Source organism: Miniopterus natalensis, chromosome 5 (genome assembly GCF_054644295.1).
Source record: "Miniopterus natalensis isolate mMinNat1 chromosome 5, mMinNat1.hap1, whole genome shotgun sequence".
Lineage (NCBI taxonomy): Eukaryota > Metazoa > Chordata > Mammalia > Chiroptera > Miniopteridae > Miniopterus > Miniopterus natalensis.
Window position 1 is genome coordinate 5,528,693 of NC_142085.1, and position 132,017 is coordinate 5,660,709.

Sequence of the window (132,017 nt, forward strand, 5' to 3'; positions counted from 1 at the left end):
ACAGTTCTGGAGGCTGGGAGTCCGAGGACAGGGCGCCAGCATGGGCAGTTTCTGGTGAAGGCTTTTCTTGGCTCACAGATGGCCATCCTCAGGTGGCCTTTCCTCTGGGACACATGAGGGCGGGCAGGCGGGAGGCAGGGAGAGAGGGGGAGAGAGAGAGATCAGATCAGGACCTCGTTTAACCTTAATTCCCTCTTTATAGGCTCAGTAATCTCCAAATATAGTCACATGGTGGGTTAAGGCTTCATGTATGAATTTTGAGGGGATGCAAAACAGTCTATAGCAGTGGCTTGGAGAGGCACCCAGAATTCAGTAGCTTGAGAATCCAGTCAGGTGAGGATTTATTGCGCCGGGTAGCAGACAAGCCCCAGATCTCGGCTACCATAGTAGTTTGTAGTATATGGCCACAAATGTCTCCTTTTCAGGTGTGCATGCCTCTTTGCAATGTGACTTCACCACACCTCCCATCAAGAGGTCAATTGTCCCCCACCTGTAAATCTGGGTTGGCCTCGTGATTTGCTGTGGACCAACAGAACATGGTAGGAGTGATGTTATGTGACTTCTGAGGATAGATATCACCAGCCCTTGCTGCTCATGCTAGGGTTGGAAGGCTGCTCTGAAAGCCACACTGGGAGGGGCTTGGGTGAGAGGCCACGGGGGGGGGGGGGGGGGGTGTGAGCTGAAGCTGTTTCACTGTCCCCATTGAAATGAGACCTCAGATGGCTGCAGCTCCATAAGCGAGCCCAGGTAAACAAGCACAACAAGAACCACCTGGCCAACCCAGAGTCAGGAGAAAGAACACATCATTTTCTATCTTTTTTTAAATTTTATTTTTGTTTAAAATATTACAGATGGCCCGACCGGGTATGGCTCAGCTGTTGAGCGTCGACCTAGGATCCAGGCGACCGGGGTTCGATTCCCGGCCAGGGCACATGCCCGGGTTGTGGGCTCGATCAATGACTCTTTCATCATTGATGTTTCTATCTCTCTCTCCCTCTCCTTTCCTCTCTCTGAAATCAAGAAAGATATATTTAAAAAAAAAAAAAATTACAGATGTCCCTTTTTCTCCCCAATGACCAGTTCCACCCCATCCCTTCCCCCTCCCCAGTCCCTCTCCCCACCATTGTCCGTGTCCTTGGGTTATGTATATATGCATATAAATTCTTTGGTTACTCTCTCCCCCTCCACCCACCCGCCCTCCTCCATCCCTCTGACATTCATCAGTCTCATCTATGCTTCCATGTCATTGAATCTATTCTGTCCATCAGTTTATTAAGTTCTTTAGATTCCACATATAGTCGAGATCATGTGATGTTTGTCTTCCTCTGCCTGGCTTATTTCACTTAGCATAATATTCTCCAGGTCCATCCCTACTGTCCCAAAGGGTACGAGATCCTTCTTCTTTACAGCTGTGTAGTATCCATGGTGTGAATGTCCCACAGCTTTTTATCCTTCAGCTACTGATGGGCACCTGGGCTGTTTCCAGATCTTAGCTATTGTAAACTGTGCTGCTATGAACATCGGGGTGCATATATCCTTTCTGATGAATGTTTCAGGGTTCTTAGGATACATTCCTAGGAGTGGGATCACTGGGTCAAAAGGCAGCTCCATTTCTAATTTTTTGAGGAACCTCCACACTGTTTTCCATAGTGGCTGCCCCAGTCTGCATTCCCACCAGTGGTGTAACAGGTCCCCCTTTCTCCACACCCTCACCAGCACATGTCATTTGTTCATATGTTGATGGAGCCATTCTGACAGGTGTGAGGTGATACCTCATTGGGGTTTTAATTTGCATCTCTCTGATGATCAGCAACGTTGAGCATTTTCTCATGTGTCTCTTGGCCATCCGTATGTCCTCTTTGGAGAAGTGCCTATTCAAGTCCTTTGCCCATTTCTTAATTGGGTTGTTTGTCTTCCTCTTGCTGAGTGCTATGAGTTCTTTGTACACTTTGGAAATTAGCCCCTTATCAGATGCATCCTTGGCAAATATGTTTTCCCAGACCGTGGGGTTCCTTTGTACTTTGAGGCTGTTTTCCTTTGCTGTGCAGAAGCTTTTTAGTTTGATGTAGTCCCATATGTTTATTTTTTCTTTTGTTTCTCTTGCCCTAGGAGATGTATCAGTGAAAATTCCACTACGTGGGATGTCTGTGACTTTACCGCCTATGTTTTCTTCCAGGATTTTCACATCATTTTCTTACACCCCTAAATGTTGGGTGTTTTTTTCCCTGTGCAGTGGCCGTGTGGTGACCACAGAACAATGGTTACATCTCTGTGGGGTCAGCAGGGACTGTGCTCCCGGTGCCTGGGGCCTAGGCGGATGGAGCCGAGGGAGAGAGCTCGGTGAACACCATAGCGCCTTGCAGAGCTCCACCTGGAAGTGATACCTGTCACTCAGAGTCAGGTTTTATTGGCCAAGGCAGTGAGTGGGGAGATTCAGTCCCACTGTGTGACGGAAAGGAGGCAAAGCCAGGATATTGGTGAACATCTCTAATGTCCAGCACCCTTCAGGTAGTCTATGTCTCTCTTGTAACCGCTGAAGCAGGTGGGCAGGGCTAGAACGACACCAGCACAGCGGCGGGCCCTGGGCTCCTCTGTTGCCTCGTTGTTCTCGAACCACCATCAGGTCTGTAGGCCAGTGCATCGGAAGGGGAGAGCATGCTCCTCTTTTATTTTAGGGACAGAACTCTGCCACAGCCGCAGCTTTGGGACCCCCAAAACCAGGGTGTCACAGTCTCCCCGCCTTCAGTCAGTGGGCCCAAGGGAACCCCATGTTGTGTATGTGTGTTTCTGAGGAGTTATTTGTAAATCAAAAGAGTTTTCAGAAACTTAATTGATAACTTGAAAGACGTTTTGTCTTCACTTCAAAAGAAAAAAATCTTTATTGATTTCAGAGAAAAGAAGGGGGAGGGGGAGAGAGAGAAGCATCAATGATGAGAGAGTCGTCAACGACCGGCTGCCTCCTGCAGGCCCTGGACTGGGGATCGAGCCCGCAGCCCGAGCACGTGCCCTGACTGGGAGCCGAACCCTGATCGCCTGGATCCCAGGTCAACGCTCAGCCGCTGAGCCACGCCCGGCCGGGCTCATCTTTACTTTTGACGGATGTTTTTCATCTCTCCCTCACAGTTTGAGGAAGCAGCAGAGAGAGTTCTGTGCAATGGGGAGGCTAACGCACCAGCTCAGGGTCCCTTTGCTTCCTGCATTTCATACAATGCAGGTTCTAATTTGAAAGCTCGCCCCAAACCCCTAAATACTTTTAATCCTTTGAGTAACCAACCCAACATTTATTTATTTTATAAGTTGGGAATTTTATCTACTGAACTTTTCTTAAAAATGTTCTAAACATTTTCCAGTCTCTAAAACTAAGTGTTGGTTTCATGTTTTGCTCCCGGATTCTCCTTGAGGAAGGGCGGAGGGGAAGGGGAAGATCCTAACTACTCCTATGTATCAAGAAGCTCTGAGAAAACGCGTCTCAATGTCTTGGAGGTTTATGTTCAAGAAGGCAACACTATCCCAGGCTATCAAGAAGCCAAGTCCACTCGGGGAAACCCATAAGAAAACTGAAACTTTAAGCGAGGGGTTTTGCAATATCTTGGGTGGTTGGTGGGTTTGTGGGCTTTAGACTATTCATGCAAGAGTGTGTGCAGGGCTGTGTGTCCGCGGGCAAGGCCGCAGCCCACGCCAAGGCCTGGGTGCATGCGCTGACACCATGACTACATTGGGGTTAGGGCACAGGTTTCGCCCTCAGCTCAGGCCCCAGCCCCTGAATACTTTCTCCCCGCTGGAGGCCACCCCCTGGCCACTCCCTAGTTTTCTTCTCTGGCAGCAAATGAAGCAGCTGCTAAGCCAGCTTTGATTTTCGGGAAGTCAGATGACCTTTTCCCTCTCCGGCTGGGCCTGCTGCCTCTCCCTGCCCGGACGCTGGACACCATGGGCTCACTCGGGGCTCTGCTTTGCCTGCTGCCCCTGTACGCAGGTAGGAGCAAGGGAGGGGGATGCTGGGGTCTTTGGTCGGGGCCCCCCCCCCGGGTGGCCCCCCCCCCACTGGAAACGGTCTCTTCTGCTTTCCTTTTTCCCTCGCCAGGCCCAAGGATTAGGGTGGTGCCTCCCTCCCTCCTCCGTTTCTGAGTCTTGTCCTCATGCCCACAGGCGTGGCTGCAGCTGCGCCCTCCTGCCCCCAGAACGTGAAGATCTCTGGTGGCAATTTCACCCTCAGCCATGGCTGGGGCCCGGGGAGCGTCCTCATCTACTCCTGCCCCCTGGGCTGGTACCCACTCCCTGCATCCAGACTGTGCCTGAGCAGCGGCCGGTGGCGCACCCCGAGATCCACCCAGCTGAGAAAGGCGGTCTGCAAACGTGAGGCTCCCGTGGCACCGCTCGGGGTCCCCGCGAGCTCCGAGCCTCTCTGGGGTTTGCTTGGAGTGGGCCTAACCTGACTGGACGGTGTGGGAGGGGGCAGCGCTGCTTTCCCTGGGGCTTTGCAAGATAGTGGGGAAAGGGCAGCCTCCCACGGCAGGGCCCTGGAGGCAGGCTTCCATGGAGATTGCGGGGTGCTGAACGCCAGGATGATTTTCCAAATACTTAACAGTTGACCGCATGGGCCCGCCCACTCCTGGGTCAGCTGGGTCCCAGGAGAGGGGCTGAGAGAAGTGGCTGTCGATCAGTGCATTGGGTCCACCTGCGTGAGCCCGCCAGCGTTCACCCAATCGCGCAGTATCGACCTAACATGCGGAGGGCAAGTGGGCTGTCCCCACGCACGCAGGGAAAGGTCACCCACGCGGTGCCCAGCCCAGGTGTTACCCGTCTATCCCTGTATCCCCATACCCTCTCTCTCCAGCTGTTCGCTGCCCAGCCCCTGTTTCCTTTGAGAATGGCATGTACACCCCACGGCTGGGGTCCCACCCTGTGGGCGGCAACCTGAGCTTCGAGTGCGAGGATGGCTTCGTGCTGCGGGGCTCACCCGTGCGGCACTGTCGCCCCAACGGCATGTGGGACGGGGAGACGGCTGTGTGTGACAATGGCGGTGAGTGGCCTGACTGATGGCTGGGGAATTCCAGGAACCCTGGGGCCAGCCCGGTGTCCAGGGAGCCTCTGTGGGGACAGGGACCTTGTGTTTCTAGTGTCAAAATAATATTCCTGGATTTCGGTAAATTGAGATCGACAGGTCACACATCACTGGCCCGCGGGGAGCCCGAGCCAAGGCAGCCGGCTCTAAGCTTGAGCTCCACCATACAGGCTCCACACACTGCCTAGCTTTTCCAAATGCCTCAAAGCAAGGTGGGCATTCAGGCCCCATGGGATTGCAGGACGGACTATATGCTGAGGATGTCATGCTTTAGGGACTTGGCCCTGGAGCCGGGGTGGGTTCCAAGCCTGCCTCTGACCTTGACAGACTTTGGGCAGGTTATTTATCCTCTCCATGCCTCAGTTTTCATGTCTGTAAAATGGGGATAGTAATGGTGCTGACTATCCCCGTTGTACAGCTGTGAGAACTGGGGCATAGAGAGGTTAAAGGGGGCTGTTCTGTGGGTGAAGGGAGTTGATATTAGTAAGCATCTAGAACAGGCCTTGGAACCTGGTAAGTGCCGCGTGCGCTTTTGTCATGGCTATTGCTGTCCCAGTGAATGGTGAGGGGCTCTGCTGGACAGAGTGGGGCTCTCAGAACTCCTGGAGCCACATCTGCCTGTGGGTTTTGGGAGCTTCCTGGATCATAGCTCCGAGCACATGATGCAGAGGACACAGGGTCCCTGAGACGCAGGACCATGCCCTGCCAGGCGGCCCAGCGTCAGCTCCCTGCTCGTGTCCTTGACTCTGCCAAGTAGCCATTTATTCAAACATAAATACAATCTGTTTGAAAATTGAGGTAAAAGCTACCTATAGTAAAGCCTACAAATCTTAAGTATTCAGCCTGATGAATTTTTACACATGTATCCACCCATGTAACCACCACCCAAGAGTGAGAACATGTCCAGCATCGCAGGAGGCCCCTATCCTCTCCCACAAGGCAACCACTCTTCTGGCTTCTGTCTCCCCAGGTTAGTTTAGCCTGTTTTTAGCCTCATACAAATGGAATCACACAGAGTGTGCTCTTCTGCACCTGGCTCCCTTTACTCAGCATTCTGCCTGGGAGGCCCATCCATGCTGCCCTGCTCATCGCAGTTTATTTTTTATTGCTGTGAAGTTCCATTATATAAATATGTTATAATTTATATATGCATTTTGTTGATGGGCATTTGAGTTACTTCCAGTTTGGGGCTATTATAAGAAGAGCTCTGTGAATGGTCTCGTACATGACTTTTGTGCACTTGCTTCTCTTGAGCATATTATCTGGGAGTGGAATTACCCATCCCGGTCCGCATGTTTAGTTTAGTGGAGGCAGCAGGCAGCTTCACTGACACTCCAGCAATGTAGCTGAGTTCAGTGGACTCACATCCTGTCCGACACTTGGAATTACCCGTCTTTTTTTGTTTTAATTTGTATTTATTGATTTTATTTTATTTTTTATTTTATTTTTAAAAATATATCTTTATTGATTTCAGAGAGAGGAAAGGAGAGGGAGAGAGAGAGATAGAAACATCAATGATGAGAGAGTCATTGATCAGCTCCAGCCCGAACCTGGGCATGTTCCCTGACCGGGAATAGAACCCTGACCGCCTGGATCCTAGGTCGATACTTAACCGCTGAGCCACACCCGGCCGGGCTGTATTTATTGATTTTAGAGAGAGAAAGGGAGAGACATCAGTTTGTTGTTCCACTTATTTATACATTCATTGGTTGATCTTGTATGTGCCCTGGCCAGGGATTGAACTCGCAAGCTTGGTGTATCGGGAGGACACTCTAATCAACTGAGCTACCAACCAGGGCCGGAATTACCATCTTTTTAGTTCTAGCTGTGTTGGTGGGTGTGCAGCGAGGACTCGCTGGCTTAGGAAGTGCCAATGCCCTCTCTGGAGGTGGGCTTCTCTGCTGCCTTCTCCCCTGGGTTCTGGATGGATGCAGACTGAGTCCCTGGGCTGGGACTGGGTGCTTTAGCTGTCAACCGTGCCCACTGAGCTCTAAATATTTGGCCCTCTTTAAGGTTTTCTATCCACACCCACTGGGGAGACCAAGGGGCCCAAAGAGGCTCTGGGGGGCTGGAGAGGAGGAAGAGCTGGAGGGAGAGGGTGGGTAAGTAGGCCAGAGGTTGAGGCGGTGGGTCCCTGCTCACCTCCAGCTTCCTTTGTTCCCTTGCAGCTGGCCACTGCCCCGACCCGGGCATTTCCGTGGGCTCTGTGCGGACTGGGTCCCGATTTGGCCTTGGGGACAAGGTCAGCTACCGCTGCTCCGTGAATCTGGTGCTGACAGGGTCTGCAGAGCGGGAGTGCCAGGGCAACGGGGTCTGGAGTGGGACCGAGCCCATCTGCCGCCGTGAGTAGCCACCCTGGCCCTCCTTAGACTGCTGGGCACCCAACCCCCGGCCCTGGCTAACCCCAGCGGCTCTCCCCACAGAACCCTACTCTTACGACTTTCCTGAGGACGTGGCCCCTGCCCTGGGCACCTCTTTGTCCCACCTGCTTGGATCCACCAACCCCACCCAGAAGAAGAAGGGTGAGTGCTTGTGGTGGGACAGCAGGCTGCTGGGCAGGCTTCATGGAGGTTCGGCCTCTGGTGGGCTCAGCAGGGCTGAGCTGACTGGAGGGGAGGCCTGAGCCCCTTGGTAAGAGAGAAGGCCGGAGGGGAAATCTGAATCCTCCCCTTCTACATTTCTCCCAGAAAGCGTGGGCCGAAAAATCCAAATCCAGCGATCTGGTCACCTGAACCTCTACCTGCTCCTGGATGCCTCTCAGAGTGTAAAAGAGGAAGACTTCAGTATCTTCAAGGACAGTGCCATCCTCATGGTGGACAGGGTCAGAAAACAGAAGCCTGGGCACAGAGCAGGACTTCTTGCACCCACTGCCTTTCTCTGTCTCCTTCCCTTGCTCAGAATCCCACTCATAGCCCACCTCCTTCAAGGAGTCCTCCTGGACTATATACCTGCGATGAAGGAGTCATGGGTTCAGTTTACAGGACCACATTTTAAATTCCACAAACACCTACTATATAGCAGGCACTGTGCTGGGTGCTGGGTGCTGGGTAACACCAAAGGTGAACAACACTGAGGTCTTAGTTTTTAGGAATTCATCATCTAGAACGGAGGTCTCCACAGGGGGTACACAAGATAATCCACTGGGTATGGCAGGAAAATACTGGTATCCCTGTTGAATAATCTAAGTTTAAATTAAATTAATAACTTAATATTTAATAATTTGAAAACATTTCAATATTTTGTGTGTTTACAGTGATACACTTTATAAATATGAGTATAGTTCACAAGTATATATGCCTTTATTGGGGTATGTGCTCAAAACGTCCTTGCTAATGAGATGCACAAACAGAAGAGTTTGGAAGCCATGATTTAGAGTCACTGCCCACATTTGCTTGGTGTTTATGCTTTTCACAATAGTTTATATAGACATATGTTTTTCCTCCCAGCTACATTTTAAAGAAGGCAGTTTCTGTGTTCCTTAGAGTCTCTCTTAGGACCTAAACTTAAGTAATTTACTGAACCATGAGGCTGCAAAATATGACCATTGGGTGCCTCAGAGTAGCACCGACAGGTTCAAATCCTACCTCCACCTCTTACCAGTGGTGTGACATGGGGAAAGGTAACAAAGCCCCATTTTCCTCATCTGTAAACTAGGGACTGTCATGCTCCCCTCACAGAGTTGTTGTGAAGATTGAATGAGGCCCTGGCCGGGTAGCTCAGTGGTTGGAGCATTGTCCCGATATGCCAAGGTTGTGGGTTTGATCCCCAGTCAGGGCACATACAGGAGTCAACCAATGATGCATAAATGGATGGAACAGCAAACCAGTCTCTCTCTCTGTCTCTCTCCCTTCTTCTCTCTCTAAAATCAGTAAGTACAAAAAAGAAAAAAGATTAAATGAGGAGTGAGCCTATCAGAGAGTAGATGGTCAACACGTGTCAGTTTCCGGAGTTCTTCCAAGCAGCAGTTTCTTAGGATGTGTCTATGCACGGGCCTTGACTTTGTCAGTCCAGGTTCTCAGCCTCCTCCAGGGCCCTTTGTTTGCTCTCTTACCAGCAACCCTTCAGTTTCAGGGCCCCTTACACCACTTCTCACTTCCCTTCACAGATCTTCAGCTTTGAGATCAACGTGAGTGTCGCCATCATCACCTTCGCATCAAAGCCGAAAGTCATCATGTCTGTCCTGCAGGACAGCTCCCGAGATGTGACCGAAGTGATCAACAGTCTGGAAAAAATCAACTACAAAGGTACGGATGCCATCAAATGAAGGGGTGGGGCAGGGAGAAGATAAGTGTCCTGCAGAAAGATCTGGACAGATTAGAGAGAGAGGGGCCTCTTGGTGGCATTCAAGTCTGAGGCTTTGACATCAGGTTCATGGCGGGGGCATCCCAGCTCCCACCAGCTCCTGCTTTCCTCTAACGTGCTGCACGTCCAGTGTATTGTACAGGTCTGGGCTCTTCCCTGATGCCAGCATCACAGGGTCTGGTTTTCGTGGCTTAGCACCGTGGTCTCCCATGTCCTGGTAAACTACCTCGGGGTAGGCAACAGATGCTAACACAACCCAAGTTCTTTGGAGAACCCATCTATGCATCTGGGAACTTTAGAGTGGCCTTGGATTGGGGTTGTGCAATGAGCACCTCTAAGGGGAATGGCTCTTAATGCCTGAACAGGCAATGATGCCAGGTCTCTGTCTGGATATCCAAGGTCTGAGTTTATCAAACCAGCTGATAACTTCATTTCCAGTGTTTGGGGGAAAGAGAGTGATTCCCTTCTCCCTTCCTCTTTGCATATTCCAGACCATGAAAATGGGACCGGGACCAACATCCGTGGGGCCCTAAATAGTGTCTATATCATGATGAATAACCAAATGCAGCGCCTGGGCATGAACACGGTGGCCTGGCAGGAAATCCGACATGCCATCATCCTTCTGACAGATGGTGGGTGCCAGGGTCTCTGTGAGCGAGCGGGGCTGGCGCAGTGGTGGAGCATCGTGGTGGGGTCCGAGAGCTGCATTCTCCTCCCTCGGCCACCTTGGCCTCTGTTTCTCACTTATGAAGTAGAAATAGTGTTGAAGGTGACAACAGTAATGATGATGACAATGATGAAAATGATAGCTGCCTTCCTTTCCTTACACAGTTTTTATGGAGAGAAATTGAAGTAGTTTGTGTAAAATGCTTTGTGATGATAAAATGTTGGTTGTCACTACCTGGGAGGTCACCTAGAGTGAGCCAGCTGGGACGCGAGGCTCCGCTCTGTAGCAGCGAAGTTAGAGCGATGCAAGGGCACCTGTGTGGATCTGGGCTGTCCTTGAGCCTTGGATTGTGTCCACATTATGTCTTCCACCGGAACTGTGCTCTTGTCTATAACATGAGGATACCCACACTTCCTGGGCTTTCATGAGAATTAAATGAAATAAAGTAAATGAAGCTCTTGGCCCAGTGCCTGAAGTGCAGAGAATTTCAGTAAAACTCGGGTAGGAAGTGTAGGTGTTGAGGTTCCCAGGATGAATGTCTCCCCACTCCTCCGGGGCCATGGGGAATCCTGACATATCCACCCAGACGAAGTCTTTTCCCTCCCTGTTCTAGGAAAGTCCAATATGGGGGGGTCTCCCAAGGAAGCTGTTGACAATATCAAAGAGATCTTAAGCATCAACCAGAAGAGGACCGACTACCTGGGTGAGCCTCCACCCCCACCCCCTTCTGTGCCGCCCCTGCAGGGAGCACGCGGCCCACAGCCAGGGGTCCAGCACCATGGCTTTCTCTCTATGGAGAACCCCCCCCCGCCCCCGGCTGCGTCGTTCCGTATGAAGGCAGCTGAGTACCACGTTGAAGAGTCGGGAGACAAACCTCCCATGGTTTCAACTGTGGTTCGGGCTTCGCTTGGCTGTGGCTGTGGGCAGTTTCTTCACTTGTAAGAGGGGGGCTTGTAGGCCGACGGGCGACCGCTCAGACGCTGCCTGGCGCAGAGCGACGCGGTGAGTGTTAGCGCTCTCCAACCTCCTCCTCATTACCCGCCCTTTTGTGTCCCATGAACCTCTCCAGGAGGAAAAGGCCTGGATTCCTGTGGGGACTGTCCCAGGCATTTCCCCTCGCAGTAGGACAGATAAGCAACTAAAGCGTTGGCAGCTGCAGACTCCAAAAGACAGCTCCTCAGGTTCAGACAAAATACAAATTGCACTGACCTTTGATCAGAGAGCAGGGCCCCAGACAAGGGAAGGGAGCTGGTGTTTGAGCCCCCAAGTTTCACTTTCCCTGACCTGTCTTTTCTGTTGCCCCGCCCCCAGTGGAAAGCAGATCCCTCTTTAAAACTCTGGCCCAGGGAAGGCAGGACCCAAACCCCACACCCTTGCTCCTTAGCACCGCGGCCCAGGGCAAAAGGCTCAAAAACACAATTAAAAAGAAGCAGGAACTGAAGGGGAATGGAGGACATGCGGGGCATAAGAGCAGGTTGCTGCCTGAGGCAGGCTCCTCTCACAGTCTGAGCATCGCACCCTGACACACAACACAGGGCCCTCGGGGAGAGAAAAAGGGCCAGGGGCGCGAGGGTGGGAGGAGGCGGGACTCGGGCCCCCACGGGCGCTTCTGCCTGGCACCCGCTCGCCCAGAGGCGGTGCCTGGATGCCTATGGCGGCTGGCTCTCCAGTCCTAGAGCCTGCGTTTACAGAGGAAGACCAGATCTGAACTTCTGCCTCCACGCTATGCTCATGAGTTCTTATTTATTTAGTCACTTAAAAGTACTTCTGAGAGCTTTTCCTGGGCTAGGCAACGTGCTAAGGATACAGTTGTGAACAAAACAGACAAAAACGCCGGCCTGCTTGGGGGTGTCCTTCTGTAGGGGCCAATGTATTAGTTTGCTAGGGCTGGTGCAACAAATTCTACAAACTTGGGTGGCTTAAAACAACAGAAATTCATTCTCTCACGTTCAAGAGGCTAGAAGTCCAAAATCAAGGTGACTGCAGGGCCATGCTCCCTCTGGAGGCTCTAGGAAGGCTCCTTCCTCACCTCTTCCAGCTCTTAGTGGCCCAGGCATTTTCGGGCTTGTGGCAGGATAACAGCTTCTGCCTCCATCTTTACATGCCCTCCTTCCCTCGGCGTATCTGTGTCGTCATGTAGCAGTCTCCCTGTGTGTGTTCAAGCCCCCCTCTTCTTACCAGGACACCAGGCGTCAGATCTAATCCCCGCTGACCTCTTCTTAGCTTGATCACACGTGTAAAGACCCCACTTTCAAATGTCACACTCACAGTTGCTGGGGCTAGGACTTGAGCATATCCTTTTGGGGGCCACAGTTCTACCCACTGTGGGTATTAAACAAGAGAAATGAGGACTACACAAGGCATGGTAGGTGGTGACAGGTGCTAAGGTACAAAATGAAGGAGGCAGGGAATGGAGGTGTTTGGGGCACTGCGTTTTCAGAGAGCAAGGTCAGGGAAGAGCGTGCAGAGACAGTGATGTCAAGACTTGAAATGGTAAGAAAGTGAGCCATGTGGGGAGGCTGGGGAGGAGTGAACCGGGCAGAGGCGTGGCCTGTGCGGAAGGCCTGCGTGGGAGTGTGCCTGCCAATCTGAGGAGCTTCGGAAGGCTGTGTGGCTGGGAGAGAGTGAAGGGGAGCGAGCAGTGGTAGGAAATGAAGTCAGATGGGTATGAGGGTGGAGGTGGGGCTCACGTAGGGCTCTGTGGGACACAGTGAACTCTATGTACAGCCTCCTGTCTCACGGGGTAGCCCCCTTGCCACGAGGTTCTGATGATTTCCTCCTCCCTACCAGACATCTATGCCATCGGGGTGGGCAGGCTGGATGTGGACTGGAGGGAGCTGAACGAGCTGGGGTCCAAGAAGGACGGCGAGAGGCATGCCTTCATCCTGCAGGACACAAAGGCTCTGTACCAGGTCTTTGAGCACATGCTCGGTGAGTGAGCTTCATTCACCCTTCCCAGAGTGGGCAGGGTGGTGAGAGGCCAGCCAGGGGCCAGGTTGGGAACCTGCTCACAGTGCCAGTCACCTGCCTTCTTCCCCATCTGCTCCTCACACCCACAGATGTCTCCCGGCTCATAGACACCATATGTGGGGTGGGGAATATGTCAGCTAATGCATCTGCCCAGGAGAGGACACCCTGGCATGTCACTATCAAGGTACCAAGAAGGAGGGATGGGGCTTGTATCCCAGAGGTGAATGTGGCCATGGGTGGAGAGCCACAGTCCCTGAAGGTCACCTGTCCCCCTGCAGCCCAAGAGCCGGGAGACCTGCCGGGGGGCCCTCATCTCCGACCAGTGGGTCCTGACAGCTGCTCACTGCTTCCATCACGACAATGACCATTCCCTGTGGAGGGTCATTGTGGGTAAGGCAAGGCCCCCACCGGGTTCCCGACCCTGCTGCCAGAGCTCCCACCCCATGTCCCTAGCCTTTGTCCCCATCGGGAGCTCTGGCCCAGCCTAGTCTACCATATTGTTCCCAGGGGATCCCAACTCCCATTTGGGCAAAGAGTTCCAGATTGAGAAGGTGGTGATCTCCTCTGGCTTTGATATCTCTGCCAAGAAGCATCAGGGGATCCTGGAGTTCTATGGTGACGACATTGCCCTGCTGAAGCTAGCTCAGAAAGTGAAGATGTCCACCCATGCCAGGTGCAGGCACCAGGGGTGGAGCACTCTGGGGAGCCCTGAGGAAGGGCACCAAGGACGGGCCTGTGTGACCCCCCCTTCTCCCCAGGCCCATCTGCCTTCCCTGCACGGTGGGGGCCAATCTGGCTCTGCGGAGACCCCCAGGCAGCACTTGCCGAGATCACGGTGAGTGCTGGGGCTTCGGATGTTGGGGGTGATGACATGGGCTGTCTTCCTGCCCCCAAGTCAGAAGTCTGGATGCTGGATAAAGGGACCAGCACCAACCTCCCCTTCTTCTTGGCTGCAGAGAGCGAACTGCTGAACAAACTGAGCATTCCTGCTCACTTCGTGGCCTTGAATGGGGGCAAACTGAACATTAACCTCAAGACAGGGACAGAGGTGAGGTTCTCAGGTCTGGGATGCTGCGGGGCGGTGGGCTTCCCCTGGGCATCACGCAGAATGTCTCTGCCTCCTCCAGCTCTGGATGCTTTCTCCATCTGACCCCGTCACCCCTCATCCCAGGTCTAGCTGGACTTCCAGATACCCCTGGGCCTGCTCATCCCACCTTCTCTCTTGTTCCACTCCCACTGCAGTGGACAAGGTGTATTGAGGTCGTCTCCCAATACAAAACTGCGTTCCCCAACTTGACAGATGTCGGAGAGGTGGTGACAGACCAGTTCCTATGCAGTGGGATGGAGAGTGATGATAATCCCTGCAAGGGTGAATGCCCCACACCCACTCTGGAGCCGGGTTCTTGGGAGGGGGCCCCTGGTGGCTAGCCTGCCTGCACTGCCCTGAGACAGGGGAGCAGGGTGAGAGTCAGGATGACAGTCTCTTGTCCCTTCTTTCTACAGGAGAATCTGGGGGAGCAGTTTTCCTTGAGCGCAGATTCAGGTTTTTCCAGGTGAGGAGAGCTCACAGGACTGGGGTTACAGGATCTTGGCCTTGTTGGGGGGACAAGGGAGGCCTCTGAAGGAACCAGGAGGTTGGGGTTTGGATCTGGGGCTGTGGCCACCTCCTGTCCCATTCTCTCTTTCTTCCAGGTGGGCCTGGTAAGCTGGGGTCTCTACAACCCCTGTGACAGTTCCAGAGAAAACTCCCGCAAGAGAGCCCCCAAGGGCAGGGTCCCCCCACCCCGCGATTTTCACATCAATCTCTTCCGCCTGCAACCCTGGCTGAGGCAGCACCTGGAGGGCGTCCTGAGCTTTTTGCCCCTGTAATCATGCCCTCTGACCCCTTTGTTGTCCTGAGGAACCTACTCTCTCTCCCATGTCCTACCTCTGAATTTCTGCCTTCAGACCCCATGACTGATCTTCACTCCTCGCCCTGAGTAAGCCCAGCCCATCCTCGGCTTTACGGGACTCACTCTTCTTTCACTTTCAGTGAAATTTCCCAGTTATGAACCTAATAAAAATCAGTGATTTCCACATCTGTCTGTGTTCTACCTGGGGTGGGGGTGGGGAAGGTAGGAGTGATTCCAGGAACTGCTGGAGGCAGGTCAGAGACCCTGCTGGACAAACAGGGACTCTGCTCCATACCACAGTCAACAGGGGAGCCACCGGGGCCTCATTTCTGGTCTCTAGGGGGGTGGTCTGTGCTCTTTGGGGAGGAACTGTGGCCAAGAGGAGCTGTTGAAGGGAAAGTCCTGGACCTTGGGCAACAAAGGGTGGTGTATATACAGTTTCTATTTCCTTGACTGGCAGCTCAGTGGGGCCCTCCCTCTTGGACATTCCGGAAAGTGATGTGGGTAGGGCAGGCAAGGTGAACCACAGGTGCCAGCACTCCAATTGCATAAAAGGCTGGAGGTTGTAGGGGGTAGAGGAAGGGAGTGTGACCTGGCCCAAGTCTGAAGTTTCAGCTTGGACACAGCCAAACGGACATGCAGCACAAGCTGGGGAAGGCTGCCTTGCCTCCAGCCCCAGCCTCTCCCCTTCCTTCCACGGCCATGCGGAGCAATCCCAGCCACTGGCTCTGCCTCCTACCCTTGGTCTTGGGCCTTTTGTCTGGAGGTAAGCCAGGGTGCCCCTGCTCCCGCTGCCCCTAGCATCTCTCCTTGGCCTTGTCAGGCCAGGCCTCATCAGCCTGTCTTCTTAGGTGTGGGTGCAACGCCATTGCCTGCAGCTGAGCCCCAAAGCCCCTGCTCTCTGGAGGGAGTAGCGATCCAAGGTGGCTCTTTCCAGCTTCTCAAGGAGGGCCAGGTGCTGGAGTACGTGTGTCCCTCTGGCTTCTACCCATACCCTGTGCAGGTGCGCACCTGCAGATCCACAGGGTCCTGGAGCACCCTGCGGACCAAAGACCAAAAGATTGTCAAGAAGGCAGAATGCAGAGGTTGGAGGGCAGTGAGGGTGGGCATGGGCCAGCAAAGGGTTGGAGCAGGTGGCGGCCGAGGTCCCAAATAGGATGAGATTAGTGTGCTGAGACCAGGCAGGCTGACAAGTCGGGCTGAGCAGTGTAGGAGCTGTCTGGGCTTGGAGGTAGGAAGGAGAAAGGAGGAGGGGGATCAGCCTTTACTCAGCATCTACCCAGTACCAGGCAGCCTGGCAGTAAACAGAACACTCAGGAACGGGAGGGAGGAGCAGTGGGACTCCCCATGGGTTGAGGGACCCTCCAGGGGTCAGGGGTAGATGCTGCTCCTGTGGGACCGAGATGCTTTTCCTCAGCCACAGGGACCTTGAAACCAGGAGGGATACTCTAAAGGGCAGCCCTTCCCTCTCAGTAACTTCTGATTATCCCTCTCCCCCAAAGCAATTCGTTGCCCAAGACCACAGGACTTTGAGAATGGGGAGTACTGGCCTCGAGCTCCCTACTACAATCTGAGTGATGAGATCTCCTTCCACTGTTATGATGGCTACACTCTCCGGGGCTCTGCCAATCGCAGCTGCCAAATGACTGGCCGGTGGGACGGGCAAACGGCCATCTGTGACAATGGAGGTGAGAAGCATTGCCTTCCCCCATGATGGGAGCCTGTCCCCGATCCATGCAGAGCCGGAGGAACTGGCATCACAGCTCCCGGACCCTACCTTGCCCTCGGGCCTCCGACTTTGGCCTTCACCTCCGTGTCTCATGCCTCTGCAGCGGGGTACTGCCCCAACCCAGGCATCCCCATTGGCACAAGGAAGGTGGGCAGCCAGTACCGCCTTGAAGACAGTGTCACCTACTATTGCAGCCGGGGACTCACCCTGCGTGGCTCCCAGCAGCGGACATGCCAGGAAGGTGGCTCTTGGAGTGGAACGGAGCCTTCTTGCCAAGGTGACCCTTGACCTATGCCCTCAGGTCAGATCTTGCTCTCTCATCTGCAAGTCCCCACACCAGGGCACTGTCTTCCTCCCCTCTCCCCACCCAGCTCCTTCTGCTTCTAACCTCCCTGTAAAGCTTCCTTACTCCTGAGCCCTTCCCACTCTGGAAACCCACCATCCCCCGTCTTTCTGGTCACTGGGTCCCTGACCCTCCAAGATATTTGACCTGACTTCTGACCTCTCCCAGATTCCTTCATGTACGATACCCCCGGGGAGGTGGCCGAAGCCTTCCTGTCTTCCCTGACAGAGACTATAGAAGGAGCGGATGCTGAGGATGGGCACAGCCCAGGTGTGAAGGCAGCGTGGGAGGTGGGGCAGGGAACTGGGGGGATGGAGAAGGGGCAGGAGAGCCATGCCTGCTGGAGCCTCAGTGTCTCTGGTGGCACCCAGGGGAACAACAGAAGAGGAAGATTGTCCTGGACCCCTCGGGCTCCATGAACATCTACCTGGTGCTGGATGGATCAGACAGCGTTGGGGCGCGTAACTTCACAGGAGCCAAGAATTGTCTCAAAGACTTCATTGAGAAGGTGGAGCCCTCTCCTTCAACGTGGGGACCCCGAGTGGATCTCGCTGCCCTGACGGGACTAGCTTCCTGGTGTTTCCAGCCCCTCTGAGCCACAGGGTTCCAGGAAGTCCTCAGCTCCTACTCTGCTCTCCGTCCCTTTTACTGAAGCAGTATCGTGACCTTTAACCCAGACTCCCCTGTGAACCGGTGACCAGTCAGCCCTCGAGTCTCTTAGTGTGACCTTCCTTGTCCCAGCAAAGTATTCTACTTGCAGTGCCATTACCTTTTGCTTCCCTCAGGTGGCAAGCTATGGGGTGAAGCCAAAATATGGTCTAGTGACGTATGCCACAGACACCAACATTTTGATCAAAGTGTCCGATGCAGAGAGCAGCAATGCAGACTGGGTCACAGAGCAGCTCAACAAGATCAGCTATGAAGGTCAGGAGTCAGGGGAGGGAGCGGTGGGAGGGGACGGTGGTAGGTTCACCTTGGGGTCAAAGAGGTCAAAAGGTTCGGGAGGCCCCAGCCGGTTTGGCTCAGTGGTTAGAGCATGAGCCCGCGGACTGAAGGGTCCTGGGTTCAATGCCAGCCAAAGGCATGTGCCTGGGTTACAGGCTCGATCCCCAGTCTGTCAGGGTGCGTTCGGGAGGCAACCAGTCAACGTGTGTCTCACATATTTTTTTTTTTCTCTTCTCTCCCTTCCACTCTCTCTGAAAAGCAATGGGAAAAATATCCTTGGGAAAGGATTAAGAAAAAGAAAAAAAAGGTTCAGGGGTATTGAGACCACCTGGAGCAGGGAGAACACTTTGTAGCACATAGTTGGACAGCAGGGCCAGTGGGGCACAGAGGTTAGGGACTGAGAAGGTCAGTTTACAGTCAAAGGGAAGCCAGTGTGGTGACAATGAACTAAAACAGTTGCAAAATGTGGGATCTGTTGCCAACAGGCCTCTGGGGTTCAAGGATGGCCTGGGAGACTACGTGAGGTGGCAATCTCTTTCTTTACCACAGATCACAAGTTGAAGACCGGGACTAACACCAAGAAGGCCCTGCTGGCGGTGTACAACATGATGAGCTGGGCGGGGAACACCCCCCCTGAAGGCTGGAACCACACCCGCCATGTCATCATTCTCATGACTGACGGTCAGAGGGCCCTTTCCCCTGCCCGACTCCCCACCTCTCACACCAGTGTGTGTGTGTGGCTCCTAGGTCTACATAGAACACCAGACTCATGGCTGGGCCCTGAGAAGCAATGGGCCTTAATCATGTTGATCTTTCCTGTGACACTTTACAAGGAGGGACTCCTCCCCTGATTTGTCACTTCCACCCCCTTCCCGACCTCCTTACCCAGCCATGTGTCACTATTTCTGGTTGATTTCTCATGACCCTCTTCCTCACCTCCCACCCTCATGGTCTGTCTCTTCTGTAGGCTTGCACAACATGGGTGGGGACCCAGTCCCTGTCATTCACGATATACGGTCCTTGCTGGACATTGGTAGGGATCGCAAAAACCCAAGGGAAGAGTATCTGGGTGAGTTCTTTTGCCCAGGACCCAGCACCCTGCTTTCTCAGTTCCTACCCACCTCCACCCCCAAGCCTGGACCTGAGCTCACCCTCCCCTTTTCTCCCTCAGACATCTATGTGTTTGGGGTTGGGCCTTTGGTCAACCAAGAGAACATCAATGCTTTGGCTTCCAAGAAAGATAACGAGCAACATGTGTTCAAAGTCAAGGACATGGAAAACCTGGAGGACGTTTTCGTCAAAATGCTCGGTAGGAAGATATCAGAAGCGTGAGATGACCAGGAAGCTCAGCTCTCCCCAGGTCCCCCAGGATCACTCATCTTTCCTCTCCTCCCAAGACCCTGGCAGTCTGGAAGGCCTCTTTCCTTCTCTCTGCCGTAGTGTCATTATTGTTTCCTGGCACTGTCTGCTTCCTGATCTTAGAATCAGAGCTCCCAATCATGTCATTGATCTTTCTCAAGTCCCCTGCTTTATAGATGTGGAAACTGAGGCCAAGAGATGTCAAGGGACAGCAAGCTAGCAAGAGTTCAGCCTAATTTCAGCCAAGTCTCTAATTCTTTTGCTTGTACCAGCGATTTCTTGTCTTAGACATAAGTAAACAAATGCCCTTGCCTTTCCTTTTCTCCTACAGGCCTTGCTCTCCATGGATGTGTAGGTGTCCCTCCCCAAAAGGTGCTGCCATTTGGGATGAGTGTCCTGGCTTTCAGCACTTTCTCTTTTCTTGCCAGATGAAACCCGGACACTGGGTCTCTGTGGCATGGTTTGGGAGCACAGGAAAGGTACTGATTACCACAAGCAGCCGTGGCAGGCCAAGATCTCAGTCACCGTAAGCATGGCATCCTGGTGGTGGTAACTCCTGGGGGTGAGGTCAGGGTGAAATGGGGGTAGGGCAAAGGCAATGTGTGCACGTTAGAATTTGGTGTTTGTGAAAGTCAAGCTTTCTCCCTCTGCCATTTCCACAGCGCCCTTCAAAGGGACATGAAAACTGCATGGGGGCTGTGGTGTCTGAGTACTTTGTGCTGACAGCGGCCCACTGTTTCACAGTGGATGACCAGTTACACTCAATCAAGGTCAATGTGGGTGAGGATGACACGGTGAATAAATTCTGAGCTCCCAGTCCACCCACAATGTAGCCCCTTCCTGTATATGCCGAATCCGTCAGGGATGGTGTGGGGCCAGAGGCAGGAGGCTGTCCACAGAGAAGTGGGTTGCCTAGAGGTTCCCTCTCCTCCCACCTTAGGAGGGAAGAAGCAGGACTTGGAAATAGAAGAAGTTCTGTTCCACCCCAAGTACAACATCAATGGGAAAAAAGCAGAAGGAATTCCTGAATTTTATGATTATGATGTGGCCCTAATCAAGCTCAAAACGAAACTTAAGTACAGTGAGACTCTCAGGTCAGACACCTGTCTCCCTAAGAAAAAGTGGCAAAGGTGGGGCTGGAGGACTGGAGCAGGGGCAGTTTTCCACCCGAGTCTCCCTCTCTCCCCTTAACAGGCCCATCTGTCTCCCTTGCACCGAGGGGACAAATCAAGCTTTGAGGCTTCCACTGTCAACCACTTGCCAGCAACAGAGTAAGACATGTTCAGGGAGAGGAGCACTAGGGCAAGTCAAGACAAGTGGGGCATGGGGGGAGCTGGAGATGCCAGCCGGAGTCCCCAGCTTATAGGCAGGGGCTGAGGGACATTTGCTGAGATGGTAGGGAGAGGGCTGAAATGACCCAGTCTGTCCATCGGTCCAGTGCAAGAGCTGCTCCCTGCAAAGGATATCAAAGCTCTGTTTGTGACCGAGTTGTTCAAGGATGGGAAGAAGACGCTGGCTCGGAAGGAGGTCTTCATCAAGAATGGGGATAAGGTGAGAAATGTGGGATCCTAAGGAGGTCTTCTCAGCCCTGATTCTCTGTAAGCAAGCTTTGTTTGTTCTCTCTTCTCCACACTCCCCTCCTCACCTACAGAAAGCTGCATGTGAGAGAGATGCTCAAAAGGCCCCAGGCTATGATAAAGTCAAGGACATCTCTGAGGTGGTCACCCCCAGGTTCCTCTGCACTGGAGGGGTGGATCCCTACGGTGACCCCAACACTTGCAGAGGTGAGAACAGGTTCTCTGGTGGAGTTGCAAGTTCCTGAGGCCCAAGAGCTTCCCTACAGCTTCTCTCCCCTGTAGGTGATTCTGGTGGCCCCCTGATTATTCACAAGAGGAGTCGCTTCATTCAAGTAAGTCCCCCCTTTCCTAACTGTGGGGAGACGCCAAGAGGTCAGCACGGGACCCAAAGCAAAAAAGGTCAACAGATGCAGCTAAAAAGGGGAGGGAAGAGCCTGCCTCATCTCACGACTGTTCCCTGACCTGGGCGGCTCAGGGCCATGTGTCTGGCCTGGGTGTGCAGAGGACAGGACCAAGCTGGGTCCCTAGTCTATTTCCCCTAGGTCAGTGCAGATGCAATTGGGAGTAGTTGTGCTTCCTGGGCTACGGAAGGAATTCTACCAAATGATCCATGGCAATCCCTCACCCTCTCCAGGTTGGTGTGATCAGTTGGGGTGTAGTGGATGTCTGCAAAGACAAGAGGCTGCAGCACCAGGTACCTGCTCACGCCCGAGACTTTCACATCAACCTCTTCCAAGTGCTGCCCTGGCTCAAGGAGAAACTCCGAGATGAGGGTCTGGATTTTCTATAAGGGGTTTCCTGCTGGAAAGGGGCATGAGATCAAATTAAAACAGCTGTGACAATACCCGTGTTGAAGTTCCTTTGGGGTAAGGGAGTGGGGAATGTGCACTGCCCATCTTGTTACAAATGAAATAAAATCTAACAGCCGTTTTTAAAGGCTCAACCCAATCCCAAGTGCTGAAAAACCAGAGGCTGAGGGAGATGTGTGAGCTTCCACCTCAGTGTTTTACTGAGACCAGTGTTGGGGCAGATGAGGCACAAGAAATCCAGCTCCACAACCTAGAAGCCATCCACAAGGTTTTCCTTGTAGACATCATCACTGTAGACAATCTGGGTCCTTTTGTCCCGGTGGCAACCCTTTGGACTGTTCTGGACAGCTAGGGAAGAGAGGAAAGGGTTAGTTAGGGCCTGAAGGAGAGCACTGGTGAGACCCCAGGCCCAGAGTCTGACCACCTCACTCCTGGCCTCTGGCACTTGGAAGCCCAGTTTCTATGCTGCCCTCTGGTGGCCAGGACAGCCTGTCTCCCTTTAGGCCCTTAGGCCCGTGGCCGCCAAACCATCACCCGGTTATCTTGGCACATAGGAATACTGTAACAAATTTTTTGTTCTTAGAAAAATCCCAAATGTTATCAACGACACATGTAAATGGTGCTTACCTACTGCTTTGAGTCAGTACATAAAAAATTAAAAATTAGAATACTTTTAACAATAAAGACAAATTTAAAAAACATTAGAAAATCTCTATAACCCTTGGTTGACATGCTGGCCTTTTCTGCACACTTCCTTTTATGGAAGGCCACTCTTGCTCTGAACCCCTTGTTTTGCCCACTCTCTCTTTTTTTAAAAAATATATCTTTACTGATTTCAGAGAGAAGAAAGGAGAGGGGGAGAGAGAGAGAGAGAAACATCAATGATGAGAGAGTCATCGATCCGCTGCCTCCTGCACGCCCCCGACTGGGGATCGAGCCCACAACCCGGGCATGTGCCCTGACCCCGAATAAAACCCCAATCGCCTGGATCCTAGGTTGACGCTCAACCGTTGAGCCATGCCCAGCCAGGCTTGCCTACTCTTTTGCCAAGAAAATATATTTTGGTTAAAATGGGTTCACACTGAGAAATGCTACTCTCCCTATCAGAACTCACTCTGGGGGTAGCGTTGGCCCTGGGCATTCTCCCATGAGCCCTGAGCTTTCCTTCCCCTTCCTCTTTCCCAGTGTCCCTCTCCTCACCCCATCTCCAAGGATTCCATCCCTGCCGCTGTGGGGCTACAGTGAATGCACCCCCCCCCCCCCCCCCCAGCTCCCACTCTCTGGGATCTCTGTACCCTGACAATGCCGATCATGCCCTACTTCTCAAAGCTGGTGTCCTTTGGCTTCAATGCCCCCCCCCCCCCCCCCCGCCTGGGTGCAGCTTCCGGCCCTGACCCCTCCTGCTGTCACCTTTGCTGCATAAATTTCAGCCTAACATGTCAGGAGGACTGGGACAGTTGGAGCACAAGGAACACAGCCCTGGTTCCTCCCATATTCCCTGAATATTCTGCAAACCCAGTCTCAAGTCATTTTTTTCTCCAAAAGTTAGCCTCCCCAAATGATACCACCATTTTGCAGCCACTCTGAAATATAGATGACTAATCTACATTTTCATTTCTCAACTCACGCCTGAGTTCCAGGTGCCTATTCCAAAAGCCTATTTTATAAAACCAACTATACTTCATCTCAAAATGAACAAGGCCACATGAGATGCTCATCTGCCTCTCGAACTGGACCCGCTTCCCCTCCTTCCCTGTTCTACTTACTAGAAGCTGTTTCAATCATACTTTTTTCTTTCTCCTACTTCCAACTGACAGAGGGCCTGACCACTCTTCCTTCCATCCCCACAGCCTCCCACAAATCCAGACAGCTAGGGAATCCAGTGACATGCAAGGGAACAAAAAGAAGGGGTGAGCAGTGGGGGACAGGATGAGGAAGAATCACACTCTTACCAAGGGAGCCCCAGACTGACTTGCCAGTGGCGGCGTCCAGCATGGGCTGTTTGCGGGCAATGCTGACTTTGAGCTGCACGGACTCCACCTGGGCCCCGTTGAGCTAGGGCAGAAGAGGGGAGGGGCGGGGATGGGGGAAAACATTACAGACAAACCGAAGGAGGATTTCCATGAATTGCCATTCTAGGAGTAGGCTGAGCAGGGATCTGAGAATATAAGGTTTTCTGTGTGAGTAGAGAGAGACTTTGTCAAGAGTAATGATTTCCTCCTGGCTCCCAGTACTTTAGAGACAACATGAGGATGGCGGGGGGGGGGGGGGGGATGGATAGATCTGGGAAGTCCCAACCTCAGCAACGGCCTGATCTGCTGACTCCATCTTTTCATAGGTGACGAAGGCACAGCTGGGATGAGAGAAAACAGGGTCAGTAGAGGGACTGTGGGCTCCTCTGAACCCAGCCGGACCCAGTGCTTACAGGCTGCTGGAGATGTGTTGGCTTCCTCCCCAGGCCGCACACCCAGGTCCTCCCGGGACTTATCTTGCCCTATGCCATCCTTACTTTCTGGGTGGGTCCATGGAGAGGTCAATGATGTTTCCAAAGGGAGAGAAGGCCCCACGGAGGAGGGTGGGTGTCATGTCTTCCCCGTACACATAGAGAGTATTCCCTTTCCGAGGGGCCCGGCGTTCAGGGAATGAGTCCGACCCTATGGGATCACAAAACATATGCTGTCACCCTCCACTTTAAAAGTCCACTTTAGTTGGAACCACCTAAGTCCTATCTGAGGTCACTTTCCCCACCAGCCAAGCCCACTCACTGCGGAAAGGGCCCTCTCGGTCTCTGTCTCGTTCCCGGTCTCTGTCCCGGTCTCGATCTCTGTCCCGTTCCCGGTCTCGATCTCTGTCCCGCTCCCGGTCTCGGTCCCGATCTCGCTCCCGGTCCCGTTCCCTGTCCCGGTTCCGCTCACGACTGCGGTCCCGGCTGCGGCTTCGCGGAGGGGAGACTGAGGAGCGGGTGCTACCACGTTCTTCGTAGCCCCAATCAAAGCTTCGAGGGGGACCATCACCAGCCCCTGGGCCTTCTGCCTCTTCCCCATCTGGCCCCAGTTCCCGAAGCCGGTCACTGGAAGACACAAAGCTAGGGGGAGGCAGACAATGAGGATCAAAGGGGGCCTTTACTTTGTTTTCCCAGACCCTGTAGAGACTCAACACTCCCTCTGCAGCCACAGCTCCTTCCACTCCAGCCCCATACCTCCCCCAAGGATCAGGCAACCCCCCCTCTACCTACCAGGACCCAGACCTATTTCTAACTTGCTAACCTCTCATACAGAGATTTCCTTTGGGGACGTCTGGATGACTGGAAAAGAGACCAAGTTTCAGTTAAGAGGATTCCTAATTGCTGGAATGTGGGTCCCTCAGGGACAGAGGACTGGGAACCGTTACCTCCTGTAGATCGTCGTCAGCAGATATGCTCCTCTGGAACGGCTGGAAAGTGGGGATCGGCCCCTTCTCAGGGTCCTGGAAGGTGGTAGAGGCCTAACTCAGTGTGGGAGTAGGAGGCTGCCTAACCACAGGACAGAGGGGATTCCTCTTCTCTCACCTCTTCTGGGCTTCCGGAGGCGTATCTTTTTTTTCTTTTAATTCCTTTGTACTTTTCTTATTTGATTATGTGGCATTTTAAAGTAAAAGACTCTAATGTACCCTTGAAGTATTTAGTGTATCTAAACATTTCTTGAACCTGCTGACGTTTCAGCCTTTCATCTCCTGAAAACATGACCCAAGAGCCCTAATACATGGATTGGAGTCACAGGCTGTGTAACGTGGAGGACTCGGGAATCATCCATTTTCTCTGCTTCTCAAATAAGCAACCCAAAGCTCAGAGTGGCAGGCAATTTGCACATGATCATCAGGCATTTACTTGCCCCTAACCCTGCCTCCATTCCAACTTGGAGAGTACCCTCTGAAGTCAAGGGTCCCCTGAACAACCTTTCTGCTTGTGCTTACTTTTAACTTCCCCTCTAAGGTTCTAGAGCGCTTGAAGCCCGAGTTCTTGGTCTCGGCCTTGATGGCACTGATGGCTCCTGACTTCACCAGCTGCTTTGCCTGCTCTGTTGCGGTGGCGGTGTCCACCACAGGCTGCTCTGACAGTGCTGGAATGGGAGGAAAAGAGGCGTTATTTCAGCCAGGTTTGAGAAAGGCCAGCCCACACTCCCCTTTTCTAGGCTAGCCCCGTTTCCAGTCACTCACAGCGTTTGACACCGCCTTGGCTGGCTGTGCTGCTGCTGCTTTGCTTCTTTAGAGCCAGCAATGCCTTTTTCTGGGAACAAGAATGAGAAGAGAGCCCGGCCGGGCATGGCTCAGCGGTTGAGCATCAACTTAGGATCCAGGAGATCATGGTTCGATTCCTGGTCAGGGCACATGCCCGGGTTGTAAGCTCAATCCCCAGTAGGGGACCTGCAGGAGGTAGCTATCTGTGACTCCCTCATCACTGATGTTTCTCTCTCTCCCTTCCTCTGTCTGAAATAAAGATATTTAAAAAAAAAAAGAATGATGAGAGAGGGGTTGGTGAGGCCATTCCCTGACCAGATCCTTTGCCAAGGCCACTGGGCGCATCACTCCAGGGGTCATCTTTCTCAGAGAAGACAATGCAAATGGTGCTCTTGGAGTGGTTCACTTCACTGAGGCAGCCCTGCCGCTTACACATGGTTTCCCAGGTCATCTACAGTGCCAGTGATAACTAAGCTATCCAAACCATGGTATCCAGAGTATGATGTTTTTGAAGGTGAAGACAAGGAATTCATTCATGAACCAGAGCTCCAGGTTACAAGCTGCAAGTAAGTAGTATAAGCCTATGTGCCTTTCTTGGGGCTTCATCCATCATCCCCTATATATTTAACAAGAACACACCACTCATTTCTTCATAATAGGGATATGCAAAAGTATGAGACACAGTTCCTCCCCACAAGAAGCTTACAATCTGAGAAATAAAATGACTAAATCGCCAAGAATGTTTATAAGAGATTAAAACTGTTTGAGAGCAAGTACAATTTTCTGATGTCAAATGGCTATTAAACTGGTCCCTGGGTAGAATCTACACAACAGAGACTGAAAAAAGAGCATTTTAGACAAAGAAAATAGGGTGGGAAAAATGCTGAGATAAGAAGGCTTTGGGAATGCATGTTTTGGGACTAGTGAATAGTTCTATTTTACTAAAATCCTTACTCTATAGACAACGTGAAACCACTTAAGGGTTCTGAGAAAAAGGACAGCATCCTGTGTTTCCAATCAATCATTTTAACAAGAGGGCAGACGTCTATTTCAAAAACACAACAAGAAACATGTCTGGAGACCACTGTAACAGTCTAAGTGAACATCAGCAAAGACCTCATCTATGGAATACTCTTGAAAAAAGATATGGGAGCCCGGCCAGTGTGGGTCAGCGGTTGAGCATCGACCTAGGATCCAGGAGATGGAGGTTCCATTCCCAGTCAGGGCACATGCCCGGGTTGTGGGCTTGATCCCCAGTAGGGGGTGTGCAGGAGGCAGCCGATCAACAACTCTCTCTCATCATTGATGTTTTTCTATCCCTCTCCCTTCCTCTCTGAAATCAATAAAGACATATTTAAAAAAAAAAAAATAAATGGGAGAAATTATTTTCAAGAAAGAATCAAGAAGAAGGCTTGGCAAATGTTTGGCTATGCAAATGGAGAAGTCAGAGATAAGATTTTTTAAAAAAATAACTGATTTTAGAGAGAGAAACACTGATTTGTTGTTCCATCTATTTATGTATTCACTGGTTAATTCTTGTATGTGCCCTGACTTGGGATCGAACCTGCAACCTTGCTCTAACCCGCCAGGGCAGAGCTTAAATTTTTTATTCCAAACACACGGAAGTACTGAATGTGGTCCATCCACGTTTGGAAGATCAAGAAAAGGAACTAGATTAGAACAGGTAGGAAGAGGAGAGCTTTATTTTGGGTAAGAAGTTATCAGTAAGACACCAGGCGGAACTGGAAAAACCACACTTGGGGATCACCAGTTTTAAGGTGGTAATAAAAGCCATGGGAAAGGGAGACAACTCCATGGCAAACTGAACAGAAGAGACAAGGTACACATGGAAACAAAAGACTACCTGTGAAGCTACCCTGAGGTGACAGGCTCTAGGGAAGAGCCAGAACCTCCACGCCTCACTCACCCCGGGTGGTCTCAGCGCGTCGGCGAAAGGCTGGGCCACGCCCACATGCACTCCCTCACCTTCTTCTTCAGTTTGTTGAATTTCTTCTGCAGAGCCTCTTCCTCCTCGCTCAGTCCGGGGGGTATCACCAACATGGTGGCTCCTGGTTCAGGGGCAGGGCCCAAGACATCTTTCTGCACTGTCGCCGTCCGGGGCTCACGCGCCGCCGCACCCAGCCCAGCCCCCGGGGCCGGCGGGCTGTGTCCCTCTCCCTACCCTTTGCTTAAGCTACGCTGCCCCGCAAGCCCGGCGCCGGGATCGACCAGCATTCCCTCCCCGCCGGCACCACGTGGGCCGGGAGGAACACCCTCCGTCGCCAAGACGACGGCACCGGAACCCCCATCCCTTACTGGGGTTAGTATGGCAACGGCGGGGTTCGAACTGCAGAGGAGGCAGTGGAGCCGGCGCAGCGCTCTCAGAGCAACCGAGTAGGGAAGGAGACAGGAGGAGCGCGGAGACAAGGGCGAAGGGTGAGGCGGAGGCCTTACCTGAGGGCGTCACCCCGGGCCGCGGTCTCGGCGGCGCCGCCCGGGCGGCCGACCGGGCTCGGAGCGATGACGCGGCGAGGGCGGGAAACGCGGGCCCACGGCGGCCGCGGGCGGCCACTTCCGCCCTCCCTCCCGGGCTCAGCACCGCCCCTCGCGAGCAGTCGTCCACGCCCCCCGAGGGGTGTGTGGCGGAAGTCATCTTTACTTCCGCCCTTTCGGGGGCGGGCTTTACCCCAAGGCCCCGGCTGCACTTCCGGCTGCGGCGCAGCTGCCTGGGCTCCTAGATGATGGAGACCGAGCGACTCGGTGAGGGGGAGGGGGTGGAACGCGGGAGTAGCTTGGAATCTACCCTTGACCCCTGACCTCTGATCTTTCTCCCGCAGTGCTACCTCCCCCAGGCCCCCTGGACCTGCCTCTCCGGGCTGTGGAGCTGGGATGCACTGGGCGCTGGGCGCTGCTGAATGAGCCTGGGGCTCCAGAGAGCACCGTGAGCGACTTTTGACCCTAACCTTTGACCCGCATCGAGCTTAAAACCCCTTCCTTTCAGTAGAATAGCATGACCTGCTTTTCTCTCTGGACGCGTGCCATCCCCGCCTGGCTTGATGCAGGACAGACTCCAACCTTAGTGGACCTGCCGTGGGCCTAAAGCTAGTGATTCTCAAATTTCAGTGTGCCTTGTTATTAGTGGGGGAGCTTTCTTAAGATACAGTCCCAGATTCTGAAATCTGAATTATTAACCAGCGCCCCTGGTAATTCAGTAGCAGGTCATTTGTGCTATAAAGCATTACAGCCTTTGGAAAACATTGCTTCACTTTGATTGCCCTACTCTGTTTGGGACATCTGCTATTCCAGATCTCAACACGAGTCCCATCACTTTTTCTCATCTTGCCCTTGTTCCAGCTTCCCCATGGCCTCCCTCCCTGTGCCCCAGATCTGCAGCAAGAAGCCGAGCAGTTGTTTCTGTCGTCTCCAGCCTGGCTGCCTCTGCATGGTCTGGAGCACTCAACCCGGTGAGGGGTGTGGAGGGGCCTGGACTAGGGAGATGGGTCCATGAAGGAAGCTGAGACAGAGGAGAAAGAAGACTTGAAAATTACTTCCTTCTCTCTAGAAAATGGCAGAGGAAGATGGATCCCTGGTCTCTATTTGCTGTACTGGGGGCCCCAGTCCCCTCCGACCTGCAAGCCCAAAGACATCCAACCACAGGCCAGATACTGGGCTACAAGGAGGTAAGAGCTCAGGTTCCATGAGAAGCACAGTTGGGAAAAGGAAGGTCAGAGGCAAGCTCAATCTCACTGGGGCTCTGATCTCTTGCCTCAGGTCCTGCTGGAGAATACAGACCTGTCGGCCACAACCTCCTTATCTCTTCACAGGCCACCAGGGCCCATCTCCCAGTCCCTGTGGGGGAATCCAACACAGTACCCTTTCTGGCCAGGTGACTCTTGTGGAAATGAGATTGTAGGGGAGGGAGCCCTCAGTCTCCAAGGAAGGGTTCCCGTCGTATCATCCCTTGTGAATCCTCAAGTGTCCAACCTCTCCCCAGGTGGAATGGATGAGCCTACCATAACAGAAATGAGCACTCAGGAGGAAGCTGAGGAAGAGATAGACTTTGAGAAAGGTGAGGTGGTGCCAGGATGGACCGTTGGGAGGCAGGGCCTGGGGACAAGGGGCCCAGGCCTATCACTGGGCTGCTGCTAGTCCTTCCATGCCTTGAGCAAATTAGGAAAAGGTCCCTTTTCCATAACAACCTTTACCGTTATTTGTTGGAAAATTATTACAACTGTCCTAGCTACAACACCTATGCTGCGAATGTTAATTCTTTCGGTTTATGTACTGTGTGACTTATACAGTAGTGTGCAGTGGTTCTGACTCTGTCCCTGTCCTCCAGATCTCCTTACTATTCCACCGGGCTTCAAGAAAGGTGTGGACTTTGCACCAAAAGGTGAGTTTTCAGTGGGGGTGTAGGAGAAGTGGTGCCCTTCTATAGAACAGAGATGGACATGACTGGGTCTCCCTTTTTGTCTTGCTCCTCAGATCACCCAGCTCCAGCTCCTGGGTTGCTCAGCCTCAGCCGTCTGCTAGAGCCCCTGGATCTGGGTGGGGGCGATGACGATGAGAGGGAGGCAGTGGGACAGCCTGGAGGTACCAGAAGGGACACTGTTTCAGCCTCTCCTTGCAGTGCTCCCTTGGCCCGAGCAAGCAGCTTGGAAGACCTGGTGCTGAAGGTGGGCACTTCCGTGCATTGAAATGGGAAAGAAGGGGCCTTGCCACTGGAGGGTGTACTGGGTTGGCTGGATCAAAGGGGAAGACTGGAGCGTCTTTTGGGAGGAGTGGTAATGGAGAGCTTTCTGGCTGTATCTTTATCACCCCTATCCCTTACTTTTCCAGGAAGTGTCCACAGTTGTATCCCCCTCAGAGCCCCCCAAACCTCTTGCTCAGGAGCAGTGGGCCATTCCAGTGGATGTCACTTCCCCTGTCGGTGATTTCTACCGCCTCATTCCCCAGCCAGCCTTCCAGGTAGTGTGGTCCAGTCCTCACGTGCTCCCCCACCTCCTCCCAGCCCACTGCCTTGGCTCCTCTCCTCACTAGAGGCCAGATGCCTTCTAGGCCAGTCTTGGACCTCAGTCCCAGCCTTGCCTCACTCTGGCCTTCTCCCTATTGCCCTGCATACCCCATGAGCCAGAGGTAAGAAGGCCCCTCTCCCTTCTTTAGCGCTCATCTAATTCTCTCTCCCACAGTGGCCATTTGAGCCTGATGTGTTCCAGAAACAAGCTATCCTGCACTTGGAACGGCATGACTCAGTCTTTGTGGCGGCTCACACATCTGCAGGGAAGACAGTTGTGGCTGAATATGCCATTGCCCTTGCCCAGAAGCACATGACGCGGTATAGCCTTTCCCTTCATCAGCCATGCCTGCTTTCTCCTGCGTCCTTTCTAAATCTCTCTTCCCACATCTTTTTTCATCTTTTAGATGGGGGAGGTTTGGGGGAGGAACTGAGATAGGGGCCTAGAGAGAAACGAGAAGGTGTGGGGAGAGAGTTTAGAAGGATGATCTGTATACATTTAGTTCAGGAAGGGGTTGTGGGACAGGATTTTTCTGGGGTCAGTTTGGGTGAAGAAAGAGGGGCACCTGTGCTCAGCAGCATGCTGCTGTGAGGGCTCAGGGTAGGAGAGGAGGTGCTGACCACAGTCTGTATGGAGAGACTGGCTGACTTCATGCCCTCTTCCCAGCACTGTCTATACTTCGCCTATCAAGGCTCTGAGTAACCAGAAGTTCCGAGACTTCCGAAATACATTTGGGGATGTGGGGCTGCTCACTGGGGATGTACAGCTGCACCCAGAGGCCTCCTGCCTCATCATGACGACAGAGATCCTTCGGTGAGAGATGGGCACTCAACACGGGTGGACTTTGGGCCAGAAAGGCGAGGCTGCTCTGGAGAGCATGTTTGCTGGATTGGTGGAGATGGGCCCCTGGGGAGTTAGCCTGCGGTCTCTTCTCCCCAGCTCCATGCTGTACAGTGGCTCAGATGTCATCCGGGACCTGGAGTGGGTCATCTTTGATGAGGTTCACTACATCAACGATGCTGAGGTAGGAAGCAGGAGGCCTGGGGGGCCCCAGACACCAGCAGTTCTTTCCTGTAGGACCAGTTCAGCAGCTCCCTCTTCCATACATCCTGAAACCTGGCTGCCTTCTTTGCCCTCCAATGGAAGCGTAGGAGCAGGAGGGCAGCCCCGTCTAAGCTGCCCATGACTTGTCTTCCTTCCGTGCCCAGCGTGGGGTCGTGTGGGAGGAGGTGCTCATCATGCTCCCTGACCATGTCTCCATCATCCTTCTGAGTGCCACTGTACCCAACGCCCTTGAGTTTGCTGACTGGATTGGGTGAGATGTGCTTCCTAGGGTGCTTGGGTGAAGGGGGCTGTGTTCTTCTTGGGTTGGGGTGGGGGGGCAAAGATTGCCACAGCGGGGAGAGAGGTTAGGCCATGAGGGTGGGGAGGAGGTTGAGGTGGGACTGGGGAACAAGGCCCACTTGGGCCCAGACCACTTTGAATGTTGAGAGATACGATGATGGGGACAGCCTTCTAATCCGGCTCCCAGAAAAGACTGGGTGAGACCAGAAGGGGAAAGGCGGGTGTGTGGACTGTTCCTTCCCAGACTCCCACCCCTGACCTGCTGTCTTCTTCCCACTCAGACGACTGAAGCGTCGCCAGATCTACGTGATCAGCACCGTCGCTCGCCCTGTGCCCCTGGAGCATTACCTCTTCACGGGGAACAGCCCCAAGACCCAGGGTGAACTCTTCCTGTTGCTGGACTCCCGAGGCACCTTCCACACAAAGGGGTAAGCTGGGGATGGGGAAGGGTCAGGGCTGGCCCGGCTGGGTGTGACTGATGGCCACCCGCCTTGCACCCCAGGTACTATGCGGCTGTGGAGGCTAAGAAGGACAGGATGAGCAAACACGCCCAGACCTTTGGGGCCAAGCAGCCCACGCATCAGGGGGGACCCGCACAGGTGAGAACCAACAGGCTTTGTACCTTTCACCTGTTTCTTCCCTTGGCCCCCAGCTGTGAGAGCTGCCAGACCTGACACTTCTTTACCTGCCTACTGGTGACTGCATCCCTGTGCCTTTGCACCCCCTTCCCCAGGACCGTGGTGTGTACCTGTCCCTCCTGGCCTCCCTCCGCACCCGTGCACAGCTGCCCGTGGTGGTGTTCACCTTCTCCCGGGGCCGCTGTGACGAGCAGGCTTCAGGCCTCACCTCCCTGGACCTCACCACGAGTTCAGAGAAGAGTGAGATTCACCTTTTTCTGCAGCGCTGCCTTGCTCGCCTCCGCGGCTCTGACCGCCAGCTGCCGCAGGTGTGGAGGGGGGACTTGGAGACTGATGGGGATGGGTGCTCCTCCGCCCCACCCTGACCACGGGCCTCAACCCTCGGCAGGTCCTGCACATGTCAGAGCTCCTGCACCGAGGCCTGGGCGTGCACCACAGTGGCATCCTGCCCATCCTCAAGGAGATCGTGGAGATGCTCTTCAGCCGCGGTCTGGTCAAGGTGCACACGCCACCCACCGCCTCCTCACTGCACGACCTTCTGCAGATTCTTATCTCCCTCAACTTTAGGTTTCTCATCTTAAAATGGGGATGTATTCAGAAGAGAAACCCAAAAAGCTAGCAAGCATATTAGTTGTCACCAGAAAAACGCAATTTGAAATACTCGTAAGACTTTAGTGATTAGACTGGTAAAACCTAGGAAAGTGGCTAATGCCAAATGTTGCCAAAGTCATAGGCAACTACAATGTAGACCGTGGACACATTGCAGGCTCCATCCCAGTCCACCACATAAACATTGCATTAAAGTGGGTCACGGAGTTTTGGTTTTTCAGTACATGTGAAAGTTATGTTCACACTATACTGTACTTTATTAAGTGTACAGTATTGTTATGTCTAAAAACAACATATGTACTTTAAAGAATACTGTGAAGAAATGCTCACCATCCTCTGAGCTTCAGTGAGGCACGATCTTTTTGCTGCTGGAGGGTCTTGCCTCCATGTGGTGAAAATGCAGTGTCTGCGAATCGCAGTAAAGCGAGGTCTGTCTGCGTAGGATTATAGGAACCTTTATACAGGGTGGCCAGCCTGGAGTGTACCCTGGCATTCTTTAGACAAGAATAAGTGTAACATACTCTGCCCCTCAATTCCATTCCTGAGTATAAACCACACAGTCCTCACCCTGGTCTGTGAGGGAATATGCCAGTTCTCCCTGTTGGCTGTAGTCTGGCAGGGTGGTGGTGGTGGTCCCTGGGAGAGCAGGTAGGTAACTGTAGGGCATGCACCCCACAGTGTCCTACGCAGCTGGAAGCAAGGGATTAAGCATAAGTAGAGGAGCATGGATGGTGCCAGAAACACGGGAGGAAAAGGCGTAGGGAGACGAGATGTAGCTGCTTTCACGTAGATTGCAGATTACATGCACACAAGACAACGTGCGGGAACACGTTACACAGAAAGGTGTTCATTGAGACACGGTGTGACTGAGGTGCGGGGTGGTCATGGTGGTGCACAGAAATAAGTAGGTAACTAAGTAAATAAAATGAGGAAAGTGATAGTCCCCTCTATAGGTTTGCCTGGAGAGTTAAATGGGCTCCTGGGAGTGGGCCACCTCGACTTGACGTGCCAGGTACCCACGGAACCTTGCTGCAAAGTGAGGTGCAGTGGGCAGCTGTGTGGAGCCCCTTTGCTGATCTTCTCTTCCCCACATCCCAGGTCTTGTTTGCCACAGAGACCTTTGCCATGGGTGTGAACATGCCTGCCCGAACAGTGGTGTTTGACTCCATGCGAAAGCATGATGGCTCCACCTTCCGGGACCTGCTCCCTGGGGAGTACGTGCAGATGGCGGGCCGGGCAGGCCGGAGGGGCCTGGACCCCACAGGCACCGTCATCCTGCTCTGCAAGGGCCGCGTGCCTGAGATGGTGGACCTGCACCGCATGGTGACGGTGAGCGAGCAGCATGAGGCGAGCCAGACGGCCCCCGCCATCCGCTGGATTCTCTTCCAACCCTCTTCCCCTTTTTTTCTTTTGCCTGGGAGAAGCCAAGGTAGGAGTGAGCAGGTCCAAGGGTGAGAACGGGTCTCATCTCTAGTCTTTCCCCCTGTGCATAGGGAGCCAGTAGGATCTATTACTTAGTTTCGCTCCCTTATTTTGCAGAGGTGAGTAGGCAGTGTGTCTGGGCCCCACGGTTGCAGACCTGGGACTGGCTCTGCTGTGGGTAGCCAGTCAGCAGAGGGCTGGCTGGGGAGCAGCAGGCCCACCTAGTCCCCCCGCTCCTCCCCAGGGTAAGCCATCGCAGCTGCAGTCTCAGTTCCGCCTCACATACACCATGATCCTCAACCTGCTGCGGGTGGACGCCCTCAGGGTGGAGGACATGATGAAGAGGAGCTTCTCTGAGTTTCCATCCCGCAAGGACAGCAAGGTGAGGGGTTAGGGTGACCAGTATATCAGGCTGGATCTTGGATAAGGGAAGCAGGCTGGGAAGAGGTGGGCATGTAGGGGCAGGTGGGGATGTGGCAGACTGAGCCTGGAGACTCATTTCATACCTTCCCCTTGCTTCTGGCCAGGCCCATGAACAGGCTCTGGACGAATTAACCAAGAAGCTGGTGACCTTGGAGGAGCCTGACCTGACTGGCCAACTGGTGGACCTGCCCGAGTATTACAGCTGGGGAGAGGAACTGACAGAGACCCGGAGCCTGATCCAGGTGAGAAGTGTATTGTGTTGGGGTGATGAGGAGAAAGACAGGTGAGTCTGGGTGCTCCTGAACTGCCCCAGCAACCCAGACACTTCCTTCCTTACCCCTTTGCGCATCTCCCCTCTTCAGCAACGTGTCATAGAGTCTGTGAATGGGCTGAAGTCTCTCTCAGCCGGAAGGGTGGTGGTCGTGCAGAGTCGGGAGCATCATAATGCACTGGGTGTGATCCTGCAGGTGACCCGAGGGGAGTCTGGGCCCCAGAGGGAGGGAGGGGCAGGTTACACTCAGCAGTGCCAGTTCCCCTCTTGCCTTCCTTTCCTTCCCATCACCACCACTTGTGCTCACCTCCCTGTCCTCTGCCCTTCTCCACACCCCACCCCCCTCTGCTCTGATTACTTGTCTATTCGAATGGGTTCTGCGTGGCTGCTCCATAATCCCTGCCTTTGTTGTCCATTCCTCACATTGCCCTGTGCTGGCCTCCCCACCTCCCCTAGGTCTCCTCAAACTCTACCAGCAGAGTATTCACAACTCTGGTCTTGTGTGATAAACCCATGTCTGAGGACCCACAGGAGAGGGGTTCGGCCTCCCCAGGTGTGCCCTACCCAGATGACCTTGTGGGATTCAAGCTGTTCCTGCCTGAAGGTGCGAGTGGGGCAGATGTCTAGGTTCCTAACAGCAGTGGAGGCAGGGCACCTGGGTTCAGGGTGAGGTCTGACTCTGCTCTTCCCTTTCCTCAGGGCCCTGTGACCACACTGTGGTCAAGCTCCAGCCCAGAGACGTGGCTGCCATCACCACCAAAGTGTTCCGGGTGAATGGGGAGAAGATCTTGGAGGATTTCAGCAAGAGGCAGCAACTGAAATTCAAGTCAGAGATGCTGGGGAGGCCCCTTTTCCTGGGGAGGGACCATGTAATGGAGAGTTGGGGGTGTGTGGTTGGGAGGCTCCCCCAGCCTGAGGGGTGCTTTTATGGAAGAGAAGTCTCAGGACTTGCTCCTTCCTCAGGAAGGATCCTCCCAGTGCTGCTGTGACCACTGTTGTCCAGGAATTGCTGCGCCTGGCTCAGGCCCACCCAGCAGGACCCCCTACCCTTGACCCTGTCAACGACTTGCAGCTCAAGGATGTGTCAGTGGTTGAGGGGGGACTCCGGGCCCGGAAGCTAGAGGAGCTGATTCGGGGGGCTCAATGTGTGCACAGCCCCCGTTTCCCTGCCCAGGTAGGGCCCTGGATACCAGCTTCTAAGCTCTTTCTCTCTGGTCCCCTGTAGGCTGCCCACCCCCATTTCAGCCTTGGTCCTCAGGCCCTGGTGGGAGGCAAGGGAAGGGCTAAGCTGCTCTTGCCCATGGCTCTCCACAGTACCTGAAGCTGCGGGAACGAATGCAGGTACAGAAGGAAATGGAGCGGCTGCGCTTCCTGCTATCAGACCAGTCATTACTGCTGCTCCCTGAGTACCACCAGCGAGTAGAGGTGAAAGCGGTGGGGGTGGAGGGGGAGGGCTAGTAAGGGAGGACAGCAGGCTCCCAACACCCACCATCTTCCGTCCAGGTGCTCCGAACTCTGGGTTATGTAGACGAGGCAGGCACAGTGAAGCTGGCGGGGCGGGTGGCTTGTGCTATGAGCAGCCACGAGCTGCTCCTCACTGAGCTCATGTTCGACAACGCTCTGAGTGCCCTTCGGCCAGAGGAGATTGCGGCTCTGCTCTCTGGCCTGGTCTGCCAGAGCCCCGGGGACACTGGGGAGCAGCTCCCAAGTACCCTCAAACAGGTACTGGGCCCCCACCCCTCTCTCCCTCTCCTGGCTGCAGCATTCCCAGGCCCCACCCCCAGGTTTCCCCAAGTAACCTTGCCAGCTCTGTGCGTGCCCCTAAGAGCTGGAACGGCTTCTTCCTTGATCTGAGCCTCCCTCGTCCTAGAGCAGGAAGGTGGGTCTTAACATGTCCTTCCCCATCTGCAGGGAGTGGACCGTGTCCGTGCTGTGGCCAAGCGGATTGGTGAGGTCCAGGTGGCTTGTGGCCTGAACCAGACAGTGGAGGAATTTGTAGGGGAGCTGAATTTCGGGCTGGTCGGAGTTGTGTACGAGTGGGCCCAGGGCATGGTGAGTTACTGGGGTTTGGGGTTTTGTGCACGGCTGGTTGGGGAGAGGCTGCCCACGTCTCTCAAGCTCATCCCCATCCTGCTTCCCCCACAGCCCTTCTCCGAGTTGGCAGGGCTCTCTGGGACCCCCGAGGGCCTGGTGGTCCGCTGCATCCAGCGCCTGGCCGAAATGTGTCGCTCATTGCGAGGGGCGGCCCGCCTGGTAGGCGAGCCTGTGCTAGGTGCTAAGATGGAGACAGCAGCTACCCTGCTGCGGAGGGACATAGTCTTTGCAGCTAGCCTGTACACTCAGTGAGTGACCTCCATGTGAAAAGTAATAATAAAACAGCAAACCACCTGTGTGTACTTGAGGTGCTGGGCAGGGTAACTCAGCTCAAAGACACAGCAGGAGAACCACCTAGAAAGATGCCTTTAACTGCACAAAGACAGGACCAGCCCTCCTGAAGTATTAGTCCTTAGGGGATGGTGTCTTGGGGGGCGATGGGAGCTCCTGAGTCATGGCTTCCACGTACCATGTGGGCAGGAAGGCATGGGGCGCATCTCGATGTACAGACACAGTGACTGGGCCACCAGGCTCCCAGGAGAAGAGGTGGACGAGTCTGAGGGGAAGATGGAGTCACTAGCTGGAAGCTCGGCCTCTGGGACCCAGAGGGGAGGGGCAGAGCTGAATGCCTCACCTGGGGTCATCCTGGACAACTGTGTTTTGGGTGAAGCTAAGGAAAGCGGCACAGAAGTTCATGCACACGGAAGGGTTCCAGCCATCACGGTCATTCTGGGGAGGGCCGAGGAGAAGGCAGAGACAAGTGAGGACAGGAGTGGGAGAGGGGACACACAGCCCTGGACACGGGACCTGGGGTCTTGGCATGGGGGTACAGGTGGGTGCTGGGACTGCCTTACCCTGACGTGTTCAAACATCTGCATGGTGGGAAAGGTCTTGAGGGAACAGACGAAGCCCTCCGGGTTACGGAAGCCAGCAACAACATTTGGGACCCCCAGGAGGAATGACTGAGCCCACCATTTCAGGAGCTTGTGTCTGTAAGGAAAGATGAGCCATCAGTGGAACGCCGCCTCCTCTCTTCCCCCAAGTTCCTTTCCCAGCTGTCAGTTCTAAGCTCTCATTCTGCCCACCCCCCTCCTGAACCTGTAGAAGCTCCTCCATTGGCCAGGGCTGTGCATCTCCTTGGAGGTCTTGAGCTCCACATAGCAGGTGGGGGGCTGTGGGGATGGGGCCTGGGGGTCTGTGCAGTCTACTTCTCCTGAGAAGAGCAGAGGGTGGTTTCCCAGGCGGCTGCGTAGCACAGAGCAGAAGGCCACGTTGGTGTTGACTTCCCCAGAGGGATCTGGGGAGCCTCCAGGTTTGTCTGTATAGGAGAGAAGCAGCAACAGGGGTGGCTGCTCTGTCTCTGGGGAAAGGGGAGGGAGCTACAGAGCAGGGGCAGCTCTCACCTGCACACATGTACTGCTCAAACTTGTACCCCATGTACTTAAGCTCCCGGAGGAGGGGTGGCTGGGCAAGTCTTTGAGCCCGAGCAGCCGGTGTCTCTACCTCACTCAGGTACAGTGTCCCCTGGAACCTGGTGGCCGCCAGCTGCCAGCCCTCCTGCCGCTCATACGGTGTTGTCAGCAGTTTTGTCAGGTGCCCCCGCCACGTCACTATGGCCCCTGCCAGCCAGCCTGGACCCCTGAGAAAGAGGAGTTAGAAGCTGAAGGTCTGACACAAGCATTAGCTCAGATGGCTCTCCTAAAGAATAGCCCAAGTTCCTCCTAAGGAATGAATGCCCTCTAGCTTTGGCGTCCTTAATTTTAGGAGCAGGTACAGGTCTCTCCATCTACTTGTGTGCTCTTCTCTGCTCACCCCTCCAGCTGTCCTCGGTGCTCCAGGAGCCACCGCAGCAGATGGTCCAGGCCCTCCCGGACCTCCTCGTCCCGGGGCTGGTATCGATCGGGGTATCCGTTTCTGAGGTCAAAGTTGGGGCCCTGACCGTTGGTGGGGGGTGGGCTGTAGTAGCGCAAGGCTTGGGCATCTCCATGGTACTGGCGTTGGGCGTCCAGGGAGAAGCAGCCCATTTGGGATGGGCGCCGGTAAAAAGGAAAGGGCCCAGAGTAGAGGGCCGGATCTGTGGGCAGCGAGGGTGCTGGGCAGGGGAGTTTGTTCCGAGGTTCAGCTACTTCTGTCTTCCCAGCGCCTCTCTTGATCCCTCTCGGCTCCATGAGATCCTGAGTGGGGGAAAGTTCGCCTTCTACAGAGGCGGCCTGGAGAACGGGGACTAGGGCGCAGGGCTGAGCGAGCCTCTGACGGCCAGGCTCCGGCCTTGAAAGACAAGGCCCCGGCGCGCCAAAGAGAACCACGCCCGGGCACCCACGACCCTTCCCCTCGACTCCCCAGCCCCCGGTCCGCCCAAGGCGGTGAGGTCAAGAAGGGTGACTGGCTGAGATCACGGATACGGTTACCTCTGCGCCCGCCAACCTCTACCTCGCCCTCCGCAGCGCTACGCGGGCCCGGCAGGTACACCCCAAGTCCGAGCGGGATGCGACGGGGGTTTCGGCTCTGATGACGCAGTCACTCCGCGACAGCGGCGGGCAAACCCCCGCAGCAGGACGTCGGTCCCTGCAGCCCCGCCCGGCCGCGGAGGAGCGGGAGTCTGCGTGGCACCGCCCCGCGCGGCGACCCGGACGGCTTTTTCGTCGCCGCAGCGTCCCATTGGCGCTCGCCGACTGGCCTCCGAGGGCGTCACTGCTGCGCGCCGGAAGCGTCCGTTTTCGTGGTCTCTCCGGGTCCCTGCCCGGCCCCGGCCCCCGCCCGGCTTCGACCCCGGCCCCGGCCCCGGCCCCGGCCATGAGCCGGAAGAGGTCGCGCCTGGGGCCGGAGCCCTTGGGCCTGAAGAGGCGGCGCGAGCGAGGGCGGGCGGAGGCGGAGGCGGATCCTCTGAGGGCAGAGGCAGGTGAGCAGGCGGCGGGCGGCTCGGGACCCAGCCCCGGCCTTGCCCGCCACCCAGGTGCGCGGCTGCGCCGCTGACCAGCCTCCCCGGCAGGGTCGGCGCGCGCGGCGCTCGCGCAGCTGCTGCGGCTGTTCCCGCGAGGCCTGTTTGAGGACGCGCTGCCGCCCATCGCGCTCCGGAGCCAGGTGTACAGCCTCGTGCCCGACCGGACGGCGGCGGACCGGCAGCTGGTGAGGACCGCGGGGCCGCGCCCGAAGCCCCCCGACTCCCGTTCCGCCAGCCCCCCTGCGGTTCAGTGGGCGGGTCCTCAGGGCGGCGCCGCCGCGTCCGCGACCCGACGGACCCGCGAATAGCCCTCGGGCGGGCGGGAGCCAGCCGGGCGGTGGAGCGGAAGAGCGACGCTGTTGGGGAAACTGAGTCTTTGGGCTCGCTTCGAGCCCACGGCGCCGGGAGTACTGCAGGCCTTGTGCATCAGTGTTTCCTCTGTACACCGAAGGCGAGGAGCCCGGAGCACGTCAGCCTGGGGGGCCGTGTGCTGGGTTGGAGGTAGTGAGGGGGCAGGGAGATCAGTTCGAAGATCCTGCAGCTGAGAACAGGTGAAGGCCTAAGTCAGGGCGGTGTAGTCGGAAGGGAGGGGTTGGGTGAGGGTGAGGGATGTGCGGAGTGGCAGGAGGGAGAAATCCCAGATAACGCTCAGACTTTCGGGACGACAGACTGTGGTTGGTTGGTGGACTGGACAGAGTAGGAGCACATTGGTTTGTTGGGCATAAACGATATGTTTAATTTTGTACAAGTTGAGTTGGAGGTGCTTGTGGAGTGTCCAGAGGTAAGTGTGTAGTAGACAGTTGCAGGTCAGGGACTGGAGAAAATTCTGGGCCAGGGATACAGAACTGGACGTTAACGGAGATGTGAGGAATGGTTCAGTCTGTGGGTGTGGGTGAGATCGTGTGGGAAAAATGCATACATGCCATATACACAAAGGTATATGTACAGTTTTGGGGGGAGGGTGTTTCACAGATCTTCTGAGGCCCAAGGTTAAGGACCCCAGGTTTACAGTGAAAGATAATAGAGCCAAATCCACAGTGCTGGGAGATACCAACATTTAAGGCAGTGTTTCTCAGAGTGTGTCCTGAGTTCTACCTGTATCAGAATTATTTGGGCTGCTTCAGAAATACTCAGATAATGAATTAAGATCTCTTGGGATAGGACCTGGGAATCTACATTTTTGAATTACTGCCCCAGTGAGTCTTAATGTGGCTTAAAATTTAAGATAAACTGATGTAAGGGAAAAGCAGAGGAAGATGAGTCTGTGAAAGAGGCTGAGAAGGAATAGCCAGAGTTGGAAGAGGCCTATTGTGAAAGTAGAGATTTTCAACAAGGTGGAGTATTTGGCGATTTTAGACCCATGATTCAGGACAGTGGTCTGTGAAGAGGTCAAGAAAAATAATATCCCGAATCTGTCCATTGGGTTTAGCAGGTAGAACGTTAATAGTGGCAACCTGTCAGGAAGAAGAGGGAGGATCAGCTCGTCTATGAGGAAGGGAGTCAGGTTCAACCACTCCTTATACCATATTTGTTGTTTTTGTTTTTTAATATATCTTTATTGATTTCATAGAGAGGAAAGAAGAGGGAGAGAGAGAAACATCAGTGAATGAAAGTCATTGATCGGCTGCCTCCTCCACGCCCCCGACTGGAGATCGAGCCTACAACCCGGGCATGTGCCCTGACCAGGAATCGAACCCCAATAGCCTGGATCCTAGGTTGACGCTCAACTGCTGAGCTACGCCCGGCTGGGCCTTGTTTGTTGTTTTTAATCTGCTGTTAGTCTAAATTTGGAAAAGAACTTTAAAAATTGGTACAAAAGAAAATGTAAACATGCACATGCACAATTTAAAGAATGTTTACAAAGCATATACCTAATGCATGGCAGGCTGTAGTTTTCCACCAAGTATTGATATTTATTATCTGTCTCCCAAGTTTTGATATATATTTTCATTGTCGTTCATTTCAAAATGTCTTCTAATTTGCCCTGTGGTTTTTTTTCTTTGATTCATTGGGTGGGTTAGTAACGTATGTCTTAATTTCTAAGCATTTTCTTATTGTTACTGATTTCTGGCATAAATGATATTGTGGCCAGAGAACATAAAATATAATTTCAGTCATTTGAAACTTGTTGAGACGTGTTGTGTGGTCAGTTTTGCTAAATATTGTATGTATATTTGAAAAGAATATACATTATTCAGTTATTAATTTCTTAGTAACTGGAGTTACTATTGAAGTCTCCTAGTTCCTCACCAGTTATTTTGTCTCTTTGTTCTATAAGTTAATGAGTTAGGTTAATATACTTTTGTGATTGTGGATATATTACTGTCTCAAATATTCCCCCTATCTCATCTCTTTTCATACCTCCTGGGACTTAAATTAAACATATATTGGACCTTCTGTTTGTATCCTTTAAGTCTTTTAGCCTCTTGACTGCATTTTTAATCTTTTTTACTGTCTTTATTATATTCTGCTTAGTTTTTTCATCTGTCTTACAGATTAGTAGCTTTTTATTCAGCTGTGCCTTAATCCATTAAATCCATCCATTGATTCCTTAATTGCACTTGCCAGTTTTAGAATTTCTATTTAGATATTTTTCAAACAAATTATGTCAGTTTTTATAATTTCCTGCTAAAAAATTCTGTCTTGGCTTTTATTTATTTCAGCATTATAAACAGTTTGTTTTTTCCCCCCTAAATAAATCTTCATTGATTTCAGAGAGAGGAAGGGAGAGGGAATTCTTTTGAATTTTGTTTCCTTGTGTGCCCAGTTATTTTTGACTGTGTTGGACAGATTTGCCTAAATCATCAAATGCCCTTCATCTCCCAATTACTGCTACTTTTTCTTTTGTTAATCCTCACCTGAGGATATTTTTTTCCTGTTGATTTAAAAAAAAAAAAATCCTGTATGTCTTTATTGATTTCAGAGAGAAGATGGGAAGGGGACGGGGGGGGGGGAGGGAGGGAGAGAGAGAAACATCAAGGTTGAGAGAGTCAATGATTGGTTGCCTCCTGCCTTCCCCCTACTGGGGATTGAGCCCTGACCGGAAATCAAACCGCATTCTCCTGGATCAAAGGTCAATACTCAACTACTGAGCTATGCCAGACGGTCTCCCATTTATTTTTAGAGAGAGTGGAAGGGAGGGAGGGAGAGAGAGAGAAAGAGAGAAACATGGATGTGAGAGAGACACATTGATTGGTTGCCTCCTTCCGGGATTGAACCTGCAACCCAGGTATATGCCCTTGACCTGGAATTGAACTGGTGACCCTTCAGTGTGCAGGCTGATGCTTTAACCACTTCTGTGAATTCTTTTGTTCACATATTATCTTGTGAGCTCTTTGATGCTTAACAGGTTTTCTGTGTGTGTGTGTGTGTGTGTGTGTGTTTTGATTTATCTTTATTGTTGAAAGTGTAACAGATACCCCCTTTTCCTCCCCATTGGTAACTTCCAGCCCACATCTGCGCCCCCCCCCCCCCAGGTCTTCACCACACTATTGTCTGTGTCCATGGGTTATGCATATATGCATATAAGTTCTTTGATTAATCTCTCCCCACCCACTCTCCCACCCCCGCCTTCCCACTGAGATTCATGCATCTGTTCCATGCTTCTATGTCTCTGGATCTGTTTTGTTCCTCAGTCTATTTTGTTTATTAGATTCCACGTACGAGTGAGATCATGTAAAACTGAATGAGGAAGAATCAGAAAACTTGAACAGGCCATTAACAACTGATGAAATTGAAGCAGTAATAAGAAAAACTCCCAGCAAACAAAAGCCCTGGTCCAGACTGCTTCAGAGGGGCACTTTCTAATATTTTTAAGTTGTTGGGTTAGATAGTATTGACTTTTGTCTGGAAGATCTATCCAGTGAAGTCAGTGGGGTGTTAAAGTCCACAACTATGGCTGTATTGCTGTTGATCTCTCCCTTAAAGTCCTTAAGGTTGTTATTGATAGGCCCTTATTTATTGCCATTTAAATTTTTTTTTTTTAAATATGTCTTTATTGATTTCAGAGAGAGGAAAGGAGAGGGGGAGAGAGAGAGATAGAAACATCAATGATGAGAGAGTCACTGATTGAGCCCACAACCTGGGCATGTGCCCTGACCAGGAATCGAACCCTGATGGCCTGGATCCTAGGTCAACGCTCAACCACTGAGCCACGCCCGGTCGGGCGCCATTTTAATTCTTTATGCCTATGTTTCTCTCTCTATTTCTTCTTATTATTACAGCAGTGCCTTTAACATTTCCTGTCATGCTGGTTTGGTGGTGATAAACTCCTTTAGCCTTTTTTTGTCTGGGAAGCTCTTAATTTCACCATCTATTTTGAATGATATCCTTGCTGGATAGGGTAGGCTTGGTTTCAGATCCTTGCTTTTCATTACATTGAATACTTAATGCCATTCCCTTCTGGCCTGTAGAGTTTCTGATCAGTCAGCTGACAGCCTTATGGGAGCTCCTTTGTAGGTAACATTGCTTTTCACTTGCCTTTAATATTCTCTCTTTGTCTTGAATTTTTGGCATTTTAATTATGATGTGTCTGGGTGTGGGCCTCTGGATTCTTCTTGCTTGGGACTCTCTGTGCCTCCTGAACTTGTGTGACTTTTTCCTTCACCAGGTTAGGGAAGTTTTCTACCATTATTTCTTCAAACAGGTTCTCTAACCCCTGCTCACTTTCAACCTCCTCTGGCACTCCAATGACGTGAATATTGTTATGTTTCATGTTGTACCACAGTTCCCTTAGACTGTCCTGTTTTTTGTGTGTGTGTGTGTGTATGTGTGTGTGTTTAAAATATATCTTCATTGATTTCAGAGACAGATAGAAACAGTGATGAGAGAGTCACTGATAGGCTGCCTCCTGCAGGTCTCCCCAGCTAGAGATTGAGCCCGAAACCAAAGTATGTGCCCTCACCGGGAATCAAACCACAATCTCCTGGATCATAGGTCAACACTCGACCGCTGAGCCACACTCAGCCAGGCCTCCTGTTTTTTAATAGTTTTTCTTTTTGGATGTCTCACTGATTTTTTTCCTACTCTGTGTTCTAATTCACTGATCCAGTGCTCACCTTCCTCTAATCTGCTGTTTATTCCTTCCAGTATGTTCTTTTTTTAAAAATATATTTCTATTGGTTTCAGAGAGAGAGAGGAAGGGAGAGGGAGAGAGAGATAGCAGCATCAGTGATGAGAGAGAGTCATTGATCGGCCACCTCCTGCAAGCAACACAGGCATGTGCCCTGACCGGGAATCAAACCACTATCTCCTGGATCACAGGTCGATGTTCAACAACTGAGCCATGCCAGCTGGGCCCTTCCAATGTATTCTTTATTTCTGCTGTGTCATTCTCAGTTTCCTTCATAGTTTCCATATCTTTTCTCATGCTGTTGAGCATCCTTACAATCAGTATTCTGAACTCTATATCTGATAGATTGCTTATCTCCATTTCATTTAGCTCTTTTTCTGGAGACTTCTCTTGTTCTTTCATTTGGGGCTTGTTTTTTTGTCTCTACATTTTGGCTGCCTATTTGGGTTTGTTTCTATGCATTAGGTAGGCAGGCTAGGACCCTCAGTCTTTTTGGAAGATCTCTCATGCAGGCCATTGTCAGACTCTGTTTGTGACCCTATTTGGAGCTCTCAGCAACCCAAGGCTTGAGGTCCCCTCTGTTGGGGCTGGGTCCATTTGGGCAGGACTAAGATGCACACCAAAGTCTGCTTTTCCAAGGCCGGGTTCCAGAAGCAGATCAGGCAAAGACTCAAAGCACTCTGGAGTCTGCCTCTGCCTGCAGGCTGATTAATCTGATTCCTTAATGAGCCTCAGGCTGTAGAAACTCCACGGGGTTGGGCAAGAGGTTTTCCAGCAGGTTGGGGCAATTGCTTCCCCCTCAGGCAAAAGCCGCTTGGAAGGTAAATGTCTGCCTCTGCAGTATGGGGGAATGACTCGGTATGGGAATCTAGAGGGGTGCCCTCTGAGCTTTATCTTCAGAGCCCACAACCCTAGATTCTCCCCACACAGCTCTAGTCTACTCTGCCCTCCCTCCGCCAGAGCCCGAGGTGAGTGGCTGCACAGAAACTTTGTGTTGGCCCTTTAAGAACGTGCCTGCAGTTCCAGCTGCCTCTCCCTGGCAGACAGAAACCCGACTGCTTTTCGCAGCCAGATGTTATGTGGGCACCTTTCTCGGTTCTGGTGCTCTGGGCTGGGGAGCCCCGCCAGGGGTTTAGGCCCCAGAGGCCTCAGTGGGAACCCCCCACAGCTGAGATATCCCTCCGGACCTTCAGCTTCTGCCTGTCGTCTCTCGCCTCTACACGTCTCTATGGGAACTCCCCTTTTCCTCCTTGGTTATGGGGGTGCTCTCCAGCTCGTCTTCAGGTGCAGTTGATTATTCAGGGTAGATTTTTCTATGTTTTAGTTGTCATTCCAGTTTGGCCCCGGGAGAGTGTCAGTGTTGCTTCCATTCAACCCGCCGCCATTTTTAATCTCTCCAACAGTTTTAAAAACAATATTTTATCTAGCATTTTATTATTATTATTATTATTTTTTAAACATATCTTTATTGATTTCAGAGAGAGGAAGGGAGAGGGAGAGACAGAGATAGAAACATCAATGATGAGAGAGTCATTGATCGAGCCCACAACCTGGGCATGTGCCCTGACCAGGAATCGAACCCACATCGCCTGGATCCTAGGTCGACGCTCAACCGCTGAGCCACACCTGGCCGGGCTAGCATTTTAATTTTCAGTAGGTGAATTGGTTCTTGCTGTGTTTTTGGAAACACTAGTCCTGGTTGATTTTTATTTGTTTTGAACATTTTATCCCATATTCTTCCCCACTTTTCTCTACCCAAAGTCTAGACTCTTAATTCCTTGAGGGCAGGGTCCATGTCTTAATCACTATTTTCTCTTAGTGTCTGACATACGATTGGTCTTTAAAAATGTATACTGATAGTTTGACACACAGAGAAGGTAGGTGGATGGGAGGGTGGGTAACCGATTGGAAAAGACTATTTGGTGATTCACCTGATTCTCTCCCCACAGTTTTCCCTTTACTTAGAGAAAAACTCTGCAATGTGGGCAGAGTGCCCATAGTGTGGCAGAGAGAGCATCTTACCCTGACACCCTTCTTTTCACTCCCATCTTTTGGAGACAGAAAGAACTTCAGGAACAGGGGGAGATCAGAGTCGTCCAGCTCGGCTTCGACCTGGATGCCCATGGGATTATTCTCACCGAGGACTACAGGGCCAGAGTGCGTTGGACTGTTGTTGGGGGGAGGTGGAAGGGGGGAGGCAGGGAAACTGGGGAAAGGAAATAAAAAGAAAAGAGGCAGTTTTCCCACTCCACACCTCACAGAGGGCAGAGGGCTTTGGTAAGTAGTCATAGGAGGGAGAGGGGAGGGAGGAAGGGGAAAGGCATGAGAGGTGGGAAGAACTGAGAAGGGCCCTGCCTCCCATGTGCAGAGAAGTGTCCTGGGGAGGAGGTCCCCGGGGGGTGAGGGAAGGGCCAGACCAGCCTTTCGTCTCTGGTTCCAGGTCCTCAAGGCCTGCACTGGCCGACCTTATGCTGGGGCTGTGCAGAAGTTTCTGACTTTGGTGCTTCCAGCCTGTGGGGACCTTAGCTTTCAGCAGCACCAAATGACACAGACCTTTGGCTTCAGGGACACAGAGATCACGTGAGATTTGGGGGACCAGTCAGAGCAACCGCCTGGCACCCCCGCCTCCCACCCAGCTTTGTCCTTTTCCTTTGGCTGAACCTGCCCAAAAGGTTGACTCTTTTTTTTTTTTTTTTTTTTTTTAAGTAAAATGATCTAAATTTGTATCCTTCCCCCAAGAGAGGAGGCCTGTCTTACCTGGGGCCTAGGAAAGGGCCCTGGACTAAGATTCAGGCTACCTGGGTGGCTAATCAGATGCATGTAGAGGCCTGGTAGGGACCACGAATGCCCGAGGTGAACCGTGCTGAGACTGAGCACGGGCGTGGCGGGAGCTGAAGCGCTCACAGGAGCACAGCCAGCGTGGGTGAGAGGAGGTGTCTGCAGGGGCTGTCCTGGCTCGGGCTCCCTGCTTTGTAACGCATGGTATATGTGAAGGCATTTTGTGGGCTTCTTTGTGGTAGATGTGGAGGAGCTGTGCTGAGGTGTGTGCGTAGGCAGTGGCAGGATCACAGAAAGAAGACCGTAATTTCTCCCTGGTGGGGGGTACTGAACATGTGCCAGGCCTTGTGGTCAGGGAGGGCTTCCAAGACTGGTTTTAGGGAATAAGTAGCAGGAAAAGAGAGTTGGGGGAGGGCAGTTGGGTAGGCAAATGGGACTAGAGAACTGCTGGGCAGGGGCAGGGGAGGGGGTGTCTGTTATCTGGTCCTTTTGCCTGGTTGCCCATGTTTTCAAACATTAGCAGGCAGGGAGGAGACAGGATTCTCAAAGCCAAGGCCTCATCTCTCTTGGCTTCCTACCCACTTAGGCAGCTGGTAAACTCCGGAGTCCTCACTGTCCGAGATGCTGGGAGTTGGTGGCTGGCCGTGCCTGGAGCTGGGAGATTCATTAAATGTTTTGTTAAAGGTATCCTATCTGCAGGGCAAGCCCTCAGCCCCTTAGGAACACCTTTCAGTGGCTCCTCTGGCCTGCAGGCCTTACTCCCTACTCCTGTGCCACTTCTCCTCCAGGGCGCCAGTCTGTCCTTGGCATGGTCCGGAAGGCCAAGTACCGGGAGCTACTCCTATCGGAGCTCCTGGGCCGGCAGGCGCCTGCCTCGGTGAGACTCGGCCTTGCCTACCATGTGCACGACCTCATTGGGGCCCAGTTGGTGGACTGGTGAGTCTTGCCCCCAGCCTCTGGCAGTTGACAGAGCAGTGTTCCAGAGCAAACTTGGGTTTCCTCCCCATTCTTGCTTCCTTCACTAGGGAAGCCCAGCTCCTCTCTCCTCTGGAACCTGGAACATCCCTGGCCAAGTTCTGAGTTCTCCCCAGACCTTGGGCCTGCGTGTCTGGATCCAACCGTGTCTTTCTCTCACACAGTGTCTCTACCACTTCTGGAACCCTTCTGCGCCTGCCAGAGACGTGAGGATTCTATTCACCATGGCAGACCGCCCCAGAGCGGAGCAAGGGGCCCAGGAGTGTTGCCTGGTGGTGGCTGAGGCAGGGTCACCTTGGGAAAGCTTGGGCCAGGATGATGACTGTTGGACTTGTGGGCGTACGATGTCAGACGTGACTGCTGCTGTTGACCTGGGCTCCTAGCCAGTGGTGGGGTTCAGGCCATGCTGCTTTGTCCTGTGGAAGTAGAGCCAGGAGTGGTGCCAAGGCCATGACTGCCGCCTCTCCTGCAGCAAGGTGCTGCTGTTCCGTCTTGGGTTAGGAGGGTGTGACTTCTGAGGAGGCTGGTGAGGGAGGGCAGGGGTTGAAACTGCCAAATAAAGTACTTCTGCTGGTGCTCTTTCCTGGTGTCCTGTTGAATGTGATGATGAAGCCACAGTTGGGCCTAAACTTGGCCTTGTTCAGAGAAGAAAAGCGTTGGGGTCCTTTCTCCCTGTGGGGTGGTGAGGGTGTGCCTCATCTAAACCACGAGTTCCTGTCAGGGCCTGGGGAAAGCAAAGGCCTAATGTAGTTCAGTGTTTGCGGGGTTACAGTGAGAGGCTAGTGTCTTATCACCTTGTTTGTTGGCTTGGACAAAGGATCCTATTTCTCCAAGCAGGGCCTCTACCCAGGTAGACTGAGCTTGAACCCCCCCCCCCAACATGCCCAGTAGGGGAGGTGCTCTGGCACTGGGATGAGAGGGGTTAACGGGGGACAGGATCTCTAGGGCATGATTTCTTCAGAGACCCAGGTGTCTGGGGTGTCCCCCCACCCCCAACATTGGGCCTGGGGCCAGTTGCATTTCTTGGCTGTCACGTGGTTTCCCGGCTTAGCTGGGCCAGGGGAGGAGCAAGGTCCAGAGTCAACTCTGCTCCAAGTCTGAATTTGACCAGAAAGGAGCAGACAGACAGAAGGGTCTGATCCCGTTTGGGTCTTCCAGCCATGAGGCTCCTCTGGGGGCTGATGTGGGCATCCAGCTTCTTTGCCTTGTCTCTGCAGAAACCCAGGTCCTGGAGGCAGGGTGCTGAGCAGGGTGGGGGTGGAGGGTCGAGTGGAGGCCCATTGCTGACCCTGCCTGTTCTCCCCAGGTTGCTCCTGTTTTCTCCTTCCGTGGTTCACCTGGGGGCCCCCCTGTCAGTGGGGCTGCAGCTCCAGGATGCTCCCCGGGGACAGGAAGTGAAAGGATCAGTGTTCCTGAGAAACCCGTACCATCTTCAGTTCTCCTGCTCCTCAAAGGTGGACTTCCTCCTCACCTCGGAAAAAGACTTCATTCTCCTCAGCCTCCAGGTAGCTGGACGCCACTGGGTCCTGCTGGTCTTAGCACCCTGCCCCCCACCCCACCCCCGTCCCCTCAGTCTTCTGTAAACGTCTGTCTTCTCCTGGCCTCCTTCCCTTTTCTGTCTCAGCCTCTCTGGCTTTCTCCTGCTCTGTCTCTGACCCACTCCCTTCCCCTCTGCCTCTCCTGACAGATACTCCCGAAAGATGCTGAGCGCTGTGGCCTCAAAAGCCTCCTTGGAGGCCCCCAGGTCCAGCTGGTGGCCAAGTCACCATGGCTGAAGAGCACTCTATCCAAGGAAGTAGACATTCAGGGCATCAACCTGCTCTTTTCCTCTCGCCGGGGACACCTTTTTCTGCAGACCGACCAGCCCATTTATAACCCTGGCCAGCGGGGTGAGTCTCAGCCTCAGGGCCTCTCCTTTGAACTCCCTCCCAACCTCTTCCCCCTCTGCGAGGTGACCTGAAAGTGTCGCTCAGGAAGGTTCTGATGAATGTTGGTTCTTCCCTCACTCCCTGCCCACATGGATGCTTCTCGCGGCTCACCCTCCACTCCAGTACGGTACCGGGTCTTTGCTCTGGATCAAAAGATGCGCCCATCCACGGACAGCCTTACGGTCACTGTGGAGGTGAGTCCCTGACCCCTGACCTCCCTGATCAGCTTGGGCCACTGATTGGACCTCTCACCCATGACCACCTTTCCTCCCATTGCAGAACTCTCACGGCCTCCGTGTGCGGAAGAGGCAGGTGTACGCTCCCTCATCCATCTTCCAGGATGACTTTGTGATCCCGGACATCTCAGAGTGAGCTCTCCCACTACACCACCCCAACCCCCAGTTCCCTGCTCCCCACTCCAACACAGTGTCAGACCTGAGCTCCCGAGCCTCTGGTTTACCCCAGTCCTTTCCTAGGGAGCTGGGTGGCTGGCTCTCACAAGCCCTTCTTGGTTGGACAAGCGGGCTGAATCCCTCCCCGTCTGTCCTCAGGCCAGGGACTTGGAAGATCTCAGCTAGATTCTCAGATGGCCTAGAATCCAACAGAAGCACCCAGTTCGAGGTGAAGAAATATGGTAAGAGCTGGGGACATGAGGACCAAGCAGCTCCTTTCTTGAAGGAGTGAGAGCGAAAGGAGAGGTGGTAGAAGCAGAACAGGGACTGGGAGACATGGGTGCCACCGCCCTGAGGAGGGAGTCCTTTAAAGGACCTTCCAGTAGAGTCTGACCTGCCTACCCCTTTGCCCTGGGCCAGTCCTTCCCAACTTTGAAGTAAAGATCATCCCTGGAGAGCCCTACATCCTGACAGCACCTGGCATTCTTGGTGACATCCAGTTAGACATCCAGGCCAGGTAACTTCTCCCAGGGCTCCCCCTTCAGTATAAACGTCACTCCCCTCCCGCCCCCAACCCCCTCCCTCACTGACCATCCCATCATTTCCTCTTCCCAATCTTTCTGTGGCCACAGGTACATCTATGGGAAGCCAGTGCAAGGGGTGGCGTATGTGCGCTTTGGGCTCCTGGATGAGAATGGTGACAAGACTTTCCTTCGGGGGCTGGAGACTCAGACCAAGGTAGGAGGGAGGGTGGGGTTGGGTGGGGGGTGAGGAATGTGAGAGAGAAGAGGTGGGTGGGAGACTCAGGTAGTCACCTAGGTCCTGTTTTGTTGCCGCAGCTGGCCGAGGGCCAGTGCCACATCTCCCTCTCAGAGGCTGAGGTTCAGGGCGCCCTGGAGAAGCTTAGCATCCACCTGCCTGACCTCCCAGGGCTGCGCCTCTATGTGGCAGCTGCCGTCATTGAATCTCCAGGTGAGGGCTTCGCGGGATTATGGCCCAGACCCTACCCTCTGACCTGAGCTGACCCCTATGCTCCAGTACCCACCCCGTCCTCCAACCTTTCTTACCCTCACCTGGGGCCCAAAGCCAGGAAAGACCCAGGAGACTGTCTCTGTCCAACTGTGCTTCTGGGTGGTTTCTGGGGAAGCAGCACCTTCCTCCAATCTGTTTTTCTTCCTTCTCATCTGTCCATTTGTCTGTACTTCCACCCATTCATCCAGCAGACCCATGTTAGGTGCCATCTGTGTGCTGGGTCCTCTGTTGCTCGGCAAACATAGAAATGAAGGGGAGACGGCCTGTGCCCCGAGGAGCTCACTGACTTGTGGGCAGGCAGCACTTGAGCCCCTTCCCCTCCCTCCAGCCCCTCTCCCTGGGTCTCCCTCCTCCACCTGTCTCTGCCCCATGTCTTGCAGGGGGAGAGATGGAGGAGGCAGAGCTCACATCCTGGCGTTTTGTGTCATCTCCCTTCTCCTTGGATCTGAGCCACACCAAGCGACACCTCGTGCCTGGGGCCCCCTTTCTGCTGCAGGTTTCTTCTGCGCAGGGAGGGGTGGGGGAAGGTGTTCATCAGGAGGGTCCAAGGCCCTCTGACCACTCTTTTTGACCTGCCCCTCCCCACCTAGGCCCTGGTCCGAGACATGTCAGGCTCCCCAGCCCCTGGCATTCCTGTCAAAGTTGCTGCCACGTTCTCTCCTGTGTCTGCTTCTGAAGTGCGTGACTTTCAGCAGAACACAGACGGGAGTGGCCAAGCTGTTGTTCCCATTGTCGTACCTCAGGCCGCCTCGGAAGTGCAGCTCTTGGTGGGGCTCCGACCCGTGGGGAGCGTGGGGTGGAGAGAAGGGCAGGCTGGCCTCCTGAGCACCCAGGGCCCAGGTTGAGGGATAGGCTGGGTGCCTGGGTCCCTGCCACTGACCCTGCTGTTCCCACCCCCTCCCCTTCCTCAGGTGTCTGCAGGCTCCCCCCATCCAGCCACAGCCAAGCTCACTGTGAGAGCCCCACGCTCAGGAAGCTCCGGGTTTCTGTCCATTGAACGGCTGGATCCTCAACCCCCTCGAGTTGGGGACACTTTTAGCCTGAACCTGCGGGCCGTGGGCGTCAGTGAGGCCAGCTTCTCTCACTACTACTACCTGGTGTGCATGAGCTGGGCTGTAGAGGAGGGCAGGGTGCAGGGAGGGCTCAGGCAGGAAGGACCCCGTGGGTGAGGAGTGGTTTCGGGGCTGGGGATGTACAGTGAAAAGGGAACCATTCTTGTCCCAGATCCTGTCCCGGGGCCAGATCATGTCTGTGGGCCGAGAGCCCAGGAGCGCCCTGACCTCGGTTTCCGTGTTTGTGAACCACCACCTGGCACCCTCCTTCTACTTTGTGGCCTTCTACTATCATGGGGGTGTCCCAGTGGCCAACTCCCTGCGAGTGTTCGTCCAGGCTGGGACCTGTGAAGGCAAGGTAACACATCAGGAGACATGGGGTGGCAGTTAAGAGAAAGAGGAAAAGAAGCTTTCCCCACTCACAGTGCCCCAACTCTGCCTCTGCTAGCTGGAGCTGAGTGTGGACAGCCACAAGGACTACCGCCCTGGGGAGACAGTGAAGCTCCAGCTGCGCACAGATTCTCTGGCCCAGGTGGCCCTGGGAGCTGTGGACACCGCTCTGTATGCCGTGGGTGGCAGGTCCCACAAGCCCCTGGACATGGGCAAGGTTTGTTAAGACCCTCCTCCCAGCCCTCCCTCGTCCTCTGTGATTCATTCTTCTGCTGCCCGGAGCCTGGAGCCCTGAGCCTGGGGCCCGGCTGCTGGACCTCACTTAGGCTGCCCGCCAGCCCCTCCCAGCCTCCCTCAAGCTGTGGACCCTGTGGTCTTATTTCCCTGCTGTCTGTGTCTCTCATATTTATCCATCCCCTGCCCTCTCACCCACAGCCAATCCTACTCCTTAGCCAGTCTTGTCTTTGCAACAGCCTTACTTTTTCTTACCAGGTCTTCGAAGTCATGAACAGCTATGACCTCAGCTGTGGTCCTGGGGGCGGAGACAGTGCCCTGCAGGTGTTTGAGGCAGCTGGTCTGGCCTTTTCTGATGGAAACCAGTGGACCTCAGTCAGAAAGAGTGAGACCAGAGGAGGAAGTGGGGTGGGAGGTGGGAGGGTAAGGGAGGAGGAGGTGCCTGGAGGGGTAAGATAGGAGGAGGGGGAGAAGGGAAGGGAGGTGGGAAGCTGCATACCCCAGAGCTTGGCTTCAGTCCTGCTCTCACCAGGTCTGAGTTGTCCCAAGGAGAAGAAAACCCGGAGAAAGCGAAGTGTGAACTTCCAGAAGGCAGTTAATGAGAAGTGTGAGTTGTGGGTGCTGATGAAGCTCTCCACTGGGGCCCAAGGGTCAGGAGGAGGGGTCTGTGTCCTGGCTGCTCTGCTCCCGAGGGACCAGTACATGGTATTCGGGGCCAGAGATCCAAGTCCTAGAGTTGGTGGTGGCTGAGCAGGAGGCTCCTCCCTGGCCTCTCTTGAGTTCCTGGTTTCCCAGGGTGGGCCCTGTGTATCTGGAGGTCAGAGTTGGGAGGTATGTCCCCTGTGCTCACCCTCTGGGGCCCTGCAGTGGGCCAGTACACTTCCCCAGTAGCCAAGCGTTGCTGCCAGGATGGGCTGACGCGGCTGCCCATGATCCTCTCCTGTGAGCAGCGAGCGGCCCGTGTGCCGCAGCTGGCCTGCCGGGAGCCCTTCCTGTCCTGCTGCCAGTTCGCTGAGGGCCTGCGCAAGAAGACCCGGGTCAGGGGCCAGGTTGGCCTTGCCCGAGGTGAGCCACTGGGTGGGACTGGAGGACAGGTGGAGGAACCTGGGAGGGCATAGCGGCTCCTCTTCACCCCCTCCACTGTGGCCCCCAGCTCTGGAGATCCTGCAGGAGGAGGACCTGATAGACGAAGACGACATTCCTGTGCGCAGCTTCTTCCCGGAGAACTGGCTCTGGAGAGTGGACCTCGTGGACCACTTCCTCCAGTGAGGGCGTGTGGTGGGCCGGCCTGTCTGGGGGAGTGCCTGGGGCCAGCCCAGCTGTGACAGGCTGCTCACCTTTCCCACCACAGATTGCCATTGATGCTTCCTGACTCTCTGACCACATGGGAGATCCATGGCATGAGCCTGTCCAAAACAACAGGTGAAGTGGCCATGCCCCAGCCTCTTCCATCCCCCCTCGACCCAGCTCCCTTTTCTCTTACTGCAAGGAAGGGGTTGCAGACAGCAGGGGAAGTCTGCGCTGCCCGCTCCGGGGCTGAGAGGCCAGAGAGCTGGGCAGAGATGGGTCACCCCTGCCCCTCCCTAGTGGGACCCTGGCCTGTGATGCCCCCAGGCCTCTGATATCTCTCCCTTTCCCCACATTCTCCTTCCACAGGCCTGTGTGTGGCCACACCAGTGCGGCTCCGGGTGTTCCGGGAATTTCACCTGCACCTCCGCCTGCCCATCTCTGTTCGCCGCTTTGAGCAGCTTGAGCTACGGCCTGTCCTCTACAACTACCTGGATAAGAACCTGACTGTGAGGCCCTGCAGGAGCCTGTGCGCACAGGGGGTGTGTGGGAAACGGGGCAGCTAAGGGATGAAGAGCCTAACTGGACCTGGGCTCCGGCCATTCTCATCTTCCTGCCCCCAGATGAGCGTCCACGTCTCCCCAGTAGATGGGCTGTGCCTGGCTGGGGGTGGAGGGCTGGCCCAGCAGGTGCTGGTGCCTGCACACTCCGCCAGGCCTGTTGCCTTCTCTGTGGTGCCCACGGCGGCCGCTGCTGTGTCCCTGAAGGTGGTGGCTCGAGGGTCCTTGGAGTTCCCTGTAGGGGACGCAGTGTCTAAGATTCTACAAATCGAGGTGAATGGGGCACCCCTGAAGCCAGATCCTTACGCTCCCAGATTTACCCCTCACCCCTGGCACCATCTCTGCTGGCCAGGCCAGAGGCCTAATACCCAAACCCAACTCCTTGATCACTTTATGTCCTCTACAATTCTGATCCAACTCTGTCTCTGGAGCTCAAACTCCAAGTCCTGGGGAGTCTGCACTGGGAGGGGCAGCTGCAGTCCCAGGTGATAGGTGACCTCTCAGAGCTCTATTTCCCTCGAGACAGAAGGAAGGGGCCATCCACATGGAGGAGATGGTCTATGAACTCAACCCCCTGGGTGAGTGACCCCCAGCCCCCGGCCCTCAGTGTCAGGCAGTTGTAAGTGGAGGGAGATGTGGACATTGGGACAGACTGACTACTTACCTCATCTCCCAGACCACCGAGGCCGGACCTTGGAAATTCCTGGCAGCTCTGATCCCAATATTATCCCTGATGGAGATCACAACAGCCTTGTCAGGGTCACAGGTGGGAGTGTCCTCCAGTCCCTTCCCAGTGGCCAAACCTGTTTGATACCATGACCCCCCCACCCTGGGTCCCCAGACCTGCTCTCTATCCTTAACCTTTCCTTCCCCTGTAGCCTCAGAGCCACTGGACACTTTGGGCTCTGGGGGGGCCTTGTCACCAGGAGGTGTGGCCTCCCTCCTGAGGCTTCCGGTGGGCTGCGGGGAACAAACCATGACCATCTTGTCCCCAACACTGGCCGCTTCCCAATACCTGGACAAGACAGAGCAATGGAGCAAACTGCCCCCAGAGACCAAGGACCACGCTGTGGATCTGATCCAGAAAGGTTCTGGGAGCAGGGCAAGCAGGAGTGGGGGCCGGGCAATTAATGGAAGATGGGCAGCCCAGGCGGCTAGTGGGGGGAAGAGAGGGGTACCCAATGGGAATGGGGAGCACGGCCTGGGCACAGATAGCAGCCGCCTTTCCTCTCCAAGGCTACATGCGGATACAGCAGTTCCGGAAATCAGATGGCTCCTACGGGGCATGGCTACATCGGGAAAGTAGCACCTGGTGAGGTGGGGAGGAGTGGTCCTGGGTCTCAGAGGTGGCAGGGCTGCTGGGGACGGGAGGGCTGCTGGGAATGGGAGGGCTGCTGGGAATGGGAGGGTGACTAACCCGGTGTCTGGGGGAGTGGGCCTGTGTTTCCTATAGGGACCAGTCCCTATCCCCAGCTGTCACTTCCTCTCTAGGCTCACAGCGTTTGTGCTGAAGGTACTGAGTTTGGCCCAGGAACAGGTGGGCGACTCACCTGAAAAGCTGCAGGAGACAGCCACCTGGCTGCTGTCTCAGCAGCAGGCCGATGGTTCATTCCAGGACTCCTGTCCAGTTATCCACAGGGGCATGCAGGTGCGGGCCGGAGGCTGGGCCTAAGAGTGTGGGTGGGAATTCTCCTGGCCCTTCCCCTTCCTGGCTGACATCTTTTCTCCTTGCACCAACCAGGGGGGCTTGGTAGGAAATGACGAGACCGTGGCCCTGACTGCCTTTGTGGTCATCGCCCTTCACCATGGGCTGGCCGTCTTCCAGGATGAGAGTGCAGCGCAGCTGAAGCAGAGAGTGGTAAGGATACCTGCGTGGCTGCCCTTCTGGCACCCAGCTCTCCCCGTTGCTCCTCAGGACCCCAGGTGTTCAGCCCACAGACCTTACTCCCCACTTTCTTCTAGGAAACTTCCATCTCAAAAGCAAACTCATTTTTGGGGCCAAAAGCAAGTGCTGGGCTCCTGGGTGCCCATGCAGCCGCCATCACGGCCTACGCTCTGACACTGACCAAGGCCCCTGAGGACCTGCGGGATGTGGCCCACAACAACCTCATGGCCATGGCCCAAGAGACAGGCGGTGGGAGTCCAGGGGGTCCTGGCATTGATCCTGGGGTTTGGGGGGCCTTGGGACCTCTGAGTGTGCCCAAGGGGAAAACTAAACCAAGACCCAAGAAGGAATTGAAGCACCTGTGGGGATGGCTGGGGCAGCCAGGAGGGCCTGATGGGGCAGCAGGAGCTGGACCACCAGGGCCCCTGTCCACTGTGTGCCTCTCTTCCTTTCCAGATAGCCTGTACTGGGGCTCGGTCATCACTTCTCAGAGCAATGTCGTGTCGCCCACCCCGGCTCCGCGCAGCCCTACAGACCCTGTGCCCCAGGCCCCGGCCGTGTGGATTGAAACTACAGCCTACGGCCTGCTGCACCTGCTACTCCGGGAGGGCAGGGCAGAGATGGCTGACCAGGCTGCAGCCTGGCTCACCCGCCAGGGCAGCTTCCGAGGGGGATTCCGCAGCACCCAGGTAGGGGCTGCCTTGGGGTTCTGGGAGTGGGTGGTCCTGAGACCAAGCGCCTGAGTCCTGATCCACCCTCCCAGGACACGGTGATTGGCCTGGATGCACTGTCTGCATACTGGATCGCTTCCCACACCACTGAGGGGAGGGAGCTCAACGTGACCCTCAGCTCCATGGGCCGCAGTGGGTTCAAGTCCCACGTGCTGCATCTGAACAGCCACCAGGTTCCAGGGGTAGAGGAGGAGCTGCAGGTGAGCCACACCCTCACCTGGGTTCCATGACACCTGGGCCTGCTCTGCTGGGCCAGAACTTCCCAGCCACCCACCCTGGGCATCCCCAGCACTATGCCTGAACCTCCTGTGGAAAGACTTCCTGGCTGAGTGATCTGGAGCCGCCTGACTTCAGAGCTTCACTTTCCTCATCTGGAAATAATATGGACAGGGTTTCCTCAGCAGGGCGGTGGGAGGCTGAGGTGAAATAGTGCCCGTGAAGGTGTAAACTCTGGAAATGAGGTGGGGAGCGGAGGGGGACTTGTTTCTAGGGGGGCAGGGAGAACAGCACGAGCATGTCCTCTGTGCCCTCCTGATGTCTTTCCCTTTTCTGTTCCTGAAAGTTTTACGTGAGCAGCAAGATTAACGTGAAGGTGGGAGGAAACAGCAAAGGAACTTTGAAGGTGAGAGCCCCCAGCACTGGCCCTGGCCAGCAGGGAGGTGCTGGGGTCTTGAGTGGGAGACCTTGGGCAGAGCTCAGGGTCAGAGGAGGAAGACACCCAGGGCTGGTGTTCCACCCTCTGTCCTGGGTGCTCTCCTTTCACTCTGGTGTCCACCCTCCCTGGGCACTACTGGCTCCTTTACCCTCAGTGCTGGGCTCACACACCTGAGCCACAGGCCTCTTTTTCCTCCTTCCCCCCCAGCTGCCACTCTGGAGGTGCTTCAGTACCCCCACTCCCCCCTCTTATGGCCCCAGTAACTACTACTCTGTCCCCTAATGCCTGGGGCCCTCGTCACTTGTTCACTGGACTCGGGGCTGAGACAGTCTTGGACTTCTCCCATGCACGCCTGTGTCTCCCCGCTCTGAGCCCTGTCACAGTGCAGTGAGACTGACCTTCTGAGGACACTGGTCAGAACAGCCTTCAGACTCTTCCACACTGCACACGGTCAGGTCCCTGCCCACCTCCCTGGCCTGACTGGGGTACCCACCTACAGGGCTCCTTGCCTTGAATGTCCTCCCCCTGCTTGTTTTCCCATGAGGCAAACTCATTCTCCTCCTTCAAGCCTCTGCCAGAGGCCTGTCCCAGACTTCCCATCGCAGTCTCCGCTGCACGGCGTAGGGTCCCCAGGGCAGGCCCTGCTGCCCCTGCCTCACCGTCCAGCCCACACCGGGCCATTCATATTTACGGATCGGTCAGGAAGGAGATGGGGAGGGGCCAAAGGCCTCAAAGCCCTTAGCCCAGGGAGATTCCCTTAGGTGTGGCTCTGGAGGGAGGTCTGTGGCCTCAAATGTGTCATGTTCTCTCCGTGTAACTTGCTGAGCCAGGTCCTTCGCACCTACAATGTCCTGGACATGAAGAACACGACCTGCCAGGATCTTCAGATTGAGGTGACGGTCATGGGCCATGTTGAGTACACAAGTGAGTGTTGGGGTCGGAGGCACGGGGTCCTCGGGCTGGTGCCAGGGGCCGAGTCTCAGTTCTACCCTGCTGCAGTGGCAGCCAGCGAGGACTACGAGGAGGACTATGGGGATGAGGAGTACTCCGAGAGCCTGGGTCCCGCTGGCGACGACCCGGGGGCCCTTTCCCAGCCCGTGACACCCCTGCAGGTGTTTGAGGGGCGGAGGAGCCGCCGCAGACGGGAGGCACCCAAGGTGGCCGATGAGCAGGAGTCCAGGGTGCAGTACACCGTGTGCATCTGGTGGGTCTGAGGGGCTGGGCCAGGCTGGGCTAGGCGGGCTCTGGTAGCCGGCGATGGGGCACCCGACCACGGGGCATGTCTCTGCAGGCGGAACGGCAAGGTGGGGCTGTCGGGCATGGCCATCGCGGACATCACCCTCCTGAGTGGTTTCCACGCCCTGCGAGCTGACCTGGAAAAGGTATGGCCTGAGCCCTAGGGAGCCCCGTTCCACCCCTACAGCCCCGCCAGCTGCAGGGCCCTGCAACCGTCTTCTTCTTTGCAGCTGACTTCCCTCTCTGACCGTTATGTGAGTCACTTTGAGACCGAGGGGCCCCACGTCCTGCTGTACTTCGACTCGGTGAGCAGGGTAGACGACGCAGGGCAGGGATGGTATTGCTTCCTGAGCATGTATTCTGAAGTTCCCCAGGAGGCACTGAAGCCAGCCAGTGCTCCCAGGGAGAACCTTACGTGAGCAGGGAGATGGGACAAGAGGGAGCCAGAGCCAAGTTACGGGGGGTGAGGTGGGGGGGACACCAGGGAAGCCATGCCTGCAGGCAGGCAGGGGCCGAGCCCCTAATGCGATTTGAGGGGCCAGTGCCAGTCAGCATGGGACGGCCTGAGAGCGAGCCTGTCACAAAGCTGAATGTATTTAACCTGAGGATTTGCTTTGGTTTTTCCTTTTTATTGACCTTCCTAGTTTTTTTTACTTCTATAAAGTGATGTTGATAGATGAGTTGTTTTTATCTTTGTAGCCTATGTGGCTAAAACAAAGAGTTAACCCTCTGATGGCCTCAAAAACTTAGGAACATTTACTGTAACCTCTTGGAGAACATGTGTAAAAGGCATGGTTGTACAGTAACACATTGGCCAGGTGTGTGGGTCAGGAAAGACCCCTCCCCAGTATGTGCAAAGGGGCCACACCCTGTTAGCTGGGAAGCCAGGCGGGGGAGTCTGTTTAAACACAGTGGGAAAGATGGAGCCAACCATGCAGCAGCCCAGCTGAGGGGAGGGTGGCAGGTGCCAGCTGCACTGCACAGCGTGGCCATGAGAAGAGGCACTGGGCCTGAATGTGAGCAGCAGCGTCCCAGAAAATAGCAGCTGCCCTTAGTTGTGGCAGATAAAGGAGGTCATAGTTGTATCAGAGATACAGTGAAGCTGTCAGGAGGGTGAGTGGGTTTGGGGAGCAGGCAGAGTGAATTTGGAGAATTTATACATCTTGCAGAAATCCTACTGGAGGAATATGGCTGAAAGTTTTATTTGGAAATCAGCCTGGAGGGGGCTGGTGAAACCAGGGAGTGGCTGAGATCCTCGTAGGGGCACAGAGGAAGGCAGAGGGAATATCAGAAACAACCAGCTCAGGCAGGAATGGCCCAGAGCTAACCCTGAGCGTAGGGAGAGTTCATGGAGAGTGTGTCCATGATGTGAGACTGCAGGGGTGCTTGGGGCCAGAGACTGGGTGAGGTCACCATCTGGGCAGTGAGGTCAGCAGAGACCTTGGGAGCAATTTTTAGAGTTCTGGTGGCCGGAAGGTAACAAAATGTGAAGGACAGTGAAGATGAGACCAGCGGGCATCAGAGACAGGCCAAGGAAATGTAACACAGTGGCCTGTAGGGCCCAGGGCGTGGGTCCCTGACCTCCCCCCACCCGCCATGGCAGGTCCCCACCTCTCGGGAGTGCGTGGGCTTTGGAGCTGTGCAGGAGGTGGCCGTGGGGCTGGTTCAGCCGGCCAGCGCGGCCCTGTACGACTACTACAACCCTGGTGAGCACTCTGGGGGAAGGGGGGGATACCCGGGAGGTTTGGGACATCAGGAGCTGGGGCGGTAGAGTATGGCAGGAGGTCCTGTGGCACATGCCCTAACTTCCCTCTCTACTTTTCTCCAGAGCACAAGTGTTCTGTGTTTTACGGAGCACCGACTAAGAGCAAACTCTTGTCCACATTGTGCTCCGCTGATGTCTGCCAGTGTGCCGAGGGTGAGGCCTGGGGCCTGGGGGCAGGTGGGAAAGGGCCCGCTGGGCAGACCTTGTCTCACTGCGCCTGGCTTCAGGGAAGTGCCCGAGGCAGCGGCGCGCCCTGGAGCGCGGGCAGATGGAGGAGGATGGCTACCGGATGCGGTTCGCCTGCTACTACCCCCGAGTGGACTACGGTCAGTCGCCTGCCTGCTGGTCTGCCCTCACGGTCTTGGGGTGAGCTTGCCCTTCTCAGTCCCTCAGGCAGCCCCGGGTAACTCACCTTCTTCTCCTTCCCCTAAACTCCCTCAGGCTTCCAGGTGAAGGTTCTCAGAGAAGATTCCAGAGCTGCTTTCCGCCTCTTCGAGACCAGTGTCACCCAAGTCCTGCACTTCTGTATGAAGGGTCGGGCGGGTGGACAGGCTTGGGGGTAGAGGAGCTGAGGTCTGGGTCTGGGGCCTGGCCGCCTGGAACAGTAAAAATTCAGAAGAGCCTGAGCATAGACCCCCCTGCCTCTCAGAAGCTCTGGGCTTGTTGTCCCGGGAAAGCAGCAGGGTTCAGTGGGAGGGTGTGCAGCGCCCCTGGCCCAGTGCTGGCCCTGCCCCTCCTCTGCCCCTCTGACAGCTCTTGCACCCATCTCCCCTCAGCCAAAGACACCAAAGCCACTGCTGGTCAGACCCGAAACTTTCTGGTTCGAGCCTCTTGCCGCCTTCGCTTGGAACCTGGAAAAGAATATTTGATCATGGGTCTGGATGGGGCCACCCATGACCTCAACGGACAGTGAGTTCTCTGAGTCCCTGGGTCTCTTGCTGTTCTCACACCTTGTGAGGGAATGGATCCCCAGTGCCTAGGCCCTGCCCCTCAAAGCCAGGTGCCCCGTGCTCTCCTCTCCTGTCTGCCCATCTTCCTGACCCTGACTGACTGCCCTTTGTCCCCACAGACCCCAGTACCTGCTGGACTCGAACAGCTGGATTGAGGAGATGCCCTCTGAACGCTTGTGCCGGAGCACCCGCCAGCGGGCAGCCTGTGCCCAGCTCCGCAGCTTCCTGCAGGAGTATGGCACCCAGGGGTGCCAGGTTTGAGGGCTGCTCTCTCCTTCCCCCAGGAGGAGCCTGGATAGGTGATGCCTGGATAAGCCTCAAGGCAGGGCCAGAGACTCAATAAAGACCTTTTAACAGCCAAGTGTCAGTATGTGTCTCCAGGACTGAGAGCAACAGCGTGCCCCCTCCCCCGATGCCTTCTGGGTCCTGGGCACCCAGGCCAGGGTTTGCGTAATCTCAGGCTCTCAGAGGCCGGATGACCCTTGGGTGCCTCACCCCTCCCAGATGACTCACTGGGAGCTCAGCCTGTCCTAGGACCACCTGAACAGACTTGTGACCCAACAGCCTGCACCCTGAGGACCCAGCGTCCACACCAAGGCCTGCCTTCGCTGTGCCTGCAGGGCACCCCACTGCCTGGTGTAGCCGGTGGGCCAGGCACTGCGGCCTCAGGCAGGGCCTGTGCTCAGCTTACACCTGGCTCTTCTGCCTCAGAAGCAGCTGTCTGGCCCGTGTCTCCCGTTCTGTCCTGGCACAGTTGGAAGGTCTGGGGGCTATTGCTTTTAGCTGAGACCTGGTCTGTTGAAAGCCTGTTGACCCTTGACCTGTTATCAGTGGTGTTAGGAAACATCCCGAGTTGCATAATCCCCAGGTCTGTTGTTGCTCCCTTCCCCGTACTGACTTTAAACAAGCCAAAAGGCTGCCTTTGTTGTGTTTGTTAGTACTCTGAAGACTGTTCTACTGAGGTCAACCCTCTCCACCTGCCTACCCAGCTCCCCACCATTTGATAACACCCCTTGGGTCTTAAGGGCTGACCTAGAAATCCATTGAGAAATTTTCTGAGACAGTCCAGCAGCCTGCCATTCAATCATTCAAAAGAAATTTGTGGAACCCTCACTCCATGCTCTATATGCCAGGTCCCCATCTGAGGAGTGATGGGGAGCTGTGGTCCTGTGGGCACATGGTTGGGGCATCTGACCTAGCCTGGGGGAACGGGAGAAGGGGGCAGGGAAGGCTTCCTGGAGGAGGTGACACCCAAGTTAGGTTCTGAAGGCTGAGGATTCAGGAAAAGAGCGTTTAGATGAGGGTGTTTGAGGCAAAAGAAAGAATTACGAGAGGCCCATGGCCAGGGCAGGACAGCACATTCAGGGCCCTGCATGTGACTCATTTGTCAGAATTTGGATTGGGGGGTGGAGGGGGGGTGGAGGGCTGGAAGAGATGAGACTGGACTCAGTTTATGAAGAGATGTTCACAAGCAGGCCAGTTTTTCAGTCGCTCCTTTCAAATGGAGTCCCCCTCCTGGTCCACACAACTTGAAGAAGCTCCGACCATTCCCAGTGCTTCAGAGGCTGCCTGGGGCTGCGGTTTACATGCCCTGTGCTTGCCCATCAGTCTCATTTCCCAAAGCTGGCACCATGCCGATGGCATGAACCCGTTTATGAGAGCCAAGGATTCAGCAGCAGCTGTGGCAAGACCCAGCCTAAGTCTGAGCGAGGTGGCGGTGTTTGCTGCCCAAGCCCAGAAGCCCCAGCCAGTGCTCTCCCATCCCTGGCATGGATCCGCGTGGAGCCCGAGCTCTTCCACCCAACCCCACAGTTAACTCTCCACGCTAGTGGGTGGGACAACTGGGACCTCAACTCAGGCTCTCCAGCGGCACAGCCTGTTCTCTGGGCAAAGCTCTGAGGGGAGGACCCTCCACCCCTGGGTGCTGGTGTCAGTTCACAGAGCCAGGGATGAGGAATTAAGGGAGGCATGGGCCTTGTGTCACCTCCAAGCCCTTAACCCCCAGGAGGCCCTAACCTCTCAGGGAACTATGCCCCTCCTCTTAGGCATGGTCTCTCCCCAAGACCCTCTAAGGCCCTCAACTGCCTCCTCACCCATAGAACTGGTCCCTGGTAGTCCTTGGTTCAGTGGGACCCCCTCTATGGCTACAACTCCCAGGATAGGGCTTGACCCCTGACCCCAGCTGTGGCTATTGAGCTCCTTCTTGGGGACTTTGGCATCACGAGGGCATGCTGAGTTGTGCTGGGAAGCCCCACTTGCCCTTGGCTGGACCTATAACCTGTGGACTCTCACCCCAAAGGCAATCCTGTTCTGCCTGCACCCTAGCACATGCCCACATGCTGCTGGGCCACAGGTCAGGAGGAATGGAGAGGAAACAGCCTATCTCCAGGGCCCTCCACACTCCCTATACCTGGCTCCTGCCAGGTTCTGAGATATGCCTGGTATTCATATAACAATTCTGATTTTTGCGTAAGTCCCTCAAATTGGTCTCTTTTTCTTGCGACCAAAAAGTATCAGGCACATGGTAAGAGTTCCAAATTGGGGACCATATAATTCTTCATCGTCAACTTTTGGGAGTGAAATGGAGCACTGATAATAATTACACGGGACTACAGGTATAAGGTGGGAAAACCCAGGCAAACCCAGCCACCTGGTCACCCATCTGTGCATTAGAACAACACATAGATCACTTTCATCTCATTTTTTGGCTGCCGTTTTCCCTTGGAGACAAACTCTGCAGCCGTCAGCTACTCCCAGGGTGGTGGCAGTGGGGAAGGGCTCGGGCCAGAATGTGGACACATTCTCCAGCATGGCTGATGCTGGCTGTGGGAGAAAGGTCAGGGTTGCCCTTTCCTTCCTTTCTTCTTGATGGATGGAAGAAGAAAGGCCTGTTGTTTGAAATATGGACACCCCAAGGCCAATGGGCCTGCTGCCATTCCAAGAATGTGCTATCCTGTGGGCGGGACATTGGGCAGGGGCCTGAGGGAAGGAGTCAAGGGAGCCCCCAGAACAGTCCGAGCAGCAAGATGGATGGTGGGGCCCCCAGTGCTATAAGTGGCCTGACCGGGGCCTTGGCACAGGTTTCCAGCCATGTTGCTCCTTGGGCTTCTGCTACTGACCCTGCTGGCCGGCGCCCGCCTGCTGTGGGGCCAGTGGAAGCTCAGGAGCCTCCATCTCCCACCTCTTGCCCCTGGCTTCCTGCACCTGCTGCAGCCCAACCTCCCCATTTATCTGCTTGGCCTGGCTCAGAAACTGGGGCCCATCTACAGGCTCCGCCTGGGGCTGCAAAGTGAGTGCCTGCTCCCGGCCTGCCCAGCCACAGTGGGACGCGGGTGCACCCCCTACTGACATTCTGCTCTGGCGCTCCCCAGACGTGGTGGTGCTGAACTCTAAGAGGACCATTGAGGAGGCCATGGTCAAGAAGTGGGTGGACTTCGCCGGCAGACCCCAGATACCATCCTGTAAGGGGTGGGGAGAAGCTGGGGCTGGGGGAGGCAGGGGAGGCAGGTGTGGCTTCTGGGATGTTTGACCTCACCCCTCCTTGCAGACAAGCTGGTGTCTCCGTGTGCCCAGGACCTCTCACTAGGGGACTATTCCCTGCTCTGGAAGGCCCACAAGAAGCTCACCCGCTCGGCCCTGCTGTTGGGCATGCGCAGCGCCATGGAGCCTGTGGTGGAGCAGCTGACCCAGAAGTTCTGTGAGGTAGGCTGGACCCCACAGCCACCCAGCTCGGCCTCACCTATCCCAGCAGCCCTGGCCTGTTTAGTTCGTTTTCTCCACAGCGCATGAGAGCCCAGGCCGGTGCCCCGGTGGCCATCCAGAAGGAATTCTCGTTCCTCACCTGCAGCATCATCTGCTACCTCACCTTTGGAGAGCAGGTCAAGGCTCCCTCATGCTCACATTTGCTTGGGCCCAGCCCTCAGCCTCTCCCTGGCCCCGACTTGTCCTGAGCTAAAAGGACTCCTTCCTCTGGCAGGAAGATACCGTAGTGCATCTCTTTCACAACTGTGTCCAGGACCTGATGAAAACCTGGGACCACTGGTCCATCCAAATTTTGGACATTGTTCCCTTTCTCAGGGTGAGGAGGGGGAGCTCCTGGGTGCGGGTGGGGGACAGGCTTCCTTCCCAGCAGCTGCACTCTCTTGCTCCCTGCCCAGTTCTTCCCCAATCCCGGCCTCTGGCGGCTGAAGCAGGCTCTGGAGAACAGGGACCACATTGTGGAGGAGCAGCTGCGGCAGCACAAGGTGGGCTCTGGGGGGCCAGCCCACAGCAGCCACGGGACTGCCCAGAGCTGGGCCGTTGCCGGGCGGCCACCGGCTCCTGGGCTGTTGCGCCCGGGACCCTCTCCCCTCCCAGCGGCCAGGGGCTCAGGCTGGCCTCCCCCCAGGAGAGCATGGTGGCAGGCCGCTGGAGGGACATGCTGGACTACATGCTCCAGGGCGTGGGGGAGCCGAGCGCCGAGGCGGGCCCTGGGCAGCTCCTCGAGGGGCACGTGCATATGTCTGTGGTGGACCTTTTCATCGGTGGCACTGAGACCACGTCGACCACCCTCTCCTGGGCTGTGGCGTTCCTGCTTCACCACCCTGAGGTGTGCCCGGGGGCGGGCTGCTTCCGGCGCCTGTCCCTCACCCTGGCGCAGGCCGCGCTAGCTTGGGGTGGGGACGGGGCTCCTCCCGCTCGGCACAAAGGCTGCTGCAGGTGCCCTGGGCAGGGCTGGGCTCTGCGCTAGGCTTGCCCCCATTTCCCAGGTTCAGCAGCGACTGCAGGAGGAGCTGGACCGCGAGCTGGGCCCCGGGGCCTGGGGCCCCCGAGTCCCGTACAAGGACCGCGCGCGGCTGCCCTTGCTCCACGCCACCATCGCGGAGGTGCTGCGCCTGCGGCCGGTCGTGCCCCTGGCCCTGCCGCACCGCACCACGCGGCCCAGCAGGTGACGCCCGGGCGCGGGGGCGGGGCGGCGGCCGCGGGGCGGGCCTCTAACCGCGCCCTGCCCGCAGCATCTTCGGGTACGACATCCCCGAGGGCACGGTGGTCATCCCCAACCTGCAAGGGGCGCACCTGGACGAGACGGTCTGGGAGCGGCCGCACGAGTTCCGGCCCGGTGCGTGTGCGCGGGCGGGCCGGGCGCCGGGGCGCGGCGCGGGCGCCCGCGGCTGCTGACCGGCCTGTCCTCCCGCCCCGCAGACCGCTTCCTCGGCCCCGGCGCGAGCCCCGGCGCGCTGGCCTTCGGCTGCGGGGCGCGCGTGTGCGTGGGCGAGCCGCTGGCGCGCCGCGAGCTGCTGGTGGTGCTGGCGCGCCTGCTGCAGGCCTTCACGCTGCTGCCGCCCGCGGGCGCGCTGCCGGCGCTGCAGCCGCCGCCGCGCCGCGGCCTCACCCTCGCCGCCCCGCCCTTCCAGGTGCGGCTGCAGCCGCGGGGGGCGCGCGCGCCGCGCCCGGGCGCGTGCCAGTGAGCGCGCCAGCTGTGCCTCGGGTCTCCTTTTATTGCTCCCGTCCCCCCTGTAAACATCGTGCTGGGAGGTCGCGGGGAGAAGGCCGCCTTCGGCTGGGTGGCGACGCCGGCCGGCCCGCTCTCCTCGCGCCCCTCAGTGCTCGGCAGGCTCCCGGCGGGCGGCGAGCGCAGGCTCAGCGCCCCCTGGCGGGCGCCCGGTAGCCTCTGGGTCGCAGCTTCATTTCCGTGAAGGGCACGGAGAACTCGAAGCCCTTCCAGTGGTACCAGCTCACTCCCTGGAAAGGAGCGTGGACGGAGTCAGGGCGGACGCCCCCCCCTGCCCTTCGGGGAGCTGGTTCCCAGAAATCGATCAGCCTTCTGCGCGCCCTTCATAAGCCCCGACTGCAGAGCGCTGAGGCTTAATCCTGAGCTGGTCTTTCCATCCAATAAATCATCTCCCCAAGGCATCGCGGTGAGATGGTGTTACTGTCCCGTTTCACAGACCAAGGCCCTGGGGGCTCGGTAACTTGCCGGGTCGCGCCCGGGCCGCACCCAGGCAGGCCGAGCCCCGCCGCCCCTGCCCGCGCCCTCACCTGGTGGTCCACTGTGCTCCCGTAGAGCCCGTTGAGGTTGGCATAGTGGCAGTTCCTGTACCACCAGGCCCCTCGGTAGGAGACGGCGCAGGAGATGAGCAAGTTGTTGGGGTCTCGGTCTCGGGCAGAGAAGACGCTGCCGCTGTGGTAGCTCATGGAGTCCCCTGGCAGGCGGGCAAGGGGAAGAGTGAGGGCCCGGCCGGCCGCCCGCCCCGGGCCGGCCCTCACCTGCCGTGCCATGGTAGCCCCCTCACCTGCCGTGCCATGGTAGCCCTCCAGGTGGAGGCGGTAGTAGTCTGCGGCCGAGTCTACCCTGAAGGAGTCGTACTGGGCAAACACCGCCTCATCCCCAGCCCGCAGGTCCACACGCAGGGAGTAGTCGCCGGCTCTGGTCAGGCTGTGCAGGGCCTCGTTGCCTGAGGGTGGGACCGAGCTCTCACCAGGCCCTGGTGTCCACAAGGCTCCCGTCCCCTCTGGCTCCCTTAATCCCTGTGAGTCACTGACCCAGCCAGAACTCTCCGGAGATGTTCCCAAAACCATGGGCATAGTCCTCCCAGTCCCTCCAGAAGTCCGTGTGTCCGTCCATGCGGCGCTGGAACACCTGGGAAGCAGGGGCACATCAGCCTATGGCTCCCGGTCCAGCAGCCCCGCCCAGCCAGTGCAGGCCGTGGGCTTCCAGCTGCACCCACCAGCCAGCCGCCCCCGTCAGTCTCCATGTCACAAAACACGTTCAGTGGCCGCTCGCGGTTGCCATTGAGGAAGATGGTGGTGGTCCTCGAAGTGCCCGCCCCGTTCTGTATCTCCTCCCCACAGTCCCGGGGGAAGGGGATCTGCAGTCCACCTGGGGAGAGCACAGGGAGGCGTCAGTCCTTTTTCCAAACCGTAGATCCCTGCTGCCCACTCAGCCCTGACCTCAGGTCCAGCAGAACCCCCAAGTACCCGTGGTGAAGGAGGTGGACATGGGTGGCGTGAGGCTCTTGCCCCACATGGCCCGGAGCCAGGCTCTGTAGGTGGTGGAGGGAAAGAGGCCCAGGAGCTGGTGAGAGGTGACACCTCCTGGGAGCAGGATCTCCTGTGGAACAGAGAAGGGGCAGATCAGGGGACAGGGAGGCAGGGCCCCACCAGGAGAGGCAGAGGCAGAGGCAGCCCCCCTGGAATGGAACCCAGGGAGGAGAGTTGGCCAGTGGGGTAGGGGCGGGGGCACCTGGGTCCGTCCACCAGGGGTGTCGTAGGTGAGCAGGTAGCCAGTGGGCGGCACTTGGGGCTCAGTCCAAGTAAGCAGGGCAGTGCGGGGTGTCACTTCCTTGGCCTGCAAGTCCCGGGGGCCCTCCAAGCCTGGAAGGGGAGCAGGGAAGAGGAGATGGAGATGAGGCCCTTCCCTGCACCTGCCCACCCCGTCGCACACACCTCACAGGAGGTACCTGTGGTGAAGGTGATGCTGGCTGGAGAGGTGAGGTTGGGGCCCCGAAGGCCATGCACCGTGGCTGTGTAGTTGGTGTGGAGCTCGAGGCCGTGCAGGGGGTGGTCCATGGCGCTACCTGGGGCCGAGGCCTGCAGAGGGGGGACTGGGTATGGGGGGAGCCATCAGCAGCTGCCAGGCTGCCCTGCCAGAGCCCAGCCTGCCTCTGCTCTTCCTCCCCAACAAGTCCCCTCTGGGAGCCTGAGCCCCACTCACCGCCTGGGGCTGTGACCCGGACGTCATATGTGTCCACAGGAGCCTGAGGGGGCTTCCAGTGCAGCACAGCTGTTCCCTCCGTCAAGTTTAGCGCACGCAGCTGGGTGGGGCCATCAGGAACTGGGAGAAGGGAGGGGCTCAGAGCGGACCCCTGCTGCTCCCCCACCCCTCCTTCCCAAACCCTGTTGGGCCTCTGGTCTATGACTGGACCCTCCAACACCCCTCCCCTCTCCTGGCCACTCAACTAACTCCCACCCACTGTTTCCTGTTCCCACCCACGGCCTCCCCTGCCCCACCTGGGTCCCACTCATCTCACCTGTGGTGAGGAAGCCTGTGAGAGGCTCGCTCTCCTCAAAGCCTCGGACGGACACCACGGTCACCTCATATTGAGCACCTGGGCTCAGCCCCTTGAGTCTCTGGGTACGGGCTCGGCCGTCTACTTGCATGCTCTGTGGCTCCCCTGAAAACATGGTGGACTTGGGAGGTTGCCCAGGGAAGCCAGGAGGGGCTGCAGGGTGGGCAGAGTGGAGGTTGCAGGAGAAATGAGGGCCAGTGAAAGGGTGTCACCTCCATCTGCCAGCTGGTAGGAAACTTTGAAGCTGTCGACTCTGGATGGTGGGGGCATCCAGCTGACCTTGGCTGAGGTCTCCCCAATTTCGCTGAATTGGAGGTCACGGGGGCTCTCCAGAACTGAGGGGAGAAGTGTGCCAAGTGATGATGGGGAAGGCATGGGGCAGGGGGCTCCTGTCCCCAGATTCCCACCCTCCTCCGGGGCCATGGAAGTCGCTCGGCTTTCTTCACCCTGCACCTCTCGCCAGCCTCCCCCGGCTGCAGCACCGGCTCCCAGCCAGTGGCCTCACCTGGGCTGAGGGTCCGGGCAGTGCCCTGCACGCTGTCGGCCTTGTGGGGCCCACGCAGACCATACACTGTGAGGCTGTACAGGGTCCCAGGGCGCAGGTCCCGGAGCACCGCTGAGCGCCGCGTCCCTGGCACTGTGACCTCTCGCTGCAGCAAGGGGCGTGGACGGGGCTCCAGAATGCTTGCTGATGGGACCCCATAGCGGATCAGGAAGGAGTCGAAGGCTCCAGGGGGGGCTTCCCAGTTGAGTCGCAGAGAACTGGTGGTCACGTCGGTCACGGACAGCTGGGACAGCCGGGGCCCTGGCTCCCCTGGGGTCTGACCAGCAGGAGCTGACCCTGCACAGAGTGGGCAGGAGAAGGGTTTGGAGGCCGAAGCACGCCAGCTGGGTGACCTGGGGCAGGTCCCTTCTGCCACCTCACCCTGGCCCCTAGTTCCTCATCTGTGGAGCTAATGAAGGGCTGGTGCAGTAGGACCCATAGTGTGCAGAGCTAGGGCTGCTTGTCCACCTCTCCCTCCCTCCATGGTACCTTCCTCATGTTCTTTCCCTGTGCTCACCACTCTGCACACCCCTCCCAGCCGACTAGAGGCAGGGAGGCTAGGACGCAGCCCTCGCCTGGGGTACCTGTGGTGCCCTCAGCTGAGACAGGTCCCAGGCGCTTCCCTGTGTGGAGGCCGTAGAGGAAGAACTTGTAGGGGGTGCTGGGCTCCAGGCCTGACACCAGGATCTTGTTCTGGTTGCCACCCACAAGCAAGGCCTGGGGCTGCCCATTTGTGTCCCAATACTGCACCACGAAGGAGTCAAAGGGGCCCTGAGACACCGTCCATGAGAGGCGCAGGGAGTCTGGTGTCCTGTCGGTCACTGACAGGTCCCCCAGGCGGGGCCCTTCAGGGGTCTCAGGGGCCTCTGTGGCAGGGTGCCAGGGGGCAGGTGTGTCCTCTTCTGGGGCTGTGGGAGAAGCCCAGGGGAGAAGTGAGTGTGTTGCATGTGTGTGTGCATGGGTGTGCGCGTGTGCATGTGCTCACACAGCAGGCCCTCCCGACTCTATTGCACCGGTTCCTAGGGGGCCCAGGGCTGAGGTGGGGAGTTTAGGGGTCTTGGCCATGGAAGCCAGGTGGAGAGAAGAGAGGGACTGAGGCTCTTCTACCATCTTTCTTCTTTTGAATCTGCCGCATCCCTGCTCTGGCTGTGAAGCCTGCCACCCAGGCCTCCCTGGGCACCAATGCTGTGGCCCCACTGCTGCTTTGTGCGCTCCTTTGCTGGGTCCGAATCTGTGCTGCCTCCTGGTCTCCACCCCACTGTCTCACCCCACCCCTGACTCTGTGCTGATGGCCTGAGGCAGGACTAGCTGGGCCTTCTGAGGAGAGCTGAGAATGGAGGTGTCGGGTGGGCGCAGGCGAGCCTGCCCCGGACTGATGTGAGCTGGGCTAGCACCTCCGCAGGAGCCCCTTCCACCAATGCAGCCATGTCTGCTGGTTTTTTTTGCTCCTTGTTTGTCTGTTTTCCAATAATTTTCCATTTGAGGAAAGGCTCCTGACTCATCCACAGAAGGGGGTTTTATCCTATCTCGGCAAGACCACCCTGCTGGGACCACGCCTGAGGAGGAACAGGGAACAGCAGCAGCACTGGGGCGGGGGGGGGGGGGGGTTTGAAAGACTGAGGACCACTGCCCGGCCTCTCCTGGCCACCAGATCTGGCTCCTGCTTTCGACTGACCCCTGGTGACTGTTAGAGCTGGCCCTTGACACCTTCCTCTGGGCCCCGGGCAGGGCTCCCTCACGCTCCTGCCCACTCCTGCCAGCCCCTGTCTTCATCCGAAACCCATGTAGGTCAGCTTGCTGGGCATGTGCAACAGCCTCCCCCTCACCTGTCACTCCCAGGACAGAGACAGGGCCCAGGCGCTGTCCTCCTAGGAGCCCATAGAGTAGGAACTTGTATTTCTTGCCAGGCTCCAAGCCATCGATGGTGGCCTCCCGCTGGTCTGCAGCCATGGGCACTGCCCGGGGCTGCCCGTTTGTGTCCCTGTACTGAACCATGAAGGAGTCAAAGGGACCCTGGGCCACCGTCCACGCAAGGCGCAGGGAGTCTGGGGTCTCATCTGTCACCGTCAGCTCCCCCAGGCGGGGTGGGGGCTGCCACTTCTCCAGGGGAGCTGTGGAGAGAGTGGGGGGAGGAACTCTTAGAGCTCCCTCACCTCAGCCCTGGCAACTTCCAGGAGGTGTAAGGGCCTGGGAAAGAGTCCCTGAAGGGTGGCTTCAAGGACAGCCACCCGAAGAAATAGGCCCGCTCCAGTCCTGTCTTATAGGAAGCAGGGTGGGTGGCCTGGTCTCCTCCTCCAGAGGCCACTGCCCAAACTCTTCCTGCCCTCCTTCCCTCCCTGCTGTGACCAGGGTGCCAGAAATGCATAAAAGATCACCTGATGAGAGAGAGGTGGCTGGGGCCGCTGAGAAGGGCCTCGATTTCCCCGACCCCCATTCCCCTGAGCAGAGATGCAGCCAGAGCTGAGAAAAATCCCAGAGGGTATCTGGGTTGTCAGGTTGGCAGCAGGAGCCAGGTTGGGCAGCCAGTCAAGCTCAGGGCTGCCATCGCCCAGCATGACACCCCTGCCCTCTGTTAGCCTGGCCCTCCTTCCACCCACTTCTCCAGCCCTGCACTAAGCCCTGGACCACATGGCTGGGTGAGGAGGGAGGGGAGAAGCCAGGGGCAGAGCTAGGAGAATAAAGCCCAGAGCAGAGCCCAGGAGAGACCTGCCGAGAGTGGGTGGTGACTGATGGGGGTCAGGGGAGAAGTCTGTATCCAGTCCCCATAAAGAGGGTTCGGAGAAGAGAATTATGGAGTCTGAGGACCCTAGGCCCCAACTGGCCACGTGTCCATCCTTGCCTGGCCAGGGTGACTCATGGTTCTGGGAGCGGGGTGAGGGTCAGAGACCGGCCTCCACCCCTCCCTTGGGGAGCTGAGTCATGGGCATGATGGTTCCAGATTTTTCCATTGTCTTCACAGCCAAACCCTCCTGTATTTTCCACCTCTTGCTACAGAGCTGGGACAGAGGGAGGGGATTCGAATGTTTGCTGAGCTCCAGGAGATATTGTGCATAACCACTCTGCAGGCTTGAAAACAGGTCAAGGGAAAGCAATGACTTGTCCACAGCCACACAGCTTGCAGTCAGAACTTGAACACAGGTCCACTGGCTCTGAAGTCTGGGTTGCTTTTATTACGTTACCAGTTAGTGACTGGGAGAACTAATGCATAGAAGATGCTCAGAACAGTGCCTGGCAGGTAATAGGGACTCATAGTGTCTGCTTTTGGTGTTATGACCGACAGGCCAAGGCTGAAGGGAAGACCACAGGCCAGCTCTGGGGCTCAGATAAGAGGCAGCTCTGGGAAAAGTGGGGGGCAGGGCTGACTCACCTGTGGTGCCCTCAGCAGAGACAGGGCCGAGCTGCTTCTTGCCTGCCAGCCCGAAGAGCAGGAACTTGTACTTCCTGTTGGGCTCCAGGCTGCTGACGGTGACCTCTAGCTGGTCTGTGGCCACAGGCACCACCTGGGGCTGCCCATCCCTGTCCTTGTATTGGACCACAAAGGAGTCAAATTTGCCCTGGGGGACCGTCCAGGAGAGGCCCACGGAGTCTGGAGTCACGCCCGTCACTGTCAGCTCCCCCAATCGAGGAGAAGGTTTTGTGTCTGGGACTGGAAAAGAGAGAGAGACGTGTGGGGAGTGACAGAAATGGTGACAGAAGCAGGCAGAGCTTACTCAGGGCCATATGTCAGGAAGGGGGAGCAGAGACACTCAGGGACAAAAGAGGACCCAGGGAAGAAAGCAGCTTCCCTCGGAATAGAAGGAGTGCGGAGAAGGGCGGGATGAGTGGTCGGGAACGCAGGACTGGATTTCACTAGATCCAGTAAATACCTATACGTGGGTCTGGAGGCCCTGAGGTCTGGAGTGCGGAGCACAGACAATGACATTCCCACTATCGCCACAAGGGGGCGAAGGACGGTCAAAAGGCTCCAGGGGCAAAGGTGGCCTCTGGCCCTGGCTCATGGGTCTTAACATCCCCAGAGAGTGGGCCCGGCCTTTTTGAACCCTGCACTCCAAGAAGTAGGAATTTGTAGTTGCTGGCAGGGGCCAGACCTGAGATGGTGACCTTGCGGAGGTCTCCACCCACGGGCACTGCCTGGGGCTGGCCCTGCACACCCCTGTACTGGACCAGGAAGGACTCAAAGGGCCCTGGGCCACTGTCGAGGACAGGTGCACTGTGTCTGAGGTCATGGCTGCCACAGCCAGCTCCTCCAGGTGGGGTGCCACCGGGGGCTCCGTGACCAGTGAGGCTGGAACAGAGAGAGGCTGCTTTCTCCCAATGGCCTGAGAGAGTGGGTGCTTCCCGGCTATGAAACAAACATTCAAGCACTGGGGCCAGGCTTGGTAGGACTCACACACAGGGGTGGCGGGTGCCCTACCATCAGCCCCACTGTGGGACCTGGCTGCAGAGTGCAGACACTGTGGCACACTAAGTGGTCAGTGCCTTCAGGGCAGAACTCAGACCCTGACACCCTGGCTCCACGCCCACCTCAGAGCCACTGAGCTGTGAGTCAGGGAGCCTGGGGAAGCGCCACACCAACACCAGCAAGCTCAGGTTCCGGAGCCAGAGGATAGGAACAAACTAAAATGTATGAGGCACAGGCTCCATGACACAGACCCTGACCACGGCTTCCGCCCTCCTCACACATTCAAGGACCATGTGAGCGTGGGCACCACTGCAGCGCGGAGAGGGCCCCACCCACCATGAGGAGGTCCCACATCCAAGGGGAGGGCAGAGAGGAGCAAGCAAAGCCCCGTTCGCCCCACTCACCGGTCAGGCCCACGGTGGACACGGGGCCCACTCGCCGCCCCCTGTGCAGGCCGTACAGGTGCATCTTGTACTTGCGCCCCGGCTCCAGGCCCCGCACAGTGACCTCCCTCTCTTCACCCCCGACACGCACCACCTGGGGCCGCCCGTCACTGTCCTTGTACTGGACAGTGAAGGAGTCGAAGTGGCCCTGGGGGACGGCCCAGGAGAGGCTCAGCGAGTCCAGGGAGGACCCTGTGACCGTCAGCTCTCCCAGCAGGGGCTCCTCGGGGGACTCTGGGGCCTCCGTGCTGGGTTCTGTGGGGCTGGGGGTCTCTTCCACTGCAGCTGAGAAGGACAGACACAGGGAGGGTGAGGCAGGTCCATGGAGATGTCCCCCGTTTTCTGAAAGCCGCGGTCATGACTGGGCCCTGAGGACACTTCAGGGAAGTCCCTCTGGGGACGGGGGCACCCTGATCAGTCCAAGCTCACTGACATGCCCAGAGCCCAGAGTCTGCTGTGGGGACCCAGGGCAGCCACAGCACAGCTCACAGAGGCCCTTCTCTGCCCAGGGCCCCTCTGGTCCTCAGGGAGCCCAGGGGGAGGCACACAGGGCACCATGGCTCAGCCTGGAGCAGAGGGACCCCACACCCACTCACCCATCACAGAGTGTGACCCTCCTGCAGGCTCCCACCCTGGGGCTCCCACCATGCGCTCACCTGTCACCCCGACGGCAGAGACAGGGCCCTGGCGCTGGCCATTGTGGAAGCCATACAGGTTCATCTTGTACTTGTGGTCTGGCTCGAGGCCTGAGATGGTGACCCCGTCCTCGTGTCCCGGCACCCGCACCGCCTTGGGCTGCCCATCCCCATTCTTGTACTGGACCAGGAAGTGGTCAAACTGGCCCTCGGGGACAGTCCAGGAGAGGCCCAGGGAGTCGGGGGCGGCGTCCGTCACAGTCAGCTCCCCCAGGCGCGGCTTGATGGGCGGCTCGGGGGTTGTGGCAGGCGGAACTTGGGTGGTCACAGTTTTGTAGTCTGGAGCTGGGCGAGCTGGACAGAGACATGGGGGACAGTGAGGTCCCCTCCGTCCTCACCCAGCATATAAACGGTCTATTGCGGGCGTAAGGAAATAAGGAAGGGAATGTTGCCGTCCACAGTGGCTCTAACTCCCATTCTGGCTGGTCCCTCTGATGTCTCCTTCCATCACCTCAGTCACCTCTCCCCCCCCACCTGCCAACACCCCTGTGACCTCTCCCTCTGCTCCAGCACCTGCCTCTCCTCTGAACACAGGCGCAGTGGCCACCGTGCCCTGGGCTCCTTCCACTGGGGTCTCCCGGGCGTGGCACTCCCTCTGGCTCATGACTTTGCTCCTGAACACCTCAGAACCCCTCCCCAACCAGAAACATGCAGTCTCCCTGGTCCTGCTCCCGTCCCCAGCTGCCCTAGGAATCAAGGTGTCCTGCTCTCTCCCGAGTTCCTCTGGCGTCTCTACACCCCCCACACCTACAGCCCAAACTTCCTGGCTTGGGCCACCCTCGCCTCTCACCCGTGTTCCCACCTCCCTCCTGCCAGCCCTGCCTCCCTCCTGCCCCATCTGCGTAGGGACCAGAATGGACTTTAAAGGCATGGTGGACAGTCAGTCTTACTCAGCGCTGCACAGCCCCATGTGTCCAGAGGAGCCTGCTTCCTGAGCTGCCTACCCGCCCCCCATCTCAGGATTATCCCCCACTCAGCATTTCATCCAAACCCCTCGTGTGCCCTGCTGTCCTGGCTCCCCGGCCCTTGGACCAGCTCTGACATTGTGGACCTGACACACTCTTTGTCCTATTAGGCTGTCACCGTGGCCACACCCCCTGTCCTCAGGTCTCGGCTGTCCTGTGGGTGCCCATGGACAGGCTGGCTGAGGCCTCCTTGTCCAGGCCTGTCCTGTCCCAGGGCTTCCTGTCACACCCACATCCCCCTTTGCCTGTGTTGTTGGTTCACAGCCTGTTTTCCCACGACCGTGAACCCCATTACGATAAGACCTTGTTTCTCTGCCAAGGCCAAGGTTGACCCTGTGAACTCCCACAGTGCTTGACCCAGGGCTCCCCTTCTTAGTTGACCCACTGGGGTCATTCGTCTGGTCACGTCTGAGCCATGAAGCTGGGGAACTGCAGGCAAGACGCTGCTTTCTGAGCATCTCTGCCCTCCGTCACAGCCTCCAGTCTCACCAGAGGCTGAGCCGTGGGACAGGCCAGGGATGCGGTGTGATTCCCTCCCACACATCCTAAGAAAGTGTCCGATCCTTGATTGTGAGGAGGTGCTACCAAAGCGTGGTCCTCAGTCCAGCGGCATCAGCACCCAGAGGACTTGTCAGGGGTGCAGACTCTGTCCCCAGCCCAGACCTGCTGACCGAGTCTGCCCTTGACCAAGACCCCCCAGCCAGTGAGGGGCAAAAGAAAACAGGCAGGTGGGAATATCGATGTTTTCACAAGGTGGTAATAAAGGGAAAGTCTTGCAGGTCCGGTCCTCCCGCCCTGCCGGCCCTGCCCCCACTCACCGGTCAGGCCCACGGTGGACACGGGGCCCACTCGCCGCCCCCTGTGCAGGCCGTACAGGTGCATCTTGTACTTGCGCCCCGGCTCCAGGCCCCGCACAGTGACCTCCCTCTCTTCACCCCCAACACGCACCACCTGGGGCCGCCCGTCACTGTCCTTGTACTGGACAGTGAAGGAGTCGAAGTGGCCCTGGGGGACGGCCCAGGAGAGGCTCAGCGAGTCCAGGGAGGACCCTGTGACCGTCAGCTCTCCCAGCAGGGGCTCCTCGGGGGACTCTGGGGCCTCCGTGCTGGGTTCTGTGGGGCTGGGGGTCTCTTCCACTGCAGCTGAGGAGGACAGACACAGGGAGGGTGAGGCAGGTCCATGGAGATGTCCCCAGTCTTCTGAAAGCCACGATCATGACTGGGCCCTGAGGTCACTTCAGAGAAGTTCCTCTGGGGACGGGGACACCCTGATCAGTCCAAGCTCACTGACATGCCCAGAGCCCAGAGTCTGCTGTGGGGACCCAGGGCAGCCACAGCACAGCTCACAGAGGCCCTTCTCTGCCCAGGGCCCCGCTGGCCCTCAGGGAGCCCAGGGGGAGGCACACAGGGCACCATGGCTCAGCCTGGAGCAGAGGGACCCCACACCCACTCACCCATCACAGAGTGTGACCCTCCTGCAGGCTCCCACCCTGGGGCTCCCACCATGCGCTCACCTGTCACCCCGACGGCAGAGACAGGGCCCTGGCGCTGGCCATTGTGGAAGCCATACAGGTTCATCTTGTACTTGTGGTCTGGCTCGAGGCCTGAGATGGTGACCCCGTCCTCGTGTCCCGGCACCCGCACCTCCTTGGGCTGCCCATCCCCATTCTTGTACTGGACCAGGAAGTGGTCAAACTGGCCCTCGGGGACAGTCCAGGAGAGGCCCAGGGAGTCGGGGGCGGCGTCCGTCACAGTCAGCTCCCCCAGGCGGGGCTTCAAAGGGTAGCTGGAAGGAGGCTCCTTATAGGGCGCTGGGAAGAGAGGCAAACAGAAGCTTTCCTGTTGCTAGAAAGAGTTGCTGAGACCCCAGCTCTCCTGGATTCAGACCAGGAGTGGGTCCAGCTCTGTGCCTAACTTCAGATCCATTTCTGGTTATGCTCATCAAAGTCTTCCTGTGGGGTCCTTATGGTCCGTCTGACTGGCCAGCCTCCTGCCTCAGAGGCTTTGCCTGTTCCCTCTGCCCATGTGCTCTTCCCCAGGTGTCTGCATGGCTCATGTCATGCTTCCTTTAAGTCTTTGATCGAATGCCACCTTCTCTTCGGGACCTTCCCACCACCACCTGTTTAAACTTTCAGTCCTCCCAATTGCAACCTACCCTCTTTATTTAGACCAAACTCCAGCAACAACTTTGGAAAACAACGAATATGAAAGGAGCAGGAAACTGCAGCACTCTCGGATCCTTGAGGACAGTAAGGGATGACTGCTCATTTTAAGATATAATAATTATCATGTGGTATTTTTAGCCTTTTCAAAGAGGGCTATAAGCATGCAGTGAAGCACAGAGTGCGTGGGGTGAGCTGAGCCCTGCAGTGGTCTGCCCCCAGGAACACCGCTCTGTGGCACAGAGGAATCGAGCGGCCTCAGCACGTGCCTCGCACGGTCCCCTGCGGCGTGGTGTGGAGACCGCAGGTCCACAGAACGGAATACAGACTAGAGCAGCCTGGCCAGGTGTGGGAGAGGGGACATAGGCCTTCTTCTTGGGGTGGAGGAAAAGTTCTAAAACAGGACAGCGGTGCAGCACGCACACCCTGTAGCTGCACTAAAGGTCACAAGGTGTATATTGAAGCTGGTGACTTTCCTGGTATGTAAATCACACCAGGAAAGCGGTTAATGGAGAGGCATTCTGAGGGAGGCAGCAGAGAGCAGTTGGCAAGCAGCCGGCAGGGCTGATAGCTGCTGGAAGCAGCTGTGGATCCTGGGCCTTCATACTATTCTACTCTCTGTGCATATGTTCGAAATCTTACCTAATATATATTTGTTCAATGCATTCATATGTCAGGGCATATGTCCCAACCCCCAAAAAGAACTCTTTCCAGAGCTCCAGGCAGAGCAGAGGCCACCAGGGCCTGGGCGTTGCTGCCTAGAAATCCTTGGTACCCAAGGGCCTCTCAGACGGCTGGGTGCTGCCCCAAGATATTCTTCTCCTGTCCCCGGGCCAGACCTGTCCTGAGCTGTTCAGTGAACAGCACGTGGGTCAGAGGTTCAGAGTTTATAATCTGCACTGGAGGAGACTCTGGAGACCTTGCTACTGAGACCTGACCTGAGCCCAGCCCTGAGGCCCTGCCCCCACTCACCGGTCAGGCCCACGGTGGACACGGGGCCCACTCGCCGCCCCCTGTGCAGGCCGTACAGGTGCATCTTGTACTTGCGCCCCGGCTCCAGGCCCCGCACAGTGACCTCCCTCTCTTCACCCCCGACACGCACCACCTGGGGCCGCCCGTCACTGTCCTTGTACTGGACAGTGAAGGAGTCGAAGTGGCCATGGGGGACGGCCCAGGAGAGGCTCAGCGAGTCCAGGGAGGACCCTGTGACCGTCAGCTCTCCCAGCAGGGGCTCCTCGGGGGACTCTGGGGCCTCCGTGCTGGGTTCTGTGGGGCTGGGGGTCTCTTCCACTGCAGCTGAGGAGGACAGACACAGGGAGGGTGAGGCAGGTCCATGGAGATGTCCCCCGTTTTCTGAAAGCCGCGATCATGACTGGGCCCTGAGGTCACTTCAGAGAAGTCCCTCTGGGGACGGGGACACCCTGATCAGTCCAAGCTCACTGACATGCCCAGAGCCCAGAGTCTGCTGTGGGGACCCAGGGCAGCCACAGCACAGCTCACAGAGGCCCTTCTCTGCCCAGGGCCCCGCTGGCCCTCAGGGAGCCCAGGGGGAGGCACACAGGGCACCATGGCTCAGCCTGGAGCAGAGGGACCCCACACCCACTCACCCATCACAGAGTGTGACCCTCCTGCAGGCTCCCACCCTGGGGCTCCCACCATGCGCTCACCTGTCACCCCGACGGCAGAGACAGGGCCCTGGCGCTGGCCATTGTGGAAGCCATACAGGTTCATCTTGTACTTGTGGTCTGGCTCGAGGCCTGAGATGGTGACCCCGTCCTCGTGTCCCGGCACCCGCACCGCCTTGGGCTGCCCATCCCCATTCTTGTACTGGACCAGGAAGTGGTCAAACTGGCCCTCGGGGACAGTCCAGGAGAGGCCCAGGGAGTCGGGGGCGGCGTCCGTCACAGTCAGCTCCCCCAGGCGCGGCTTGATGGGCGGCTCAGGGGTTGAGGTGGGCCACTCTGAAGGTTCACCCTCCTTTTTTCTCAGGGCTGACAGAAACAAGGAGAGAGAAGCACCTGAGAGAGGGGTGGGTGTGCTCGGGCCTCTGTTCTCCTCCGGGCTCTCACGTTCTCTGGAAGGAAGCAGGTAGGAGAATTGCCCTTGCTCACCTGTCAGGGCCTCCGCCTGGATTGGACCCAGGCGCTGCTGTCCATGGAAACCATACAAATTCACCAGGTATCTGTGGTTGGATTCCAGGCCAGAGAGGGTGATGTCATTCTGGTCACCCCCTAAGCTGACAACATGGAGCTGGCCATCCTGGTCTGTGTACTGGACCTCAAAGGAGTCAAATTCCCCCTCAGTGACCATCCAGGACAGGTGCAGGGTGTGCGGGGTGGCTTTGTCCACTGTCAGCTCCCTAAGATGGGGCTCAGACCCTGGAGGGCTTGGGGCCGTGGTCTCAGCTCCGATCTCCTCCCTGGGGGCTGGTTTAGAGAGACAGGTAGGGCTGGGTTATGGGTCTGTCACTGCCCCAGGTCTCTCCCAGGGGAGGGCAAGAGGGAGGGCAAGCGGTCAGTGATAACGAGGGCCATCTGTGATACACAGGGAGGAATTTCAAAAGCATGATGCTAAATGAATGCAAGAAGCCAAACACAAAAGTATGCATCGTGTGATTCTGTAATAAAATGCTTCAAAAGGCAAGACGGTAATGAGACAGCAAGCCCTGGTGCCGGAGGCTGGGGTTATGGGCATGGACTTCTGGGGTCCAGGGAAATGTTCTACAGCTCAGTTGTGGTAACGATTTCATTACTTATACATTTGCCCAAACTCATTGAGTCATTCCCTTTAAATGGGTGAACTTTGTTTTTAAATATGTCTTTATTGATTTCAGAGAGAGGAAGGGAGAGGGAGAGAGAGAGAAACATCAATGATGAGAGAGTCATTGATGGGCTGCCTCCTGCACGCCCCCGACTGGGGATCGAGCCCGCAACCCAGGCATGTGCCCTGACCGGGAATCAAACCGTGATCTTCTAGATCATAGTTCGATGCTCAACCGCTGAGCCATGCCCGCCTGGGCTGGGTGAACTTTATTGTATATAAATTATCTCTCCATATAATTTACAGGAGATCTCTTTCCCCCAAAAAAGGGATATAGAAAGCTCAGAAATGGCATGGCTGAGTGAGGCCAGGAGAGCCTGGCAGGAAGGAGGAGCAGTCTATTTGGGCCGCAGCAGCACTCACCTGTCATGGCCACAGTGGAGACGGGTCCCACACGCCTGCCCTTGTGCAGCCCATAGAGCAGCAGCTTGTACCTGTGGGCGGGGTCCAGGCCCAAGACCCTGGCCTCCCTGAGGCTGCCCTCCACAGGCACTTCCTGGGGCTGCCCATCCCTGTCCTTGTACCGGACCACAAAGGAGTCAAACTGGCCCTCGGGGACCATCCACGCGAGGCCCACAGAGTCCGGCGTCACACTGGTCACCTGCAGCTCCTCTCCCAGACGGGGTTTTGGGGGATGCTTCGTTCCAGCACCATCCACAGCACTCGGGGTCTCTGAGATGTAGATACAAAGGAGATGGCTGAGATGTTTCTGGAAGGCTGGGTGACCTCGAAGGGCAGGATCAAGTCTAGAGACTGGGCTTTGCCATGGCCGAGTCCCCAAGGGCTGGTACTATGGGCTCATGCAGGGAGAAGGGGGACTGGATCCCAGCCTGAGCCACTGGGACCAGAGAACACTGTGATGGTGGCCAGCACAAGTGGGCAGCTGCTGGCCCGGCCTGGCAGGGTGCCGGACACCTTCCCAGGCCTCCAGGAGCAGAGGCAGGCCCTGCAGGGCGGCCCTCACCTGTGGTGCCGTCCGCGGTGAGGGGGCCGTGGCGCCTCTTACCCAGGAGGCCATAGAGGAGGAACCTGTACTTGCGGCCGCTGTCCAAAGGGGTGATGGTGACCGAGCGCTCAAGGCCCTCCACAGGCACCATCCGGGGCCCGTCCCTGTCCTTGAACTGGACCACAAAGGAGTCAAAGTGGCCCTCAGGGACCGTCCAGGAGAGGTGCAATGAGTCCGGGGTGGAGTCTGTCACCCACAGCTCCCCAAGGCGAGGTGGGGCCCCTGGGCTGGCGTCTCCCTGGGCAGCTGACAGAGAGGAACGGTTCTTGTGTTTATTTTCCAAAGTGACTCCTTGACTGCCTCTCGCTGGAGTTGGAAAAACCCAAACTGCCCAAATGATCAGAGCTTCCCCTAGATCTCTCCCTCCCCCTCCCACTGCCCCCCCCCCCCAGCTGGCCTGTGCCTCTGTCCCCTCGAGCCATCGGGAGGGTCTTCTGTCTTGAGACCACTCTGGGAAGAGTCCCTGGCTTGCTGCTTATCTCACTCCTCTTGCTGCCCAGACTCCTTCCACGATTAGAGACTAGTTCCCTGGCAGAGTGCAGCTTGTCGGGCTTGGTGTGTTCATTTCCTTTACCAGGCAGCCCACTCTTGTGAACTGACTGGCCTCTGGGGAAATCTGAGGGTTCTGGGAACATCAGAGGGACACAAGATCCCTGGTGGGGACAGATAGCAGGTGGCGGGCACGATGTTATGATGCAGGTGATTCTCATAGTCCCTGGTGGAGGGGGCTGCCTATGTGTGAGGGGGCAGGGAGAAGATGGGGAGCTCAGACAGCGAAAGGATCTGCTGTAGGACCAAGTAGCCATCCTGAGGCCCAAGAAGGAGCTGGCCCGCTGCCTTCCTGGACAGCGAAGGCGCTGACGGCATTGTTGTTGCAGGAGTTTTCTGGCAACAGGGAGCCTCCTGGGGCAGGGGAGGGCCTGGACCAAAATCCAGGAAAGGGGCACAGCTAGGCAGCCAGTCCTGGGCTCCTGGGGTCCCCAATTTCGGAGGTTCCAAGAGGAAGACGGGGAGGAAAGTTGTCCTCTTGGTGAAGCAGACATGGGACCCAATGGGCCTGAGCCATTAGGGTGAGAAACTGGGTGAGAATTGGAGGAGAGATGGCAAAACTCCCAGAAGGTGATGATGCCACAGGACTGAGGACCCACAGGGCCCAGGGAGGCAGGGGAGGCTCTCTCTGCTCCTTCTACCCCTTCCCAGCACCTGTCCCCATGTGACACCTTCCAGGACCAGGATGGGTGGAGGGGTCTTCCCATTCAGCATCAGTAGGGACTCTGAGAAGACAGGGAAAGTCAGCAGGGGACCGGATCCAGGAGCTGGCCTGTCATCCTGGCTCTCATGGGCTGGGACCGGGCAGTGGTGGGCTTTTCCAATGAAGCAGGAGGACAGAGGGGAGGCCTGGCAGGCAGAGTGAAGGGGGGCTTCAGGCTCAGTTTCAGGGGGCCCCTCTCACCTGTCTTTGCCTCCACAGAAACAGGGCTGCGTCGTTTCCCTCCCTGGGCCCCAAAGAGCAGGAACTTGTACTTCCTGTTGGGCTCCAGGCCGGGGATGGTGGCCTCACGCTGGTCTGCAGCCACAGGCACCACCTGGAGCTGTCCATCCCTGTCCTTGTACTGGACCACGAAGGAATCAAACTGGCCCTCGGGGACTGTCCACGCAAGGCCCACGGAGCTGGGGGTCACATCTGTCACTATCAGCTCCCCTAGGCGTGGCTCCAGGGACGACTCAGTGGCTGCAGGAGTGTCTTCTGGTGGTGGAGCTATACAGAGTGGGGGGAGGCTGTTAGGAAAAGCCCTTCTTCCTGGGTGCCCCTCATGCTGTGTTTTTGTGGTGCCTGCGAGGTGGGTAGGATGTGAAACTACTGATTGGCAACGTCTATCTGGCCCATAGCCCTTCCCTAAGTTCCTGCCAGGCCCGGGGCTGTGCCGGGAGGTGTCAGCATCACTGAGGTCCGGAAGGGCTGAGCTTCTGTCCCTGCTTTAGTGGCTCTGGCCAGCTGGACCTCCCTGCTGCCCACCATTGTTTGTGCAGCAAACTCAGCAGCCCAGGGGCTCCTTCCACACCTGCGTCCCCTTGGCCTGCCCACCTCAGCACAGCCACTGCTGCCTCCCAGCCAGGCCTAGGAGCAAGTCCTGAGGCACTGCCTGCAGAAGCTGACGCTCCGCACCAGCTCCACGCCAGTTCTGCCGGGCACCGCCAGCCGTGGGGCTACTCTCCTCCCTCTGCACCCTCACCCCTCCATTCCCCACTGTCAACACGTTAGTCAGACGACCGTCCCATCATACTGTCTCATTCAGAGCAAAAGCCAAGCCTTACGAAGGCTCGAAGGCTCGAGGTCCTACGCGTTCATCTCTCACACTCCCCACCCCAAGTCCAGAACATTCCTCGCCACTCCACAGATGTTTGGGGACCTTCCCTCCCACCCTGAGTGCTCATCTGCATGGGCCTCGGTGGCTGTCTTCCTCCTCTGTCAGTCTTTCCCCAGCTGGGGCCCTTCCTCGCCTTCATCCACTCACCTACCAGGCTTGCTTTTCTCCCCAGCTTGTCTCGTCACATATGGCACTTGACAATCTGCGCCCTTGGGTGCCTGCCTCCCTCTGCTGGAATGTGAGCTCCACTGGCAGGAGCGCTGGCTGCTCACTGCTGTGCCCCAGCACCCAGCACCTAGTGGGTGCTCCACAAATGTTTGCTAAGCTAACAAGTGATCTGCACTCTGGGCTAGGAAAGGCTGAACTCGGGGCCCCCTGCTCCCCATTGCCCAGAGGCGTTGAGCCTGGGAGGCACTACTCAGTGGCTGAACCTGCACAGTGATCCCAAGAGGCCACTGCGGGGGCTGGGGCTAGGCGAGGATAGGGTCCCAAGAGCTTACTTCTCTGGCTCCTGTGGAGAAGACTAGGTTCCAGACAGATAAAACCTGCTTTAAGAGAGGGCTGCTGAGGAGACCTCAGGAAGACAGATGAGCCTGAGAGGGGAGGGCAGGGACGAGGCAGCTGAGGGGTGGGAGGCCCAGGTGCTGGCCCGGGACCTCACTTCATGGCCTCTGGCTCTGTTGGTTCCTGTCGCGCCCACTCTCTGCTCATTTTCATAGTCTACTTCTTTCCTTGAGAACAAGAAACTGTCCCTCACCATCAAGCCTTATTGTTGGTGATTTGGCTTAACGAGGAAGGTGGAATTATACCTACCCCTGGGTATGGCAGGCCCTAGGCTGCATTTGGCATAATCTTTTTCCAATTTAGAATTGTTTCTAGGTAGTTACATGCATTTCTTCCCCTGGCTGGTACAGCATCTGCTGTGTGCCAGGCACGGCTCTTGGTCAGCAGGCTGGGCTCCAGCTGCCCAGCACCTGCCCGCTCTGACAATGACCACCCTGTTCCATCTCACAGTTAAGTCTGGGGAAGCTGGGAATCAGCTTGTCAGATTCCAGAACTGAAGTTTCCGCTACTGTACCACCTGTCGGTGCCTGACATGGCCTGTCCTTACCCGGGACCAGGACAGATGGGCAGAGCGAGTGTTCCCCTTGGAGAAACCTCAGCAGCGTGCTCTGGGCCTGGCACGAGCCTTCACCCTGCAGGACAGTAACTCAGGGTGGCTTTCTCCTGTCGCTATTCTCAGTGCTCACTAAAGAAAGTAACGAAATCGAGAGTGGAAGGTTCTGGACACTAAGCCAACCATGTCAGGGTGTGGGAGGGCTTTGTGGACAGAAGAGGCCTGGCTCTGAAAACTCTGTTCCTCTGCTTTCAAATCTGTGCTCATTCCTGGTAGTAAAAGTCATCTTTCAAAAATGTGTGTCTTTCTGCAGTGGACAAAGGGCAGAGAGGCTCCTGGCTGTGACCAAGCTGGGCAGGTCAGCAGGAGAGCCCCAAGGGCACCTGGGGTCCGGGCCTCTGTGCTGAGGCTCCAGAGAGGGGGTGCCAGGCTGGGTCCTTCACGGTGGCCGAGCAGCCGAGGCTGTAAGGCTCCCTGGATGAGGGAAAAGCAAGCTCCCAGCCGCCCGGCAGGAGCCCGTGCCTCACGCACACTCTGACCACCTAAGTAGCTGACGCAGCCAGGGGACAGAGCAGGCCCCGGAGGGTAAATGTAACAGTCCTAGCGGCAGACGCTGAGAGCATCTCCAAGTGCCAGGCACCTCAGTGCCTTATGCTGCCAACTCACTAAAGCCTCACCCCAGTTCCCTGAGGTGGACATGATGATGCCCATTCTACCAATGAGAAAAGAGAGGCAAGGAAGTTTAAAACTTGTTAAGGTTGTGCAGCTGGTTGCACCCCAGTCCTTGTGAACTGCTCTTCCTAGGTCTGCCCCAAGAAGGTGAGGCCACGGGGCCCAGGGCAGAAAGGAGAGCCTTTGCCGCAGGGAGCCCGGGGCGTCAGTGGAAGGAAAACAAGCGAGCCTCGCCCCCACTCACCGGTCAGGCCCACGGTGGACACGGGGCCCACTCGCCGCCCCCTGTGCAGGCCGTACAGGTGCATCTTGTACTTGCGCCCCGGCTCCAGGCCCCGCACAGTGACCTCCCTCTCTTCACTCCCGACACGCACCACCTGGGGCCGCCCGTCACTGTCCTTGTACTGGACAGTGAAGGAGTCGAAGTGGCCCTGGGGGACGGCCCAGGAGAGGCTCAGCGAGTCCAGGGAGGACCCTGTGACCGTCAGCTCTCCCAGCAGGGGCTCCTCGGGGGACTCTGGGGCCTCCGTGCTGGGTTCTGTGGGGCTGGGGGTCTCTTCCACTGCAGCTGAGAAGGACAGACACAGGGAGGGTGAGGCAGGTCCATGGAGATGTCCCCCGTTTTCTGAAAGCCGCGGTCATGACTGGGCCCTGAGGACACTTCAGGGAAGTCCCTCTGGGGACGGGGGCACCCTGATCAGTCCAAGCTCACTGACATGCCCAGAGCCCAGAGTCTGCTGTGGGGACCCAGGGCAGCCACAGCACAGCTCACAGAGGCCCTTCTCTGCCCAGGGCCCCCCTGGCCCTCAGGGAGCCCAGGGGGAGGCACACAGGGCACCATGGCTCAGCCTGGAGCAGAGGGACCCCACACCCACTCACCCATCACAGAGTGTGACCCTCCTGCAGGCTCCCACCCTGGGGCTCCCACCATGCGCTCACCTGTCACCCCGACGGCAGAGACAGGGCCCTGGCGCTGGCCATTGTGGAAGCCATACAGGTTCATCTTGTACTTGTGGTCTGGCTCGAGGCCTGAGATGGTGACCCCGTCCTCGTGTCCCGGCACCCGCACCGCCTTGGGCTGCCCATCCCCATTCTTGTACTGGACCAGGAAGTGGTCAAACTGGCCCTCGGGGACAGTCCAGGAGAGGCCCAGGGAGTCGGGGGCGGCGTCCATCACAGTCAGCTCCCCCAGGCGCGGCTTGATGGGCGGCTCGGGGGTTGTGGCAGGCGGAACTTGGGTGGTCACAGTTTTGTAGTCTGGAGCTGGGCGAGCTGGACAGAGACATGGGGGACAGTGAGGTCCCCTCCGTCCTCACCCAGCATATAAACGGTCTATTGCAGGCGTAAGGAAATAAGGAAGGGAATGTTGCCGTCCACAGTGGCTCTAACTCCCATTCTGGCTGGTCCCTCTGATGTCTCCTTCCATCACCTCAGTCACCTCTCCCCCCCCACCTGCCAACACCCCTGTGACCTCTCCCTCTGCTCCAGCACCTGCCTCTCCTCTGAACACAGGCGCAGTGGCCACCGTGCCCTGGGCTCCTTCCACTGGGGTCTCCCGGGCGTGGCACTCCCTCTGGCTCATGACTTTGCTCCTGAACACCTCAGAACCCCTCCCCAACCAGAAACATGCAGTCTCCCTGGTCCTGCTCCCGTCCCCAGCTGCCCTAGGAATCAAGGTGTCCTGCTCTCTCCCGAGTTCCTCTGGCGTCTCTACACCCCCCACACCTACAGCCCAAACTTCCTGGCTTGGGCCACCCTCGCCTCTCACCCGTGTTCCCACCTCCCTCCTGCCAGCCCTGCCTCCCTCCTGCCCCATCTGCGTAGGGACCAGAATGGACTTTAAAGGCATGGTGGACAGTCAGTCTTACTCAGCGCTGCACAGCCCCATGTGTCCAGAGGAGCCTGCTTCCTGAGCTGCCTACCCGCCCCCCATCTCAGGATTATCCCCCACTCAGCATTTCATCCAAACCCCCTCGTGTGCCCTGCTGTCCTGGCTCCCCGGCCCTTGGACCAGCTCTGACATTGTGGACCTGACACACTCTTTGTCCTATTAGGCTGTCACCGTGGCCACACCCCCTGTCCTCAGGTCTCGGCTGTCCTGTGGGTGCCCATGGACAGGCTGGCTGAGGCCTCCTTGTCCAGGCCTGTCCTGTCCCAGGGCTTCCTGTCACACCCACATCCCCCTTTGCCTGTGTTGTTGGTTCACAGCCTGTTTTCCCACGACCGTGAACCCCATTACGATAAGACCTTGTTTCTCTGCCAAGGCCAAGGTTGACCCTGTGAACTCCCACAGTGCTTGACCCAGGGCTCCCCTTCTTAGTTGACCCACTGGGGTCATTCGTCTGGTCACGTCTGAGCCATGAAGCTGGGGAACTGCAGGCAAGACGCTGCTTTCTGAGCATCTCTGCCCTCCGTCACAGCCTCCAGTCTCACCAGAGGCTGAGCCGTGGGACAGGCCAGGGATGCGGTGTGATTCCCTCCCACACATCCTAAGAAAGTGTCTGATCCTTGATTGTGAGGAGGTGCTACCAAAGCGTGGTCCTCAGTCCAGCGGCATCAGCACCCAGAGGACTTGTCAGGGGTGCAGACTCTGTCCCCAGCCCAGACCTGCTGACCGAGTCTGCCCTTGACCAAGACCCCCCAGCCAGTGAGGGGCAAAAGAAAACAGGCAGGTGGGAATATCGATGTTTTCACAAGGTGGTAATAAAGGGAAAGTCTTGCAGGTCCGGTCCTCCCGCCCTGCCGGCCCTGCCCCCACTCACCGGTCAGGCCCACGGTGGACACGGGGCCCGCTCGCCGCCCCCTGTGCAGGCCGTACAGGTGCATCTTGTACTTGCGCCCCGGCTCCAGGGCCCGCACAGTGACCTCCCTCTCTTCACCCCCGACACGCACCACCTGGGGCCGCCCGTCACTGTCCTTGTACTGGACAGTGAAGGAGTCGAAGTGGCCCTGGGGGACGGCCCAGGAGAGGCTCAGCGAGTCCAGGGAGGACCCTGTGACCGTCAGCTCTCCCAGCAGGGGCTCCTCGGGGGACTCTGGGGCCTCCGTGCTGGGTTCTGTGGGGCTGGGGGTCTCTTCCACTGCAGCTGAGAAGGACAGACACAGGGAGGGTGAGGCAGGTCCATGGAGATGTCCCCAGTCTTCTGAAAGCCGCGATCATGACTGGGCCCTGAGGTCACTTCAGAGAAGTCCCTCTGGGGACGGGGACACCCTGATCAGTCCAAGCTCACTGACATGCCCAGAGCCCAGAGTCTGCTGTGGGGACCCAGGGCAGCCACAGCACAGCTCACAGAGGCCCTTCTCTGCCCAGGGCCCCGCTGGTCCTCAGGGAGCCCAGGGGGAGGCACACAGGGCACCATGGCTCAGCCTGGAGCAGAGGGACCCCACACCCACTCACCCATCACAGAGTGTGACCCTCCTGCAGGCTCCCACCCTGGGGCTCCCACCATGTGCTCACCTGTCACCCCGACGGCAGAGACAGGGCCCTGGCGCTGGCCATTGTGGAAGCCATACAGGTTCATCTTGTACTTGTGGTCTGGATCTAGGCCTGAGATGGTGACCCCGTCCTCGTGTCCCGGCACCCGCACCGCCTTGGGCTGCCCATCCCCATTCTTGTACTGGACCAGGAAGTGGTCAAACTGGCCCTTGGGGACAGTCCAGGAGAGGCCCAGGGAGTCGGGGGTGGCGTCTGTCACAGTCAGCTCCCCCAGGCGCGGCTCTTCTGGGTATGTCAGGGCCTCCGTGCTGGGTTCTGTGGGACTCGGAGTCTCCTCCCGAACCTCCTGGGGGGCTGATACAACAAATTGGGGATACAGGCTTACAGGCTGACTTGCTTTGCTGGTGATGTTGAACAGGGCACAGTGGCACCTCCAGCAAACATTCTCTGGGAACTGTTGGGCTAGTGGTTTGTGGCCTTTGTGTGAGCTGTTCAGTGGCTGGTCCCTGGAAACAGGGCTGAGGCCTTGGCTGCCATCACGCAGCGCTGGCCAACTGCACTGCAGGGGTCTGCGGGCCGGGGTCCCCCCTCCTGTCTGAGAAAGGAGCTGGCACGGGAAGATTGGTCCCCTGAGGTGCTGTCTATGGTGTTTGCTGTCCGTGTTGACCTCAGATAGTGAGGGGCAGTGAGGCCTCCTGCCCCTCATCTCTCCCTTTCAGCTTCTATCCCCCAGGGCTTCCCAGGCCCACCCCAGAAACAGGGCAGAAGATGGAATGCACTCTGCTGAGGCCCCCAGCACCCTGCCCCTCCCTCTGCTTTAAGTCTCAGGAATGAGTTACTAAGGCAGGGCTTCAGACAAAAGTGGAAGAAAGATCTGGGGCTGGGGCTGGGGAGTACCCTGCTCTCCCTGAAATCTGGAGTCACAGCCCCAGGGCACCTACCCAAGTCAGGTGCGGTTAGGTCTTCGCTGGGGCTTCATGGACTGGGGACACTGGACAAGGGCAGCCAGCCCTTCTGTGACCCACTACTTAGGGGAAGGAGACTGAGGAGGGAATAGGCAAGAATGATAACCCAGGCAAGGATGGGGCAGGTAGGGATGTGAGGAAGGAAAAGGGTACTGGGAAGCAAGGGTCAGGGGGAAACAGCAGCCCCCGTCGGGCAGCAGCTTTGGTGTGAGAGGCACTGCTCCGAGTGCATGTGGACTATACAGCTGTGTGAAGCAGTTACCATTAGTATCCTCACTTGACAGATAAGAAAGCTGAGGCACAGATGGGCTCAGTAACTTGCACATTGTCCCATAGGTCATAAATGGGAGAGCTGGGATTAAAATCCAGGCAGTTGGCTGAAGAGCCATGTTCCCAACCATGAGGCTACACAAGCACGGAAATGGCTCTGGCTAGGGAGGCTGGACACGTGGAACATGCTGAGGGCTGGAGGCGAGTCCTTTTCCCTGCTCCAAGCTGGCTGGGAGGCAGGGAGTTGGGGCTGGAGGAGTCCTTGCTGGACAGGGCTAGGGAAACGTGGTGCTCTTGTGCCTTGGATCTGCCAGCTCTGAACAAAGCAAGGACATCAGGGTGTGGGCAACAGGTGACAGCAGCTCAGAAATGACCATGGCCCGAGCCAGGTCAGGGAATGGGAAAAGGCCCAGCACAAACCATGGGGAGAGAACATAGTGGCTGAGGACAGTCGGCAGGAGGCCGGAGAGGATGTGAGGTGCTCGGAATGGGGGGACGGGGTTTGCTCTTGGAGGTGGAGAAGCAGGGCCAACACAGAGGCTGGGGCTGGTGGCCGGGTGAGAAGTCCTGGGACGTGGGGAAGAGGGTAGAGGCTTTGACAGAACTGGAGCCGAGAAAGAGAAGGTGGAGGGAGGTGTGTAGGAACCCTGGGCCAGGTCCCAGATCCAGCTCAGAGTGGGGGCTGGCGGGGTTGGGGCTGCAGCCCTGACTCACCGGTGGTGACCACCACAGACACAGGCCCCACGCGCTGCCTGCCATGGAGGCCGTAGAGGTTCATTTTATACTTCCGGTCAGATTCCAGGCCAGGGACAGTGACCGCGCTCTCATCTCCCTTGACAGGCACTGCCTGGGGCTGCCCCTGTGCATCCTTGTACTGGATCATGAAGGAGTCAAAGCTGCCCTGGGCCACTGTCCAGGACAGGCGCAGGGAGTCTGGGGTCACGTCAGTCACTGTCAATTCTCCCAGCAGCGGCTGATCAGGGGGCTCTGGGTGGCCTGGCTCCTCTCTCTTCTGCGGGGCTGTAAATGAGAGGTTCCAGCCAGGACTGAACTGGCAGCCTGGGATTGGTGCTTGGGGTGTAGATGGGTTGTCCCACCTGGAGGGTCATACTGCATTAGTGTGAGTGCTGAACTCCTGGCACGACTAGCACCGCCAGGGTATGACACACCTTCTGGGCCTTGGGGAGCAACGGGATGGGTTGGATTGGGCCCAGAAGTGCGGGGGAGGCTGGCTGACCCTCAGCCTGGGAGTGGGGCCAGGATCTGGAGTCAGCCTTCTCGCTGGGAGGCCCAGCCGGTTCCTGGCAGAGGGCAAGTGTGTGGAAGGCTGAGAGGGGTCACATGGGGTGTAGGTCGCTGCCACTCACCAGTGGTGCCCTCAGCTGTGAGGGGGCCATGCCGCTTCTTGTTGGCAATCCCAAATAGAGCAAATCTGTACTTGTGGTCAGCGTCCAGGGGGGACACAGTGACTGAGCGTTCGGGTCCTTCTACGGGCACCACCTGGGGATGTCCATCCCTGTCCCTGTATTGGACCACGAAGGAGTCAAACTTGCCCTCAAGGACAGTCCAGGAGAGGTGCAGCGAGTCTGGGGTGGGATCTGTCAACCACAGTGTTCCCAGGCGGGGTGGGGTTGTTTGGCTGGTATCACTTTGAGGCACTAGGAGAGGGAGTAGAGAGAAGGGGGGACAGATGAAAAGAGAAGGGACATCCACCTGCCATGCAGGGATGCTGTGTGAGGCTGTGCAGGCTGCTCACTGCATGCAGGTGCACAGTGAGCCAGCACTCTGTTTGTCAAGGTGTGTACTCCAGCAACAGGTTATGCTCACCTAGAGCAAGGGCACGTTCTCCTAAACGTGTGGCCCTGACTCTGTCCCCAGCCTGGGGAGGGGTCTCAGAGACAAGGGAGCCCATCTCCATGGCCAGGGAAGAGCTCCAGGGCAACTTCAGCCGCTTGCCCTGGCTTAACTACCAGCTGGTTTCTCCTCCGAGAGAGGGGAGCACCATATGTGGAGTGAGCCTCCCATGCCCTGCCCTGGGCCCCACCTCCTCCTCTCCTGCCCTCCTCCACTCGGCTATCCATCCGCCCTTTATTCCCAGCCCAGATTCCAGAAAGAGGCCTACACTGGTTGTAGCCATGCCCGCACCTCCATCACCCATGTGACAGCTCTCGCCAGGGCAGGGGTGAGCTAGAGTTGCTAAGTGCTGTGGACACTGTGTGGCACTGAATCACTCTCCTGGAATCTGACATGTCTGACTACACCCTTCATTTTGGCGTCCAGGACACCACTCTCTGGGGCTCTGTCCCTCTTTCAAGTCACCCCTCAGGCTACCCTACGGGCTCTTCTTTCTCTGTGCAGGCCCTGAGTGCGGGCCATCCCCAGGGTTCCACAGGTCTCCCCTCTGCTCTCCACGACCATGAGGGCAGCAGTGTAACCCCAGGCCTATCAGTTTCTGCTTCAGTGGCCTCTCCGTGCCTCGACCCATTGAGTCGATAGCGTGGGCATGCCTCCCAGGCTGCTGTGAGGACGGGGTGTGATGGGAACACACCTGACCTTAAGAAACGCTCAGGAGATGCTTATCTGAGTGTCCCGCTGCTTGTTCCTTGCCTCCGGAAATGGGACTGTCTGATCCAGAAATGTTTGGTGCCTGAGCCCATCTTTCTCCACCACCCACAACCAGACTCACTGCCACCATTCTAATCAGGCCACTATAATTTCTTAACTCACTTCTCCCCCTATCCTCCAGAGCAGCCTCAGTGTAATTTGTAAGATAAATGTAGAATCATGTTTCTCCCCACTTAAAACCCTTCAGAGGCCCCTCAGGGCCCTCAAATGAGGTCCAAGCTCCTGTGAGGCACAAGACCAGCCCCCTCAGCTGCCCAGGAGCCCTGCTGTCTAATGAGAGGAAACAGACATGGATCCTCCTGCAGAATCACACTCACTCCTGCCTTGCTCTCCACGTCTCCCTCTGTCTGCACTGCCTTCCTCAACATCTCTGCCTGACCTGCCACTGTTTTCCCTCCAGGATTCATCTCAGAGACCTCTGCCTCCAGGAAGCCTTCCTGGAGTTCCCAAAGCACTGGGAAGACCCCCTTGAGGACCATGCAGAGGGCAGGAGCAGGTGGGTGACCTGTTGACTGCTCTCACTTACAGATCTTGGCTTCAGCCACCAGGGGGCCATGCTTCTTCTTGCCCACAAGCCCATACAGGACAAATTTGTACTTGCGGCCCGAGTCCAAGTTGGTGAGGAGAGCCGAACGTTGGAGCCCCTCCACAGGCACCACACGGGGCCGGTCCCTGTCTTTGTACTGGATCACGAAGGAGTCGAACTCGCCCTCTGGGACTGTCCAATGCAGGAGCAGGGAGCTGGAAGTCACATCTGTCACTGTCAGCTCGCCCAGGTGCGGTGGGGCCAAGGGCTTCCCAGGCTCTTCTCCATCCCTGTCTGGAGTGGGGGTGGGGAGTAAAAGCAAAGCAGGAAGACTCAACCGTGGCCTTGGCCTTGTCTCCTTCCCTGCCCACTGGCTCACTCCAGCCTGGACAGCTCTCTTCCTCCCTCCCTCAAAGGCACTGTTTCCTCACCCCGGAACCCTCTGTGACCAGCCTTCCTGAGAAGGGGGCATTTCTCCCCTCAACTTCTGCTCTGGAGTCAGAGCTTTGGTCCTTCCCCACCCCTCACAAAGGTTTCTCTGCACACCAAGGTTCATGGGGAAGTTTCAGGACCCCCATGGTTCTTCCTGAGAGTTTCAAAACTCCCCATTGCTACTATAGAGCAGTCTGAAGACTCCTCAGTCCACCTGAACTTCTCTCTCCCTTGTCTCCCTCTGTGGTGAGCCTAACCTGGAGTTGTGGGGAGAATCAGCTTTTCTGGTCCCGTAAAGAGGGACCAAGAGAGAATGTGAGAGCCAGGCACCCAGGCCCTGACCTTCACTGGCTCTGCGGACTTCGCCCATTTCTGAAGGCCTGATGGCTGTGGTGCTCCCTGCCCCAAGGAACCTCCACCCCCAGGAGAAACTGGCTGATGGGACCATGGGGCACTGCCTATCTTTGGGTGGGGGGCAGTGCCACTGTTCTAGCCTGCCAGTGAGGGGGTGGCAGGGGCTATGGGGAAGAGAAGGGGAGAAGGGGGTTGAGGGTCAGTATCATCAGGGCCAGAGGCCCTCCCACACCCACACCCACACTGAGAGATCTATGGGATGGGGTGGGGCAGAGGAATGACCAGAATGTGGGGTCAGGACACAGAAAAGAAAGCTATAGGGAGAATCGCTGCCCCATGCCTGAGTTTTCTTTTCCCATTTTCTTTTCCTGGAGCCTACCCTGTCATTGTTCTCAGACCCCACCCCCATCCCTCTTGCCTCTGAACCCTCAACTCCTTTTCTCTCCTTGTTTTCTCCCACCACGGCCCATCCAAACGCAGCCCTGACCTTCTACCCCCATCCTACCTCTGAGTCCCTCCAGCCCAGCCCCTCCCTCAACCTCAGGACCCTGGTCTGAGCAGAAGCCAGGATGTACCCATAATGCCTTGGTAGATGAGAGGGGCAGAGGGCTTGCCCTCAGGGGTGACCCCACGAAGTGACAGCTCATAGGGGGCTCCAGGAGGGGGTGAGGGCAGCAGTGCTTGGCGGACATCCCCTGGCAGCAGTTGGTCATGCAATCCTGGCCCATTGGGCACCCGGAGGTGCAGCCGGAAGTGGGCAAAGGTGTCAGGCTGGGCCGTCCAGGCCACGCGGAGGCGCCCTGTCTTGTCTCTGCCCAGCACTCTCAACTCTCCCAGCTCCTGGGGGCGCTGCTGCAGGCCTGGGGCCTGAGCCCCTTGAGTTGTTGAAGGGCCTGAGGGAGGAGGCTCATCAGTGGCCCCCAAGAAGCCTGAGGGGATGGACCCTGGGAAGGGTAGGGCAAGAAAAACAGGAGAGTCCATTGTTAGAGCCAGAAAGGAACCCCAGCCCACAGGTTCCTGTAGCCTCTAAGAGCCTACAGACATGCCCTGGGCCCCCTCAAGCCCCAAGGGTCGGCCAGTCCTCCAAACACCCATCACCTCACCTGAGCAGACAGGCCTGCAGATAATAACTGAAAGAAATAAACCTGCTGTCCCTCCCCCCACAAGACTATGACCTCCAGCCCCACAGACTTCCAAGCCCCTCCCCACAGGCACCCTGTCCCCACTGGGTGGCGGTATGGCTTCCATTAGTGCAGCAGTGAGCAGCCTGGAAGAAAGAAGGTGGTGTTAGAGAAGGGGTGCAGGAGGGGGCCGGGTAGTGAGGAGGGCGTTTACTCAGGCGGCATCTGGGCCCTATGGGGGAAGAAAAGGTCCACAGCCCTCCCAGGGCAGCCACGGAACACCCTCCCTGAGCCCGACATCACTCCTGTGGAAGAGACCAGTGTGAGGTGAGCCAGGAGACCTGAAAAGCAACTGGGGAAGCAGTGCTCTCCCCTTGAAGGCATGTGCACGCTGCCCGTGGCTTCAAGGCCACCCCCAGCTGCCCCGATGCGTCCCTTTGAGGTCAAGGCCAAATTGTGGAAAACAGCAACCACTGACCACAGTCTTCAGCCACCCTCACCGCAGTGAGTCAGCGCTGGAAATCTCTGTCGTCACTCTTCCCACCACCACCGCCCTCCCCAACTGTTCCAGTGAGTGTGCAGTCCCTCCGCGCCCACCCAAGGCTGCTTCTGTTGCCTGGATAGCAACCTTGGCAGCCCTGCCTTGAGAACCCAGGTGAAAACCAAGGGACCCCAAAGACCAGGTCTTCTTGGCCCAGGGTATCTGCCAGGACGTGCGTGTGCGTGTGTGTGCGTGTGCGTGTGCGTGAAGGAGGGGGGTGGATGTGGTTTTAGGGACAGAGGAAGGCTGTGCTTTGCTGTGGGGGACGCCTGGAGCCTGCACCAGGTAGGGCGTGAAGGCAGAAGGGTGTGGTGGGGGTGACAGTCTGAGCAGCGAGCAGTGGGAGGGGCTGAGGGGTGCAGCTCCCAAAGGCCGGTGAGCCTGGGCAGGGAGGAGAGGTCCCGCGCCCCAGCGCACACTACCTGTGGTGGTGATGAAGGCGTAGGACTTGGAGGTCTGCCCTGCCCGCACCCCGTGGACCTCCACGTGGTAGGTGGTGCCGGGCCGGAGGCGGGGCAGGCTGACGGTGCGCGTGGTGCCCGGCACGGTCAGCTCGCCCTGCGGGCCGTCGGCGGGGGGCTGGGGCTGCCAGCGCAGCACCACGCGCTCGAAGTGCCCGCGGAGCCCGTCGAGGGACACGAGCAGTGAGCCGTCGGCGGAGCTGCCCAGCACCTCGGGCTTGGGGTGGCGGGGCACAGCCATCCCGTCGGCGCCGTCGGGCGAGAGGCCGCGGGGGCCCTGGGCGGAGTCGCGCTTCCAGGCGCCGGCGTCCGCGCTGGCGGTGGGGCGGGGCGCGCGCGGCGGGGGCGCGGGGGAGCCGGCGGGCGCGGCGGCCGCCAGGCGGCGCTGCAAGTACTCGTGGATGTGGCGCGCCGCCGACGCGTAGGTCTGGTTGGCCCGCAGCGGGTAGCCGCGCGCGCGCAGGTGGCGCTCCAGGTCCCGCGCGGTGCCGCGGAAGCGGCCCAGCTCGGCCGTCAGGTTGCCCCACGGCCGCCGAGGGCCCTGCGGCAGGCTGGGCCCGGGCCGAGGCTCCTCCTGCGCTTCCTCCGCGGGCCGAGGGGGCCGAGCGGGCTGCGGGGGGCGCGCGGGCCGCGGGGCCGGCCGGGGGCGGGGCCTGGGGGGCGGGGCGGGGGGGCGCGCCTCCGGGTAGGCGTAGTGGCCTGGTGCTGCCGGGGGCAAAAAAGGGGGAGGGGAGAGCCGATCAGTGGCCGCCGCCCCTGCCAGCCCCGCACCCTCCCGCGGCCCACCCTCCTTCCGTCCCTCCCACCGGAGCCGGAGCCGGAGCCGGAGCCGGAGGCCTCCACCCTGCGCCCCAGCCCCACCTGGAAAGAGAACCGAGAGAAAGGAGTTAGTGTCCCAGGAGCCCCTCACCCCTGGCCCTCCAAGCCCACCACTGTTGGTGCCCTAGAAAGAAAAGAGAAGCCAGCCGGCAGGGCCCTGTGTCTGGAGAGAAAGGGGAGTGGGAGGAGAAAATGTGGCCACAGCAAGGTGGGTGTCCCTCTGTCACAGGAAAAGAAAAGATCCAGGCATCTGTTGAGAGACCTTGAGGTTAGCGGAAAATTACTGCCATGAGACCTAAGTCCCCAAACTCCAATCCTAAGTCAACAGGAGCGCTGGTCTCCTCTCCGCCTAATTCCAGTCCCTGCAAGATCCGACCACTGACAGCAGGGCCATCCCCCACTAGGTGGGTCGCCAGGGCCTCCTGTTCACTGTTCTCTCCATGGGCAGCCTTCCTGTAGGGCCTGGGAGCGCTGTCTCCCTGGTGCCCTTGGCACAGAACAAGGTGCTTTGGGACTGCCACGCACACTGCCAAGTGCATTTGGAGGAGCATGGGCTCCTGAGGAGGGGGTTCCTACACTCAGAAACCAGGCCCTGCCCTAGCCCCTGGCCAGCCATACCTGTGTTGGCCCTGACAGAAGCCGGGTAGCTTACTGCCCGGCCCCGCTCTGCAGTGACAGTCACCACATATTCCACGCCTGGCATCAGGTCAGTCAGCAGTGTTCCGTCTGCTTCAGCTGGCACTTCCAGCCGCACCCTCTGGTTGCCAGCACTGACATAGGACACCACAAATCGGTCCACCTCGGCCTGGGGGCGCAGCCAGCTGAGCTCCAGTGTGGTTGGAGTCACAGCCACCACCCGGAGGTCCTGGGGGCCATCGATCACTAGCCAGGTTAGAGAGAGGATGCATCAGGTGGGAGTCTGGCTCTTCAGTCACCAGCTTTCCTTCAAGGACCCTTGCTCCACCCAAACCCTCCCCTTGGCCCTCCTGGAGGGCAGAGTCCTGGCTACCCCTCTCATATCCAGATCTCCACACAGACCCTCCCCATAGCCCCTGCTCTCACTGGTGGTGATGGTCTTGGAGGCAGAAGGGCCCCAGTTGGTCCCTCGAAGGGCTCGGACAGTGACCTGGTACTCCTGACCAGGGGCCAGTCCTCTCTGGTCATAGGCTGAGGCAGAGCTGGGCACCCGCGCAGTGAATGGGGGGCTCGCCCCCTCTGTCTGCAGGAGAGAGAGAACCGGGTGGGTGAGGGCTGGTACTCTGCCCCCCACTCAATCCCCCTATGTCCTCTGTCTCCAATTCAAAACAGTGTCAACCTGGGACTGTGCAGAACTGGGCCCTGAACAGCTGGGGGGTGCGGCCAGAGACAGCAGACACATCCAGAACACTTTCTCCATGCCAGCGCCTTTTTAAGGCACTTTGTGTGTATGAACTCACTGAATCCCAGGCACTGTGACCTTGGAGTCCCATCTCTTAGACTACCTTCTAGCCTGCTTGTCAGCTGTCTGCCAGAATTCTACCTGAAACACAGGACTCCGGTGTGCCCTGCATCCCTGGCTTCCTGGGCGGGACAGGCTTCTCCTAAGCTCACTCCTGTCAGGACAGGTGAAGGAGAGGAGGGATGCCCCTTCAAATCTCACTTCCTCCTTAAAGTATCTGCCCCAGTCTGAGCCTCCCACAGACACCTGACCCCGCTGTGTAATCTGGGTGTGACCCGTCATGACGTTTCCCTCCAGGCACTTTTCTTGTCTCCTCAAAAACAAGGCTCATCTGCTCAGAGTTCCACAAATAGTTTCCCAGTTTCGTACTTGCATCATGCTGGGCATTGAGACACAAAAGTAAACGATATGGTCCCTGTCCTCAGACAGCTTATGCTTTAGAAGCTAAACGCATGGGCACGACTTAAGTTTTATTATAGCCCTACCCAAATCTCTGCATGTAGTGCATGTCTGTGAGAAAACAGCCCTCCTCCAAGTGTACATTTGAGGTCTTATGATGATCCGTGGTGACCCCACAGGAAAGCTGCATGCCCTGCTCCAGATGGGGTGTCCTGGAGTGCCAGCCACGGGAGGAACAAAGGAACTGGACACCTTGAGCAGTCCAACAGCCCCACATTTCACTGGGCTGTCCAGCTCGACTGCTAAGAAGGACACTCTGTTCTGCTGAGCTATGTTGGCTGTGATGGGGACACCTCCATTTAGCCAAGTAGGATTGGAAATTTCAAAAGGTACTCTCCTAAACCAAGGGAACTGGTGGGGAAACCAGCACAGTAAATACCAAAGTACAAAACCAGATGAGAGGCCACGTAGAGATTTCTGGGTTGAGGGTGAATAAAGCTTTGTCAGTTTTCTTGGCTGAAAAGGTACCCTGGGCACATAGGACCCCTGTCCCTCTCCTGCTTACCCTGCCCTAAGATACCCCAGCCTAGGAGGCCTTGGGTTGACCTCAACTCAAGACCTGTGAAACCCTCATCCTTCCCATGACAACTCTGTCACCCTTTAATTCCCAGCCCCCTTCCACACACACTTTGGGTGCTCCCTGATGATGTCTGTGATGTCTGGTCCTTTCAGCAAGACAAACCCATCCCAACGCCTCCTTCTCCCTTCAGATCATCTACATGAACCTTTTAGGCGGATCTTAGTCCCTCCTGAGACCCACTTCAGAACAGCTCCCTGACAGTCTCGCTGTCAGCACATCTGGCTGGCCTAAGGCAGGCTCTCTAGCCAGATGCCAGCAGCTGGCTCTGCCCCTTAGCAAAAGCTTGGCTGCTTCACTGATTGTCCTTGGCTAGTTTCTAACCCTATTCTCAAAATCAGCCTGTGGCCCCAGGTGGGGGACTCCACCTTGGCTGGCTCTTGGACCTTACGTCACCCTCATCCCCCTCTTCAGACCAGACTCAAACACAAACTTTTCTGAGGCTGCAAAGCCTTGTGACCCAATGAAAGCTTGGTGTAGCCCTGGGTAGAACATACCCAGACGAGGAATCCCTGACCTCCTTCTGATCAGGGGTCAACTCCCTCAGTTTCCTCATGCTTTCTCTCATATTCATGGAGGGGCCAGCATTTTCCAAAATAGCAAGTCAGTGATCCTCAGGCTCGTGTGCATCAGAACCACCTGGAGGGCTTGCGGCAACACAGGTCACTGTGCTCCACCCCCAGAGCTTCTGAGTCAGTAGACCTGGCGGCGGAATTCAACAATTTGCATATCCAACAAGCTCCCAGGTGGTGCTAATGCTGCAGATCCAGGGAACACACTTTGAGAACCACTAAGTCACAGTAACAAGGCCGAGTATGCAGAGAGGATTGTTCCTCTCCCACGTTAAAATCATTCCAATAGCTAGGTGTGTCCTCGGCCAGAAACAGCAGAGTTTGAGCTCTGAGAGAGAAGTGTTCCGGATAAGGTAGGGAAAGGCAGGCTTCTAGGAAGATGGCAGTGGCCAGAGGACAGCCAGCTACTGAGTATTCTCTGTGCCGACAGAATAGGACAGAGAGCACTGGCTAAGGCAAGAGGCGCGGTTCCAGGGGCCAGCCACAGAAAGTACAGAAAATAGTCTGAGGCTGGTCGCACAGGATAATGGGGAGACGAACAGGAGTGTCCGGGGGCCATTTCACAGGAGCATTGTTCACACCCGGCTCAGAGGGGCCCCGGAGCGTGACAGAGGCCCACGCCCGGAGAAGAGCACACAAGCTGCAAAACAGGGCCGAGCCGGGCACAGGCCAGCTCCCCGCCACCCAGCCCCGCCTGAGGGAGGAAGCCAGGGCTTTGGCCGGGAAGCCCCACCTCTTGAGAACACCCAAGGGTGGGCTCGTGCTTACGAGGAGCAGAAGGCTGTGCTGCCCTGCACGCTTCCTCCATCTCAAGTGTTTATTTTAGTTCCACTTTCCCTCAAGTTTCTTTGGAAAGTTCCTTTTAAAAGTCCCACCTCTCAAGATTAGAACTATGTAAATAATATACACAGAAAAGAAGAGAGTGGGAGAAACACTTTAAAATTTTAACAGTGCTTATTTTACTGTGAAGCAGCCAAGAATTATTTGTTTTTTTTCTAGTTGCCAAATTCTTGTCTTGTGATTAAATTATTTCTATATCAAGTAAAAAAAAAAAAAAATTCAAACAGAAGGAAAAAAATCCCAGCTATCCTGGTTGTACAGCAAAGGACTTCTACCTCTGTTTCTATCGGGCGAGGAGAGACAGCCTGGCCAGGGTCGGCCGGGGTGTGGTAGGAATAAGTAGGCTGGTTGGGGCAGGGGTAACAGCAGCACCTCGGAGCCGCCCGCGTCCCAGAGCCCTCCTGGGGCTTAGGCCCTGGGAGTTACTTCTGCCTGCAGAGTCCTGGCTGGGCAGAGAGGAGGTGGCTTGGCCTATCCACCACATCTGTGGGCTGATGCGGGAAAGCAGGAGTTGGACAGCAGAAAGGCCAGGTGATTTGGGACTAGGACGCCGAGCCCATCACGAAGGCCCAATCCGCACGGAGGGAAGTGTCTGATGAGAGGCCACCAGGCTCGCCTTTAGGGTGCCCCCAGGTATTTTAAGAGCGAGTTGGAAGGAGACAGAGCACTGACAACACAGAGGCGGGAGCACCGCTTCACACAGAATCATCGCAACAGCCTGGACGGCCTGGCCCAAACCAGAAGATAGCATGGGACTGAGCCAACTGCCAAGCCCTGTGTTTAGGGTAAAAAAGTGTATATAGGTCAATGCTGTCTTTTTTCCTTCCTTCTTTCTTTTTTCTTATTTATCCATATTTTCTAAAGTTCCTACACTAAGCCTCTACAAGTTTTATAACAAAAAGTTCTTTTAAAAAACAAATATGATCAGAGCAGCCGACCGTTTGTGTGAGCACAAGTTAATACCTGTCAGCTCTGAGGGAAACACCAGTGTCTCCAGTGTTACCGGAATGGCTGGGCTCTTCTGTGCGCTCGTGTTTTGGGAACAAATGCAAAAAGCAGGAGGCACTAGAAGAGGGAACCCCAGAGGGGAAGAATTCTAGACTAAAGACCTAGGGAAAGGGGTGCAGGAACCAGCGGGTTTTGCCCATGAGAATGAAGGGGGACTTGAAGGCCAAAGGTCTTCAAATCCCTGAAAGCCTGTGGTGTAGGATGCAGGGCAACCAAAATACCACCCCGGCTGCTGGTGAAGGCCCAGCAGGGCCACTGGATGGACGTTAGAATGGAGCAGGTTTGGACTTAGCAACAACAAAAAGAACTGACTAGCAGTGATGACCAACTAAGGACGGGACAGCCTCAGAGAGTACTGAGCTCACTGCCACCAGAGGTGTCCCAGCCCCAGTGGGCCAGTGCTTTCGGGAGAGGCAGCTTCAGGAACCCAGACATCTGGACTCAACCACTGATTACCTGGAATGTCCTGTGTGAGGTGGGCACCCCCTCCCCGGGGCCTGCCCTCTCGGCCCCCTCCTGGAGTGGGCTCTCACCGTGGGGATGAACTGAATTTCATAGGCATCCACAGGGCCAGGAGCCCGGGTCCACTCTGTCCGGACTGTCGTCTCCTCCAGGAGATGCATCCTCATGCCCTCAACGGCTGGCACCTCTGCCCGGAAGAATGGGATAGAGGAAGCTGGTTAGCCCAAGGCAGCCCCACCTGACCCCCACTATCACAGGCCCCTCCTCGGGGCCACACGAAGAGACCAGGCCTAGTTGACACTCCTCTCTGGGGTGGGGCAAAGCTAGCAGAGGCCCCAGCAGGCCCTGGGTCTCCTTCAGCGTCCCCCAGCTCCAGGGACACGGTATCTCTCCAAAAGCAGCCAAAGGGCCCCCAAACCGCTCGTGGAGGGGAGAGCAGGTGCTGCCTGCGGGCCTGCGCCACGGCTCTGCGCCCTGCACCCTGCCCCGGCCCCCTGGCTGCTCGCTGCCCGTGTCTGACCTCCCCGCACCCTGCCCCGGCCCCCGGCCCCCTGGCTGCTCGCTGCCCGTGTCTGACCTCCCCGCACCCTGCCCCGGCCCCCGGCCCCCTGGCTGCTCGCTGCCCGTGTCTGACCTCCCCGCACCCTGCCCCGGCCCCCGGCCCCCTGGCTGCTCGCTGCCCGTGTCTGACCTCCCCGCACCCTGCCCCGGCCCCCGGCCCCCCGGCTGCTCGCTGCCCGTGTCTGACCTCCCCGCACCCTGCACCCTGCCCCGGCCCCCTGGCTGCTCGCTGCCCGTGTCTGACCTCCCCGCACCCTGCCCCAGCCCCCGGCCCCCCGGCCCCCCGGCTGCTCGCTGCCCGTGTCTGACCTCCCCGCACCCTGCCCCAGCCCCCGGCCCCCCGGCCCCCCGGCTGCTCGCTGCCCGTGTCTGACCTCCCTGCACCCTGCCCCGGCCCCCCGGCCCCCCGGCTGCTCGCTGCCCGCGTCTGACCTCCCCGCACCCTGCCCCAGCCCCCGGCCCCGGGCCCCAGGGCGCGCCCCCAGCGGCTCAGAGCCGCCCCAGCGCACGGGCGGGGCTGCCGCTCACCTTCCCCGCAGTCCGCCCCCGCGTAGCCCTCCCGGCAGAGGCAGCTGCCGTCCCGACACTCGCCCCGGCCGCGGCAGTCCTCGGGGCAGGCCTGCACGGCGCAGTCGGGGCCGCCGAAGCCCTCCACGCACACGCAGCGCCCGGCGCGGCACAGCTCCCGCGGCCCACAGCCCCCGGGGCAGGCGCTGGCCGGGGGCGCCTCCTGCCCGCAGTCCTCGCCGCCGTAGCCCGCGTGGCACAGGCACACTCCCTGCACGCAGCGCCCGCGGCCCCGGCAGTCGGCGGGGCAGGCGCGGGCGGCGCAGGAGGGGCCGGCGTAGCCAGGGTCGCACGCGCAGCGCCCGTCCTCGCAGCGGCCGCGCCCGTGGCAGTTGGAGGGGCAGGTACGGAGGCTGCAGTCCTCGCCCGCGTAGCCCTCCCAGCAGGCGCAGGCGCCATCCTGGCACACGCCGCGCTGGCTACAGTCGCGCGGGCACCGCCTCACGCCGCAGTCGTCGCCAGAATAGCCGTCGTCGCACGCGCAGCGTCCGTCCAGGCACCGGCCGCGCCCTCGGCAGCCTGCGGGGCAGCTGCGCGCGCCGCAGTCCTCCCCCTCGAAGCCCGCGTCGCACGCGCACACGCCGTCCTCGCAGCGGCCTCGACCGCGGCAGTCCCCGGGGCATCGACGGCTGCCGCAGTCCTCGCCCGTGAAGCCCGGGTTGCACACGCAGCGGCCGTCCACGCAGCGCCCGCGCCCGCGGCAGTCGCCAGGGCAGGCGCGCGCGCCGCAGTCGCGGCCCGTGTACCCGGGCCAGCACACGCAGCGGCCGCTCTCGCACCGGCCCCGGCCGCGGCAGTCCCCAGGGCAGCCGCGCGCGCCGCAGTCCTCGCCGCTGTAGCCCGCGTGGCACACGCACACGCCGTCCTCGCAGCGCCCGCGGCCCCGGCAGTCGCGGGGGCAGGCGCGCGCGGCGCAGTCGGGCCCCGTGTACCCCGGCCAGCACACGCAGCGGCCGTCCTCGCAGCGGCCCCTTTGGTTGCAGTCGCCCGGACAGCTGCGCACGCCGCAGTCGTCCCCGCTGTAGCCCGCGTCACAGATGCACTCGCCGTCCTCGCAGCGCCCGCGGCCCCGGCAGGCGCGCGGGCACGTCCGCGTGCCGCAGTCCTCGCCCGCGTAGCCGGGCCAGCACACGCAGCGGCCGTCCACGCAGCGCCCGCCTTCGCCACAGTCCCCGGGGCAGGTGCGCGAGCCGCAGTCCTCGCCCGTGTAGCCCGCGTCGCACACGCAGCGTCCGTCCTCGCAGCGCCCCCTCTGGCTGCAGCCGCGGGGGCAGCTCCGCACCGCGCAGTCCTCGCCCGCGTAGCCCGCGTCGCACACGCAGCGCCCGTCCTCGCAGCGCCCCCTCTGGCTGCAGCCGCGGGGGCAGGAGCGCAGGCCGCAGTCGTCGCCCGAGAAGCCGGGCCGGCACACGCACACGCCCTGCACGCAACGCCCGCGGCCGCGGCAGTCCCCGGGGCAGGAGGGCCGGCCGCAGCTGGGGCCGCTGTAGCCGGGGAAGCACACGCAGCGCCCGCGGACACAGCGCCCCTGGTCGTTGCAGTCGTCCGGGCAGGACCCGGAAGCAGGTGGGGGGGAAGGGGACACCCCGGCGTCTGCGGGGTCCGAGCAGGTGGGCCCCCCCCAGCCTGGCTCGCAGGAGCAGGCGCAGCGGCTCAAGTCAAACACACCGTGGAGACTGCAGAGGCTACGGACGTCTGTCTGGCCTGGAGTAAGAGCGAGAGGAGGGCCTCAGTTTTTCTGGAGGAGAGGCTGGGCCCATATACTGCTCCGGAGTTGTCCCCTCCAGCAGGGCCAGTCTCATTTCATGAGGCCACCTTAGCCTCCAGCTGCTCCCTCGCAATATATGTGGTCTACCAGGGCGCGAGCATATGCTGGGAGGAGAGGGGAGCTGGCATCTGGCCAGTCAAATGGCTCCCCTCTCCAAGCTGTGCCCTGGGCTGCACTCGCCACCCCCAAGAGTGAGGAAGAGGTAAGTGCCTTTTTCTAATTCATACCCAGGTCCTTTATAGACTGGCAATGCCCACCCAACTTCTCCACCTGCCTCTTTTTCTGTGCCCCTCCTGTGGTAGACTGCTCACCTGTGCCAGCCTGGGCAGCAGCAGAACAACATCCCCCAGTGCACTGTTCCTTGAGCCCCTTCACCAGCTCCTCCAGGATCTCTAGCCGGACCCTCAGGGCCTGCACCTCTGAAGCAGGGACCGGGGGCTCAGTGCCTGGGGGACAGCCACAGCCGGCCGAAGGGGGCAGGTTAATGCGGTGGGTAAACACCACCTGCTTTTCCCCTCCTTCCACGGTGTGCTCGTAAAGCTGAGAAGAGGGTTTCCCTCCTCTTGGCTCTGCTGTTCGGCCCCCTGGCTGAGGAGGGGGCCGTGGGGCTGGGAGCGTCATGTTGGAGCGTGAAGAGAAAGGGCCTGCTCTGACTGTGCCCAGCAGCAGTAGGAGGGCCAGGCTGAAGGTGAGGGAACATTGGGCTGGCATCATTCAGGAGGCTGCAGGAAGAGAGGGCAAGTGTGAAGCAGTTTCACAAAGACAAGATGCCCCCCCACCCCCCAACACACACATTAACAACAGTCCCACCACCCACAACTAATCTACCCAACTCACATGTACAAAAATCCACATTTAACCCAACCCCAAGGAACGCCCTCCTTGGAGATTTGCTCTCTAACTCACTCTCTGATGTCATTTGGTTACCCTGCTCCCCACCTCTTTTCCCTATTCTACCCACACTGGTCCTTTGTTCCACAGACACCACAAGCTTGCGTTAGCCTAAGGGCCTTTGCACCGTATGTTCCCTGTCTGGGATGCTCTTCGCTCAGCTCTTAAAGGTGGGCTCCTGCTTGTTCAGATCTTAACTCATATGTCATTGACACCCAGAGGCCTTCCTTGCTGCCCAGTTGGAGCAGTCTTCATTACTGCCCCCATAGTATCCCACTTATGTCCTTCGTGGCATTCTCTGCTGCCCGAATCATCTGTTGTGAGGCACTGGTTCGTTGCTTTCTCCAACTACTAGAATGGGAGCTCCATGAGAAGCGCACGGCTGTGCCTGTGGCTGGCACACGGGCTGTCCGACACATTAATGTTGAATGCATTAGTGGATGAGCATCTGAGGCCAATCCTTTCACAAACACCTGGGTCCCAGCTCCTCCTATCTTCTCAGGAAACTTCAGGTGTAGATTGTCCTCTCTTTTATTGAACCTCTCACTCTCAGCTAGTTCCTTCCATCGACTTTTATATGAGCTCAAATATCTCCCATTTTTAAAAAAAGCCCTTTTCCTCAGGACTTACATTATCAAGCATCAAAACCTCTTATACTGGTGCAAGGATAGACAGAACAGAACAGGGTCCAGAGACAGACCCACAACATTTGTGGTCACCTGATTAATGACAAAGGTGTCATTAAGAGGGGATAGATGGTCTTTTTGATAAATTGTGCTTGGCCAACAAAAATACATATGGAAAAAACACCTGTCTCTAACTTACGTCCACATACAAAAATTAATTTGAAATGAATCTAATGGACCTAGTTGTGAAAGGTAAAGCAACAACTTTCAGAACATTATCTTACGGAAGAAAATACAGGAGAATATCTTTATGACCTTGGAGTAAGCAAAGATTTCTTAAAACCTAACCACACAAAACTTAACCATAGAAAATGAGATTGCTACATTGGACCTCACTGAAATCGATAACTTCTGGAAATCAAAAGACACCATTAAGAGAATAAGAAGATGAGCTGCAGACTGGGAGGAAATACGATTGTCCCTTGACCGATTTTTTTCAGTTCACCCATGCATCTCAACCCCACATTGTTCAGGCTCAACTGGGGGTTAGAAATTCAAGTGTGCAGAGGGACAACTATGGTTATACTTGAATTTTCAACTAAGCAGGCTGTCTGCCTCCCTAACCCCCCATTGTTGAAGGCTCAAATGTATGTGATATGTCAGAAAAAAATAGAGGAGGGGTTAAAATCTAAAATAAAAAACTTCAAAACAAAGACAACAAATAAAAGGCAGGCAACTCAGTTTTTTTAAATTGTCAAAAAACTTAAACAGGTTCTCCAGATAAGAATACATTATATCCAAAGGGTCAAAAAACATGAAAAGGTGTATAACATCAAGAAATCAGGGAAATGGAAATTAAAGCACAATGAGGTGCCATCAAGTATCCACCAGAATGGCTACAATGGAAGGAGCTGCCATTGCTTGATATTGGCAAGTGTGTGAAGCAACCGGAACTGTCATCTATTGAAAAAAAGGAGCATAAATTAGAGCAACCACTTTAGAAAAACTGGCAGTATCTACTAAAGCACATAGCCTATAACCTAGCAATTCTATTTCTTGGTAAATAGCCAATAGAAATGACTGCACATGTCCTCCAAAAGACATGTACAAGAATGTTCATGAGATTTATTCATATTAGCCAAAACTGGAAACAACTGTCCATTAGTAGTCGAATGGAGAAATAAATTGGGGCACTGTCATCCAATGGAATGTTATACAGCAATGAAAAATGCCCTTTTGTTACATGGGACAACATGAACAAATTTCACACATATGCTGCTGAACAAAAGAAACTACATACACACACACATTTTGAATTATGCTATTTATATGAGGTTCTAAGAGCAAATCATCGCTTTTATTTTATTTGAAATGTGGCAAGAATGATGGAGGCACTGAATTTTATTCAGTAGTTTTCAAAAGCTACCCAGGTAATTGTAATGTGCAGCCAGAGTTGAGACCTACTGCTATAGTCACCCACCCAGGTGCCTTCATCCAGACCCATGGCTTTAGTTTCCAACATACACTCCAATTTATAACACTAGCCTAGTCATCTCCTCTTAACTCCAAGCAATATATCTAACTGCCTACTTGGCATATCCTCTGGAGCACCCCAAGTTCAGGATGTCTAAAACAGAGCTCATGATCATCCCTCCTGTACCCCACCTCTCTCAGCGATCTCCACTATAGCTCACGGCCCCACCATTCATCGAACTTTACAAGCCAGAAACCTAACTGCCCACTCGACATCATTGTATTTCATCACACTTGCCTATATTTTCTCCTAAACATCTCTTTAGTTTGCTTATTTCTCTTGCTCTTACCAACATAATAGTCCAGCCTCCCATCTACCTTTTCTTTGACCACTGCAGTGGTCTCCTAGCTGGTCCCTCTGCTCCCACTCCTGCCCCTTACCATCTTGAAAAGGCAACTAGGATGCCCCTCTCCCCCTGAAGACTCTCCAGTGCCCCCCTTCCGAATTCTCTGCGCACACTGCCAGCCAGCCCTGCATCACCTGGCCCCTGCTGCCCTCTCCCACCTCATGTCCCACCACCTCGCCTCCCGCTCTCCGCTCCAGTCCCCTGGCCTGCCAGTCCCTCACCCTCTCCAGGCACAGTTCCCTCCGTGCCATTCTCCCCTTTTCTTTTGGCTTCCTCATGCCCCAGGGCTCAGGCCCCCATCCCGTCCCCAGGTCAGGACCCTGTCATGATTTCATAAGCACCATGCAACGCTCATTTGTAGCATCTATAACATTTTGTCATCACATACTTATTTGTGAGTGCAATTTATTACTCTCTCACCCACACTCAGTCTTGCCCGCTGGCCTGTGGAGCCCATGGGGGCAGCATGGCACAGGTGCTTATTTCCTGGGTGCTGTATCCTTGCATCTGTGCTCAATAAATATTTATTGATCATATGATTGAATGAAAAGTCCCATTTAAAGCCAGGACCAGCTTCAGAGCTGAAACCAAGAACAGGACCAAGGTCAGGGCTAGGACCACGGACAGTGTCTAGGCCTGGAAGTTGGTTAGATACAAGGGCGGGACAGGTGCGGAGCCTGGAAGGGCCAGATGGTACAAACACTTTGCAAAACTGGCAGAATCTACTACAGCTATATGCAAATGCCGTGACCTGGCAATTCCACTCCTAGGAATGTGCCCACCATGGCAGGGCTACTCACGATGGCCGAAAACTGGGAACACCCCATGTCTCACATCAGGAGACTGGATTAAATAAAGTGGCTTATTCAGAGAGTGAAATGAAATAATGCAACAAGACTGCTACAGCTATACCCAATAACATGGATGGATCTCCCTCATGTGGGGCTGAGCAAGCACAGCCAGACACCAAAGAGAACATGCTGAAAAACTACTTGCGTGAAGTTTGAGGAGCGACAACGCTAAACTGTGGAGTTCCAAGACAGATGTGTGGCACTCTTTGGGGTGTGGTGGGGAAATTCTGGGGTGCTAAGACTATCCTGTTTCTTGATCTAGGTGCTGGTTACCTAGCTGTGTTTGTCTGTGGAAGTCACTGAGGCAGGGGCTGAGGAGCACAGGGAAAGAAGGTTTAGAGGAGACAGTGGGGCGCTCAGGGTGAGCCAGGAGAGGGGCCCTGGTGGATACAGGAGTGTGCAGGGGGCGTCCCAGGTTCCGTTCAGGATAAAGGTTAGGGAGAGGTGTAGGCCGTGGCTCTTCCAGGCCAGAAAGGGTAGTGGGAAGGGGCAGGGGGAGGGGAAGTGCTGACTGGAGAGGGAGGAGGGGCAGTGACGGCACCCTCCCCACACACATACATTTCCTGGCTTTCTACTCTTACACTTCTCCGGGCCTGAGAAAAAAGAGTTTTCATATGACTGGCCATCACACACGGCCGCCAGCCCGCAAAAGACGAGAGGGTACTGGACAGCAGGGACACGTCCGCACACTGACAGTCACGAAAGCTAGGCAGAGCGGCCTGGCACACAGCAGCTGCCCTTCCTTCGGCCCTGCAACCGATTTCTCAGCTTGGGTGTAGCCTTGGGTATGAGGTGGGCTACCTACCCTCAAATCCTGTCATACTGTGTCTAAGGCCATGCAAATTACAGGGTGCATGCACACACAAATACAGGTACACATACACTTGTGTGCACTCACCCACAAATACAAATACAGCATGCTTGTACACACACACAACCTCCCCTTCATGTTCCTCCACACCATCATTGGTGATGCCTAAGAGCGCTGATTTCTCCTTGGCTCAGAGAGCAGCTCTGTGAGTCAACGAACTTAGCCGGAGTGAGGCCCTTCTCCTGGGGAAATGAGGCTCCCAAGTGCCTCGCTCCCCTGGAGGCCTTTGGGACTTGTCCAGTACCCTCCCCACCACTGGATCACACATAGTTCCCCGAGTGGTGGGGAGGGGGGGGGTCACTGCAGCAGGAAGAAGCTGGAAAGTCATGAGGCTGGTCTGAGTGCAGAGAAGCCCCCACAGGCCATCCGCCCCACCCCCCCCCAGCCCCTTCCCAATCTCCTCTCCTGCCCTGTCACCTCCACCCTTCAGTCCCACTTTTGGCTCCTGGAAGAAGCCCCTTTCTCTCAGCACTAGGAAAGCAAGGAACCTGTGTGTTTCTTGTGTTCCCCCCCTTCGTGCCCCCACCATAGCGTCTGGGGCGCCTTTATGGGGGGGGCATGGTTTCACCCTCTTGGCATCCTCCCCCGGGCTGGAGGGCTGGCAGGGGTGGGGCACCTCCCCAAGCTGTGACTCAGCGTGCGGGGATTCTACTCGAGTTGTGGCCAACTCTGACACTTCGCTCATCTGAGACTGTAGGTCCCAGGAGGCGGGGAGAGGGGCTGGCTTCCGTGAGTGGTGAGCGATGTTCCAGGAGAGATGTCCCCATGCCTCCCTCTGCCACTCATGCCACAGGAGCAGTGAAGGTAGAAGAAGGGTTAGAAGAAGGAGGGAGATGAGGGGGGTCCAGATATTGGGTTTGATCCAGGTGGCAAGGAGGTGCCAGGCAGGGGCACATTGGAGGACCAGATGCCCCACATTCTGGGTAGCTGATGAGCAGCTGGATGGAAACATTAAGAGACAGGATTTCTGAACTCCCAGGTGGGGGGCAGTGAGAGAGGAAGGCAGGTTTTGGTCCTGCACAGAGTGACCAGGACTCAAGGACAAGAAAGTTTGAGGAGTTGAGGTGCAGGATCCCCAGGAATTTGGAGGCAGGACTGGGAAAGAGGGAGGAGGCTGGGCATCCGGGAAGCAGGCAGGCAGCTGTCGTGTTTCCGAGTTGCTTCCAGTAGTTCCTTTCAGTTCATTTCCAGTTGTTTCTAAGCCATGAAATTCTTTCCAGGCAAGATAAGGGGCCCGCCCGTCCCACCCGGGGTGTGTCACGTGTATGGGGGGGGGGGGGGAGGTTCAGACGGATAGAAGCAGGGGAAGCCTGGAAGGGCATGGCTTGAAGCCGGAGTGCCTGTGCCCCTGGAGGCATCTCTGTCATCCTAGCCCCCTGAACCCTGAGTCATGGGTGCAGAGCCCTTAGCCAAGGACAAGTCTTAGGGTCCTCTCTAGGCTCTGCCTCCCCAGACCCGGGCTCCCTGACTGCACCATTCTAGCATTTCCTAAAGGCTCAAGACCCCTAGCTCTCCCTCCCAGCCCCTGCCACCCACATGCTGTCACCTGGCAGTCCTTGTCTGGATGCCCAAAGCTTTCTCTGGCAACTTCCTGAGCTCTCGCTCAGCTGCTCCAGCCAGAGCACTTGGGGTTCCACCAGCACCTCCAGGGCCCAGAGCCACACCTCACCAATATACACCTCCAACCTGGTGCCACCATCTGACCCGGTCCAGCCCAGCCCTCCACGCATGCACCAACTCGCCTCCCAATGCACCCTCCACAGGGGAGTCCAATGCCCAATGCACCGTCCTATTTCCTCTGCACCAACAGAAAAGTCCCTGCTTGGGGGGATCTCCTGAGAGCAATCCTGCCAACCTTTGCCTGGAGTATAGGGGCAGGATAGAGCCCCCACCTCTCCTGACTCTTCCCTCAGTCTCCCCAGAGCTCTGTTCCTTACCTGGGCAAGGAGCGGCTGCAGTGCCTCTGCACCTGTTCTGCCCCCAACCTCCAGAGGTGGGCCCTCAGGGCAGGGCAGGGTGGGCTCCCCGACAGCCCTGAGCTCTCCGAGTATCCCTAGCTTGTTCCCTGCAGCAGGGGCTCACAGAGCTGCAGCCTGTCTATCCCAGCAGCCAACCACAGTGAGGAGGAGGGAGGCTGCAGCGAGCAGGGGGAGGAGAAGGGGAGGACCAGCATGAGGTCAGGGAGGGAGCAGAGATAGGGCAGGTCCACTGCCCCTCCCACCCCTGCCAGGCCCTCCCAAGTCATCACACGCCCCCCCTCTCCTCCCAACTCACCCAACACCCCTGTCTGGGATCACTGAGTTCCACAATAACCTCATCTTGCCCCTGCATCCCTGGTCCTATCCTGTGTCCCTTCCCCAGACCATTCTTACTCTCTTCCCCAGGCCAACTTTTGCCCAGCTTGACATCCCCCCCCCCCCCACTATTTCTCCACCTGTTGCTCCTGTTCAGACCTGCTTTCTCCTCTTTACTAACACCCTTCCCCACATCCAGACCCCCTCTCTCCTCCTCCCCTGCGCCCCTCCCCCTTCTTCCCAGCTGCCACATTGCCCCATCTGTCCCGCACCTCACCGATTCTCTCCTGGGGGTGCATGGCAGAAGGAAACTTCCCTCCAAAGTCCAGATTCCTCCCCAGCATGGGGCCTCCTGAGGACTGCAGTCCCTGCTCTACCCCCTGCCAAGTGGTCTCTCTATCCTTCCCTCCTCTGCCCTGTGCTGCCTCCTGCCAGCTCAGCTCAGTCCACCTCCTCTTCTCAGCTCCAATCGCTGCCCCCTTTCCACGCTCCCACCTCAGCGAATTCCCACAGAAATGACAGATGAGGCTCGGTCACTGGCTGAACACCAGGATGTAAAAGACTTGGGAAAGCAGTTGGAGTTCAGGAGAGCCATGGAGGGAAACCTGAGGTTAGGGGGAGTTCAGGCATCGAGCATCAGAGGCAGGTATGGGTGGAGCTGTGCAAAGCAGAAGGGCTACTGTCTGGAGGCTCCAGGGAAGCAGGAGGATAGGGACAGTTGGGGGCTGGAGGCGGAGATGCAAAGACCTACACCTGAGAGCAGGCATCGAACACACCCACACACAGCTGCTGGGTCCCCATGTGCTGCTGCCCTGATCAGGGGCTGAGAAGCCGACTTGACACAGAAGTAGCCAGGCAGAGGGAACAGAGGACAGAGTTCCTGCTATCCCGCTGCACCCCTCATGGATAGACTGGCGAGTCATTGGAGAAAGGATGTGCAAGGGCCTAGATGTGCCGGATTCTGCCCCTTGGGTTGGGGCACAGGTGCCAACAGCCACAGGTGTGTGGTGCTGGGTCAGGGCACACTGGGCCAGCATGTAGCTGTGCCAGATGCCCAGTGAGCTCCCCATGGCTGGGGATAGGCTTGCGTGGGTGTCCCCGTATGTCTGGGTGTGTGTCTGTTTTTTCCTGGCTTTGATGGGGAAGATGAAGTCAGAATCTTGGATGAAGCTGGGCGCAGCTTCCTTCCGCTGTCTTGGCCTGGAGCCCCCACAGCCCTGAGACCTCTGGGCGAGGGTGGGTGAGGGTCTGGAACAGCAGGACATAGGGAGCCAACTGCAGAGAACAGTCTTATCCAATGCTCCAGGTTTTAGCAATTGTGTCATATCCATTTTTCTTGGTCCTGTGTCTTATATGTTGTTTTTTAGTTAGGAGGTATGGCCACCACAAGTATAGGTGGCCCAGAGTAGCCAGGAGACCCTAAGGAGGAGCAGGGGCTGGAAGGAGGGCCCTCAAAGTCCACACCAGGGAGATGGACCCCGCACATCTACAAGCTCACGAGGCACCTGAGGAAGCTTCACAGACACAACTCAGGTTCTGAGATTCGATGCCCTGGATTTGAAGCCCCAGACTTCAGGCTCTCATGTCCCCCCAGGAGCTTATCTCCCATTTGCATGTCAGGAAAGTGCCAGGCCTTGCAGAGCAGGTGCCTGGTTAAGTGCCTGTCGACACTGAACTGTGAAAGGTCTGGGAGAGAAGACGGGAGAGCTTCTGGTAGGGGAGCCCCAGGCGTAAGGCAGGGGAGCCTAGTGGTCCAAGTGGGTCACCTTCACTGAGGTGTCGGGTGGCAGGCAGAAAGGGGTATTGTCGAGAACTGTCCACATGCTCTGCTGTTGTCTGAACCCTGGTCCAGTGACTTCAGCTCCAGGTCTCCATCCTTGAATAAACCTCCAAGTTCCTGTCCTGACCTTGTGAGGATAAGGGTAGACATGGAGAGGGAGGGAGGGAAAGGCTAGAAGGGAAGGAAGACAAGGAGAGTGAGGGCAATTAAGGGCAAGGACCTGAAGGGGAAGGAGGGGGGAGGGCAAGCCAGGGGCTCTGATCCAAGGAAGCGGTCCCCGCGAGGGGAAGACAGAACATCTGGACCTGAGCTGCCGGCACACAGCACTTTCCCACAGTGCAGGCGTTTTATGAAACGGAGGCTCAGAGACGGGAGAGACTTGTTCAAGGGACTCTGCCAGTGGCAGTGAAGGTGGCCTCAATGCAGGTTCTCTGATGCCAAAGCCTGTGTTCTCTCCCTTCCCAAAGGGGAGCCCTGGAAGACTGAAGACTCGAGGCAGACACAAATGAAGGGGCCCCTGGAAGGACTCCTTGAGAACGGATGGTGACCATCTCAGTTTCTGGAACTGCTTCCTGCGTCATTACGTAGATTCAGTCAGAAGAAATCGCCAAGTATAAGACGGGGTCAACATTTCATCATTGAGATTTGGGGCTGGGAGATGGAGAGGAAGAACATGGAGAGAAAAGACTGAGTCTGAGATGAAGATGGGAGAGAATTAAGAGGCCTGGGCTGAACTGGGGCAAGAGAGCCACAGGAAGAAAGTTTGGACCCTCAGAGCTTCCTCTGCCTGGAGATGTGGGTGTGGGGAGAAGGGAGGAGGGAGGACATTTCTATCTCGTGACAAAACAAAGTCACACAATTGTTTTGTTCTCTGCTCTCAGGCGGGTGGGCGCCCGTATTTACCAGAGGGACTGAGGTCGCTGTGGCAACCACACATCTGGGCCCCTGAATCCAGATGTGCTGTATCCAGAGCCATAGCAGAACGATGAGGCAAACGCTCGGCTCTCCAGTCTGGCCCCACAGCTGGGGAGAATAGAGGACTGGGTGGGAAGTGAAGGGGAGGGGGGCTGAGGCGGGAGGAGAGAGGAAGTCACGGAGCGTGTGGAGGAAGCAGTGGAAAGGGAAATGGGGGCAGGGTGGCATGAAAGGGAGGAGGCAGCAAAGGCTCAGCAGCAGGAGGTGAGAGGAGCAAGAAAAAAGGAAGGAAGGCTGTGAGGCAGAGGAGGAAGGGAAAACACCAGAGAGGCAGGAAACAAAAAGATGAGCAGAGAACAGCGACTGGGTCAGAAGGAGAAGGTGAGTCCTGGTGGGTAGAGGGCAAAGAAAGGTAGGAGAGAAATCTAGAGCAAATAAGAGTAGAGACAATGGGTCAGCAGTGATAAGAACAAAGGGCAGGATACCGAGGAAGTAAAACAGCAGATCACAAAGTCAAAGGGCCTGAGACAGGAAGGGCCTATGGAGGTGCAGCAGTGACAGTGGCCGTAGGCTGAGGTGGCCCTGGACAGGGGCTGTGGCTGGAGATCTTTATGGGCCCCAAGGGCGAGGGCGGCAGCCCAGAGACTGTCCTTCCTCAACCACCCTGGCACACCACTCTCCACGCCTCTTACTGTTCCTACCACCCACTCTCCCACCCAGCCAAGAGAGTCTGACTCCCGGTTCGCACCAAGTGCAGCTGTCCCTTGTCACTCAGCCATAGGAGCTGCAAGTGCTACCCCAAAGGCCTCCCCCTCCCCCCCATAAAAGCAGACCAGAGAAAAGGACAATGTAAATGGAGCAAGGAGCACGGAGGGAAAGGTGTGTCTACTACACACCAGGCAATATGAACAGCATCTTTCTCCCGCACATCAACCCTGAGAGTAGGTACAGATATCCCATTTAACAGGAGGAAACCAAGGCTTAGTTACATAACGAGGACAGCCACTGAGAAAGGCCGGCTCGGGTGGTCCTTGCTCTCACTGCCTGGGTAAGGCTGAGGGACCCTGAGACAGGAAGTGCTGGCTGAGGAGCCAGGCTGCCCTCAAGGGGGACAGCACTGTTCCAGGTTGCCACAGTTACTCTGTTTTCTCCCCAAACACAGTAATGGAGGGGGGGGCCTGGCTGGACACGTGAGGTTCTTCCTCCCCCTTCAGGCCTGGGCTTGTGGCCCAGGTGGCCCCTGTCCAGTCATCTGGGCGTTGAGCCCAGCCCCAGCCCACACCCTGCTGCTGACCCAGGGCACTCCTGCAGGAGTCAGAGGAGCTGCTGGACAGGAGCCACTGACGGGGATCCCCACAGGTTGGGTGAGACTTGCCCCCTACCCTTTGTCCTGCTCCCCTTCCTCCTAATTAGAAAGCACAGCCTTGCCAGTACCCGCTCTTGTCCTTTCCTTTCAACTGGACCCTCTGGTCTCAGTCTCCTCCAGTTCTGGGCTAAGACAGATGATGCTCAACAGCCCCTCCTTGCCAAACACAGCCCCTTCTCCACTATGGCCCCTCCTTTCTGGCTCACAGCCCTGGGGCCCCAGCTCAGTTGTTTGTCCTGGAAAGTGAGGGGAGGGGGAACCTGGTAGAATGCAGGGGACCCAGGGAGGCTGCTCACTCCAAAGGGCGTGGGGCCCCCTGTCCTTCCTGTTTACTCAGACACATTCCAGGATCTGTATCCTCTTGGCTGTGACACCATGGGACATCCCTCCCCCACCCAACCCCGCCCACAGACATACATGTGCTACAGGGCAAGGGGACGACATGAGGTCTGCGATCCCACACCCAGCCCACCCCAGAGCCAGCTGTCTTCTGTGCTTAACTCTGATACCCTGGCCTGGAGAAGCCGTTCCCCCAAATGCCCCATCATGAGCCAGGAAGGTAGCCACCATTCCTTTTAACTCCCTCCAAGTTGTTTATTTAGTAATAATAATTTTAAAAAGATATGCACATACATAAATCTGATCTTTCCCACTGCCCTTCCTTTACACCCAGAAACACACTCCAACATGTAAAAATGGCCCTTGTCCCACCTAGGGACCACAGTCCCACCTCCACACCCCAAACAGAGAAGCGAAAGAGTCAAGAGCCAGCCCACCCACCCCAAACCTTACCCTCACTCAATACCCTCAAAGAAAGCAGCAGGAGCTGGGGGTTCAAAGAAATGAGAGGAGCCCTATATTCCAAAAAGGGGTAAGAGGTGAGCCCCTTCACCTCTAAATAAGTGCTTAACCCCCACTCCCAGTCCTTCCATTACTAATTGCCCAAGCCCAGGGATCAGGGAAATAAACAGTCCCATCTGTAACCCCTCCCTGCCCAGTCCTAAGTCAGCAGGAAAGGCAGAGGTCAGGGGTGATTGAGGTAGAGGGGCCGGTGGGGAGCCTGGGGGGCCTGGCCAGCTGCAGAACCTGGCAGAGGGCCACCCGTGGCATTGCCCGGGGTGGAGGACGGCTGTTTTCGGAGCGAGGGGGGCACCGTGGAGGTCTTGATGTGAATCACCCTGGTATCCATGACCTCACACTCGATCTGCATCATCTCCTCATAGTCCCCAGGGGGACCCCGGCCTGACAGGGTCTCTGTGAGGAGGAGTTGAGGAAGAGAAAGGGGCGGAAATCAGAGAGGGGGGGTTGGAAAAGCAGGAGTGGACAGGGAAGAAAGGGCAGTGGGGACCAGGCGGATCCACAGCAGGAGTTAGTGAGAAGGCAGGGATGGAGTCGGTGCAGGGTGAGGGAAAGGAAGGAAAAGAATGACAGTGATGAATGTGAGGTCACAGAGGAGAGGACATCAAGAAAAAAAAGGAGGTGAGAGCCTGGCAGGTTCCCAGCCCGCCCCTCAGCCCAGCACCTACCCAAGCCCCCTCACCACGGGCAGACCACACCTGCCTTCTTCCCATCAGCCGCCTGCATCTGTTCTGCTCCGCACCCATTTCCTGCTTCTTCTCCCCAGGAATCTAGCATCTCTCTGGAATGTCCCACTCCCCTCATCCCCTCGGCTCCTCATGCTGGGTATCCCTATCTGAGTGCGCCCTCTCCTTAATTTCAGGACCCCTCTCCATACCCGGTAGGGAAGGAATTACCATTGGGGGCCATGGCGGGCATCACCAGGGACATCTTGGGCCGAGAGGTCTTGTTGTGGCTGATGGCTGGGAGCAGCAGGTGGTCCTGGCGGGGAGGGTGGAGGAAAAGACATGGAGCTACTCCTCAGCCTCAACCTGGACACACACTGCCGGGACACCCAGGGTGATGGGGATGGGCCGGGAGGAGCTTACCCGCCGGAAGGAGACAACATAAAATGTGTCTTCCCGTCGGTCAATTGCATCTAGGAACTCTGGCTGTGAACGGTCCGGGTGGCGATACAGCTGCAGCTGGCCCACAGAATCCCTAGGGAGGTGGGAAAACAGGATTTGGGAGGAACAGCCCAGTACCCCATTCCCATTGGGGAAGCGGGAGAAGATGAGAGAAAGAGACAGGAGACCCCCAGTGGACCAGGGAGGCATAATGCCATTGGTGGTAGTGGTGACAGCACAGGCCAGCTCTTGGGGGTATAGCTGTTCAGAATGGAGCTCCACTTAATAAGAAAGCCCCCCAGACTCACCTTTCTGGGGGCCCCGGGGGTTGAGTGGGGACTGCCTTAACTGGAGGCAACTTCTTCCATCCCTGAAACTTCTGGAAGGAGAAGTGTCTAAGGATCTGAAGGCGGCGAAGGGAGGAACGAAAGAGAGACGACCCCTGGAAGGTGACACCACCTCACACCCACCCTGCCAATTCCTCAACAATCCCTCAAACCTCTACAAGGACTTGATCCTCAAAACCCCCAGAACGTTCCCTTGTTCCCTGTCTCTCCTGGGCCCTCCGGGGCATCTTCCGCCGGCCTCTCTGGTGGCGCTGCACCCAGCCGCTCAGCTCATCAGCAAGCCTGGGGAAGCAGAGGAGGGGAGCACCTCCGTGCCAGGCCAAGGCTCCCACTTTCCTTGCCCACACACAGGAGGGAGCAGAGCAGGAAGGAGAGATGGTGCTCCAGAACACAGGGACAGAATGAATGGCAGGGGAGGTGCCCAGCCGTGGGTCCCCCGCACCTCAGGGACTCGGTTCGGTTGAAGTGCCGGCAGTCCGAGGAGAGGAAGAGCTGGTCCAGGTCTCTCAGCAGCAGCTCCCTGGCACCCCCAGGGAGAGCTGTCAGGTTCCTGGAACAAGGCAGGGAGGAGGCAGTGATCGCAGCTGCCCAGCACGCCTGCAGGGAAGGCTGTGATGCTGGAGCAACTGGCTTCCCTCAAAAAGGAATGGTGAATGTGGGGAAGATACACAGCACCCCCAAGAGAGAGAGGACCTTCTCCTCACCTGAAACTTGGCCGGCCCTTGAAGCTGGCCTGGGGCTCCTCGGGGCCCTGGGAGGAGTCCTGGAGGGGCTCAGCTCCATGAACGGGTAACTGTGCTGAGAACTCCAGCAAGTGTCTCCGGGGTAGAGGCTCCTCTCCACTCATCCGAGGAGAGACGGGAGCTGAAGGAGACTCACTGATGCTGAGGACAGGGAAGGACAGAGCACGAGGGAGAATACCAGCTTTATTGAGGGGCTAGTTAAGGGCATGGGCTCTGAAGATAGCCCACCTGCTCTACAAGATTGACTCTCTTCACCAGTTAGATGGAATGAGAAGGGTCCCTCCCTCATAGGCCCAGGAAACAAAAGGAGAGGCTTACCCTAAAGCCTAGATCTCAGGAAGCACTTAAATCTCTCAGCACCACCTACCCCAGGATGTACCATTTATGAGATTAATGATGGAACAAGAAGGGAATGCTGGGTACACCCCTGTGCCGGGGACACCACAGCTGTCTCTGTGTGAGTGGGATAAAGGGGGGGCACCTAAACAGCAATCAGTCAGGTGGTTGGGGGTTCTGCAAGGTTCTGGGGAGCAAGGAGGGTCTCACCTGACAGGCCCAAAGTTGAAGGCAATGAAGAGAAGGAAGACCATGATGCAGACCACCTTCCTGTTTCCAGACCCTAACTTGAGCTCGCTGTTCTAAGGCACAGAGGAAGAGACAAGAGAGTGTGGGTGAGTACTCCCAAGGAGCCTGTATTTGGTCTCCCAAGGACAGAAGTCTCACCTCGGCCCACAGGACTTCCAGCCGCCGCCGGAGGGCAGCATTCTCCCGGCGCAGCTGCTGGTTGTCAGCGAGGACAGCCTGCAGCCTCGCCTCCAGCCCCTGCAGGTACTCCTTCTTCTTCCTCCGGGACTGGCAAGCTGACTCCCGGTTCTTGATCATTCGCTGCTGCCGCTTCAGCAGCTTGGCCTAGGTAGCCAGAGGGTTAACAGGAGAATGAAAAATGTGTAGGGGAGGGGAACCATGCCCCTCAACTCCAGAGGCTGATTACCCAAAGCTCCTGGGGGCCACTCTCCTGCCTTCCTGACCCTGCTCACAGCATGAGAGGAGGAGGGGTATTCCCTCTCCTAAAACATTTCAGGGAGTGGGTCCCTCACCTAACCACTCCCTGCTCCTGTTCCTCAGAGCTGAGAAAAGTTAGACTGTAGGAAGAACGTCCTCCATCCTGGTTCCCAGTGGGACCTCAGTTCCTCTCCTTGGTGACTAGTTTCTCTTCTCAGTTCTCCTTTTTACGACCTGAAATTTAACCTTGCTAACTGGCTTTCCCCTAGAGGAAGCAGCCTCCCTTTTCCAACTACTGCCACAACCACAACACAGAATGACTCCTCTGCCTTTGGTTTACTGAGACCACCCCCACTTCACCATCTGCAGTTTGAAAACAAACAGAAGGACCCTAAAACCACATAAAGCTGATACTTGTACATAAAGAGGGGTCCACTCTGACCTTCAGGATCATCTTAAGGGTCTGCTTCCTCCCTTTTTGCTCTCTCTTCATTCCACAGTTCCCTTCCACAACAGACTTCCCTCTTCCATTCCCATTACTAGCCCTACTTCTCTGCTCCCAAATACTTACGTCCACTTCAGGTGGGCGGGAGTTCCCAGGCATAGGAGCTGGAACAATGCTCTTCCTCTCAGGCCGTGGAGCAGGGGGGGCTGGCCCCTCAGGCTGGACTCGTATAGCACCTTGAATAAGGACAACTGGGGACACTGGGACAAGTGAGCAGGAGAAAGAGGTCAGAGAGCTGTAAGTGAGGTGGGGTTCTGTGTCCACACCTAAGCACCCAAGGGCCTCAGTGGCTGTGAGCTCCCTTAGAAAGTCAATCCAGCCCAACTCCTTCTTTCCTTCCTCAATACCTGGAGGTGGCTGGACAAGGGGCTGCAAAAGGACAGCGGTGCTGGGAGGCATGGCTCTAGGTGGCACTGGGACAGTGGTTATCACCACAGGTTTAGGCTGCAGTGGTGGCTTCCGGGCAGGCAGGGCTTTGCCTGAGAAAAGGTGAAAGGAAGAAGGAATGTCAGCACTGTAGGCCTTTTGCCAGAGACCCGTGTAGGAGACCCCATTACCTGAGGAGCCATCGGGGGATGAACCCATGCTGATCTGGACAGCTCCAAGCGGGGGGCCTGGGACATCCCGTAGGAGACACCCTTGAGGAGCTGGAGACTCTGTCTTCACTTCCAGTACCTCCTTTCCTATAAAAGTCTATGGGGCATTCCAGAAAACCTGTGAGTGAGGTGTGCCAAGGAGAAGGAGCTGAAGAAGAAAAAGCTCTCCGACCTTAGAGAGTGAGAAAGGAAGTCACTGCAGTGCCTGGAGTGGGGCATTGATGTTCACCTGGTTGGGGGAATCTGCGGAGACCAAGGAAGCCTCAGAGTTGATGGAGGAAGATGGAGAGACAGGTTCTGTCTTGGTCTGGACACCTGTAGGGTGGCAGGATGAGACAAACAGCTGGATGTCAGATAAACAGTGGAGAAGGTTAAGATGGGAAAATGGGGACATGGTCATTTCTCCTTGTACCTACAAATAAAGTTATTCTGGCCCTAGGCAGGCAATCCAGAAGGTGGAGGTGCCCTGGGGCTGCTGTCTGTATGCTCTCCTCCACCTCTACCCAGCTTTCCTCTTCAGAGCTCCTTCATTTTTCTCACCACTGCTCAGTTTTCCTCAAGGCTATCTTTGCCCTCTGCTATCCGTTTCTTCCTCACAGACCTGGTCAATTCACATAGAGGAGGCACAAGCAGAGAGAGTCTGCAGCATTCCTATGGGCCACACTCCTGCCTGGCTGGATTCTCATCTGCCCTGGCCCAGTGTTATCACACATCTCCATGCTGACCACTGCCAATTCTGTGTCTCGGCCCATGATGGATCCCCTGCACCCTGATCCTGACTCCCAAGCTCCCTGCTGGTCACTTCTATTCTCATGCCCCACCATTCACACAAATTCAACTAGACTTACACAGAGCTCACTGTTTGTCCTTTCACACATTTCCCTTCCTACGTCTGGCAGCTTCCCAGACATGAAATTACAGAGCCTCAATCACCTGAGCCTTCATGGCCTCTGTTAAATCTATCTGTAACACCAGTTGATTGCCCCATGTAGGTGAAATAAAACTCATCTGAGGACCAGATTCAGCCCCAAGGTCAATAGTCTGGCACTACCTCTGGTCCATACCACTCATTTTGGTATTTAATTATATGATCACCAATACTGCTATTCTAAAATTTCAAATCAATTTATATTTTTGAATAGGCAATACAGTCATGTGATACAAAAATCCCAAAGGAACAAAGGGGAATTCAGTGAAAAGTGAATCTCCTTCCCTTCCTTGTCCACCAGCCATGCAGATCCCATCCTGAGGGGTAACCACTAATTGAGCTATTAACTATAGGTTATAACCCACATGAAACTCTCCAAAAGCAAGGACCCTGTCTTATGCCTCATGTCTATCAAAGTGATGAGTAAAGTACAGGCCCTCCAAAAATATAAGTCATAGGGGAGAATCTGACTCCAGTAACACAACTGTTTGCAAAGTCATCAACAATCTTTTTGCCGTCAAAGGCTTTTCAATCCTTAATTCGTTTGTCTTCTTTGTAACTTTTAGTAAAGTACTGGTTACGATCTGTTTGTTCCTCCAAATGCACTCTCCATCATTCCCTGTCCTATGAGCCCCAGGAGGAAAAATGAATGGATTACATCACTAGAATACCTTGCCCTCTTGCTTCTGGTTGGAGAAGCAGTGCCAGGAAACCCTGAAGGCACTTTGAAATTAACAATCAGCCTGTCCAACCCTGAATTCATCGTGCTCCTTGATCAGAGGGCTCCTGCTTTTACAGTCTCTATCCAGTGAACAGTACCGTCACCCACTGGATGACTGCCCCAGCCAGAAACCCAGGCATTCTATTTGACTCCTGCCCAATGCCCAGGACGTCACTGCAACTCATCCATTCTACTTCATTCTTTTTGCCTTCTTCTCGGCATCCAAATACCTTACTCGATTAACTCCAGGAACCTGTTCCTTGGTCCTCTGCCTCCTGCCTCCAGTGCTGCCTCTCTGCAATCCATTCTCTACTCCGCCACCAGAGACATCTTCCTAATCATACTGCTCTCCTACTTGATTCTTCAAAGGCTCCCAATTGCACACAGGATAAAAGCCAAGAGTCCCTTAGCAGGGTTCCCACCTGGCTCTGCAGCCTCTACAGCTCCTTGCCATTCCCCATTCCCTGCTCATATCTACTCTGAAGAGATACACTTGTCAATCTCCATACTCTCCTTCTGGCTAATTTCCATGTGTCCTTCAAAACTCAGCACAGGAAACATGTCCTCTAGCAGCATATCCCTGATTCATCCCCACTAGGTGAGATGCCCAGCACCCTATGATGACCTCTATCCTACAATGACCACACCTATGTGGACTGGTACCTGTCTTTCTCCCCCACCACACTACAAGATTCTCAAGTCAGTGTTGGTCATGTCTTTCTCATCTTTACATTCCCAGCATCTTGTCCAGTACATGGCATGGAGTAGATGCTCAATAAATGTTTACTGAATAAACACAAAAGGGTGCCTAGACCCGATAACACTGAAAAAATAGCATAAGTAATGTTAGTTGTAAGACCTAGGAGTTGGGTACATAGCATTCCAACTTTTCTGTACGTTTAAGATTTTTTATAATAACACGTTAGAGTGAAAAAATAACATAAATAAATACTTCCTAAACTATCCAAAGTCTTTAAAACACGCAAAGCAACAGGAAGTTAAATTATACCACAGGATACTAGGAACAAAAAAAAAAAAAGCAAAATCACACCCATCTCTTCAGTGCTGCCCTTGCTGTGGTTTCCTAAAATTCTCCCTCCCACTCCTCGCCTCTCTCCTGGTTATCTGCCATTTCCCCTCCCACCTTTTCCTCCTTGTCTGGCTACCTGACCCCCCCCCCCCCACGCACATATACATGCTCACAAATGCTCACATGCTCTACCTGGTAAAGCCTGGGGGTGGGGGCAGGCTGTTATTACCTGAGGGATCATCAGAGGTGGGGCCCATATTGATCTGGACAGTTTCAGTCGGGCATGTTGGATCATCTCCCAGGAGGCAGAGTGGGGGTGCCAAGGACTCTATCTTCACAACTAGTACCTCCCCTACACCAGGGGCCTGGGTGAGAGTAGATGGGAAGCAGGGGGGGAAAAAGAAGAAAAGAAAACAAGGAAGGTGTCAAGAGTAAGAGCAAGAACAAAAGCTTCACAGCTTACAAACGCTAATTATCTGACATTCTGGTTCGAATGGTACTTGGCATCTCCCTAAGCTGTCTCTGGCCCCCGGTTCTCTCCTTCTGCTTTATTCCTTGGAGGATTGATAACATCTCATGATTTCAAATATTGCCTTAGAGTGGACAACTTGGGCAGAATTCTCAGCCCCAGCACGGTGCCACATATCTCTATATATTAAAAAGATTCCACTTTAACTTCTAGAAACCAGAATGGTGATGTAGCAAATGAGAATGTTAAAGAAATGACAAAGGGAGGGAAGAAGCTCCCCCACCCCACACACAAATCAATCCTCAGCACCTATAGGAGGCAAGAGTGGAGCAGAGTCCTTGCCACTGAGAGAAGAAGTGGGGAGATGGCTTTCTCACCTGGCTGGAGGGCTCTGTGGAAAGAAGCGAGGATTCGGAGCTGAGAGAGGAGGAAGAGCAGGGAGAAGATGGTTCAGACTTCACTTGAAGATCTGGTGGAAAAGGGGTTAGAAAATAACTAGGAGGTAGAGCCTGAGAAGAGTCCAAAAAGTGCCCAAGGACATGCAAGTGAGGGGTCCTCACCCCGCCAAGGCGGGAGGAACACAGGTAAGGTGTTAAAGGGCACTCGTGTGGAGGTGTGAGGACACGGGGTTGCATGGTTTCTGGGAAACGGGGAAGATGAGGATTTCTGGAAGGCTGAAGGAATCCCATACGATAGGTATCTTACCCGGGAAGATAGGAAGGGGGTCCCATGGAGGTTCGGGGGGGCTGACATCCATCCCCACATCCAGCATGCTGCTGCCAAACTGAAAAGGGAGGATACTGGGTGGCAGGACTGTGAGAGAGAACGTATGGCTCCAAAGGAGCTCTGGCCTGGGGATGAGCCCAGGTTCTGGGGCCACTCCCACCCTCCGAGGGGAAGAGCCAAGGCTGCCGGGAGCAGTACCGGGACGTCCTGCTCCGGGCAGCGGAAGAGCTGCGTCGGCTCCTCAGCCACCTCATCCAGGCCGGTGTACAGGGCGCAGTCTGCAAGAGGCGCGGTGTCGGGGGCTGTCCGGGGGCCCGGCCCGCCGGTCCACACAGCCCTCGCTCCAGCCTCATTGGATCTGCGCGGCCGGACCCACCGCCCGCCCACTTGAAAAGTGATACAGCCCAACTGCTTCAGTCCCTCCTTCCCGACCCCGGAACAACTCGACGTTGCTGCGGGAAGCGGCGGTCTCCCCCAACTCCCGCACCCCCGAAGGCACGGCGGCGTCCCCGCTCCGCCCTCCTTCGGAAGGTGGGTTCGTAGTTGCCCGGCCTTCCTCTTTGGGGCTCCGCTTCCTCGCCCCGTGCCTCCGGGCACAGGACGCCACAGCCTTCCCGTCCCCGAGGCCTCCTTCCACGCACCCCAGTCCTCCGGGCTCAGCAAGTTGTCCGTGAAAAATCGCGTCGGGTCCGCAATCTCGCTGAGGAGCATGAGCTCCGCCATCTTTCCCCCGCCCCCCAACCATGAGCCGGTTCCCAAGGCCCGCCTCTCGCCCTCAGCAACTAAAGAGCAGACGCTTCAAAACCGGAGACGTCCCGGAAGCTATTCCGGCCAGTAGGAGCCCCGGGCGCTGAGCACCTGCGTCCGCAGGAGGGGCGGCCCTACAGGCCGGGCCAATGGGAGCGCGGCGGGGCCGGCACTTGCGCATGCGCGGAGGAGACCCGGCCAGAAAGCGCCTGGGAGATGTAGTTCCCGGGCTCTAAAGGTCCGCCCGCTCCCCCAGCCAGTTCTAGATTTTAGGAGTTCAGACAGCTTCTATTCCTCTTTGAACATGGGTAAGCCCCCTAAAGTATAGCACATGTGACCATGACTTCGTAAGGGTAAAGAAGGGCAAGAGGTGCACGGAGGCTACTGCTATCTCCCCTAGGAAGGCAAAAGCTGGGAATGGGATATGGGCTGAAACCCTCCCTCTGCCCCCGCCTCCCCAAATCTCACAGCACAGACCACGATTCACAGGTTCCTGTCTCTTTTAAGGTTTAACTTTTAATCAGCCAAACATCTTGCGGAGACCCTGAGCCAGCCCTGCATCCTGTTTCTTCCCCTGAGAGATAACCTTTCCCAGCTCCTCCTGGGCTGCCCGGTTTTTTGGATCTACCGCCAGCACCTTCTTGAGGTCAGCAGTTGCTTTTTCCAGGTTCCCAAGGGCAGCCTGGGCAACCCCCCTTCGGTACAAAGCCTTTAAATGCCCAGGCTCCCGCTCCAGCACCCGGTCACAGCTCTGGGCTGCCAAATGAGGATGCCCTAGCAGCAACTGGCAGGCAGCCAGGTTAGCGTGAAGGACAGTTCGTTCTGAAGAGCCAGGTGGAGGTAAAGTCAGCAGCAGCCGAAGAGCCCGTCCATAGCATTGAGCAGCCCCTTCTGGGTTGCCAGCTCGAAATAATTCTGTGCCCCTGGCACGTTCTTGCCTGGCCAGGGCCTCCTTCTCGCTGGCCTCCAGCTCCCAGGAGTCCTGGCCCTGAGTGAAGGAAGCCAGTGTGAGCCTGAGAGGAGGTCCAGAGTGCCCAGGGAGCTGAAGCTCTGCCTCCTCACCTTGACACATGGATTCCAAGCATTTCTCTATGAGCTCCCCCCAGCTTCCCTCCCTCCATGGGCCTAACCCCATAGTTAGCTCTGTCCAGCCCTCTGGCAGCCCTGACCCAAAAGGAAACCCAAAAGCCAGTACCCGGCAGCGGGAGCCCAGCTTGGGTTTGTCCAGGCCATGGCCACGGATTATGATCTTCTTGACAAAGCTCCCATCCGGACAGTTCCAGAGATCGGAAATTTGGAGGGGCTCTGGCACCTCACTAGCTGATCCATGAGACTTAACGGAGTCTTCTTCAAGTTCAGCAGCCAGTTTTTCAGTTCCTTGAGGATTCTCTAGAATTTGGCTGGCTGGATCTGGGCTCGTTCTTGGTTCAAGAACTTCAGTAGGAGGTTCTTGGGGCTGCTGCCTAATCTGATCAGTTGAATTAAAGTTCTTCTTGGGGTTCCTTCCCCACTGTTGTTGCGGTTGAGAGGTGTTTTTCTCTCCCACTAGGTTGATTGGTAGCGTTTCCATTTCGCTGCCTGGTCCCTTCCCTCGTGGGTAAACAGTTTGTGTCGGAAAGAGATGGCACCTGGAAAAAAAAAAAAATCAAAACAATGCTAATGGTATATTCTTATTTAGACTCCTTTCCTGTCCTTCTGGGACCTGGGCCTCAAAGTTCTTATTTGTTTGTTTCCTCCAAAAATCCCTGTCCTGCTCCAGCCTGGGTTCCACCCAGAATGCATCCAGAACTATAAAGTCCACAATCCCCCGCGGTCCGGTAGCCGCCCCAACTACGGACACCCATCGAGTCCAAAAGGCCCCGGCCGCCCGAGCGTCCAGCCGGGTGGCGCTGGCCGGCCCACTCGGGTCACCTGTCCTTGCGAAGCGAAGTGCTTGCTGAGTGCTGCGCTCAGAGTCTCGCCGCCGGCGGAGAGACGGCCGGGGCACAAGGGCCGCAGGGAGGACGCCCACCGCGCACCCCGGAGCCCGCGAGACGCGAGCCCAGTGACGTCACGCCCCAAACGCGGGCTAACCGGAGGCGGCCTTCTCCCGCCTCCCGATTGGCTGCCAGGGATCGGACTCCCGCCCCCGGCTCCCGGCTCCGGGGGAGCCCCGGCCTCGGCAGCCGAGCTG

At 56.7% G+C, this 132,017-nt stretch overlaps 11 protein-coding genes across 18 annotated transcripts; 6 read left to right on the plus strand and 5 right to left on the minus strand.

Moving 5' to 3' along the window:
* The first annotated feature begins 3,903 nt into the window (after positions 1-3,903).
* Positions 3,904-15,041, plus strand: C2 (complement C2). The gene is made up of 18 exons (XM_016215334.2): positions 3,904-3,973; positions 4,147-4,353; positions 4,835-5,020; positions 7,231-7,404; positions 7,486-7,584; positions 7,750-7,883; positions 9,168-9,306; positions 9,856-9,996; positions 10,645-10,734; positions 12,822-12,962; positions 13,091-13,185; positions 13,280-13,391; positions 13,509-13,674; positions 13,760-13,836; positions 13,958-14,049; positions 14,244-14,370; positions 14,505-14,554; positions 14,694-15,041. Exons 1-18 carry the CDS (start codon positions 3,928-3,930, stop codon positions 14,868-14,870), a joined length of 2,253 nt encoding a protein of 750 aa, XP_016070820.2. The 5' UTR covers positions 3,904-3,927; the 3' UTR covers positions 14,871-15,041.
* A 488-nt stretch (positions 15,042-15,529) lies between these two features.
* CFB (complement factor B) lies at positions 15,530-21,636 on the plus strand. Of its 2 annotated transcripts, none has more exons than XM_016215329.2 (18): positions 15,530-15,659; positions 15,745-15,978; positions 16,396-16,581; positions 16,726-16,899; positions 17,134-17,235; positions 17,337-17,473; positions 17,751-17,889; positions 18,460-18,591; positions 18,878-18,979; positions 19,082-19,219; positions 19,698-19,795; positions 19,932-20,049; positions 20,210-20,363; positions 20,464-20,540; positions 20,708-20,820; positions 20,921-21,053; positions 21,129-21,178; positions 21,481-21,636. In XM_016215329.2, the coding sequence occupies exons 1-18, from the start codon at positions 15,530-15,532 to the stop codon at positions 21,634-21,636; spliced, it is 2,373 nt and encodes a 790-aa protein (XP_016070815.2). The 2 variants fall into 2 exon arrangements, with proteins under 2 accessions (XP_016070815.2, XP_087673436.1); XM_087817310.1 differs by having other exon boundaries at positions 15,596-15,659; positions 20,213-20,363.
* On the minus strand, positions 19,839-28,411 carry NELFE (negative elongation factor complex member E). Of its 2 annotated transcripts, XM_016215333.2 has the most exons (11): positions 28,325-28,411; positions 27,857-27,939; positions 25,850-25,919; positions 25,607-25,752; positions 25,046-25,120; positions 24,922-24,959; positions 24,421-24,740; positions 24,165-24,309; positions 23,954-24,008; positions 23,608-23,710; positions 19,839-22,003 (listed from the first exon to the last, which is right to left on the minus strand). In XM_016215333.2, the coding sequence occupies exons 2-11, from the start codon at positions 27,929-27,931 to the stop codon at positions 21,906-21,908; spliced, it is 1,125 nt and encodes a 374-aa protein (XP_016070819.1). In that variant the 5' UTR covers positions 27,932-27,939; positions 28,325-28,411; the 3' UTR covers positions 19,839-21,905. The 2 variants fall into 2 exon arrangements, with proteins under 2 accessions (XP_016070819.1, XP_087673437.1); XM_087817311.1 differs by lacking the exon at positions 19,839-22,003 and having other exon boundaries at positions 23,410-23,710.
* A 165-nt stretch (positions 28,412-28,576) lies between these two features.
* On the plus strand, positions 28,577-37,953 carry SKIC2 (SKI2 subunit of superkiller complex). 2 transcript variants are annotated; one of them, XM_016215326.2, is made up of 28 exons: positions 28,577-28,630; positions 28,708-28,811; positions 29,225-29,334; positions 29,433-29,550; positions 29,642-29,756; positions 29,865-29,939; positions 30,210-30,263; positions 30,356-30,546; positions 30,710-30,838; positions 31,060-31,205; positions 31,552-31,698; positions 31,825-31,909; positions 32,094-32,200; positions 32,511-32,657; positions 32,732-32,828; positions 32,963-33,175; positions 33,256-33,366; positions 34,575-34,805; positions 35,143-35,280; positions 35,426-35,563; positions 35,684-35,788; positions 36,049-36,196; positions 36,292-36,461; positions 36,560-36,766; positions 36,907-37,017; positions 37,096-37,314; positions 37,504-37,644; positions 37,738-37,953. In XM_016215326.2, exons 1-28 carry the CDS (start codon positions 28,609-28,611, stop codon positions 37,936-37,938), a joined length of 3,780 nt encoding a protein of 1,259 aa, XP_016070812.2. In that variant the 5' UTR covers positions 28,577-28,608; the 3' UTR covers positions 37,939-37,953. The 2 variants fall into 2 exon arrangements, with proteins under 2 accessions (XP_016070812.2, XP_016070813.2); XM_016215327.2 differs by having other exon boundaries at positions 36,292-36,418; positions 36,556-36,766.
* An 84-nt stretch (positions 37,954-38,037) lies between these two features.
* On the minus strand, positions 38,038-40,098 carry DXO (decapping exoribonuclease). The gene is made up of 6 exons (XM_016215330.2): positions 39,499-40,098; positions 39,090-39,325; positions 38,785-39,004; positions 38,541-38,676; positions 38,321-38,415; positions 38,038-38,242 (listed from the first exon to the last, which is right to left on the minus strand). Exons 1-6 carry the CDS (start codon positions 39,852-39,854, stop codon positions 38,092-38,094), a joined length of 1,194 nt encoding a protein of 397 aa, XP_016070816.2. The 5' UTR covers positions 39,855-40,098; the 3' UTR covers positions 38,038-38,091.
* Positions 40,099-40,479: 381 nt separating this feature from the next.
* On the plus strand, positions 40,480-49,970 carry WHR1 (winged helix repair factor 1). Its single transcript, XM_087817312.1, has 7 exons — positions 40,480-40,585; positions 40,676-40,812; positions 47,760-47,855; positions 48,139-48,278; positions 49,063-49,160; positions 49,265-49,412; positions 49,616-49,970. The coding sequence occupies exons 1-7, from the start codon at positions 40,480-40,482 to the stop codon at positions 49,659-49,661; spliced, it is 771 nt and encodes a 256-aa protein (XP_087673438.1). The 3' UTR covers positions 49,662-49,970.
* A 559-nt stretch (positions 49,971-50,529) lies between these two features.
* LOC107538990 (complement C4-A-like) lies at positions 50,530-64,623 on the plus strand. Its single transcript, XM_016215353.2, has 41 exons — positions 50,530-50,676; positions 50,758-50,956; positions 51,139-51,340; positions 51,503-51,573; positions 51,659-51,747; positions 51,931-52,013; positions 52,192-52,288; positions 52,404-52,509; positions 52,611-52,743; positions 53,184-53,299; positions 53,394-53,570; positions 53,715-53,900; positions 54,028-54,213; positions 54,304-54,462; positions 54,738-54,864; positions 55,012-55,086; positions 55,347-55,544; positions 55,633-55,744; positions 55,831-55,901; positions 56,136-56,275; positions 56,390-56,599; positions 56,853-56,904; positions 57,003-57,092; positions 57,205-57,414; positions 57,563-57,638; positions 57,818-57,974; positions 58,068-58,184; positions 58,289-58,460; positions 58,668-58,900; positions 58,975-59,142; positions 59,505-59,564; positions 60,428-60,521; positions 60,597-60,801; positions 60,889-60,979; positions 61,064-61,138; positions 62,437-62,539; positions 62,662-62,751; positions 62,826-62,924; positions 63,040-63,123; positions 63,375-63,507; positions 63,668-64,623. The coding sequence occupies exons 1-41, from the start codon at positions 50,612-50,614 to the stop codon at positions 63,807-63,809; spliced, it is 5,253 nt and encodes a 1,750-aa protein (XP_016070839.2). The 5' UTR covers positions 50,530-50,611; the 3' UTR covers positions 63,810-64,623.
* A 2,015-nt stretch (positions 64,624-66,638) lies between these two features.
* Positions 66,639-68,995, plus strand: CYP21A2 (cytochrome P450 family 21 subfamily A member 2). Its single transcript, XM_087817224.1, has 10 exons — positions 66,639-66,837; positions 66,920-67,009; positions 67,096-67,250; positions 67,331-67,426; positions 67,525-67,626; positions 67,706-67,792; positions 67,936-68,136; positions 68,297-68,475; positions 68,543-68,646; positions 68,730-68,995. The coding sequence occupies exons 1-10, from the start codon at positions 66,639-66,641 to the stop codon at positions 68,993-68,995; spliced, it is 1,479 nt and encodes a 492-aa protein (XP_087673350.1).
* A 132-nt stretch (positions 68,996-69,127) lies between these two features.
* Positions 69,128-109,306, minus strand: TNXB (tenascin XB). The gene is given in 43 exon segments (XM_087817225.1): positions 69,128-69,269; positions 69,567-69,730; positions 69,821-69,982; positions 70,071-70,167; positions 70,256-70,407; positions 70,506-70,638; positions 70,771-70,901; positions 70,988-71,131; positions 71,242-71,361; positions 71,558-71,701; positions 71,809-71,931; positions 72,102-72,437; positions 72,725-73,048; positions 73,967-74,251; positions 75,508-75,789; positions 76,142-76,327; positions 76,330-76,425; positions 76,947-77,264; positions 77,642-77,965; positions 79,464-79,787; positions 80,159-80,455; positions 81,779-82,102; positions 82,474-82,783; positions 82,876-82,880; positions 82,918-83,232; positions 83,990-84,298; positions 84,585-85,007; positions 85,853-85,906; positions 86,086-86,391; positions 89,035-89,358; positions 89,730-90,062; positions 91,376-91,876; positions 92,248-92,580; positions 94,176-94,481; positions 94,829-95,119; positions 96,613-96,906; positions 97,974-98,342; positions 99,483-100,226; positions 100,959-101,222; positions 101,403-101,559; positions 105,768-105,883; positions 106,786-108,528; positions 108,904-109,306. Coding segments are annotated over 43 exon segments (12,468 nt in total). The 3' UTR covers positions 69,128-69,167.
* A 7,144-nt stretch (positions 109,307-116,450) lies between these two features.
* On the minus strand, positions 116,451-129,846 carry ATF6B (activating transcription factor 6 beta). 4 transcript variants are annotated; one of them, XM_087817314.1, is made up of 18 exons: positions 129,739-129,846; positions 129,296-129,375; positions 129,077-129,155; positions 128,749-128,840; positions 128,132-128,267; positions 125,453-125,538; positions 125,185-125,320; positions 124,975-125,106; positions 124,694-124,827; positions 123,844-124,029; positions 123,667-123,758; positions 123,082-123,261; positions 122,820-122,927; positions 122,530-122,659; positions 122,339-122,409; positions 122,013-122,124; positions 121,821-121,905; positions 120,643-121,320 (listed from the first exon to the last, which is right to left on the minus strand). In XM_087817314.1, exons 1-18 carry the CDS (start codon positions 129,818-129,820, stop codon positions 121,091-121,093), a joined length of 2,151 nt encoding a protein of 716 aa, XP_087673440.1. In that variant the 5' UTR covers positions 129,821-129,846; the 3' UTR covers positions 120,643-121,090. The 4 variants fall into 4 exon arrangements, with proteins under 4 accessions (XP_087673439.1, XP_016070861.2, XP_087673440.1 ...); XM_087817313.1 differs by lacking the exon at positions 120,643-121,320 and adding an exon at positions 116,451-117,956 and having other exon boundaries at positions 124,694-125,106; XM_016215375.2 differs by having other exon boundaries at positions 120,642-121,320; positions 122,339-122,406; positions 124,694-125,106.
* A 381-nt stretch (positions 129,847-130,227) lies between these two features.
* Positions 130,228-131,839, minus strand: FKBPL (FKBP prolyl isomerase like). 2 transcript variants are annotated; one of them, XM_016215322.2, is made up of 3 exons: positions 131,756-131,839; positions 131,040-131,472; positions 130,228-130,832 (listed from the first exon to the last, which is right to left on the minus strand). In XM_016215322.2, exons 2-3 carry the CDS (start codon positions 131,412-131,414, stop codon positions 130,365-130,367), a joined length of 843 nt encoding a protein of 280 aa, XP_016070808.2. In that variant the 5' UTR covers positions 131,415-131,472; positions 131,756-131,839; the 3' UTR covers positions 130,228-130,364. The 2 variants fall into 2 exon arrangements, with proteins under 2 accessions (XP_016070808.2, XP_016070807.2); XM_016215321.2 differs by having other exon boundaries at positions 130,228-131,472.
* Between the last annotated feature and the right edge of the window lie 178 nt (positions 131,840-132,017).

Excerpts from the sequence above, each read along its gene's own strand:
- CFB (XM_016215329.2), top strand. The coding sequence starts at position 15,530 with ATGCAGCACAAGCTGGGGAAGGCTGCCTTGCCTCCAGCCCCAGCCTCT. Across the intron at positions 20,050-20,209 it reads CTCAATCAAGGTCAATGTGG|GAGGGAAGAAGCAGGACTTG; the intron begins GTGAGGATGACA and ends CTCCCACCTTAG. Across the intron at positions 20,541-20,707 it reads AACCACTTGCCAGCAACAGA|TGCAAGAGCTGCTCCCTGCA; the intron begins GTAAGACATGTT and ends CCATCGGTCCAG.
- SKIC2 (XM_016215326.2), top strand. The coding sequence starts at position 28,609 with ATGATGGAGACCGAGCGACTCG. Across the intron at positions 30,264-30,355 it reads TGTGGACTTTGCACCAAAAG|ATCACCCAGCTCCAGCTCCT; the intron begins GTGAGTTTTCAG and ends CTTGCTCCTCAG. Across the intron at positions 36,767-36,906 it reads GCCCCCGTTTCCCTGCCCAG|TACCTGAAGCTGCGGGAACG; the intron begins GTAGGGCCCTGG and ends GGCTCTCCACAG.
- C2 (XM_016215334.2), top strand. The coding sequence starts at position 3,928 with ATGGGCTCACTCGGGGCTCTGCTTTGCCTGCTGCCCCTGTACGCAG. Across the intron at positions 7,405-7,485 it reads GACCGAGCCCATCTGCCGCC|AACCCTACTCTTACGACTTT; the intron begins GTGAGTAGCCAC and ends CTCTCCCCACAG. Across the intron at positions 9,307-9,855 it reads GGAAAAAATCAACTACAAAG|ACCATGAAAATGGGACCGGG; the intron begins GTACGGATGCCA and ends TGCATATTCCAG.
- FKBPL (XM_016215321.2), bottom strand. The coding sequence starts at position 131,414 with ATGGAAACGCTACCAATCAACCTAGTGGGAGAGAAAAACACCTCTCAA.
- LOC107538990 (XM_016215353.2), top strand. The coding sequence starts at position 50,612 with ATGAGGCTCCTCTGGGGGCTGATGTGGGCATCCAGCTTCTTTGCCTTG. Across the intron at positions 51,341-51,502 it reads TTATAACCCTGGCCAGCGGG|TACGGTACCGGGTCTTTGCT; the intron begins GTGAGTCTCAGC and ends CCTCCACTCCAG. Across the intron at positions 55,745-55,830 it reads CTCGTGGACCACTTCCTCCA|ATTGCCATTGATGCTTCCTG; the intron begins GTGAGGGCGTGT and ends TTCCCACCACAG.
- WHR1 (XM_087817312.1), top strand. The coding sequence starts at position 40,480 with ATGAGCCGGAAGAGGTCGCGCCTGGGGCCGGAGCCCTTGGGCCTGAAG. Across the intron at positions 40,586-40,675 it reads TCCTCTGAGGGCAGAGGCAG|GGTCGGCGCGCGCGGCGCTC; the intron begins GTGAGCAGGCGG and ends CCTCCCCGGCAG. Across the intron at positions 48,279-49,062 it reads TTCAGGGACACAGAGATCAC|GCAGCTGGTAAACTCCGGAG; the intron begins GTGAGATTTGGG and ends CTACCCACTTAG.
- ATF6B (XM_016215373.2), bottom strand. The coding sequence starts at position 129,820 with ATGGCGGAGCTCATGCTCCTCAGCGAGATTGCGGACCCGACGCGATTT. Across the intron at positions 121,906-122,012 it reads ATGTTGTCTCCTTCCGGCGG|GACCACCTGCTGCTCCCAGC; the intron begins GTAAGCTCCTCC and ends CCTCCCCGCCAG. Across the intron at positions 121,321-121,820 it reads GCCCGCCATGGCCCCCAATG|AGACCCTGTCAGGCCGGGGT; the intron begins GTAATTCCTTCC and ends TCCTCCTCACAG.
- DXO (XM_016215330.2), bottom strand. The coding sequence starts at position 39,854 with ATGGAGCCGAGAGGGATCAAGAGAGGCGCTGGGAAGACAGAAGTAGCT. Across the intron at positions 38,416-38,540 it reads AGATGTTTGAACACGTCAGG|AATGACCGTGATGGCTGGAA; the intron begins GTAAGGCAGTCC and ends GGCCCTCCCCAG. Across the intron at positions 38,243-38,320 it reads GTTGTCCAGGATGACCCCAG|ACTCGTCCACCTCTTCTCCT; the intron begins GTGAGGCATTCA and ends TCTTCCCCTCAG.
- CYP21A2 (XM_087817224.1), top strand. The coding sequence starts at position 66,639 with ATGTTGCTCCTTGGGCTTCTGCTACTGACCCTGCTGGCCGGCGCCCGC. Across the intron at positions 67,627-67,705 it reads ACATTGTTCCCTTTCTCAGG|TTCTTCCCCAATCCCGGCCT; the intron begins GTGAGGAGGGGG and ends CTCCCTGCCCAG. Across the intron at positions 67,793-67,935 it reads AGCAGCTGCGGCAGCACAAG|GAGAGCATGGTGGCAGGCCG; the intron begins GTGGGCTCTGGG and ends GCCTCCCCCCAG.
- NELFE (XM_087817311.1), bottom strand. The coding sequence starts at position 27,931 with ATGTTGGTGATACCCCCCGGACTGAGCGAGGAGGAAGAGGCTCTGCAG. Across the intron at positions 25,753-25,849 it reads CCAAGGCGGTGTCAAACGCT|CACTGTCAGAGCAGCCTGTG; the intron begins GTGAGTGACTGG and ends CTCCCATTCCAG. Across the intron at positions 24,009-24,164 it reads TCCATGGACCCACCCAGAAA|CTGTGCCTTCGTCACCTATG; the intron begins GTAAGGATGGCA and ends CTCTCATCCCAG.